General features: G+C 42.1%; 8 protein-coding genes across 10 annotated transcripts in view; 5 read left to right on the forward strand and 3 right to left on the reverse strand.

Annotated features, from left to right (window-relative positions):
* Nucleotides 1–327: 327 nt before the first annotated feature.
* Nucleotides 328–23,496, forward strand: usp45 (ubiquitin specific peptidase 45). The gene is made up of 12 exons (XM_071521885.1): nt 328–419; nt 1,421–1,551; nt 10,967–11,054; nt 14,455–14,536; nt 15,064–15,155; nt 16,159–16,215; nt 16,402–16,533; nt 17,326–17,998; nt 18,886–18,983; nt 19,224–19,310; nt 19,645–19,789; nt 21,337–23,496. The coding sequence occupies exons 1-12, from the start codon at nt 342–344 to the stop codon at nt 21,465–21,467; spliced, it is 1,794 nt and encodes a 597-aa protein (XP_071377986.1). The 5' UTR covers nt 328–341; the 3' UTR covers nt 21,468–23,496.
* Nucleotides 23,497–31,542: 8,046 nt separating this feature from the next.
* On the forward strand, nt 31,543–40,758 carry pnisr (PNN-interacting serine/arginine-rich protein). 2 transcript variants are annotated; one of them, XM_071521887.1, is made up of 12 exons: nt 31,543–31,609; nt 32,161–32,283; nt 32,475–32,651; nt 32,827–33,062; nt 33,438–33,600; nt 34,214–34,404; nt 35,906–36,043; nt 36,168–36,267; nt 36,891–36,944; nt 37,349–37,543; nt 38,638–39,754; nt 40,394–40,758. In XM_071521887.1, the coding sequence occupies exons 2-12, from the start codon at nt 32,196–32,198 to the stop codon at nt 40,425–40,427; spliced, it is 2,493 nt and encodes an 830-aa protein (XP_071377988.1). In that variant the 5' UTR covers nt 31,543–31,609; nt 32,161–32,195; the 3' UTR covers nt 40,428–40,758. The 2 variants fall into 2 exon arrangements, with proteins under 2 accessions (XP_071377988.1, XP_071377989.1); XM_071521888.1 differs by lacking the exons at nt 35,906–36,043; nt 36,168–36,267; nt 36,891–36,944; ... (1 more) ...; nt 38,638–39,754; nt 40,394–40,758 and having other exon boundaries at nt 32,827–32,998; nt 34,214–34,351.
* Nucleotides 40,759–41,466: 708 nt separating this feature from the next.
* On the forward strand, nt 41,467–48,123 carry coq3 (coenzyme Q3 methyltransferase). 2 transcript variants are annotated; one of them, XM_071521903.1, is made up of 6 exons: nt 41,467–41,704; nt 42,390–42,530; nt 44,562–44,661; nt 45,606–45,866; nt 46,672–46,831; nt 47,469–48,123. In XM_071521903.1, exons 1-6 carry the CDS (start codon nt 41,520–41,522, stop codon nt 47,666–47,668), a joined length of 1,047 nt encoding a protein of 348 aa, XP_071378004.1. In that variant the 5' UTR covers nt 41,467–41,519; the 3' UTR covers nt 47,669–48,123. The 2 variants fall into 2 exon arrangements, with proteins under 2 accessions (XP_071378004.1, XP_071378005.1); XM_071521904.1 differs by having other exon boundaries at nt 42,393–42,530.
* Nucleotides 48,124–50,713: 2,590 nt separating this feature from the next.
* On the forward strand, nt 50,714–64,215 carry faxcb (failed axon connections homolog, metaxin like GST domain containing b). The gene is made up of 6 exons (XM_071521905.1): nt 50,714–50,973; nt 54,533–54,668; nt 54,882–55,078; nt 60,810–61,027; nt 63,088–63,204; nt 63,902–64,215. Exons 1-6 carry the CDS (start codon nt 50,714–50,716, stop codon nt 64,213–64,215), a joined length of 1,242 nt encoding a protein of 413 aa, XP_071378006.1.
* A 24,204-nt stretch (nt 64,216–88,419) lies between these two features.
* On the reverse strand, nt 88,420–93,543 carry LOC139646007 (BEN domain-containing protein 6-like). Its single transcript, XM_071521902.1, has 6 exons — nt 93,515–93,543; nt 92,026–92,149; nt 90,713–90,769; nt 89,999–90,093; nt 89,664–89,871; nt 88,420–88,549 (listed from the first exon to the last, which is right to left on the reverse strand). The coding sequence occupies exons 2-6, from the start codon at nt 92,138–92,140 to the stop codon at nt 88,455–88,457; spliced, it is 570 nt and encodes a 189-aa protein (XP_071378003.1). The 5' UTR covers nt 92,141–92,149; nt 93,515–93,543; the 3' UTR covers nt 88,420–88,454.
* A 7,325-nt stretch (nt 93,544–100,868) lies between these two features.
* fbxl4 (F-box and leucine-rich repeat protein 4) lies at nt 100,869–118,760 on the forward strand. The gene is made up of 9 exons (XM_071521884.1): nt 100,869–100,965; nt 103,303–103,942; nt 105,524–105,860; nt 107,982–108,226; nt 109,180–109,393; nt 111,741–111,812; nt 112,955–113,079; nt 114,100–114,287; nt 114,946–118,760. Exons 2-9 carry the CDS (start codon nt 103,446–103,448, stop codon nt 115,107–115,109), a joined length of 1,842 nt encoding a protein of 613 aa, XP_071377985.1. The 5' UTR covers nt 100,869–100,965; nt 103,303–103,445; the 3' UTR covers nt 115,110–118,760.
* A 9,629-nt stretch (nt 118,761–128,389) lies between these two features.
* pou3f2b (POU class 3 homeobox 2b) lies at nt 128,390–129,670 on the reverse strand. The gene has a single exon (XM_071521895.1). It carries the CDS (start codon nt 129,668–129,670, stop codon nt 128,390–128,392), a length of 1,281 nt encoding a protein of 426 aa, XP_071377996.1.
* Nucleotides 129,671–137,516: 7,846 nt separating this feature from the next.
* LOC139645994 (endoprotease bli-like) overlaps nt 137,517–143,474 on the reverse strand; it is a 160,580-nt gene continuing 154,622 nt past the window's right edge. The window contains exons 17-19 of the mRNA XM_071521882.1: nt 141,091–141,260; nt 137,963–138,133; nt 137,517–137,777 (exon numbers count right to left, since the gene is read on the reverse strand). Coding sequence (XP_071377983.1) covers nt 137,517–137,777; nt 137,963–138,133; nt 141,091–141,260 — 602 coding nt within the window. The remainder of the gene's footprint in view (nt 137,778–137,962; nt 138,134–141,090; nt 141,261–143,474) is intronic.

Genomic DNA, 143,474 nt, shown 5'->3' on the forward strand with positions numbered 1-143,474 from the left:
TGTGAATGCAATTTAATTTGTTCGAAGGATTATCGCTTTTTTGTTGTTACTGTTTTTTCTTCTTCTCCTGTTTTTTTTTTTGTCTAGGAGATGTTTTTTTTTTCGGTCTTTTATTTGTTACATGTAAAATCAGCACAAGACTGGTTTGATGCTCCTGTGTTTTTATGAAGAGTAATCCACTTTTAAATTATTTCCTGATCTGTTAACAACATACCTGATTGATGCATTGATCTACTGCTACGTAGTACAACTGTGAAATAATTTGATATGGCCTATGAAATGTTATTAAAACAGAGTTAAAATAATTCTATTCTGTCCCATAGAACCTGTCCCAGACACACATGCTTATCGACCTCATCCAGGAAGTAAAGGAGAAAGGGTACAAGCTGAGGATCTGCCTCCCTGCCGAGGCCAACCTGGTACAGATGCTGTCCATCACCATTTCCATTTTGCCAACTTCCAGTCTAACTATAAAACTGTGCTGTGTAGTGCAAGGAAGTGCCATCTTCTACTACATGCAGACTACATCAACTTTGACTACACAATGTGTACTTTAACAACTTTAACAGACAATGCTGTGTAGAGTTAGTTTGGTCTCAGAATTATTTTTCAAACAGCTAAGGTGCATTTGGTATAATACCTTACTTGAGAGAAAAGAATACAAGTGAAAAAATGTAAAGTAATCGGAGGTCATTATCAATGAACAAAAACAAAATTACCTGAAAATAACCTGCTGCAACAATAGAATGAAGAGAATAATCAGTTTTATAATTAATATTTCAATAAGTTTATTGGCGAAAAGTTGTATATGCGTAACACCTAAAAGTTAAACAAAGAGTGAGTCGCATCTAGGCAACTTGGGTGTCATGTAAAATTTGACTTTCGCAGTTGTGTTTACCACTTTAATGGGTGGCCCTAGTTAGAAGTGGATCCTGTTGTATTGTGGTGATCCTTCCCTCCTATCGTGCTTGATCTGTGGAATTCTTGCTGTTGAGGAAAAAGTTCTGGAGTCAGAGGATCGTCTTACTTGAGTATATATTTATTAAAAGGAGTCTCATGAGAGGAAGAGATGCACACAGCACAGAGGCTACATACACATCTTCGAAGAGGAATAGAAAGATCAGTCCTTTATGTCTCTTCCAAGGACGTACAGGATGTGCTGACATTAGAATAGATAAGTTAGCGCTTCCACAGACATCTCAGAGACATCCAGGAGCTACTCTGATAACAAGACCTCTGGCACAGTAAGTTATGGCACAAGGGTTACAGTGAGGTGACCATTCATCATGAAACCTTACATTCCCTGAGGGCCCCCCAATTCAGCTGTTAGTACCTATGTTAAATTTTCTTCCACACTTGCCATAACATCAAATCTGGAAATAATTGTGGGTTACTTTCCGTTTGTCTCTATGTATTCTAGAGTCCACTGACAGTGACGCTGCCCAGCCCAGAGCCCCTGACCTCGGCCATGTTCCTCTTCCTCCACAGCATGAAGGAACCAGGGAAAGGCCCGGTTAATCCCAAGATCCTCTTCAACCAGCTCTGCCAGAAGTAAGACACAGCACTCTCTTTTCATAACAGTCTTAGTTCCCAAACTAGAGGTACTAGTACTACTAGGTACTAGGCACGACAAAGAAATCGCTTAGATACCTAGAGTTTAATTCTGAGCCACTAGGTATAGCCAGCATCTCTCTCTCATATGGCATAAATGATGATCAATGATCAAAATTACAGAGACACCAAACATTGCTAGTTGTACTTCTGCTTGAGCATTGTTCATAAGCCCTATCATCATGTGAAGGCAAGCTGCCCTGCCTCCCAGGGTCAGCAGTCATCAAGCTGCACCACAACTGTTGGCCTGGCAGCGCTCCATCCCTGCAGCAGCAGTTTACAACACAGGGGCCACAGCGCTTTCACCTGCTTTCATCCTCTCACAACGGTGGTGACCACTTCAACCAGCCAGACCCAGCTAGCACCTGGTCCCAGCCAAACCCCTTCACGCACTCCAAGGCCAACACACACACAACCAACCAAATAACCACACTGTACCCTACCAAACGCCATGGAGCAGCTCGCTATTTTTTGCTCTTCTGCCTTTTGCCACACTGCTGTGCCACCTGTGTCATAATTGATCCTGAACGGGGTCTAACTGGCTGTGTGGCAGACTGACGTGCAGCCCTACATTTGTGAACTGAACAGTTGGTTGGCTCTCTTATGAACAAACAGCTTGATTGTTTGGTTGGTTGGGTTCTTGTTTGAACATGGTACACTGCTGGTTGGGTCCACACTCTGTGTGTGTGTATGCGAGTGGGGGTCTTGCACTGTTCAGTAGTGCAGGTGGGTGGCTAGGGCATTTGACTATCGGACGACTGGGTATGTCTCTGGTGCGGCTTTGACGATTATTCTGGTACTAGCTTTCATCAGACAGACCTTTTGTGTGTGTGTGTGTGTGTGTGTGCGCGTTACTGTGTGTCTATGATGCCACCTCACCTGGTACCACCTCAGCCTGCAGCACACATGCAGTCTGTTGTGCATTCAGACAAGCAAGCATTACACACACACACACACACACGCACCTTTATGCACTCACACAGACCTAATTTTATGTTCTTCCATTTCACTGACATTCATTTGAATAGACACATGACTTCATTGAAGCCTAAGCACTCATTACCAATATGCCACATATTTCCCACAATTGAGCTTTTTACTCAATTCAATTCAATTCATATTACTTTATTTTCTGTGTGGAACTACAGTTGTGCAGTGGACAGAAAGGACAAATAGGACAATCTCAAGACAATGGGACGATATATCAAAATTCAATATAACGCAAAACAAAAATGTGAGGAAATAGGCAGGAAAACAAATTGCAATATTAGTTCCATTTTATTCTGTTGTAATAATCACATATCAGATGGCTGATCACAATCACATCAGATCACATTTTCACAAGCTCTCAATTGAAATTATATTATTTGCGCTTTGTCATGACATTTTTAAATTGTTGTTTACATTCTAGCAAGCTAATGCTATCGCTAGAAAGATTTGTGGCTCAGAAATAAACATAATCCTGCTACTAAAAAAAACTAAGAACAAAATACAACTAAAACCTAGGGCCAGCAATAGTGCCACAGTGCAGTAGTGCTGGTGTCTGGGTGGGCATGTGTGGTGGGGAATGTAAGTCAAGGTGTGGTGTGAGATTGTAGTGAGTGTGTGTGTGTGTGTGTGGTGTCCGCTGCTATTTATGAGGCTTCTTTACTGTCCGTCTCCTATGGATGCTGCTGAGTGGCTCTTGTTCCCGCCTGATGATCTGGCTGCTGAACCTTCCCACTGAGCAATTTTACGTTGATTAGACATTTAAAACACGTCTAAATGGCCATAGCCGTCTAGGCTAAATTAAGTTTAAATGGGGTTGAAAAGTGAAAGTTTATTAGATGTCTATACATAGACAATATTATCCTGGACTATATGAGAGCTACGCATAGACGCAATGTTGAAATTACTTCTTGTGCTCAGATAATTATCTTGTAGACTAGTCTACAGGACTTCTCTGGTGCATATTTTTGGTATTTACAGATGTTTATTCATTGTAATAATGTATTTACTGCTTAGTCTAAAATAGGTCTATACATAGCCGTAATGATCCTGGGCTATATGAGAGCTAAAGCATAGACGCAACGTTGAAAGCACGTCTTTTGCTCAGTGGGTTAGGAAGGTCAGTATGGATACCACAACGCATCTGTAGAACGACTGGAGGACTGATGGCTGGACCTGAACCTTCCTTAGAAGAACAGGCGTTGTTGGTACTTGGAGAGTATCAGCTCACCATTGGTCTTGAATGTGATCTTGTGGTCGGTGGTGGTGCCAAGGTATTTATGTTCCTCACCGTGCTCAATTATCTGGCCTCTTACCTCCTGAGTTGGTGCGATGGGCTGGACATGCCTGAAATCCAACAGCATTTCTTTGGTTTTGCTGGGGTTTAGGTCCAGGTAGTTGTTTTCATACCACCCAGCACAGCTGTCGATCTCCTTAGTGATGCGATTATTGTGTGGTGTCAATTATAGCAATACTCAGGCCAGTGTATAATTGTTCTGTACATTCATAGAGTAAATACAAATATAACATCTTAAACAACATTTAACATCCACTCACACACACTTTCTTCAATGCTAGGAAATGAAACTGGAAGATGTATGGGATTTTTAAAATGAAAACAACTCAATCAGTCATGTATTTCTCTGTGACTGTGATCTAATCATGCTCAGCTTGCTCCCTCTCCACCAGCCTCTTAACCAGAGGTAGCAGATATGTTGAAGCACATGGTTTACAATGAAAAGATACCCATCAAAATCTTGCTAGTGGTGTCTTTTCCAAGTAAATTAAAATATTTTTCTATTTTAGTAGCCTCAGTTCTATTTTGTCCTCCTTAAACAGCAAGTGGAGCGTGAAAAATCAGTGATTCTCTCCTCATCTCTGAAATGTTTTATGTAAATAGCCATATGAGACAAGGTTTCCTTGACAAGGATTGGTGCCACCAATTAGGGCTGAACAATTCATCAAAATCTTATCGAAATCGCAATATGGCCTACTGCAATTTTCAAATCGCAGGAGGTGCAATATATGTTAAAGGCGAAATGTGTGTCAAAATACCATTTTAAATTAAATATTGTCCTGCTGCAGAGATGTCCTGGCCTAAACATCATATTCTACAGACTTAAGCAAACATCTTTGTTTGGTACAGATCCCCGCAAAAATCACACCATAATCATTTTAATACGTTTTTCATTGAAAATGAAAATAATGATGTAAAAATTATCATTCCCTCTAATATCGCAAATCATATCGCAATTGCAATATCAGTCAAAATAATCGCAATTAGATATTTTTTCAAAATCGTTCAGCCCTACCACCAATAGCTTATCTTTTTTTAACAATTTGGAAAGGCTTACCAAAATATGAGATTGTGGATAGTTGGTTCAGGAGCTTTATCATGAGAGCAGACATGATCATTTAAGTTTGTGTCTGGGATGGATGGACCGGAAATTAATTGTGCTTTCAAGCTCTTAGTCACTTATAGGCTATTTCTTCTAACATCTACAGTACTGTGCAAAAGTCTTAGGCACCCTAGATCTTTTATATAAATTTCTTATAAGTCTTAGATGTTCATTTGTTTTCTGCATTAGTGTGTGAGTAGACTGCTGTTTATTGTACATTTTTGATATTCAGAAACTTTTCATTTAATTTGTTTTGAAAGCATCTTCGCTTTATGGATATCTTTGACATATGCCTAAGACTTTTGCACAGTACTGTATGTACTGTACATCATTGCTGTTACTTTTTTCTATAGCGCAAGCTCTCACATCCCTCTTAATTAAACTCCTATGTACAGCAGTTCCCCACATTCTGGTCTGTAGCTATGAGTTGAAAGAACAGGGTCAAGAGTTGCTCTCGTTAACTGGGAAATTTTTCTCCATTATAGTGACCTTCACAATGGCTACACTCGGTGTATATACCCTGTTGCGCTCACTTGTCACGGCTGGCCCTTGTCACTCCAAGAGGGTTGGATCTGTCCCTGACCTGTGGGGGGAGAGAGCCACAGCCTCTATCTATCGAGAGCGCTTTTCCTTTTCTCTTTCACTGTCTTTCCCATTATGTTTGTGTTGACAGGCAGGTTAATATGGCTCGCTGGCTCAGACCAGGCTCAGTTTGAGTGTTTATTTGCAACATTGGAGGCCTATTGAACTGTGTGTGAGTGTGTGAGTGTGTGTGTGTGTGTGTGTGTGTGTTTGTGTTTGTGTTTGTGCCCGCTTGCACACGTGTGGAAGATACACATGCATTCAACCTCAACCAGCTGAGTACCCCCAGCCTGCCCCTTCCTCATCCTGCCAGCTGGACGGGTCTGGTCTGGGCTCGGACCAACGCCAGGCCTAGTGGGTTGGATGGTCAGTACCACACTCTATCTGGTGCCAGGGAGGGTCCCAGCTTGTACCCAGACCATGTTTTACTACAAGGCTAGTGAGTGGCAACACAGGGGGAAAATAGCATTAAATAGAAAACCGAAAGAGTTTTCTACTTTTTTATTTTCTACTTTTTTTGGGAGTCTGAGGTCTGTCAGGAACAGTGTTTTTTTATCCATTTACAAATAGCAATTGTTCATAAAGCATTTTTAAATGCTATTTATTACGACTGTTATCCTTATTAATTTATTGGGACACACCCTTGGCATTAAGTATGCATAGGCTGGATAAAGAAGCCACACTGAGGCATTCATGTACACCTGTTTTCTTCTAGGACAGATTCAATTTCCAACATGGCCACTGGACACTTTCTTGTTTTGCAGAAGTTGAAAAGTACACTCACGCTGTTCTTCATTCATTTGCTGTATATAAATGCCCACATACCCACAGCTTTAAAACGTTGTTGATAAGAATTCCATCCCTGATCCCATAAGCCTTCCATCCCTGATGGAAATAGTCGGGGACAACAATGGATCCCATCTACTGCTCTGGCATCTGGGACACACACACCTATGCATGCACACACACACACACACACACACACACACAAAGAGGCATGGACAGTGTACTGCTCTGCACAGGAGGAAGACCTCTCTTTCAAATTGAAGAAAGGAAGCAGGCACATTCACTGAAGGGCGTTTTCAGCTGGTAAAAAAACACATGCACACATCTGTCGAGTGGAGAAGCACAGTCCAGGGCCTTTACAATCCATATTCTCCTCACTTGGGTCTGCCTTGCAGTGTGTGAATGTAAGGATGCCTGAATGAAAGGATGCCAAGAACTCCTCAATGCTCAATATAGGAAAACATGACCTGTGTGTGACAGAGCACAAGTTGATAACAAATAATGTTCAAAGAAACATTTCATTATTCTTTATGCTTTATTACATCCAAACTAGGAGATTTGTATGTATGTCCTGTATGTAACATCTAAGTTTCTAGGCTGTCAGGCATGTTTATTGCGTTTGTTTTGTAAATATTTTTCTGTACACTCTATATTTGTAGGATGTGTATTATAGTGTAAATCAGTGAAACACATTTCTATTTTTTAATGTACATGTGATTGCCAAATTAATTAATTATGTGACCTATGTGCGGGTGCATTGTGTTGCTCATGCTTGTGTATGTGTGTGTGTGCGTGTGTGTGTGAGGGGTTGGGGGGTCGCCTTGTGTCTGGTACTAACTCATCCGGCTATTAATTGTGTTAGCACCGCAGCTGTTTGCATTGGCCAGGGCCAGATTGAGAGCAGTGCTACAGGGCCCTTCTGCCTCTCTCTTCCACTGGGATGAGCTTCCAGACTTCCCCGTTCCCACTGATCCCAGTCAAGCTTTTCCTTTTCTCGCTATCTCCGCTCTACCTCTTTCTGGCTCTTTTCCTTTTCATTTCTCTTTATCTCTCTCTCTCCCTCTGGCTCTCTCTCTCTCTCCCTCTGGCTCTCTCTCTCTCTCTCCTTCTCTGTCGCTCTCTCTTCCCCCTGTCTCCTTGCTCCCAGCATACCAAGACTGTCGCAATTTAAATCCCAATTATCACTGTGTGCTGAATGCATACCAGTCCAGCCCCACTTTGCATTCAAGCTGTTGGATAATTAGTGTTAGAATGTGAATCCATGCAAAGGAAAGCAAAAGCCTCTTTGCCTCTAACAAAAACATATTTTGGTTCTAATCCACATTGAACATTTTTTTTTTTTTTGAGAGCTGGACAAGCATAGTTGACAGAATAAAGAGATGCGTAGTTTGCATAGTTGATATGGTGTGCTAAACCCACTGCAATATACACATATTCAACATACTCAAAGAGACTACGCTCTGCCAAGGAGCGGCGCCTCTATGCATTGCCTCATAGCACTGCCTCGTAGCACCTATGTCCTGTTGGACCAGAACTTAGCTTTATAGCACTTACTCTCGTTGTTCTCTCCTAACTAGAACCTTGCGTGTGTTGTATGAAAAGCTCATGTGTAAGTCGCTTTGGATAAAAGCGTCTGCCAAATGTGAAATTGTAAATTGTAAATTGTTGTAAATTGTAAATTGAGACATTCCTCCACATGCCCTCCATTTCGAGGCTGGCAAATAACTGACATATGTGCTCTCCACACTTACCCCCACCCACCCTGCTCCATGTGTCTACAAGAAAAGGGCATAAGGGCCAGAGATTGTGTGTGTGTGTGTGTGTGTGTGTGTGTGTGTGTGTGTGTGTGTGTGTGTGTGTGTGTGTGTGTGTGTGTGTGTGTGTGTGTGTGTGTGTGTGTGTGTGTGTGTGTGTGTGTGTGTGTGTGTGTGTGTGTGTGTGTGTGTGTGTGTGTGTGTGTGTGTGTGTGTGTGTGTGTGTGTCCTCCAGACCTCCTGTTTATGACCTGTGTTGGGGGCAGGTGGTTGGCCATCTCTCCCCCAGCCATGGACATACATTCTTGGGCCAAACATCAGTGTATCTCTGCACATCACTATGGATCAGTATGATTAGTCTACTTGCATATACTGTATGTTATTCACCAAGCAACGTGTTGCAATGCATCCCAGTGCTTACTTGTAGCAAAAGTGGTATTATACCATCTATCAGTTGTATCTGATCTGGTGATCGGTGTCGCTGTTTAATCCCTACCAATGACTAGGTATTTGAGTCTTCTTGCAGGAGAAGCTATTTTCCAATTTTTTTGGAGGCTGTACCTTAAACGTATAGTCTTCAGTGTAGAGCATAAAATACAGGTAGAGGACTGTCTTCTTTCTTTTTTGAGGACCAGACGTTCCTCACACAGTCCCTCCACCCCACCCCACCCCCATATATCCTCACAACATTTGACCAATGGCTTCTCTAACCAGCGTTGTGTCCTCTCACTGTGTGTCGTGCCTGTCGGACCAACCTGTTCTGCGGCTGTGTGGCTGGCTCGGCCCAACAGGTTGCGGTGGCTCCAGCCACGGCTGCCCATCTGCCCCCAGCATCTGTCCCCACATCTGCTTCACCACGGATGGCCAGGGGACAGACCCAAGGAGAGCCTCCCCTCCAACCGCTCAAGCATTAATGTCCAGGATGGGGGTTCACTCTACTTTGCCAGTAAGATGCTCAGCAAGAAGTCGAGGCGATAGATGACCTGTGAGATGAGCTGTGATTTGGCTGCCAGTCATTCCTGTCAAGTGTCAGGAGAGCTTGGCCTTGCGACAAGCTTCTCTGTTAGCCTAGCATAACACCCAGGAAAATGGATTCTTTAATTCTCTGTGAAGCGTAGGCTATTCATTTTGATAGAACTGACACATGTAAGAGTTCCTGTCTGCATACATTTTGTCACCTTTCTGTTAATTGTTGTATATTTCGATGCTGCAGAAATAGCACAATGGCATGGAAACTTCAAACTTAATTTATTTGCCAGATGGATTTTTTTTTTCATCATGCCTCCATGCGTATTTTTATCAGTATGTGTGTCGTTAAAAGGTAACTATGAATGACTCTCTGGAATGAATAATTATAGGTGTGGTAATTATTTCAGTGGTACAAGCAATGTGCCAGAAGTTTTCTGCTTTCATATAATACTGTTGTCTGGCTTAGTCAGTAAGTGTATAGACAACGTTTTGAAGTGCAAAACTTTTTGAAGTGCAAAGACAACTCGACACTTGAAAGTCTTGTTGTCTCATTGCCTTTACGATCATGGAGGTGATGTAGTACACAATATTGTGTGGCGAGGAAGCCGTTCAGGTTGTTTTTTTCTCTCTGCTCACTCAATAACCATGTTGGCAGAAGACAGACACACAACTGAGTTTGGGAGAGCAAAGAAACAAAAACCTGATCAGAATGTTGAGTGGAGAAAACGAGACGCCGTATTAATACTGGAGAAGCTATTGATTGCTGGAGCAAAGTGGAGTTAGAGGAAAAAGCATATTATAGCAGCGTTCTCCTTACTGGACTGGTAAGTTAGCTTGCTAGCTAGGCTAGCCATTCAGCTAGTGACCTCAATGGCCTTCAATCAAATGAAGAGGCGGAGCTTCCTCTCCAAGCCGTTGCAGTGAGATCCTGCTGTAAACATTGTAGCCTAAAAATTAAGACTTTCCAAACGTCTTTGACGGTAATACATTTATTCAGTGTAGTCATTGAGGTCTAACAACATACTATATATGAATGTACACAAATCCACATTGCTTCCATAGAAAACTCTGTTATTCATCTTTAAGTTTAGGCTATATTTTTGATCAAATAATTTATTTTAACAGTTTACCAGTCTCGCAAACGTTGTTAGGACAAGGCTATAATATGTTTAGGGGCCCTTCAGCTATGATGAGGAAGCTTATATTATTCATTCTCTTATTCTTCATTTTTTGAAGGGAAAATTCTGTTGTGACCAGTAAATGGAAGATCAAAGCCTGCATAGGTGACCCAGCAGTAGCTTAATGAGCTAGTTGGTTTGGTGGCCAAGGGTGGTGCACCAACCATATATTTTCCACTCTCTCACTAAGCCATAGTGTGTGTGTGTGTGTGTGTGTGTGTGTGTGTGTGTGTGTGTGTGTGTGTGTGTGTGCATCTGCATGTGTGTTTGTTTACCTGTGACCCTCACTGGATTAGTGAGAAGCTATAGGAATGTGACAATGTTTGCATACAAGTGCCACAAAGCTGTGAAGACAGGGAGGATATGACAGATGTACCAATGAAAAGTCCTTGAAAAAGGATAATGGTATTTTTTTCCTTTTTGATGTTTCTTTATGCATTTTGATTGCCTTGTGTGTAGTTGTCTGCTTTCTCTTGACTTGTTTTGTATGTGGGTTGGTTTTTATGCGGCAACAAATGAGTCTCGTTACTGATGTCAGATTCACTTCTGTCTCAACATTACTTGCCCATTGCCACTGTTTGTTAAATGAATGGAGGCAATTATTTCTTTGGTGTTTTCTTTTCAACAGTTTTTAACAGTCCTTTCTCCCCCTTTTTCTGCTTTCTTTCTCTCCCTCTCTTCCTCTCTCTGTTTTCCTCAGGGCTCCACGCTTCAAGGGCTACCAGCAGCAGGACAGCCAGGAGCTGCTGCACTACCTACTGGACTCCATACGAGTAGAGGAAACTAAAGTGAGCTTACACACACACACACACACACACACACACACACTTCCTGTAGTGGTTATAAAATGTACTTAACCCCCTTGAAAAAAATAGATTTAGATTCGATATTTAGTGTATCATTTATGTTAAGTACTGTTTTCTGTCAAAGTGGAGTCGAAATTCAAGAAATTAATGTGAAAGTTACATATCTATAGTTTGTAAATATGTATTTTACTTTACTAACTTAAGCTACATTGTAACTGCGCAAAACATTTCATTACACATATTATTCACACTTTTTTGAATAAATGTCCTTCTCAAAATTGCTGCAGTTTTACCTTTCTTGTCAGAAAAGCCCTTAAAATCTATACAATGTACTCCTTGCATAAATGTTAGAACCCTGCATTTTGAATATTGATTGAAAATGAGCAAAAAGTTAAGGGGGTGAATACCTTTTTATAGACACTGTACCTACCTCCTTAGGTTATGACAAAATGTCTGATCAAGTTAGTTTTTTTTTTCTTTTCATTTTGTTAATTTTATTATATTTTTATATTTTTATATTTTCAAATGTTCAGCCACACTTACAAAATATTTTTTTTGCAAAAACAAATGAAAACGCATTTCAGTGGTTCACAATTGTATGCATATTTATAATTTACAGAGATAAGGACCAGAAACTGTGTGATAAAAAGTCTGGTTGGTCTTCTACTTGTGTTTCATGGTCCTAATTGAAAATATGTAAAGAATTCAATCAAATAATGATAATTCAAACTTTTTCTTCATATTTAAAATGCATAGTAGACTGATTAGTCCAACTAGCCAGTTGGTTGATTGTAGCAGCAACAGAACTATCAAGCAGTTGTATCTCCACAGCTACGCCTTAGTAGGACCTCAACCACCTTGATTCAGTGCAAGGCTTTTCTGTTATGACCTGATGACCTGTTATACCCACGCGTTACAAAAAATGTCTTCACAAGTCATTTAGTTTTAAAACGTTATTTTTCCTAAATCCAGTGAAAAATTCTGCCAATGGGGTGAGTTAATTCCATTTGTCTGCAATGCAGTTTCACTTGTTTTCACAATATTCTGCATAAACAAGTGTCTGTATTTTGGAAATACAAAAGTAGAATAAGGCAGATCACTACACAAGTACCAAGAAAATGACATTTAAATCAACAAAATTCTTGAAACAAGTTGATTTGCTTTGGAAACAAGTGAAATGGAGGTGTCCAGTGATAGATACTTGCATACTTCCACACACACACACACACCACAGACCAAATGCCAGCAGGTCAGTGGGATCACAGTGGAGCTGCTCTCTTAAAGGGGTATTAAGTGATCTATGACCTCCATAGGAGGAGTAGGAATTGCAACAGCATTGATAGAACTTACCTCTTCCTACACAAATCTCTGGCGTGGAGAAAGGAATGCGTGGGGAGGAAGTGGAGGGAGGATCTCCAATGGGTGGGGAATTTTTGTATGGGCCATACAGTGAGTTTTGAAAACCAGAAATCGCAGCACCTGGTGAAGTAAGTCAACAACCCTATCAGCCCACAGATACTGTATGTTGTGGTTATTTTGTGGCAGTAAAAATCGGACTTATTTCCCCTTAAAACCCGTTCCAGACCAGTGTAAAAGCCATGATGTGTGACATTCAACTGTTTGTGTCTGTGTGAGTGCGTGCACACACACAGGCCAGTGTCTGCTCTATGCTCAGCTGGCCAGTTTTTGTGTTTCAGCCTTATGGTGCCATGTTTTCTGGCAAGTGCAGAGTACCCTCAGCCCCCCACCCCTTTGCGGGGCAATTAGGGGACCCCGCCGCGGCCCTTTGCAGGGCTAAGCTGGCCCCTGTGGCCCCACCAGTGGCTCTGTGAACCCAGGAGGAGAAGTTAGCGGGTGTGTTTAGTGGTCAGCCCGGGGCCTGGGAGGGGCCGCAGGCTGGGCTCCCCTGCTCCCATTCAAACTTGTGAACGCTGACAGTTGTGCCACTTAAGGGACTTGCAAGTGGCACGACCGGCATCATTGTGTGATCTTGGGAAACCCACAGCTGCTGAATGAGCTCCAGGGCCGTCCCATTGTGCTAGAGGGTCACCCACCGCCCCCTCCTGCACATACACACACACACACACACACACTGTCTCTCTCATCAGTCCCCCTCCCCACCCAAACCAATCAAGGAGGTAAAGAGGGAGGGGGGTAAAGCCTGCCCTATTCATTCACTCAGACACACTCATTTATACAGCCAAGCACATTCACAGATACAGTGGCATTTTAGCCTATATGTGAATTTACTGCTGTATATTTTTAAAATGAACAAACACATACACCATGCCAGTACAAACAATTCAAGGAGGGCTCTCAAGCATATTAGAAGTATTATAGATAAAGTTTACTTTTAAAAAGACACAATTTTTTCTTAAGCCAGCAGTGATTAATCCATGCCTAGTGAACTTGAATAAAGTCGAATTCATCTTGAATAGGAGCATTTGAAATAACACACAAATAGAATACACACAAACAGACACACACACACTGTCTTGAGTGTGTAACTGGTATTTCTCCAGAGGCTATCACCAACCTTAGAGGCCCTAAGTGTTTGTGTTGATTGGCCATTAGTATCAGAGGTCTAAATATGCTAATTTGGCCCCAGTCAATTATCACCAATTAGCTGAGACGGTAGGTATTACTCTCTCAGGGCATGGCCTGTCTTCTTCGCCCCGTCTTCTTTTTAGTTTCCACCCCTGCACCCTTCTACCACCAACCCTCTCCACCCCCTAGCCCCCTCCCCTGGCCCATCCTGCGTGGGACAGTGCACGCTGTTACTTTGGGTAGGGAGGGAGGGAGGGGAGTGTGTATTTGGGAGGCAGGGTGGGGGTTGCTGGTAATTAATTAGTAGGAGAGGCTCTGCATGGTCTGACTGTGCTGGCTGAGCGGGGCACAGGCTGACCGGGCTGGGATTAACAAGGCTTTTTGACCTAAATAGCCAGTCCACTGCGTGGGTCCCGGGACAATGGGTGCCGACTGGTCAGGACTACAGACAGACCATGGCCAATTATCTATTGATTGGTCCTTTACTCTGGCTGTGCCTCTTCACAGCTCTCTCACCAACACAGTCACTGATCATGTCACCTTCAATAAGAGGGCCCATGAAGATCACATACACACACACACACACAAACAAGCTGCACATTCAAATAAGAGATCTACATGTTAATGTTTCTAGACAAGCACAATGATTATTTTACTCTAATGATGCTTCTAATAGGTGTACTTGTCAAACTGAGCCTTATCCGAGATTGTGATATTTCACTAATGGGTGTAATAGAGAGAATTCAGCAAAAATACAAAAAAGGCCATTGTGTGATTTTTTTTTTATTTTTTTTTTTTTATTCCTCAATTAAATGTTTGTGTTTGTCATTTCCAGAGGGTCAAAGCCAGCATTCTGAAGGCTTTCAACAACCCCACGGAGAAGACAGCAGATGAGGAGACCAAACGCCAAGTCAAAGGTTCACATGGCCTAGATCAATATCCCCATCTTGTGGCAGTTTATGGACATACAGCTCAGATTATAATCAGGCAGGAGGCAATTTGATGGGGGACGAAGGAGAATGGTATCCCCCTTTGTTTGATGAATCTCCCCTGTTATGTTTAGATTTTAAGGGAAAATGCAAGGGAAACAGTAATATACTTGCCCATCGTCCCAGTGGTTAAATTTGAAGACTCTGCCACTGATTTATTGTTTTGGTTCTGATATTAGAAGACTTGACCTCTTGCAGTCATCATAATCTGAAAGGCACAAGAAATCCCACATCCGCACTCTTTAGTCCGAGAGGCTTGATTAATGCCATTCATTCACAGATTATTTTGCAGAGCTACTGGTGACTAGTTTGACCAAAATCAGTAATAGGAGTACATTGTCAGATGAACTATGGTGTTTATGGCTCATAGTACCATAGCACCTAATTATTAATTAAACATTACTCATTTCTGTACTTATACTTACACTTAATTATATGTCTCCTTTTTCCAACAGCATATGGGAAGGAAGGTGTGAAGATGAACTTTGTCGACCGCATCTTTGTGGGGGAGCTGACCAACACAATTATGTGCGAAGAGTGTGAGCATGTAAGTGTGTGTGTGGACTATAAATAGTCTATATACCTGGATCTGAATGGTCAGATGCAGACAACTACATGGATGTGTTTTACTGGAACACAGACTGTGGACAAGTGTGTTTCTTTATGTAATCTTACAGATTTTAATATTACCAGCGAACAGCCAAAATCCGTATGTAGCACACTTTACCAGATATCCCGCCTTCACTTAGTTGTTGAATGGATTGGAACACACACCTGGGTACCACATTTTCAATACATTTTTTCTTGCAATTCCAAATAGCTTTTTGCTAGCTACTGGAAGCACCATAGGTTATTAGAGCATTTCCAGCACCACTGTCTTTCTCCATCACGGGCATCTGCTGGCAGGTCCTTGTCACTAACCTAGAGTGAGCTGAGAGCATTAAGTTGACGTTCCTCTTTGGCCAGCTGCTCTGCACAGGCCATGTTTCTTGCTCGGATAAACAGAGCCAAAGGATGTCCTTTGCTATGAACTGAGTCAGGTGAAGTGGAACAGAAGTGGACAAAAAAAACATATGAACACTTCAAGGACCAGCTCAAACACCAACTGTCCTCAGCAGGCATCGACAACAAAACTTGGGCGCTCAAGGTTGTTAACTGGTTGTTTGGAGCAAAAGAGTAGCCTTGAAGGTAATAACCAAAAGGTTTAGAGCCGGAGAGAAAAAGCAGCCGCGAAAATAAAGAAACAGTCTGTTCCCAGATTTCCACTCAGACCTACAAGACAGAAGTTTCTGTTCAGACGTTGCAGCAGAACCTGGTTGTTAAGGACTGGCCTGTTGGCTACTGTTAGTCTCACTGCCAATCAAGTACAGCCTAAGCAATACAGAAGTTATGAATGACATAATGTTGACTATTTAGAGAGATAACCAATTTATTTGCTGATACTGACTTACCTGCTGAATTCTCTCTCTCTATCTCTCTCTCTCTCTCTCTCTCTCTCTCTCTCTCTCTCTCTCTCTCTCTCTCTGTGTGTTTCTCTCTCTCTCTCTCAGATCTCCACAGTGAAGGAGGCTTTCATAGACATCTCTCTACCCATCATAGAGGAGAGGGTAAGCCGCTAAAATTGATCATAAGAAAATCTATGGAAATACAGATTAGAATATGACGATAACCACTCTGATACAGATGCAGTATGCTAAGCACAATTAGTGCCACAGTTATTTGAGAGACAGCAAGATTGTTTCTTAATGTGTTTTGGTTCCATCATTGAACTGGTGATGTTTTTGTTTGCTCAGATATCGAAACCATCAAACCCTGGAAGGCTGGGTAAGAGCAGCCGGGAGCAGGACGTCTATGTGACGCACAGTGACCAGGTTCTGGCTGCAGCACACTCTCTCAATAAGAACACCAGGAAACTGAGTGGACAGGTGGGGTGTGTATGTGTGTGTATGTATGTGGTGGCTGAGCATCTGTTTCTTTTTATTCCCCAGTGATCATTCACAGTGGCTAAATCGGGACATTGTTCTACTGTAATAACACCAAAAATTCACAATCAATTTTCAGTATAATTCATCCTGTACTGTTTTCATTGTAGTTTTTCACTGTCTTTTTTTTAAGTTGAATATTGTTTTTTTACGTAACATGGAAGTTCGTTTTTTCTCCATTGTCCGCAAATGGCTGATGGTGTACATATTGTTGCAATGTGAAAGGCTCGGCCAGATCCAGACACTTCATTCATTCAGTTTCAATTTCAGCTTTTCCTGTGCCATTGTAGGCTGTCTTTTCTTAAATAGACAGCCTATTAGAAGCATGGCCCCTTAGATTGCATTGGGTGACACTGTCTTCCTATAGCCTGCCTCTCTAGTACCCCAGGTTTACATGGCTTTAACTATCCAGTGGAAATACAAAGGCAATCGGTGATGTCACAAAGAATCTCAACATGAAGACACTGTTGCCCGAAATGCAATCTTAAGTGTCACTCTTCTTGTTTGTGTGTAAGTTCAGTTGTCTTGAGAATATATATATTGATGAATTGCTTCTTACCTTCTAAAATATTTATTATTATTTCACGTCAATTGCCTTTCAGTAAAGAACTCTTGGAAAAATGTGTTCTAACTCCTGCATCAAGAGCAAAGGGTGTCCGCATTTTGGCCACAGTTCCACTGGTGATGGACATGCGTTGCCTACACTGTATAATGTGTTCATTCTTTTCCCCCCAGAAGCAGCAGGGGAGGAGGTCTTCAGGCTCTGTGGAGGAGAAGGGAGCAGAGGAGGAGGCGGTGGCCGGCGGAGCCACCCGTGGCCTCGCAGCCTGCAAGATGTCCGCCGCCGGCAGCCTATCGGACGGCAGCGAGAAAGACTCGGGCCCTCAGGACAGCAGCAACGATGCCGACAGTGAGGCCTCAGAGAGCGAGTGGGTCCCACGCCCCTCCTCTTCCGGGCAGAGCCACGGTCGAGTGTCCACCCCGACGTCCACCTCAACCTCAACCCTCACCCCCTCCCCTACGCCCGCGTCCGCACCCTCCTCCTCGCCATCCTCCTCCGCCAGGCAAGGCGGCGCTGTAGAGCAGCTAGTTAGTGCGGTCTCTAAGGTGAACCTGGGATTCGCTTCTGGAGACGGCCCCCCCTCCATGCACTGCTCTCCAGAGGAGCAGGGAGAGCCGCAGCCTCAGCAGTCCCGAGACAATCTCCAGCACCAACACCACCACCCGCACCACCAAGGGGCGTTCCAGGCCCTGTCCCACAGTTACACGCCCTGCTCTAAGGAGTGCTCCGTCCAGTCCTGCCTCCACCAGTTCACCTCGGTGGAGCTGCTGATGGGCAACAACAAGCTGCTGTGCGAGAGCTGCACCGAACGCCGACAGAAGCAGCTGCGCAAGAGCAGCTCAGCCGGTAAGATTGGCAGGTTTGGATTCACTGGTCAAAAATATTCACAAAACATCTGGATCCGTGTGCATAGAGCTTCTGGGAATAGCAGCACTGATCTTGTATTGGGGTTTGACTGAGATATCGGACTGATATTAGTCAGTGTCGTCCACCTCCAATATGATGGATATGATGCAGTTTGAATGATTCAATAATTATTGTATAATTGATCAATAGTTGTTTATAGGAAGCCCTTAACTTGAATTTACTCCAATATGACATTTTAATCGGATACCACAAAGGTAATGTGGTAAAGGTGAATGTTTTATCATTATTACTAGTAGTAGTAGTAGTAGTAGTAGCAGTATTATCTTCTTCTTGCCCGGCTTTTCCACCCGGGCAAGAATAAAATTGTAAAATTGTGATTTTTTAAAATTTTTTGGCATGAAAATGGTCAAATTCAAAGATATTGAATACGGCTATCAAAAAATATTGAAAGCCCCATATTGAAAACCCCATAATGGTTGAAGCCTATCTGGGATTACTGGTTGGGTTAATGATGATGCATGAAAACTTCAGAAGCAAACAGGTCTTAGATAAAGCACTCCGAAAAGTCTGGAATCATAGGGAAAGTAACACCATATATTTTGTCTTGTTACACCTGTTTTCCTGCACACACTAGTTGTCAGGATGGTAGTGGTCCGAGGTATTTCTAGTCTCCCAATGGAGGCATGGATTCAAATCTCAATTCTGACAAGCACTTTTGATACTTTTGCTATTTTTCATGATTGTCTTTTTCACTTAAAGCCTCACTGTTTTTTCCCAAGAGACACACTGACTGGTTGGTTTGAATAAAGTGAATGTTTTAACTGTTGAACCAGACAAAGTGTTGTGTTTCTGTGTTGTTGGCACAGATAAGAAGGCGGAGAAGGTTTACACCAGCGCTAGGAAGCAGATGCTGATATCCTCGCTCCCTCCTGTCATCACACTGCATCTTAAACGATTCCACCAGGTTAGCAGCAACTTCACTTTGCACTTCCCAAATTCTGTTGATGTACATTAATCCTCTATTGAAGAATTTGGCCACACAGATATTTAAATCCTTCTACATTTGACATATGTGTATATATTTTTAATTTAAGCGGTAGTGTGTGTTTTGTAAGTATCCCAAACGGCGACAGTGTGAGGCTTGTGTTTCTATAAACCTTACCCTGCGTGCTGATGTGTTGCGGTTCTGTTTTTGTATTTTAAGGCAGGGATGAACCTACGAAAGGTGAACCGCCATGTTGACTTCCCTCTGGTCTTGGATCTGGCTCCGTTCTGCTCTGCAACCTGCAAGGTATCCCACTACCACTGGTGCCACTCAGATTTTACTACAAAATAAACCAAGGACACTATGGATACCAACGTTCAAAAACATTGTGTGCTTGAAATTGTGTTGATGTAGTTCAAGTCAAATTTCTGTTTTTAAATGAAAATCGCATTATTTTACTGTAACCAATATTTTTCTCTTGTTTCTTGCCTTGGCAGCTCAGGTTGTAAAGAATGACCTTGGTTTGTAGCATGTCTTGCTGGGGCTTCTGTCTGTACCTGCGCTGTTCTTGGAGACTCCTACCTTTTCTTTTCTGGCCCTGTTTCCCTTTTTGCTAATCTTTTTTTCTCATTTTGGGTAGAACTTGGCAGCCGGGGAGCGTGTCCTCTACAGCCTGTATGGGATTGTTGAGCACAGCGGCTCGATGCGGGGGGGCCACTACACCGCATACGTTAAAGTCCGCTCTCCTCAGAGGAAAACAGAGCAGCATCGCAGGAACCTGTCAGGTAAGGGCCACGCAAACCACTTTTGTGAGATCTTGCCAAGACCTTTATGCTTTTTTGTATGTCTTTATACATGTGTGCAGTTCATGAAGATGCTCAGTATCTGGTGCAGCGAAGGCCTCACTCCTTGTAACCTTGAGGACCATATTTATAACAAAGGTCTTTGTTTGCTATATAGATATATGTTTTTTTCTCTTTTTCTCTGCTTCTCAAGGAGAGTGCCTGCTTTTCAAACTAGTGGTGAAATGTAATTGAAAGACTCTGTGGCCAAGCACAAGGAAGCAGTTGTCCTTGCTGGTAACTAGCTAACAGGACTTGATCTGACATTATTTTTGTACCATTGATTTCTGATGTCAGACAGTTTAAAGATGCCACCATAACCACTGCTGACAGACTGTGGTTCTGTCATATGATGTTTTTATTTTTGTTTGTTTTTTCTGTTTAGAAAATTATTCTCTCTCTTCCCCACTGTTTTTAATCATGTCCAGATCATAAGGTGTTTACGACAGTAATTTGTCTTTATTTATTAAGCTTCTTTGTGTTTGAGTGCCAAGTCTGGTGCAGGATTGCTGACCAAGGCCCTGTCACCATCTCAACCATCTCCTCCGCTTCTGTAATCAAAAGACTAGGGATGTGCACAAGTCCATTTTCTCGTGATCAATGATGAAGTTCATGCTCTAAACAAATATTCTATTTGGTGCGTGCTGAATTTTACAAAGGCTAAAACTTATTATGGACAAGAAAAATCACATCACTTTTTGCTCTGTACGGTGCAAATCGGTTGAATATCTTTAGAAACATGTTGGCAGTGAGGGCAGAGAGTCTCTCAATTTGGCTTCTGACATATTTCTGAGGAGATTAGGCAAATGTTGTCATGCTAGTTTGGCAAGGTCCATCTTCTTTGCTGGATGCTTCTTTTTATTGTTTCATTTATTTTTTTTTAAGATTTTGTTTTTAGGCATTTCTGCAATATTTGGATATATTCACAGTGGAGAGAGACAGGAAAGACAGGGCAGAGAGGGGATTTGCACACGCTTTGTGCTGTAACATAACAAAACAAAAGTAGCCACCAGAGGATTAGTGCAAAACAAAGCGAGGTAGAGGTTTGTTTGTTTTTTTGTGTGTTTTTTTAAATGACACCAAAAGCACTCTAGTAGCTGGTCTGTAGCCATAACTCTCACTCAGATCCATATGAACACTACATAGTTAATTCATGCAGTTTAAATTATTGTTGTGACATACAGTATATCAATATTTTAAAGTTAACATCCAAATTATAAAAGTCGACGCTGATTCCTGCAAACAAATATTATTCTTTTTTTATTTTTTTTTACATCCCTACAAAAGTCCCAAATAACCCTGGATACTGGTACTCTTTACTCTAAAGACCCTCTTTGCCCTATTGTATCTATATATAGTGTGTGTGTGTGTGTGTGTGTGTGTGTGTGTGTGTGTGTGTGTGTGTGTGTGTGTGTGTGTGTGTGTGTGTGTGTGTGTGTGTGTGTGTGTGTGTGTGTGTGTGTGTGTGTGTGTGTGTGTGTGTGTTTCAGGTGCGAGGGAAGCCAGCAGCAGCTCCCAGGGCCAGTGGGTCTACATCAGTGACACCACTGTTCAGACGGTACCAGAGTCCAGGGTCCTCAACTCTCAGGCATACCTGCTCTTCTACGAAGAAATGCTGTAATACAACCGGCAAACTGAAAGCCTGATTTTTTCCCTCAGATATATTTTTTTTCTTACTTGTTCTGGGTAGAGGCTGTGCTACCCTTCATACTGTATCTATGAATAGGCGGTGTGAAGAGGAGGGAAAGACTTTTCACACTCCATCACTTTTCATGCAGCTGTTCTCACATGGGAGGGAGGAGACGGATGAATGCCCCCATGCCATTTTCTTACTGTTCCCCCATCTAAAATTGGCACTTCTCCATCTAAATATCGTAGTAATATGAAAAGATTAACATTTGACTGTAAAGTTATTGTGTTCTGCTTCAATACTGTTTAGAGTCCCAATTTTCAGTTAAGTTTCACATTTTAAAAATCCTTTCATTTGCCCTTGAAGAGATGAGCAAGAAGCTGAATACACAGATACCACACTAACAGACGGAGAGAGAGAGAGAGAGAGAGAGGAGCTGTTGTAGGTTTATCTCCTATCTCTGTCACTCTCCTGTGCTTGAGATACAAACTGCATGGAGTTTGCTAACCAACAGGAAATAATTCAGAATTAATGCATGTTGGACTGTGCTCAGCACTGATTGGTTGAAGTCGAGTGTGTGTGCGTGTGTGTGTGTGTGTGTGTGTGTGTGTGTGTGTGGGTAAGTGAGAGACACAAAGAGAATTTTGCTTTAAGGTGTTATCTGTAGTATTTTAACATGAATAAATCACTAGCACATTAATTTTGAGACATTAGTATAATTACGGTAAATCCATGGGTTCGGATTTGGCACAAAACAGAAAGGTCGCTGTCCTTCCAATGCAAACAGAGCTAAGGCTTTCAGAGTTTCTGGCAATGGCAGATCATGGAGATCAAGGAGTGAAAAGCCCATGTAAACAATATGTTTGTTGTTGGAAATGTCTTAATTTTGAGAAACACTAGGACTAACAATACTACTGGTGTGAGATGGAGGCTACCAATCATCTCATCCATGGTCTCATTTATTTACGGTAATTATACCACTCTATCACAATTAATTTGACAATGATATGTTGATTGAAAATGCTACGCGCAGCACCTTTAAGGAATAACACAACATAGTTATTTACAGCTTGCTGTGGTGGAATGGATTGTTCTTTTTATACATCAGAATGTAGAAATATAAGACTATCACTGAATTACGTTTGCCAAAGAAGTTTCGCAACTGCAAGTCACAACTGAAAATCTAACCTGAACACACAAGCGGTTTACTTCGTATAGAATTTCTTAAACATTTGCTCCGTCAAGGTCATCATTATGGCTCTTGAGCGTTATATTCATCAGACCAACAAAGCACTTTTTGTGTCTGCGTTGCAGTTCAGCTCTGTTGTGCTGCATAGGTGCACACATAAACACATTAGGATGTTCAACAAGGAGTCAATGCTGCATAGGACTCACTTTGTTGAATCCAGACAGTAAAAGCAAAGTTTATTCCCTAATACCATCACTGGGGTTGGTCAGGACAAAAAAACAAAACTCAAAAAGGCTCCAAGCCTTACCAGGAAATATCTTCCCTGTAATTTGCATGGACTAATGTAATAACGAATGTAATGCCTACTCTTGAACTGTCTGTGTCATAATGAGTTGTTCATCTTTTTATATGAAAATATTTTAGATGAAAACAGTTTCGTTTATGTTGCCAAAATACTTGGTTGAGGTGAAAGGTTTACTGTATGTTAGGATATAGAGGTTTCTTAATTTCTTTTGAAACAAGCAAAAAATCAGTGCCTATGCTTCAGGTTGATGAAATCTGTGCATGGTGAGAGGAAAACCATATGCAGGTTCAAATGCAAAGGGGGAATGTGTGTTACATATTTATGTACAATATAGCTACTGTATGCAAAAACAGGCAAGAGAATTTCATGTATATACTGGAAACACAATACAAAATCATATGTATGTATGGTGCTTCAGGCGTGCAGGGTTTTTCCTCAAGGCCGATATATTTGTTTTCTGGAAATTACACTTAATTTCAGTTATGAAATGTTAAACAGTTGGGATGTGTATACCACATATATCAAAAACAGAATAAATCTAATTTATGAACTGAATTTTCGACTTTCTTTTTATGTTTTAGCCCTTCTTGTGCAACAATAGACGGCACTGTTAGAAGAGAGAGGGAGATGGGGTTTTTTTTGTTTTGTTTTGGCATTGAAATTGATGTCATCCTGCTTTTACTCTGCGTGAGACGTCGTCGACCATCGGTCCCGGCTGTCACTGTGGATCCCATGGTGCCACATTCAGCCCCTTGTTGCTGGCGATGCACTCCGACGGGTGCAAAGCAGCGCTGCTTCAGAACATGTCGCGAGCTGGTGAAGAGGAGGTGGGTGTGGAATTCAGGAAAAGGGCAACGTCCAAAAGCATTGCGTTACGCGTCCTCCTGTTCCCACACACTGTGACATCCAAGTCATGCTGTTGGGACATTAAAACAGGTTGTCAAGCCGCCACCAACAAAAGAGCAAATCTTTCTGAAATGTATTTGTCTATTTTTAAAAACAAGGGAGGGGGAGGGCTTTGCGTTTTGCTTGGGGACATGAAGCTGAAGGATTGGATGTGATTTAATCTCAGTTAATGAAAGGCGTCCTCTTCCATGTTCAGACAGATGTAGAAAACTAACAAGGTGGTGCTGCGCTGCGCACTGCTAATGTCTTCCTATCTACCAGTAGTTGAGGTTAAATTTCATTGCACTCCGCTATGCTTACTGTAATCACCGTCCTGTCCAAGAAAACCTTATCTGCTAGGTACAACTTCACACGGTATCTTGACGCCACACAACATCCATACACCACACTATACACAATGCAGTAAACACACAGCTATGAGAACCACACCTGCCTCAGGCCATACTTACACTTTGCTGACCTTCACAGCACATACACATCACCACTGCATACTAACACCAACATAATACTTGACAGGGCACCGAATAACACCTGCACACAACCCCATCCCAGAGGGAAATACTGTATGTGTTAAATGTATTTAAGACATATTTTAGGAAAATGGTGACACGTTGAATAGGGCTGCAGAAAAACTGCACAAAAAGCCCTACATGTAACACCCAACACTAGACTTGCACCCTAATGAGAATATCGATTACATTGTCATAACCTGTTTACTGAAGTAACACCCTTCCATTTGTAATAATTGGGAAATTAAGTATCATTGACTGCATGGCTTTAAGGTTGTTTTTTTCCCCCAGTTTTTGACTGCACACTCATGTAGCTTAGAATGCTAAATTAGCCCATTAGAGTTTATCTTAGACACTCACACACACACACACACACACACGCACACACACAGAGCCTCCTACAGATGGATCTGAGAGGTAAGATAGCAGGTTCAGGATAACTGTCTTGCTTAAAGGCACTTTGACAGTTTGCTCATGACCTCAGACAGAAGACCAGCATCCGCCCAGTTGGCAGCTCAAACTCGGATACACCCGTGCCAGTGCTTGATAACAAACCAGTGACTCTGCTTCTTTTATACCATGAAGAGCCATTTCAAATAAACAGAACCTGATGTAAAATCCTCTGTAGAGTTTGAGTAGAGTTCTCATACACTGGATTTAGCATTTGTATCAGCAGCTGCTTCCTGGTCAATCCTGCTTCCCTGTCTTTTTGTGTGTGTGTGTGTGTGTGTGTGTGTGTGTGTGTGTGTGTGTGTGTGTGTGTGTGTGTGTGTGTGTGTGTGTGTGTGTGTGTGTGTGTGTGTGTGTGTGTGTGTGTGTGTGTGTGTGTGTGTGTGTGTGTGTGTGTGTGTGTGTGTGTGTGTGTGTGTTGGAATGGTCTGCTAATTTCTGAGACAGACCATCCATTTGATGTTTGTGAGACCCAAGCCTTCTTAGATAAAATAACCTTGATCTAGGTTATGTTGGTAAGATGATGCTCCTGATATTTCACAGCTTTGGACACATTCATAAACTGGCTGTTAGGACCTTACTGACTGCAAGTCTATCTAACAACAGCCAAGCAACTATTGGGTTAAGCAAAGTTAGAGTTACACTGTTTTCACATGATAACAACATGCAATTCCTGTATGATAATTTCTTCATTTTACATTGCATCAACTCACAATAAATGAAAGAAATTGACTAACATGGATGATTGCAATGCAACAATAAATTTATTTTTGCAGAGGGAATTTCAGTCCCTGTGTGTTTCCTCGGCTGAACAGCAGCAGCAGCCGGCGGAAGAACTGACTCTCTTATCTTCTACATGTAGGCTATTTATGCAAAATGTGGCCGTCACTTTCTCACCATACATCTACATCAGTGCATGTTTGTATTCACACATTTGGGAACCCTTACCTTTTTACACACACTGTAAGTTAGGCTTTCCCTGCCACAGTAATGATCTGTGGGTCTGTAGATGACGCTGATTGGGAACACAGTGGGAAATACACTTTACTGCTTCACTGATGTCAAAACTGTGTTGTTCTCTTCACTTTGGTTTAAGAGCCAAAAGTGTGAATGCTCAATCTCAATCAATCTCAATCAAAATGGATATGGAAGTGATATTCAAGTGAGAAACGTCAGTCATAAGTACATTTTTGAATTTTTCTCTTTGAAACATTAGATGGGGCTTCCAATCTGAGCAACTACGTCTTTTTCCATGGATTCACCAACAATTCCTACATCAGCAGGCATATGAGTAGCTGTTCCTTTTTTCTACTCGTTTTGATAATAGTTGTTCCAAAAATCCCATATAATTTGCCTCCTATTCTTTATTTCCACCATAATCCTAAAGAAATGAACGGGTTCTTTTATAAATTAAATTTCACATTATGTGAAAATGTGATGGAAATGGAAATTGTAATTTACTGCAGAAAGAAAGAATACATGCTAAGATGCTGCTCCTCTATGCTGCAGTGTCTGTCTAGACTGAGTGTACGGTCAGCAGAAACAATATTGAAGCAGGCATGTTAAATAGGCTGTTTTTGCTGCTACCTCAGGAAAATAGAATATCTGATCAACAGAAAAAGGAGGCAGACTCAAAGTAGGCTATATAACGACTATCAGCTATTGACTCTGGCCATTTATGTACTTACATGTTGAAAAATGTTCGAGAAAGGACAATTGCAATCAGACTCAACACCACCAGTTCACCTTAAGTAAACATATTTAAGCCCAATATGTGGCTTTGCACACAGACCTCTTAAGTGCATAAATCAATGGTATTTCATTTGTAGGATGGATTCTGCCCCATACTCACTTTGTTTCATTGAGGAATAGATGACTATATCACTGACTGTGTTAAATTGTAAATTAGTGAGTTTATTGCTGGAAAATTATGTTCATAAGTCAATGTTGGTGGGATGCTTGTCATGATGGACTGTATCAGGCACTGGGGAAATTGTCACTTAATGCATCAGGCAACTTTTATTTAGTACAAATTACAACGTTAAAATGCGTTCAATTACTTGATCTCATCATTGTCATCATCATCATCATCATCATCACCATCAGTTTCCAGAGGGACCTGCAAGAATCAAAAGGCTTATCGCGCAAGTCATCTCAAATGCTGCCTTCAAGGTCTCCTCTTAAGCTCCTACTTCTAATGTCAGAAGTCGTGTGACTCCGTCCAAATGCTAGTTAGAAATTATGAGCAGTTTTTTGGTGGCTGGAGAAAATGGTCATCAGGCATAAAAACTTTTAGTTTTAACTGATTAATTAGCCCAAAGTTGTATATTTGTATATCTAAGAGGACAACATGCTATGGACACTCAAAGACACTTAATATCAAAGGCAAGTAAAACATAAAACCACAGTATATATAATAATAATAATAACTTTATTTATATAGCACCTTTCAAAAACAAAGTTGCAAAGTGCTTTAGAATAAAAACAGATAATAAAAGTAGATAAGATCCAAAAATTAAGATATAAACAAGATAAAATTATTTAAAAAGTTACAACAAATACCATCAGTTAAGAAAAAGCCATAAGATAAAAGTGAGTCTTAAGAAGAAAGAGGATACTGAGTTTGCCTGCCTGAGATCCCCAGGCAGGGAGTTCCACAGCTGAGGGGCCCGAACAGCAAAGGCCCGGTCACCTTTAGTGACAAAGTAGTAGTAGGGCCCTGCTGGAGGATCTCAAGCAGCGATCAGGCTCATAGGGAGTTAGCAGATCACAGATATAGGCAGGGGCCTGACCATTCAAGGCTTTAAAAACAAGCAGTAAAATCTTAAAATCAATTCTAAAACTCACAGGTAACTAGTGAAGGGCAGCAAGGATTGGTGTAATGTGGTCGCTTCTCTTAGTACATGTTAAAAGCCAGGCAGCAGCGTTTTGTATCAACTGCAGTCTTAGGCCTGCTGATACCAGAATAAAGTGCATTGCAATAGTCAATTCTGGAGGAGATAAAAGCATGGATGACCTTTTCTAAGTCTGCAGAGGAAAGGAAAGACCTGATCTTGGTTAGCTGTCTCAGTTGGGCAAAGCAGGACTGCACCACTTTGGTCACCTGAGCATCAAAAGACAACTCTGAGTCAAAAATAACACCTAGGTTGCGGGCTTTTCGACCATTATTAGATAAGGCACCCAGACTAGAGGAGAGATTGTTAATGCTGTTAGTGCTGGGGCCAGAGGGGGTAATTATAATCAATTCTGATTTGGAGTCATTCAACTGCAGGACATTTTTGGACATCCAATTTTTAATTTCAGCAAGGCAGGACATAATACAAGATACATCGGTGGTACCAAGCTTTAACGGGACATACAATTGGGTGTCATCCGCGTAGCAATGGAAATCGATGTCATGTCTACGCATGATTTGCCCAAGGGGTAGCATGTATATAGTGAATAAGAGGGGACCCAAAATAGAACCCTGGGGGACTCCACAAAAAAGAGGAGCACAAGAGGAGGAGGCATCTCCAAGCATTACAGAGAAGGACCTGTTCGACAGATAGGAGATGAACCAATCCAGAGCCACATCACTGATGCCAACATAGTTCTTCAGACGGCTGATTAAGACATTATGGTCCACTGTGTCAAAGGCTGAGCTGAGGTCAAGGAGAATTAAAATGGAGTACAGGCCTGTGTTGGCTGCAAGCAGTAAGTCATTAGTGACCTTGACCAGAGCAGTCTCAGTGCTGTGTAGGGAGCGGAAACCAGATTTAAACTTTTTTTTAAATTTGATTGTTGTTCATAAAAGAAATCAGTTGAGTGGAGACAATTTTTTTCTAAAATCGTCGATAAAAATGGCAGCTTGGAGATGGGTCTAAAATTACTTAAAACAGAGGGATCTAGAGAGGGCTTCTTTAAAAGGGGGTAAACAGTGGCATGTTTAAAATAGGAGGAGAAAATACCAGTAGACAGAGAGCAGTTAATAATGGCTAAAATATCTGGACCAACCGTCTGAAATACAGCTTTTAAAAACCAAGTGGGAACGCAGTCTGAAGGGCAGGTGGATGATTTTGAAAGTGCAACAGTGCGTTCCAGGGTAGACAGAGAGATTACACTGAAGTGGGTTAATGTTGAAGGTGGGCAGGAGTCAACATCAAGCTCTCTGAATTCAGTGTTAAAGTGCTGCTGAATCTCCACTATTTTGTTACAAAAGTAATTAAGAAATTCTTCACATCTCTCTGGGGAAGATTTTAAAACAGTTTTAAAAAGGATTCTGGGATTATGACCCTGTTTAGCGATCAGTTCAGAAAAATAAGTGTTCCTTGCTTCTTTGATTGTACATTCATAAGTGAACATTAGATCTTTTAGAGAAGCAAGGGAGACACTGTTTTTATCCTTTTTCCATTTCCGCTCTGCCTTCCTGCATTGTCTGTTTAAAATCCTTAATTCTCATTCAACCATGGCAGAGAAGAAGGTTTCAGCTTTTTATATCTGACTGGAGCTACAGAATCTAAAATATTTGTGCAAGAGCTGGTAAAAACACTGACAAGCTCCTCTACGGTGAGGCCACAATGTTCACTGGTATTAAAAAATGTGTTTGAGGCAGTAAAAGCTTCACAGCGAGGAACAGAGAGTGAATTTAGGGGGCAGGAGTGAATCAGTGTGTTGGGTTTGGGGTCAGGAGAGAGGAGTGGAACCTGGAAGAGCACTGCGTTGTGATCAGAGACGGCAAAATCAACCAAGTTCACATCATCCACATAGAAACCATGGGAGAGCACAAGGTCAAGTGTGTGCCCTTTGTCATGGCTGGGCTGCTTCACATATTTGGTCAAATTAAAAGAATCTAAAAGTTTGATAAAATCAGAAGCAAACGAAGAGGAAGAAGGGCAACAAACATGGATATTAAAATCACTAAGAATAAGAATTCTGTCATATTGTAACATAATGACTGATAACATGTGATAGTAACATGTGGTGGTAACATATGATAGATAAATTCCTCATACTCTATTCTATATGGATTGCAAACTATTGGTTTATGAACTGGATCAAATATACAATGTTTGGCACTAATGGATGCAGATGCAGATTTTGTCCTGTTTGGATTTGTGTCTTGTGCTTAGGGGGCTGTGTTTGTATGTTTGTATATTTGCTGTTTTTCCATTGTGGGATATCTCCTGGAGCGTTATTTGTGGGAGGTTTATGTTTATGTTTGGATGATGTTTATGTTTTTGTTTATGTTTATATGTATGTTTGGATGATAGCTATGTATTTTGCTGTTAGATGATGGTGGGTTAACATGCTGGAATGTTTGGTTTGTTGTTAATTAATGTGTCTGAATAATTCCATGAGGGATGGGTCATGTAAATGACCAGACATGAAAATAAAATATTAATTCATTCATTCATTCATTCGATAAAAGGTCTGAAAATTCCTGAATAAAACCAGAAGTAAGTTTAGGGGGTCTGTAGAAAACACACAAAATGGGCAATTTATTCTTTAAAATAAAATTAAGACTCTCAAAGGTAGAGAAACAGCCAAGCGAGACTGGAGAACAGCTAAAATAATTACTGCAAGGCCACCCCCTCGGCCTGTCATTCTTGGCTGGTGAAAAAATAAATATTCTGGGGGGGACGACTCAGTGAGAGGGGCACATTCATCAGGACTAATCCAAGGACTCTGTGATGATAAAAAAGTCAATATTGTTGGTCATGATAAAATCCTGGCAGATAAAAGACTTATTGGCGAGGGATCTTACATTGAGTAAACAGAAATGAGCTGATTCAACAGCAGGGATTGAAGAAGTGGTTTTAACAGTGATAAGATTGTTTCTGTGTGGATTGTGAGTATATTTTGGTCTTGCACACTGCCTTTCAGTGATCCTAACAGGAATGAATTAGTGAGAGAAACAAAACCAGCACCAGCAGGACCCGCACTGTCTGGGACAGGGCTATGAAAAACAGAGCCAGGATGCTGGGCAGGGTCTAGCTGGGGAAACCAATCAATTAAGGCTAAAAGCAATAAAGTTAATACAATTAGAAATCAATTTTCCTGTTCCTTTCCTGTTAGGATGTAGCCCATCATATTTAAACAGGTCCCACTTGGTCTAGAAGGAATCAAAATGACTGATAAAACCAAATCCAGCGGCAGTAGTAAAATTTTGCATCCACAGGTGCAGACTAAAAAGACGGCTAAAACGTTCAAAGCTCTCATTGTCATTGTGGGAGTGGGACCAGACAGGACACACCTCCTCCCCAGGCTTTCGACTGTAGAGGCTAGAGACTCAAATTCATAATGCAGTTTAATGGATTGCCTGGATATATATACGTTTGGAATTACACAGTAATCCCACAGATTACTAGATTACTAGAAAACTACAAAAAGTCAAAAATAGCAACATAGCGCTTTACTAAGTATTTACATAGACTGCTAAACAACAGCATAGTCTATAATTATAAAATCCAGCACTTTTACCATCCCTTGCTGACATAGCTCCCATGCTTTCCACCATGGACGTATTATATTGATTATAATTACATTATTATATTACTTTCCACCCCTTATACGTTAACTTTTGGCAAATTGGCTATCATAGAAAATCCCCCCTTTGCTATATCTCTTTGTTAGGTTGTTGATGTGAGTTCAATTGCAATATTTCCGACAGCTCGTGAAGGCAGCAGTAGATTCTGCGCTCAGAGAGCACACTTCCTCCCAGACCCTCAAACCAGCTCCATGGAGCAGCCATTTTGATTTCTAACCTCAACCGTGCAGAGAAGATTGCCTGGAGAAGGTGGGAATACATGAAGGCGTTGAACTAAATGTCCTTCACTTTCTTGTGTTAATTTGTAACTGAATGGGAGTGTTAATGTGCATTTATTCACATCCCAAGTTAACTGGTGACGCTAGCTTGCGAGCTAACCGCTAGTTATCTTATTCTTAGCATAGCTAGCTAGGAGAGCTTCCTTCGCAGGCAAACGCATTTTCAGCAGCAGGTTTGGAATTTCAGAGGCCGGGGTTCTACTTTCCAGAGAAGCCGGTTGTGTACAAATTGTTACCAGTAACACTACACCACCCACTAAAATAGCTTTAACTGCTATCAACGATAAAGGAAATGGTCAAACCGGACGCGCTACACATCTAGCAAATGTTAGCCGTTTAGCTAGCTAGCATTGGCAGATTATTCACTTAATTATTGTCGAAGCTAACGCTGGCTATCCTCTATTTCGCCATTACGAGACTCATATATATGTAACATAAATTGCATTATCTTGCTGCATGTCAGTAAGTAAGATGCAGAGGGTGCAAACCAAATCCTAAATTCCCCTGTCGTCAACACTGCAGGTGTGAATACTGTGCAGAGCCAGTGGTGCAGACTGATGTGGGACCAGGGAGGACAGCCCTGGCCGCAGTGGCCTCTGAGCCAGCAGCAATGGATGCAGTCTTTTCAGCACCAGCAAGATCCAGGTCAGTGAATACCAGATCTTAAAACTTTTTTTCCTTAGAAAAGATCTGCATTCACAGATCTGCTTTGACAATGCAAACACGGCTCTACCAGCAGTGATACTGACAATGTGACTTGATACCTGATCCATTATATTAACACCATACTCTTTCTGGGACTTCATCTTCAAATCCTTATTTCTGGCTTTGTGCAGGTCAAGTGGACTGGGCTGCCCTGGCACAGGCATGGATAGCCCAGAAAGAGTCGACAGGAACAGAGCAGCAGACCCTTCAGCCCAACGGGCAGGAGATCCCAGGCCTGGAACCTGTCGGACAGAGCAACCATGGAGCCTTCCAGGGTGACCCATCCTTTGGCAGAATGTGGCAACCGGGTACATAATTAAATTGAGATCAAAAACCCAAGTCCCTCTTGTATAAATGTTAAAATGAGTAATCAACATGATTAATTCAGCAGCAATTCCCTTTAAGGTTATACAAAGATGTTCACATTGCACTCTCACAGACAGTGTCAATGAAACATAGCGTTTTTTTGTTCATCATTACCAGAATGGGGAATGCACGGCCAGCCCCCTCCTCCCCCTCCCCCTGATCAGCCCTGGATCCCTCCGGGGTCAGGACCGATGGACGTAGTGAACCCCAGTGAGGACAGCAACAGCCAGGACAGCCTGGAGTTCAACTCTGAAGCCCACCACGGGGGTTACCCCCAGAACAGCCATGGGTATGGGGCACAGCCCGACAGCTACGCCATGGCCCCCATGGCCATGAACCAGTTTGATTATCAGGTATGCAGATGCCGCAGTAGAAATTGTTGAAGCGTTTGGGTTTTAGTGTGCCAACCAAGTAACACAAGAAGGAGCAATCCATAAAAACTGTGCCGGGTGCCAGCATCTAGGTGTATTCTAGATCAGTCATTGCTTTCTTGATGCGGTGCAGAGGAAACTGTTCAATTGTTGAGGATCCAGCATGGTTTGGTATCATATTTATCAGTAGATTTTTGCCATATAACTGATTTTCTAGCGCAATGAGGAGCAGTGGAAAAATGCTGGGACAAGGCACCAACAACGCCAAGATCTGTGAATGCCGTTTGGTGGCAGTAGCAGAGTCCATTCTGTGCTTTGACTTATCATTAATTTTCACTGTGTGCTGTCCCTCTACAGCATGGAGCTGCTCCCTCCTACGGCCCCACAGCCACAGGCTTCCACCCCCCATACTGGCAGGGCCCCCCTCAGAACAGACGAGACAGCAGACCCCCCGGATTCAGAGACCGGCCCAGGTCCCCCATCCAGCTCCCTGTCAAACAGGAGGCCCCAGCACCACTAGGTGAGTGTGTCCTCACTCAACACTTAGTGATCATATGAGGGTAATGAGCTGACACTGCTTCACTTGCATGACTCTACTGTTTACCATGTGTGCACCCTCATTATGCGCTACACATTTCAATAAGGGTCACAACTTTATTTTTGTGCAAACAAAAATTACTTCCCTTTTTTATTGTCCAAGTAGGAAAATTCATTTGCATCAAGTTAAAGATTTACTGACAGTAAAAATGGAAAATTGGGTGTACTATGAAAAGACCCGGTATATCTATAAGACCTCAAATCACAATTTTGCTCCATCATGACAGTCATCAACATTTATACTATTACACTGGATAAATTAATGATTGGATTTTTGTATTAATGTATTAATGAAGTTGCCCTAATTGTCTCACTGTTCCTTTTTAAAAACAAACAAACAAACAATTGGAATAAAAACACACATGCAACTTCAACGTTAGGGTAACACAGTATGACAAAACACAGTACAGCTCAGTTGTCAAAATGGTAAAAAATCAAGACAGTCTGAGGCAAATCATCATTATACAACCTATTGTAAACAAGAATCTAAAAGCCGTATGTGGATAACTCTTTCTTACCTTGGATTTCACCGTCAGATGCTGTGAAAAGGCGGACACTGCCTGCGTGGATTCGAGAGGGCCTTGAAAAAATGGACAGAGAGAAGCAGAAGAAGCTGGAACGAGAACGAATGGAGAAGGAGCGTGCCGAAATGGCAAAAGACGAAGGCAAAGAGGATGAGGCAGATGAGGGAGGCGATGGGCCTCGTATACCACGCAAGAGTAAATTTGTAAGCAACTCATTTGTGGCCTTGACAACATATTGCTTTCCTTTTGAAAAGGGGTTTACATCATGTCTGTTGTGTTGAAGGTGAAAGGACATCTGGGATTCTGAACTTTTTCATTGCACATGTTCAGTACCAGGGGTCTCATTTATAACCGTTGCATACGCACAAAACGGGGCCTGAAAGAGGTGTATGCCACTTCCCACACAAAAGTTGTGATCTATAAAAACAAACTTGACGGGAGAATGTGCGCACCTGTACGTAAACTCTGACCCATGCATATGAACATTTTGGAGACAGGAGAAATTGGTGACGCAGATGGTGAGATGGTGAATAGCCAGATTGTATAATGATGCCTCTCACACATTTAATTTCATTTAATATCAAACGTTAATTATAGATTCACGTTATCATAAACATTCAAACCAGCAGTGTTATTTGTACGTGCGCTTGTAGTGAGCCACAACTATTCCATAAGCACCTTTCAATTTGAAAAGATACAAGCCAACTTAAACTTAAATCAAAGTCCGCTCAATATTTCATCATTCCCCACCCTCGGAGCTCAGAGGAGAGGTCTGGACTGTATGGTAACTAACTGATGAAAGATGTTGTAGAAATCCAAGATTACATCAAATAGCATTAAAGAATTGCAGAACAGAGTCAATAGTTATTGATAATATCTTCTAATACTGTGCATATCACCAAGTACGATTTTAGTTGTTATATAGTTTTTGTGTGTAAAATCGCTGCAGTGAACACGACTGTGCTGTCAGGCGCACAGAGCGCACTGGAAACACCACGGTGGCTGCCACACACACTCTACCTTCTCCAGCCACCTCACCCGGCACATCTTCACCACCTGCACATGGACTGTGTAAATTAGCAAATTCTGGAAATAAAGCCAGTTACACCCCATATCCTCATTATCAATCCTAATCATAACGCAGGCCAAGTTCACCATAACAAAACTGCATAAATAGAAAACATGTGTTCACCTATCAAACTTCCATCTTCAAATGATATCCCAGGGTGGGGGATACCACTGATTGACGCGATCATTTTGGCAAGTTGTGAAGCAATCAGTCAGATTGCTGTAAACATATAAATACTGCGGTGACACTTGTGCGTAATGCTGCATGATGGATGCACTGGCACTGCATCCATGATTCACCGTAACGTACCATTGATCAGCAGGCTCATTTATATGCATCAACATTCATGTGGTGCTTTGCATTGACCATTTATGGTTGAATTTGGGCGTGTAGAGGTTGGGATATGAGGCTGATCCACGTGCGCACATTTCCAGGTGGACTGTGATTTATAAAGGGAAAATTGACTGCAGGTGTGCGTACGCACGGTTTTGTAAGTCGGCTTTTGTGCGCACGTACACTTTTAGTATGGAGCTTACGCACTGTTTTATAAATGAGACCCCAGGACTAGTTTACAGATGATGTGTGCCTGGCTGTTTTGTTGACTGAAACTCAATCTCTGACTTAATCTCCATCAGGACAGTGACGATGAGGGGAATGAAGACGAGGACGATGAAAAGGCCTCAGTGAAGAAGGAATTTGCCGGCAGGAGCCCATCACCTCCCGCGGAGGATAGTGAACCTGAGATGACTGAGGAGGAAAGGGAGTTCCAGCTGGTCAGTTTGACTTGTCAGAAGATCCTAGCGCCATAGATTTTCATAGTTAAATTGGCTATTTTTGGGTCTGAATTTAGTGAGAGTAAAAGGATCTTTGTGCATGTTTCTCTTTTTCCTCCCATAGATGGTCATTACAAAAACACTACTGACAGAAATCCTTCTTGAGGTCACTAACGAAGAGATCCAGCACGTGGCCAAAGAGACTCACCGTAAAGCCACCAAAGGTCTGCTCTTGTCTTCTCCAGCTCATGCATCATCTGTGCCTGTCACCAAGACATTGTGTTTAAGTCTGAAGAGAATCCATTCTCTGTTTCATAATCTCTCTAAATTAGACTCAATTATGCCCTGTAAACTAGGGTGATTGAGCGGCACACTTGGGAATATGTCTAATATGGTATGCATTTTCAACCATTCTCTGCTAATGCAACAGAAGGAGAGGGCAGAGCAAGTGTTTTTTAAAAACACAATTCTTTGAAAACTTGGTACCTGGCATTGAAGTGCCTGGCGAATGACTGTATGTTGGAATAAAGTCTCACCATTGACTCACTGTGACCAGCTCCCACCTATAGCAAGTGACTTCCTCCATTGAAGTGACAGTGCATTAGTACAGAGTGGTTCTTTTCCTCTTGTCGGACTGTTTGACTTGGATTGTGTGACAGACGTTTGTTTGTTAACCCTCTCTCTTTTCTCCATTTTTTTTGTTTCTTTTTTTCTCTTGTCACCAACGACAGCTCTTGTGAATAGTGCTTTATCTGTGACCCCCTTCTCTAGCGACACTCTTGCCTTTGAGAAAATGGTGGCTGTATGTGTTTTAACATGTTGTTCCTGTTGTTGATGTGAATCAAAGCTCCTGCAAAACAGCTGGCACAGTCAAGTGCACTGGCTTCTCTGACTGGTCTCAGTGAGTATCCCTTTTTCTGTCACCGGGGGGAGGTAATGGGAAGGGAAGGAAAACGGGGATGAACAGTGGAAGGGTGGGAAAAGGCTGGTGGGGCAAAAAATAACATCCATGTCCTCTTACTACCTAAGTATTTAGACGAAGAACTGGCAACCTGGGTGATTGTTTTGGGTTTAGTTGTGCACTTTGCCGATTAAAAGCATGCTCTTGAATAGTAAGTTTGAGTATCGGTTTGTCTTTTTAAGGGGTTCATCAGCTTGAAATATAAAGTTATATCGGTGTAAGTGCCTTTCATTGGGAACTTGGGTTGGGATGGAGGGGTGGTAAAGTGGAAGCTGATTGTGAGAATGGATCTTGGTCCTCTTCACTGCTCTATGCTCAACAATCTGGGGGCTCTGTTGTGGCAGGCGGGATTGGTGACTATGGTTCAGACGAGAGCGAGGACGAGGATGACCGCAGCGTCCGAGGGTCTGAATCCTCCGACACAGATGAGGAGGAGTTGCGCCACCGCATCCGGGAGAAGCAGGATGCCTTCCGCCGCAAAGAACGGGAGATGCAGCAGCTACAAGAGAGACAAGCCCAGGAGGCCTTGCTTGCACGTGGTAAGGCTCAAAGTTGGCCTCTCTGCTTGGTTAAAGGATAAGGCTGGTGTTTTTTAATGCGTTGCTTACCGTCAACAAATCCTATGAAAATGACAAAATCAGCAATGATTTTGTTTTGCCAGCAAATCTTGTCCATGTAGCCGGTGCCCAATGAAGCCATGTCCTAGCAGCCATAGATCTCCATTGTATTAAAAAAACGATTAGAAACACGTCATGCCATTGCTCTGGGCAGCATATTTCATCATCACGATGCACCGGGCAGCCGAATTTTTCCTCAAACAATTTAATAAGCCAGCTGTAAACACTTTGCGATCTCAGGAAAGTAGTTCCGTAGCACCGAAAATAGTCCCCGGCGTAATGAAGAATTTGTTCCCATTTGATTTGGTAATAACTACAACAACCTGACTTTTCGAGGTAACAGTTAGCGATTTTTAAAATTGAAACTATGTCTTTGTGAGCTGTATTTAAAGGTTTTTAGCTTACACTTGGAGCCAATTACCTCCGGTTTGATGGCTAAAAACGGTACATGGGAAGTCAGAAAGTAACGGCAGTAGAGCAAACGCATTGTTGATTTTGTTATTTTCATAGGATTTGTTGACGGTAAGCAATGCATTAAAAAACACCAGCCTTATCCTTTAAGCTGGGAACACGCTACATGGCTGAACAGCCTGTGAAATAATTCCGCATTGCATGGTTAATGACTGGCATTTGCAGATTTCTTTCTAGTCTTGTGTCACAGAGACACACAAACTTGACCGAATCAATGTGGGGATCACCAGAGGTCTAAAACATGGAGATGGAGCATTTTTTTCCACACTACCTGTAGATTCTTCTTTCTCTCATGCTCAAATCTCATTGGCTATTAATGGTGATAGTCCTAGCTGGTTCAGGAGTTGAGAGATTAAAAATCCTTAACTCTTGGCAACAACACCAAACTTGTGCTGACCTGATCAGATCTTGAACATCAGTCAAGATGGCCGAATCACAGCTATAATCAGCCTGGAAGTCGTGTAGTGTGTCCCCAGCCTTAGCAGCACCTGATGTTACCCTCTTTGGTTTTAACCTGAGTCTTGTTTGTTTGTTTGTGTTCACAGAAGAGATGGCGAAGGAGAGATTGAGCAGAGAGAGGGTGGATTATGACGAGGGACAGTCAGAGAATTTACACAAACAAGAAGTAAGAGAAAGGGAGGCGGAGCCCCCGGTAGAGAGGCGTAGGTCACGCAGCGAGAAAGAGGGCAGTGAGGGCAGGCACTCGGGCCGAGGGAAGGAGCGATCAGGGCGCGGTGGCAGCGATTCCCCGGCCAATGGTCACAGCAGCAGCTCCCGCTCCACTTCCAGCCACAGCAGCAGTCGTTCCTCCTCCTCCTCCTCTTCATCCACAGCCTCCTCCCGCAGTTCCTCGCGGTCCTCCTCCCCACGAAGGAAGAGGAGGCGCAGCCGCTCTTCCTCCCACAAGGCTCGCCGGCGCAGCCGCAGCCACAGCTCCCACAGGCGTCACAGTGACCGTAGTGAGAAAGGCAGGGACAGGAGGAGGGGCAGCACAGAGCGATCCGGCCGCCACAAGAACGACCGCAGCAACTCCAGAGATCGCAGGAGCCGCAGGAGTAGATCCAGATCCAGAGAGAGAGACAGGGACAGAGGCAGGGCCAGAGACAGCCGTAGTCGCAGCAGAGACAGAGACAGAGAGAAAGACAAGGATAAAGAGAGGAAGAGGAGCAGGGAGCGCAGGGACAGCAGCCATAGCAGCAAACACAAGCAGAAGGCCTCCAGCAAGGACAGAGAGAGGAGGCGAGAAAGGAGCCGCAGTCATGACAAAGACAAGAAAAAGAAGGATAAGGATAGGGAGAAAGAGTCTGATAAAAAGAAAGAGAAGCCAAAGGCTAAAGAGAAAGAACGGGAGAAGGAGAAAGAGAAAGGCAGTTCTGTAGTTGCAGAGGAGAATGGCAAATCGAAGAAAAGGAAAGAGAGCGACTCTTGCACGGACTCTCAGAGTGACAAGCACTCCCGGCAGGATAGCAAAGCCAGCAAAAAGGGCTCCGCCAAAGGCAGCAAGAGGCGCTCAGACTCTGACTCCAGTAGGTCCCCCACTCCCGAAGTTAGCAAGGAAAAGAAATCAAAAAAATCCAAACGTAGTCGTTCAAGGTCGGCGGAAAAATCTCACAAGTCTGGTAAGAAGGCAAGCCGCAAACACAAGTCTAAGTCACGATCAAGGTAGTATTCGTTTTTTTCTCTTTTTCCTATTGTATGTTTTCATTGTATGTCTCACTGTGATTTCTCTGGAGCCCTTTTAACCAATCATATTTTGAGTAACTCAAGGTTGACTATGAAAATGGTTGACTTAATTTACTTTGTCCATGTTTTGAGACATTGTTATTGTCAAATGCAATCACAGCTGCTTACATGTGTGAGCTTAAGGTTGATGCCAGAATAGTTTTCACATGCTTTATGAGATGCAAACATGGCATTTTTGATTCTCTAAGAAGAATCACAAGTAGTCTCCATATTGCCCCCTGCTGCCTTAGTGGAGCCTAGCCCTCGGTTTTATTTAGCACTTTGTGTAGTCTGTCCTGCCCAGAGGAGGGGAAAAAAAAAACTTAAATGAGCTCTTCGTAATCCTAAATAGGACCTGCCAAAGAAAACTTATTTCTGGCTTTTGCTAACTCAGATTTTCCTCTCTAGAGTCTGTTGAGAATTGGTGTTTTTGTGGAAGAGTATATTTATTTATTTATTTATTTTGGACTGTGTGTTTGGAGGGCAGGTGGGGGTTTTGTGTGCATGTGTGTGTTTTGTGTCTGTGTGGGCAAGTGTGATTAGTGCAGTATTAATGTTGTGTCCACGCCTCTCTTTCAGGTCAGCATCGCCGTCCCGCCGTAGCAGGCGCTGAGGAGCACAGTTGACCTCATGACCTGTGCACTTTTTAAATTCCATGAGTTGAACAGGCTTGTCTCATTATAGAGGCAATTGTGTAGGTGAACTCCCCCCTCCCCCCCATACATTTCTTTCATCTTTGTAAATATGTGTTATTTTTAAAGTTCGACCGTGAAGAACAGGACATTTTGAATGCTAGGAATTTTTGCTTGTATCATTATGCAAAGCTAAAGACTTTGTGGACACTAAAAACTCTGAAGTTGTATCATTTTAAAACCATAACAGGATTAACTTTTTTTTTTTTTTTTTTTTTCAAAATATTACTGTAAATTGTCCAATAAAACTGTTTGTCCCTTGTCCTGCCTCACTGTTTTTTGTGTCTTTCTGGTTTACGTCATACATAACTGAGTAGTACAATTATCATGGATTTAACAACAATGATATCGCCTATCAAACTACAAAAAAGATAAACTGCTCTCAAGAGGTGTATAATGAATTTGATGGCAATAGATAAATGGTTTTATGATTAAATTAAAGACTCAAAGGCCATAATCAAACTAAGCTGAAATGGATGTAAAGTGGTTCAAAATGATCAACACTTCAAGGATACTGTATTTCCAGGGACCAGGACTAAACCTGGTGTTTTAGGCAGTGTTTATGTTTTATCAAAGGATGAAGAACATATATTCATTTAAGTATTAAGTATAAGGAGAACTGCAAATATTCTGTTTAAGTGGAAGTAGCAAGACTGACCATTTTATAGAGATCCAAAAATATAATCTGTGCCGGGTCCCCTAAAATTAAACAAACACCACACCTTTTCCTACTTATTCTTATTCTTATACAAATTACATTTTTGGTGGCAGGGGATCCACCGTCTGGCCACAATTCATCAAACATGACTGTCAAATGTTATATTAATATACATGTAACTTGAGTTTGAAGTTATTTCCCACCAATGATGTAAAGTGTCCGACCGGTAGGAACTATTTTAAGCGCGAACCTTGTTTCTGCCCGACCAGAAGACGGTTGTACAATCTCGGTCACATTGACCGACGTCGTACGCAAATGTAAATATAGCAAAGAAACTGTGTTATGCGTCATTAGCATGTACTCGGATAAGTTTGGGCGTCTTATGCTAGGCCTTTGCAGCCGTAAACCGACCAGTGTGGTCCGGAGTCCTGCCGGCCGGAGCGCGTTCAGCTGGACTTCAGTGTGTAAACAGCGGACACTGTGGCTGCAGAGGAGCGCCTGTCTGGAGGTCCGGCAACATGTCCTTCCCTGTCAAATCAGGTACATGATGGAGGGGTCAGGGTTGTAGACATCTAGTGCCAGGCAGTATCACTTGTTTTGCTGCGTCTGCTCTTGTCACAGGTTGCACACCAGCTGCCATAGGTCTAGTTTAGTAGGTGTGCTTGTACTAGCTTCAGATGTGTTGCTGTCGTGAGTGTCATTTTGGTATGGAAAGGTATCGCCCTTACCGTACCTAAATGACTCCATATTTAATGCTTGTGGTTTTTAGCATTATGATAGCAAAAAGGGTCAGAAATCTATTACCAAGTCTGCTAAAAAATTCACATCAGTTGAGCACTCAGGACCAATGTTCCTCGAAGCTCATAGTTTATTTACCTATGTCTAATAACTTATCACATTATGCAAATATCATGTCAGTCATCAGTCATTGCTCCCAGATAATTAGTGAATATAAGCAGGACTGGAAGATTTTGTGGCAAATTATATTAGATGCAGGGACTTTGCCATAAAGTTGTGTGTTTGACTTGACACCCTTGATTGTAATGCTTTCATATTCGTCCAAATCCTTCAATGCATGTGCATTTGGGCCAGGTTCAAAATTGCAAAACCTGGAGAATGAGTGGGTGAAGACAAAGCTTACAAAACTGTAGGCCCTGTAGGCTCTAGTTTGTTCCCTATGTTTAAATGCCATGTTTAGGCCAACATAGTGTCTGTTTGTCATCAGCAGTGCTCGCTCAGCCTCCCAAACCACAGTGGACCCCGATGAGGTGAAGAGGTTCCAGTCACTGGCCAGCAAGTGGTGGGATGAACGGGGAGAATTTGCTGCTCTCCACTCCATGAATGACCTAAGGGTGCCTTTCATACGGTGTGTGTATGTGTGTTTGTAGGGAATACACATTACCATATTCATCATATCTTTTGTATTAGATATTAGATTATTATTTATTTGTATAAAATTGCCTAAAATGCCCATTTTATTTAAGCCAGTCACTGTCAACATGTGATCGACTGGCTGTGGCCTCGACTGATGGAGTCAAGACACGCCTAGAAGGAGATCAAACCTCGTAGTATTTGAGGGCAAGAACACGCAGAGGAACTGGCGAAGGAGTAGAAATTGAAAGTGACAGTATTGCTCTACACATCAGCCAATTTCCAGCCAATAGCGTTTCTACCGTCCAGCTCTACATATATACAATGTTTTGGGGGCTGGCTGGGGCTATTTTGATTGATAAGATCTGCTGTTGGGCCCTGCATGTTAATCATTACATTATCCATCCATCCAGAGAAGCCATCGCTGCTCTCCCCCTCCCCCTCTGTTGTCCTGGAGATGATGATGATGATGAGTCTGTATGGTGACAGTGTGACAGATCTGCTTTCAGTGTTTGAGTCCGGCTGATTTCCCTGATATGGCTTTGCCCTCAGGCTGTGTTTAAATGAGACACAGCAGCAGCGCTGTGGCTGTTGCTGCTTTATCATATTTTGTTAGAAGTACTATTTCTTTACCATCTAAAGCCTCATTTTAAAGGATAATACTGGCCATGAGGAATGTTCAGCACATTTTCTAGAGTGTCCTCTCTCTCTTACGCAATTAGTTGAGGGAGTTAGTAGATGTCCTTTTATTTTATTAGTTTTTTAGTGTCCTTTTACCTGTATTTTCTAGATTTTGACAGATCTCGTAACAGGCAATAAACAAGCCTTTTGTTATCATAACTGACTGATTTGTGCATGTTGAAGAATTAAACTTCAACAAGTACAAGCGCAATTAAATTTTGACATGCTTACTTAGCACCTTATTCTAATCCATGTCATAGGAACTACTTTCAGGTGGAAAAAAAATAAAAAATTAGTGATTGGTGAGAATTTCTGCTCTCTGAGGCGCGATCGATGTAAACAAAACAGTATAAGCAAAAATTGTGTTGACAGTTTTTGATGAAACTAGCTTTTTAATTTTTGGCAGAAGCTGATATGGTTCTGATGATACAGCTATGCTGCTACAGTGTTTTGCCCAATCTGATACACACCTACCCGTTCATCCAATGAAGGCTTTCTGAATGTGCACAATAATTCAAAAATGTTCCAAAAAAGAAAGGTTCAGGAATGTACTTAGGTGGTAACTAGTTTTCATTCACACAATAATTTTTTGTTTTGTTTTTTGAAGCTTTATTAGGCGAAGCCTAGCAAACCTCTTGTAGACGCACACATCTCCTCCATGAATTATTTTAATACGCTTAGTTTGCCATCTCAGAAATTTTGGTTCGGAGCTTAGTGAAAGCAAATGGTGTCTATTAAAACTACTATAAAAAACAACTATGGAGAACTATATGAGAACAAGCAAAAGCAAGGGATAGGCCAATAAAGGTGCATGTCAACACCTATGCTCCCCTCCCTCACTCCTAGCACCAATGTTGTGGCATCCCAACTGGGCTTTAATGAGGGCGATGCATACACAGATCTTGGCCTGTTCTTGCTTCATGCCTGAGGCGGACAGCCGTCAGACAGCATGGGAGAGAGGGAAGGAAGGAAGGCAGGAGGTAGGGGTGGAGGTGGGGAGATGAGCAAAAGGAGTAAGAGAGAATTTGCAGCTGTAATTTAGCCAGAGGATAATTTGTGGTTTGTTGGCTGGCTGACAGTATAGCTCAGGGCGATACGGGCGTGGTTGTGACAGCGAAAGGTCAGGGGAGACATGGAGATTCTCTGGGGCACTGACATCCCCGAACCTCCTTATCTTAAGGAGCATTACAGCCTGTGGAGGCTTAATTATACACACACCTCTGCATCTGTCTCAAGACTGTGTCCATAATGCGACGGGACTATGTGGAAGTGTGTGTGTGTGTGTGGTAGTAGTGGTGGGGTCTTTTAATTTGAAATTTGACCTATTACTCATCCACCTGTTCAGGGATAATCTGTTGAACATGCACAGACGGCGTCAGCCGGGGAAACCACTTGCAGGACTCAAGATACTGGACGTCGGCTGTGGAGGTGGCCTGCTCACAGAGGTAATACTGTGTGTGTGTGTAGGCTGTAGTGAGTAGGTTACAGACCTAGTGTGAATTAGAAGGACGTGCAGACAGATGATGCACACCAAAATACACAGCCTCCCCCTTTTCCCACACACTGTCCACCAAGACCCAATTGTTTGAATTGCCACCTTTCAAATCAGATTGAGCCTTTCCTTCCCAGATAGCAGTCTGGTAGAATAAGATTCTGCTTGCAGTGCGCTGTTACGCTAGTCCTTTCACATGCGTACCAGTGGCTAAGAATATACAAAAATGTCACCCCAATTCTCGTTCTCTCTTGATTTGACTGGTCGCGGTTTGGTGGAGGGGACAGTCGGTCGTTTACAGTTGTTTATCTGTTTGTTAGTTTTGATAGCTGGCCAACGAGGACAGAGCTCTTGTCTTGGCCTTCATTTGAACTGAAGACATACCAGCAGCGTTGTGTGATCCGGGCAGACAAAATCAGGTCCTATATTTATATGGCTCTGTCACACAGGCTGTCATATGCAGACATAGACACACACACACAAACGCACACAGTGTCTGTTGAGATTTCAGCTGTGTGAGTGTGTCTCGGAGCGTCCCGTCGTTCCATCCCATCCCATCAAAAGGGATCAGCTGTGGGAGGATGGAGATAGGCTCCTGGGCGAGCAAGCACAGCACAGCACAGCTCTCCACACACACACACACACACACACACGTGCGCCTGTGTGTTCACCTGTTTGTCCAGCAGGGGACACTGAATTTCACAAACCAACCACTTCAATGATTGTTTCCAGGTTACCAGGTTATTCTCTCAACCATAGTCTCATTTGTTTATGGTAATTAAACCAAGGTATCATAATTAATTTGACAGTGATATATTGATATTTAAAAATGCTACACGGAACACCTTTATGGTACAAAAAATTTCTCCATCACCACCTCTCTCCCTCCTTCGCCAGCCTCTGGGCCGCCTGGGAGCTGATGTGTTGGGTATTGATCCCGTGGCCGACAGCATTGGCACGGCACGGCTGCATTCATCCTGCGACCCGGACCTTTGTGAGCGGGTCCGCTACCGGGCCTGCACCCTGGAGGAGCTCTCAGCAGAAGGGGAGGGAGGCGAGGAGGGGGCGGGCCGGTTCGATGCCATCGTGGCGTCCGAGGTGGTGGAACATCTGGCCGACCTGGAAACCTTCGCCTTCTGCTGCAACCATGTGCTCAAGGTGCGTCCTGTGATAGTGTTATATACAGTATGTGTGTGTGTATCTGAGCGTATGCTAATGTGCATATGGCCATTTGCTTGTGTTTTTGATGTTTGCGTCTGTACTGCTAAATGGGAACGGGTTAGCATGTGTCTTTATGTGAGTAATGTGTATATATGGCTTGTGTTGAAGCTTTGCGTGCTTTAGTGAAAGCTGTACATCTAAACTGTAGCCAGATGACCATAATCTCCTGGGTCAGTGGGCTGAAGCACAAATGAGTTGAGAGGAAAAATAAAACAAAGCCTCCTAATCTCCACTTAATACCATTTGGTTAAGGCAAGACCAGACTTTCTCTCTCTCTATCTCTCTTTCTGGCCCAAATCTCTTAACCACTTATGCTCTTATGCCAGACAACCTTCAAAAAATGTAGCTAACTTCAGGGCATCTTTGCAGGGATGCTTTTATATGAAATCTTGTATTGTTGTTCAGTGTGTGGCAGATGAACTGCATAAAAGCCTCTCTCTCACTCTCCTATTTCTCTTCTCTCTTTCTTTTCCTTTCTGTTTTGCCTCCTGTTGAAATTGTTAATCTTGACCGAGGTTGAACCCTGCTGTTTGGCAGTAGTCAGACTTCCGGTCTTGTGTGCTGGACTCTGTCCACTGAAGGCACTAAATCCACTCTATAAATACCTCTGTGACTCAGAATGCACCTTGCAGCAGTGTATTGTCAATAAAATACACTTTCTGAAACAATATTATCAAGGAAATAAACACTGTGCACTTTTCAAACTTTCCAAGCTAAAACTGTCCTTGTTGTCTGTGTGCAGCCAGACGGCTCGCTCTTCATCACCACCATTAATAAAACCAACCTGTCGTACGCGCTGGGCATCGTTGCAGCCGAGCAGCTGCTGCGTATCGTTCCCAGCGGGACTCACGACTGGGAAAAGTTCATCAGTCCTGTGGATCTGGAGCGCCTCCTAGAGTCCAGTAAGTCCTCCTTCACCCTGCGTACACTTCCCCTTCACTCACTCATAGACCTCTCCAAGCTGTTTTTACCCTACTCAATTAAAGAAAACATATACCATCATACTACTGTTGCTGTTTTTATTGTTTTAGTCTAATATGCCTCCATGGTGACATCTGAGGAGACTATAGATCAGTTTTTGTATAGATCAGTTTTTGTATAGATCAGTTTTTTTGTTGGTCCATGTGTCACGCTTGATACCTCAGGCACCACTGAACAGATTTTGACAGAACTTGGGGGAATGAGGCATCTTACCACCACATTCTGCCATTTTCAGAATTACACTGATTGGCCCAAGGGGGGCGCCACACTTAAAGCTCAAAACAAGGGGCATATTTGTTGCATATTGTCCCAGAGAGGGACAGCATCATTTGTGGGGGGACTGTTGCCCTCTTTAAAATTGTCTTTGTTCCCCTAAATTTGAAGTATTACTGTTAAAGGAGAGTCTCCACTTGGAGAGGATAAAGTTGAATTGAAGTGATATTTCATTTCAAATTAACTGCACATACCTCTAGCTTGTGACTGATCAGCCACTAAAATTAACTCTGTCTCATGTTACACTCATGCCTTCTCCTCTCTCTCTAACCCCCCTCCTCCCAGATGGTTTCTCGGTGCAGTCTGTCCGGGGAATGATGTACAACCCGGTGTCGGGAAGCTGGAGCTGGACCGACAGCACCGCCATCAACTACGCCCTCCACGCTGTCAAACTGAGAGAGGAACCCCAGCCGGACCGGGCCGAGGCCGAGGCCGACAGCCCAGACCCGGAGTACCAAGCCCACGCTGCAGCCGCACACAACTGACCCAGACCGCTGGGGAATCAGTAGGAAAATAAATTTAAAAAAAAAGATCGGATGTGTAGTGTCCCAGCTTCCCAGAGGCCCGCTGTGATGCAGCAGAGACTGGTGTTACAGGAGGAAAGGGAAGGGACTCAACAGCCTCACCAAAGAGTCAGAGGTGGAGAGGAAGGGAAGATGTAGCATAGTTGCCAAGTTAATCTGAGTATGATGAGATTTCATGAAGTTGGTTTTCAGTCAGGTTGGGATGATGCTTTACTATGGAGATGGCAGATTGTTGCAAGCTGTTTCATAAGCTGTGCAAGGTTGAGGGTGGGCACCCATACATCCTCTAAATACAGTATGTAATTCAGTGCTGTTGTGGTGCAGCTGTATTATCCCACAGTTTCAGAGTTTTTAATGCTCACTGTTCTGAGCAAGGGAGTATCTCTAAAAAGATATTAAAAATACATGTATTTTCTGTGGCATCAAATGTGAAATTGTTCTTCTGTCGTTTTTTAATCTGTTGTACTGAATCAGCATGCCATTTTTAGGCTGTATCTTGCCATAAGTCATATCTTCTATTGAATTATCCTCTCAGGGGTAAGATTTCCTAAGATTGGCTAGTATCAATGTAAAAAATCCGTTTTCATTAGGACATGGCAGCTTACACCGAATTTGATTTCAGTGTGGTTTTGGCTGCACACTGGAGAGCATTTTTGATGCTAAAGCCTTTAGAAGTTGTGGCCGCACACTAGAGGGGGAACATCCTCTGACACTGGGATTATAATTGGTCTCACGTGGAACTATTACATAATCCAAATCAAGCCCATGGCAGAGAATAAGTCATGCTTGAGCAATGTTCTTAAAAAGACCAATAGCCAGATTTTGAGAGCTGTGCAAAGCCTTGCTTTAGTGTTTGATTAGAATTGTTGTATATATATTAAATCAACATACATGTGATATTTAGCCAAGTAAAAATAGTGCATGCTTATTACACCAACGCCATCGCTGTTCAGTTCATATAAATAGTCAATAACAACAAACATCTCAGGCTCGGATGCGCGCTCACTAAGTCGCAGGAGCGCGCACGTAACTTGCAATATCCATGGCTGCCGCGAAGACTTTGATGCACAATTGTAAACCCGTTGCAAACAGCAGTACCACTGAAACTGGTGCGTGGATTGTACGATAATTGGAATACAATGCAATGTTTAGCTCGTGCTGTCCTGCTTCTAGACGACTGATCCGGACGGATTGAGCGCGTCTGCTTTTTATTAAAGGGAGCCGAGGGTTATTTGGCATCTGAGGGGGACCGACGGTGATGTATCCGACCTCATAGGATCTTTCTTCTTTTCTCAATCAAAGTTGACTATATCCATCTTTAGGCATGCTCGAAGAAACCGAGAACGAAAGAGGATCCGGTGGATTTCATCGTCAAGATGAATGTCTTCTTACACTTCCGAAGTTGTTCCAGAGTGAGTATAGGCTTACAGCCCGTGGTTGTGCCTACCTGTAGGCCTATTGATTTACCGTGCCTATATTAAGTTGCTGGTCCATTCAGTGATGAATTATTTATGTAGGCTACTGCCTGTGGTCAATGAACTGCCTTGAACGAATCAAGCTCAGCCGACAAATGGACAGATTTAACGGATGATTAGGCTACTTTTTAGGTTTTCTCTTCTAGCCTCCATAGCTAAACTATCATCGCACCCCTTACAAAGAACTAGAGTAATACCATAGCATAATACATTTTAGAAGGATACTATAAAATATCACAGCAAAACCTTACAACCTGCAACTACTATACATCAAAGGATTATGAAAAATCCTATAGTGATATACCATAGGAAATAAAGTATAATAAAGTCACTATAAACTCATTACGGAGTACCACAGACACACTATAAGTCCCTAGGAATATTATAGGAATATTAGGCTATAGTGATTTTTCTTCAGATTATTGAAGCCTATAGCCTCCGTTGGTATGATAAAGACTGTAATCACAATTCAGCACATTTCTTGCAGGCCCATATAGGCAATTTGTTTATCAGCTCTGTTGTTAGAGTTACTGGTTTCACTGGGATGCATGGACTCATCAGGGCGGGGTAACATCACTCTTCCCCATTGGAACGGACAAAAGGCCAGCTGCGTCAAGCTGCCAGAGTTGGCGAGAACAAGACCGGATATGTGGCGATACTGCCTTCAAAATAAAGTCTACAATTTGTCACTTTAGGGAAAACATAGGCTAAGCGGGCATGTATACACTATTCTGCTTTTTCCCTCACTACATTTTCTACATTAAAGGCAATACGGCCTAATAATAATAAATAGGAAGAAGAAACGTAAACTTATAGAGCACCGAGTAGTGCAGAATTAGCCTGGTGCCAAAAAATGCTGCACAAGATAAATAAAAATTAAGCAATAAATATAAATGTAAAACATTAACACAGGCTACATGACCAAACAATTCACTACTACAACAGCCAGAATGAAACAGAATAAAGTAGTGGTAGAGAAGTTAAAAGCAGTTGATATCAGTTGATGCGCTGTGTTCAAAATGGAAGTATTGTAAGAAATGGCTGTAGTTGTTACTGATTTGTGCTACTTTCCGTGTGACAGGTGGACAGTAGTAGCTAGTCACTATCGAAACAAACCCACTTTCCTTAACACAGGACAAAGCAGCTGAAGCTGAAGCAGTATGAATACAGCAAACACGCCCTAAGTATTGGGATGTACAGAACAACGAAAACTAAAGTTATCAGATTAAGAACTTAACATAAAATAGTATGTTCCTCATTAAGGGCTTTATTGTGAAAATCTGGACCGGAAGTCTTCTTGTACGCTGACTCGCTTGACACTGATCTCCAAAACCTGCGGAGGAAAGATAGCTGGGTGCGGGGCATCATCCTGGAGTTGGGGAGACGAGGATGTGTAGCCTCCTCCTTACGTCTGTCTGGAAAATAAACACAACGTCGCCATGCCGTAGAACCACCGCCGGGGCATTTTGATGAAGCCGAAAGGGGGCTGCAGGAGGGAGGAAGCGGGGGGGCTCTAACGGAGGGAGGGAGGATGTACTGGGGTGCTGGCTTCGCCTCTTCCCGGCCGTGTGTGGTTGAGCTCGGGCGGAATCACAGCCTGCCCCTCGGGCTGTGCGGCGCCGACCAGCACCAGTCTTTGTATGGCTATATCATCGCCTTCCCTTTGCAGGACTACGGCGGGATCATGTCGGCTCTGGGCTCGGACTCCTGGTGGAAGAAGACCCTCTACATCACCGGGGGGGCCCTGCTGGCCGCTGCAGCCTACCTACTGCATGAGCTGCTCGCTATCAGGTAGGTAATGTAGACTCGAGCCTGTGTGGTTCTGTGGGTCTGCTTCATCACCAGCATTATCATCTGTTGGGTTTTGTATTCACACAGCTGCGGGTTGGATGGCAAATCAAACCCACGCCGACAGTCAGTGATTGATTCGTGTCATTGGGATGGGCTGTCATAAAACTATTTACTAATCCATAGGCCTGTAGGGTTTAATTTCTATGTAGATCTCGCGATTGTTGATGAGGTTTCGGCCCAATATTTTCATCTTTCCAAGGACACGAGACTAGGTGGAAAAAAAAAACACTGAATCACGCGTCTGCCCGCGTGTGCCAGGTCCCGTGGTGCCTCCGCCGGCACCTGAGTGGAAATAAATGAAGCGCTACTGTGGCGCTGCGGCTTCAGAGCGACCTTTACTGAACCGCCGTGAGACAGACAGCTGCTGCCTGTGTTTGCATTAAAAAAAAAAAAAACAAACGCCTACATTTCCAGCTATACCTTCTAATGCAAGCGGATGAATCGGGATGAGATTTGATTAATCTTTGATGCAAAAATGATTAGATCGGGGCTATTAGTGCGGTGAATGCGTGCTCATCAGTTGAGGGTTATTTTGGGTTAGGCCAGTACCAGAGTAAGTACATCCTGTAACAGTGGCCTGCTAGTTTCTGCTTTCACTCCCCCTTCCCCCTCCCTCTCTCCCCCCTCCCTCTCTATGATAATCTGTGTAACCTTGCATTTCGTGCGGAAACATTGCTGAATCACGTGTAGGCTACTGAGGCTGGACCTGCAGCCCGCCAGCATCATCTGTTAGCGCCATGTGATGTGTTGGCAGCAGTCATGCCACAGTAGGCAGTCTTTAGGCTCTGTGTCCTTCCATGACAGATAATTCACGTTTCATAGAGCTCTTTGTACCTTAGGCACACCTACAGGGGGATTTCAGAAGGCTTTTGCAAGAACATTATATATTATAGGACAGTTTCAGCACCATAATGCAGTGAACAGCAACATACAGAGACATTTCCTAACAGTTTCAGCCAAGACAGTGGATAGAGACATTATAGGATGGTTTTAGCACCATGTTATAGTGAACAGCTGCATACAGAGACATTGCGGGACATTTCAGCACCATAGTACAGTGGACAGCGACACTAGGAGGAGCGTGATACATTACAGTTGTAGTTGTTGTTCTTGAGGCACTTCCTTAAAAAACTCAGCACCAAAATGTAAGATCTGAATAAGCTCAGTGATATGTAGTGGTACATAAAAAGATTTTAGTGATCATCATAAGGCAAACAACCACCACTATATATACGAATCAATAACACTTCCAGAAAAGCATGCTTTTTTTACTGTAAAAGACCCACTTTTCATATAATTTACATCATACTACTTACAGTGTATACTACTATGCATTTAGGCCATAAAGGTTTCTGTCAGCCTAAAAAAAAGATGGGTAAACTGAGTTTAGGTGGGTTTATCCTCCACTGCATCCCTGTCCAAAAGCCTCTGCAAAGTCCAGCATAGAGGATACATTTCATCAATTCATTCAATATGATGTCAACCTAAACATGCTATAGCTTTACGATGAGGGCTACCCACTTGGCCATTTTGTCTTTCATGGGATATATTATTCATAAAATGATCTTAGATAAGGCGTAGGGTAAGTATGGGTTTGCCATCCCCCTGTACAGTTATGTTAAATTATTCAAACTTAAAGATATGTGTCAGTTTTGGTCACCGCCGGAGAGATGCTCAAAGATTGCAAACCAGCCACAAAACCTGACCTTTCTTCCTGCCTGCAAAAAAGGAAGCTGGGGCGAGTCAATAAAACTCTTTTCACCACTTCCTATGTGCTGCACGAATACCAGCTTATGCCCTCATACATTAGGATCAGGGTCCCACAGGTTTGACATGACATGAAATCCTATTCTATTAAGCTGACATACAAGTTCTAGTTAGGCCATGGTTAAGTGTTATGGAAATGAAAATAAACCTGGGCATAAGTGAAGTTTCCACAATTTTATTGTGGCCACTAGATCGGATTGACAATGTAAATCAAATTTAGATTTTTAAAAACTGTCGTCTCTTTTGTATATGCCTCTTCTGATATCTTTTTAAAGTACCATCTTATCTCATCTCATCCTGTAGTGTGTTCGCTTAAAGCTGGAGCAGTGTGACTACGTGTTTTGTCAGTTTTTCTGATTTAAACAGAGGCACTTAATGCCCACTCAGCTCAGTGGGCATCATGAGACAGAGGAGCAGTATCAACAAAATCCTCCGCAAATGCTCAATTCAAATAGTTAGATAGCGCCAATCAAGAAAAAACCAACCTCATCGTGATTGTTGGTTCTAAAAGGTTTCTCCCCAATTGTTTTACTTCAAAACACAAATTCACACTAAAAACGGTTAAACATTGTTAAAAAAACAGCTATTGGCAATGTACTTAACATAATGTATTTTTCTTATTTCCATGGGTAACGGCACAGGACTAAGTGTCCTAGGATTAGGTACACATGTAGGTCTCTGTGCAAAATGATTGTTTGAGAGTTAATGAAGTGAAGCCCGCTGAGGCGCTGAGAATATGTAGGTGTGTATGAGTGTAGGGAGCGTTTGAAAAACAGAGCTCAGGGAGGCAGAGACCGTCCTTGCTGTGTCATCATGCTATAATAAGCCACAGGTGAGAGCCTCTCCTCCCAGGAAGGTTTCTAAGAGCCTCAAACTGAAACAGAGGACAGAGTTAGAGTTAGGCAGCTGGGTTGGAGGACAGCAGCAGACTCTATGTGGAAGCAGAGTAGTGTTTGGTATTTATCTCACTACACCGGCTGACCTAGAAAACAGGTAATAGTGCTGGTCCGTCCAAGGTAGACTTCTGGCAATTTTACCTGTTTATTGAAGGATGATACTGGTGTTTTTTTTTAGGTTTGTGCCAGTTGTCTTGGTTGCCCCACTCCTTTCCATTATTCCTGGTGTCTGCACACAGTCAGCGTAGTCGGGATATCAGGGTTTGTTTTCCTTACAAGAAGCCATTTGCTGCCATTAATTCCTCATACAGTTAAAAAACAACATCCACAGACTTGATAATTGCCTGAAGTAGATAATCCATCACAGTAAACACAAAGCCTTAATTTGGTTTTGTCAAAGTTTTCTGTTTTATTGTTATTTAATTGTTATTTGTTGTTATTTAATTAGTTGGGTGTTTTCATATCAACGCTGTCGTTCCGCTCTGCTTACTGTCAATCACCTGACACCCACAGGAAGAAATGGAAGTCTCCGCCAGAAAATAATCCTTCACAAACACGTCACCTTACAAACTTTGTTGTCACATGCATGTCTTTTTATTTAGGGAGCTGTTGTTAGCCAGGACAGCAGTTAATTTTAAGATAGGTTTGACACTGGAAATTTTGTATATTCAAAACAACAAAAAATGAGTAAATGTTGAAAAACCTAATCACATACAGTATTTGCAAAATGATCGAGGAAAACTAGACAGAAGTAAATGAGGTAAAGCTCTAAATGACACTGGTGTTCTCCTTTAAGGATTTTGTTGTCTGTGTGTGTGTGTGTGTGTGTGTTTTAGGAAAGAGCAGGAGTTGGACTCTAAAGATGCCATCATCCTCCACCAGTTCTCCAGGCCAAAGAATGGCGTACCCAGCCTCTCACCCTTCTGCCTCAAAATAGAGACTTACCTGCGCATGGTGGACCTGCCCTACCAGGTGAAACTCAATGGACTCTGCTTCAGTGTTTGTCATAGAGCTACAGGAGATCACTCTTAACAAGCTGTTCATTTATTTCATTTTATGTTTTTTTATTTTTATAAGAGAAAGCCATTGGCATGTTTACCTGCAGCAACAAACGCTCTTTTTGTCCTGAAAACATACCTAGAAGCCTACACCTTCTCCCATTGATCCGTCTCCCTCCCTCTGCAGAACTACTTTGATGGGAAGCTGTCGCCACAGGGCAAGATGCCCTGGATCGAGTACAACCACCAGCAGGTTTCAGGGTCGGAGTTCATCGTGGACTTCCTGGAGGAGAAGCTGGGCGTCAACCTCAACAAGAACCTCACCCCCGAGGAGAGAGCCGTGTCCCGCGCCGTCACCAAGATGGTGGAGGAACACCTCTACTGGTGAGTCTCTCATCTCACTGTCTTACTGTGCTTACAGTAACACCACACCTCTCATTTAGTCACTTAGAATACACAGTCTTGAAAGCATTGCATTAGTTTCTCTGGCAACCTATTAGGAACTCGGAGTATTCAGAGATTTCAGTGGGTTAAGACATTTCCTCTGTGATTTCATGGGAAGACGCATATCATGAACCCTTTGTGATTTTAGTGGCAAAATAGCATTTAGACATCCAGTGATCTCTAATGATTTAAACATCATTCATCATCATCATCATCAACATCTAATAATCTCAATGGCAAACCATATCATGAGCCTGCATTGCTTTTATTAAAAGAACAATGTATTATCTTAAAATGATTTTAACAGCTAAAAGAATTATGCTTCTAGTGATTTTGATTCTTAGATTTCTATTTTATATTAGTGTTACAAATCCTAGCACACCCTGCCTGTATGGGATTACAGGATTAATGATGCCAGTTCAAAACAAATTCACTTTGGGGTGACTTGGATTCTATTCTGTTCTATTCTATTCTATTCTATTCTATTCTATTCTATTCTATTCTATTCAGTACACGATTTTGACCAACTGTATTCTGAGCATCAGTATTCTGTCATCAGCCTTCCTCTGCTCTGGTGAGTCACTGCAGAAAGACACTGCTGCTAGGAAATCATTCAGCCTCCTGCTCCCAGAGCGACACAGGGTGTTTTCCATTACCTAAAAGCTCTATCCATCATCACCCCCCCCTCCACACACACACACACACACACACACACACACACACACACACACACACACACACACACCCTGATCTAACGCCGTTCAATCCAGCTGTATCAACATGATGTCGCCTATTCCCCTCTGTTGATTGATCTCTGGATAGCTTCAAGAGGCATTTTGAGTTAAACCATTGGATCTTCACATGTAAGGCTTTTAGGTTTTTTGATGTGAAAGAAAATGAAGGAGCAGCTGATGATGTGATATGTGTAACCTCTCTCTCTTCCTGGAGTGGTGGGAAATTGCGTAACTGGGAGACAGGCAGGTTTGTTTTCCGTGTGTGTAGTGAGCAGTGAATTTCATAACAATTCTGAAGTCATTCATGAAACCTGCCTCTCCCCTCCCTCTCTTTCCTTGGCCCACCTCCTTTCTCTGCCCCCCTTCACATCCTGCGCTATGTTTAGACCCTCATACAGGCCTATTGATTGAATAATTTATGTCAGGAAAGGGCAGTGTGGCGGCTTGTTGCTCTTTGTGTGGCCAGTTGCAGGCTCGCAGCAGCACTAAGGCAGGGTGAGATCATACACACAGCGTTTCAGACCCATCAATTTGCTTGATTGATATTGCCATAACAACGGTCGCAGGAAATTGCGGAGGTGGCAACCATGGCAACTGTGCCTTATGCCCATGTTCTACCATGTCTCTCTGCACTGAAATGATTAGTTTGCTAGAGATTATGGTCAACAGAGGAGAAATAGCCTTGCAAAGACCCTGAATAGGAATAAGTGGGTAAAGACAATGAATGAATGAATCAATCAATTAATGAATCAATCATTGAATTATACATGATGATAAAATCATGCTTACAGCACTTACATCCACTCAACATCTATCAAAAGCAGGACCGGGCTTGTCTAGTGGTGTGTTTACTTTACAAAGCACTTTACAAAGGATAAAAAAGTCATCAACAGCAAAAGTAATAGTCAGAAATATAAAAGCAAGGCAAGAGTCATAAAAGGGAGGTCAAAAAACAATAAAATGTCATTTGCATAAAAGCAAGTCTATGAGAGAAAAATGAAAATTAGTTTTAAGAAGTGATTTAAAAGATGATACTGATTTAAATTGTATTTACCCTCTCAAATGATATTTGCTTGTTGGCCTTTTTCTTAGACCTCAAAATCCCTTGACCTTTCTAGTGTTCACAAGATATTTTTTGACTGTATGAGATCCACTATTATTAGGCTAAGGTCTTTTAGTATTTGAGCTTTTTGTATATGAACAACTCTTTGCTAAACCTGTAAAGGACAGCAGATCCTCTGAGGACAGCAGATCATGTAACAGGACAGAAAGGAGTGTGTGGCCGCTGGACAGTCACCAGAGATGTAGGCCAGATGCTTTTATTCAATTTCCCTGCAGCGACCAGTCACACACAGTCACACAGCCGACTGTAGACTGGAGACAGAGGGTCTGGGCTCAGACAAGAGGTCCCACTCTCTCACAGTCATACAACACCCTGGGTTAGTTTGTACCGGCACAACTATCGCTTGGGGCTCCCGGGCTTTCAGCATGTTAAAGGGGAAGGCTAATAGGTTTTTCCGCTAATGAGGGTAATAATGTGGTGTGGAAAAATGCAACTGTACAGGAATATAACAGCATAATCTTGTTAGTGTCTGCACTCACCAGGAGCTGTATGACACAGGCTGGCTGCACAGAGACTACACACCGAATAGGGACACTTCCTCTTTTCATGAAGTCCACTGATGAGGTGAATCCAGGAAAAAGCCATTATCCCTTATTGAATCTATACCAATCACAGAGGAGGAGATAAACAGAAGCAGACAAGTTAAAGTATTATTAAGCTTTGAGACAATTGAGATGTGATTGGTGGAAAAGGGGCTGCAACTCCCTAATGTTACATAAACATCGAACAAAAAGTTCGGAAATTTGTGTTTGGTAGATTATTTCTCTGTTGTAACAATGCTTCTTGGCAATACATTTTATACCGTTGGAAAGCCTGTTTATCTCCCTTTTAAATGGTGCCCCATTTGTAAGGAACATGCATTTGCGGGATGAGCAGCACAGCTGAGTATGTGGGTTGCGCTCATGTAAAATTTGCCAAATCTTCTCTGCCAATGCCAAACAGCTTATTCTGCTGTTGCTATTGACTCTTGTTTTGAGCTTCCGGTACCCCCAGGTGCTGACAATCAGGTACCTGATTGGCACCTGATTGGCAGCACCTGTGAGCATGGGCCCTGCTACAGTGGTCAATTGGTGTCTGCTCCAAGAATCGGCATGCCACGTTTGTCTGATCTCGATAAGGCCTGTGCGATAGGGCAACTTCAAGCTGGTGTTCCACAAAAGCAAGTTGCGGCATTATTTGGAGTGAGCCATAGTACCATCTCCAAACTGAAGGCCAAGTTCCATGAAACGGGGGATGTCAGAGACAGACCGCGAAGTGGGCGTCCCAAGAAGACGACACCCCAAGAAGACCGGTTCCTCACCCTTTCAACACTTAGGAACCGTAGGCTGTCTTCTACAGATTTGCAGTCAAGGTTTGCAGGACGATATGGCACACGGCTCTCGGCCCAGACAATCCGGAACAGACCGCACGCAGCCGATCTCCGGGCTCATGGGGCTGCCAGGAGGCCTGCCATGACTGCCCTTCACCGTCAGGCCCGTTTGCGCTGGTGTCGGCAACACCTGCACTGGAACCTGAACATGTGGAGGAACGTTATGTTCAGCGATGAGTCCAAATTCTGCCTACGGAAGTTGGATCGTAGGACTGTGACTGTCTACTGCTATGAAACAGCTCTCTGATTGGCTCATTTGCCTTCTGAGCTCACTTTTTTCTAACCCAAGCAAGAGGGAATCTGCATTCTGCTATTTTCTCCCAAACCCTGAATTTGTCAATAAATGAACGGTTCAACAAAGGAAGCATGCAATGTAACAATGAGTGGAATTATTTTATTCATCCGGTTTTTAACCCAGCACCTTAATTGAATGTCTCGGATGGGCGCACAGTCACCTTGCCTCCTCTAACCTGTTCCTGCATGAGCAGCCGGCTCTCAGACCCTGAGCGTTTCCTCATGTATAACAACAACCTGACAGCTTGAAGGGTAAATATACGATGCTGGCTCCTGGCAGTGAGCTGAGAGCCGTATAGCTGATGAATGGTCAAGGAGACGCAGGAAGGAGGAAGCGGTGCTGTACTGTTATCGATCAGGCGCAGGCTAGCTGCCAATAGACATAAAGCTTGGTTGGTAATAGGGCAGTGGGGCTGTCTGTTATTTTTCTCACCACATCACTACACCATGGATCTGTTCAGAAGGCCTCATTCTTTTTTTCAGAATTGGAATTAGGTTCAATTCAGTATCCTTGAACTTTCTACTGTAGGTTTTACAGAGAAGCGCAGTTAAAATATCAAATGCAAACGCTTTACACGATTTACATTACAGGACAGAACATCACTAGCATTTTTATGTTTCTCCAACTTGATAGCATCTGGGTAGATGCTATAACGTCATGTGAACTTGGTCCCACTAGCCTGCTGCCTGTTGGCAGATGGTGAACGACCTCACTACCAGGACCATGGCTTAATGAAAGTGATAAACATATGTTTCATGTTTTCTCAAGAACAAGAGCCTACTGCCAGTTGGCAATGCTGTAACATACAGGAGATTTGTAGATTTTAGACAGCATGTGTGCAGAAACAATCCTCGCTGGTAACATCTGTGTATGTTTCAACATATAAATGTAAACATAATGTGGGTAGATGTACTATAATGTGTATGTATTGCATATGTTTGCAGGAAGACAGCATGATACCAGTAACTTAGTGAATATTCTGTGTGATAGACTACTGCCAATTAAATAAGGGATGGAACTTGTATTAGCCTGTTGGTGTGTAAATAGTATTTTTTGCCCTCATTAATATAAAATTGTTGGCAGCCAAATAGATCTGCTGAGCGAGGGATGTAAATCTTATGTTACATTTCTGGAGATGTGTGTGCAGAGCAACAACCTACTGCTGATGGATACCAGAACTTTAATGTTTTTCACAACAATAGCCTTCTGCAGCGTCTGTGGATGCATCCTGAATTGAGTGTGTGTAGTGTATATATCTTTATGAAAATGCAGTATATATTTAGAATAATAACCTTTATTCACATAACACTTTTCAGAACAAAGTCTTTACAAAGGAGTATCAATGCATACAAGCCAATCTGTAAAATTGAGTTTTAACAAGTAATTTAAGAGAAGATACAGATTTAGCAGCCTAAGCTGTTTTGGCAGGTTGATCCAGAGTGTAGCAGCCTTGATGGCAAAGAACTGATCACAGCTAGTTTTTAATCTAGACTTTGGAGCAGCCAATAGGAACCTCTTGTTCCACCACCATGGCAGATGGTATGCGGGGCATTGCAGTATGTTGTCATGGTGGCATCTGTCTATCTGTGTGTCTGTGTGTCTGTCTGTGTGTAGATGCATCCTTAACAGTAACAATAGATGATAGAAACTTCATACTTACACCACAGGATACCCCTATAGAGTAGATGATCTGGTTAAATTTAGTAGCACCTTGCTGCATAAATTTGCATATTAATAAGGAAAAACTGATTTCTTGAAGCTACTATAAATCCTTAATGCTTTTAGATACGGTGTTCATCTTAATCCTGTCCATGTGTTTTGTAAAGACAAGTATGTTGACATAGAAATATTTGGTAATGAATGCATTACTTAGCTTAATTGATGACATCATTAGCATAGCTGGTTATGTTCAATATGTCATGGTGATTATGGCGGGACATTAGGCAGCTCAAGTGCGTCTTGTTAAGCTAGACTCCTCGAGGACCTCAGGCTGTGATCCGGCTAATATGGCTAATAATTAAAAGCTCTGTAATATAGATTGATGCCAGCTGCATCCATGCCTTAAAAGTGACAATTCTGAAGCTAACAGGTAACCAGTGTAAAGATGCTGAATTGGTAGTGATGTGATGTCTGTTTGGTGTGTTCTCCAGGACGATAGCCTACTGCCAGTGGGTGGACAACCTGGAGGAAACCCAGAAGCTGCTGGCGATGAGCGGCCCGCTGAGCGACACGCTCAAGTGGCTGCTGAGCCACCTGAACGGCAGCATGGTGCGCAGGGAGATGTACGGCCACGGCATCGGACGCTTCTCCAAGGAGGAGGTGTACGCCCTGATGGAAAAGGACATGAGGACGCTGGCCACCCTGCTGGGTATGGAGGGGAGAGGGAGTGTGTGTGTGTGTGTGTGTGTGTGTGTGTGTGTGTGTGTGTGTGTGTGTGTGTGTGTGTGTGTGTGTGTGTGTGTGTGTGTGTGTGTGTGTGTGTGTGTGTGTGTGTGTGTGTGTGTGTGTGTGTGTGTGTGTGTGTGTGTGTGTGCAGATCTGAAGTGAAATTGCACAAGTGCTAGATGAGCTTTCTTGCCTTCTTTTCCAAACCTTTACCATTGCCAGAATTGGGTAGGCTACTGTTAAAAATGTATTCCATTACAGTTACTAGTTACCTCATCATAGTTCTGGATTGCTTTGCCACATTTGAGGTATAAAGTTACAGATCAGAAAAAGTGAAAAATTACAGGACAAAAGTTCAGAAAAATACAGACACAAATTTTTGTTGGTGCCACATTTTCTGAAGATGTAGATTTCTGCCTGCCACTATTTAAATGGCCTTGTGAGTTTCTGGCTTTCACTTTAAAGGTATTCTCAGAAGTAATCCTCTAATGTTTCACATCTGAAATCAGACTAGAATACATAAGAATACACATTTCTCCCTCCTCATACGCAAACAAAATATGTGGCCTTTCAGAATATGAGTAAATATATATAGCTAATTAAAAATGTGATATATTTATGTACTGTATACTGTATCATACTGTATACTGTATACTGGGAGGAGTATATGTTTTAAAATATCACTAAGTATATTCATGAGTAATGTGTCCTGGGATAAGTATCATGTGATTTCATGTCAAATGTATTTCTGTACCATGTAATACATGTAAAAGCATTTAGAATATATATGAAAGTATAAAATATTGACATACATTTCCTCCTATGGTGCAAATATTTATAATACACACACCAAAGATTTGTTTTTATATATGTCAGTACAAAACATGTGTGTGCGTGAATGAAAAGAGGGAAAGGTTTGGAAGTAAGGCACAGGGATAAAATATCTGAGTGAGACGTCAACAAGCAGTCAGATGCTGCAGAGAGAAATAATTTGCATCAATCTGTTTGTATCATTGTAATGGATGGCCGGTAGTTGTAAAATGGAAAGCTTCTCCCTGACAGAATGCATCAGTACTTTCTGTACCAACATCATCATTTCAGCAGATGGTTGCACCGTGTGCTGTTCCAGACCTAAGTGCCAAAAGAGTGAATGTAAAAAGTTTTAGTGCTGCCGAAAGTGCAGCTGTTCCAGCGCAAGAAGAAATTAGTTTGTGATGTATTATAATCTCTAAAGGGGCAAAGAAAGATTATTGATTTTAGTGTAAGTCATCTTTAAAGTCAGAAAAGAGTTTCATACCAATGATTTGTACTTGGCCTTACTTCAAAATTCTGTATCACCTATATCTGTATTACCTAGTAACCGCTGTTGTTCTCAGTTGTTTTGCTTGCCCACTGGATGGTTAAGTGTTTATAGCCGATACCATGATAGAATTGTTGGGGTTAACGTGTGACTTTGTATTGTGTTAAAAGTACTCATATTACTTGTTTGTGGTAACTAGTTTCAAGTTCGTTTTTTAATTCTTGTAATCTATTATTAGTTTTTGAAATTAGAATGTTGTTGCTTTTATTTTTCTTTCATATTGTTTCATTTTTGTTCAAGCAAATTAGTCCCAATAGTATTTAATGTGCAAGTGTAGACTGTGCAGGTGTTTTTTCTGATTTGAGAAAAAAAAGTGAAAATCCCATGGCATCTCATGCAGACAGCATGCTGCTAATAGAAAAAACACAATCTATGTAAATGAGATTGGTTTACTGTTTTAAAAGCAGAACAATAGTCTTGCGTTGCATTTTAAAACAATAATCAAGAACGCAGCAGCATTGTCTAGTTACTTGTCTAGTTACTTTTAAGTTAAGTAACAAAGTAAAGTAGCTCATTCCTTTTAAAAGTAACTCACTTATAGTTTTTTAACTGTCTGCTCTTTCCTATTCAAATAGAGGTCTAATGAGGAGAAAACATTTGGCCGGGTGAAGGAGGATGACGGGGGGTCCACTCTTATAAACACCATAAATGCAGTATTGCTGTTTCTCCTCTGTGTCCTCTAGGAGATAAGAAGTACTTCATGGGTACTAAGATATCAACATTAGATGCCACAGTGTTTGGGCATCTAGCCCAGGCCATGTGGACTCTGCCTGGCACACGACCAGAGCAGCTCATCAAAGGTCAGTGGATGTGTTCGCTATTCCTGCCTACATACACATCAGTTAAGTACAGCTGAATACTCTACTAGTGAACATGTAAACATCGCATATTTATCCTTTTTTGTTTTGTTTTATTTTAAGCTATAATATTCCCACCTACTTATGTAAGTATAATGAGTATTCATGTTTTCCCCAGCTGGCTTGCCATAGAAGTATTTGTCTGTTTCGCCCACTAGATGGCAACAATATACTGCTGCAATGGAGTGTTACTGACACAGGCTTTGATTCTTGGTTTCATCATGTCCTCCCAAGACACTGTTTAGAGCGGGGAACACTGGAGTCTCTTTTGTTCTCAGAAAGTGAGAAAAATGGAAATCAAAGAGTGAACATGAAATCGGAGCTTGTAATGTCAAAAATCAAGTTCATCATGCCCCTTCACTGTCATCAGGTTGATACTTCATTTTTGATGAAAGAACTCTTAGTAAAGGGAAAAGAACACATAAAACGTCTCAGAATGTATCCCCAGTGTGTCTTCTGCCTCCTCCTCAAACTCACAGTGTCAGTAACTAGTTTGAAAAGCCTTTTTTTCCTGTCGCTGTGCTGAATGATCTCATAACAACTGAAGTGCTCACTCATTGTAATGCCTCCAGCTGGTGTTACCTGTGTATAAACGAGCGCACAGTAAGCGTGAACCTGCTGTGTGTGTTGTTGTCGACAGGTGAGCTGATCAACCTGGCCATGTTCTGTGAGCGGATGCGGAGGCGGTTCTGGCCTGAGTGGTTCGTGGAGGTGGAGGATCTTTATTATGATGGAGACAGCGAGAGCAGCGCCGGCGGCTCGCCCACCGGCCTGCTGGACTTCGGCCTGTTCTCCAGGACTGACACTCTGGACGACAGCGACTCCAGCAGCCGCTCGGCCGCGCACACGCACTCCCCCGACTCGGACCACTCGCTCTTCGACTCGGACGTGGGTACGGGCTCCGATAACGACATTCAGCTTAAGGAGGAAACGATTCCGGACCTGGATGTTTGAAGTGAGAATGGCCGGGATCGGCCGACAGAGTCAGACTGACAGAAAGCTGAGCCAGTCAGCGCTTCAGGCTGCTGTTGGTTTTGCTTAACGAATATGGATGGGACACACTGGCTGTCCCACCGGTCAGGACAGCAGCTCTCACAGATGAAGAAACTATTCCAACTTCTCCATCCCATGACAGAATTCAATATCCTAATGATGTAACTGTGCGTAACTGTCTGATGGACAAACTGGGTATTTATATGCAGAGCATATGAACTGAACCTCATAACTCATACTGTACGGTTTGTCCCCTCCCTTACTGTCAGAACTGTCACTGTGGCAGCTTCTCTTTGCCTTATTTGTCTTGTCCTAAGAAACGGAAGCTGGTGTGAAATGTAGAGGGAAAGTAAACATCTTATAAAGGTAAAGGTATGGAGAAGACATCAGACATATTAAAACACTGAGTGTTGTAGATAAGACAGGTGGCGCTTCACTTGCTATGAAATGATGCAACTAATTACCACTCTACCTTGTGTCTTAACGCACAAACCCATTCCAATAGGTGGAAATTAATCATCTGGCTAAAAGGAACAGCCACTAAGTCTCAGCTGTCAATCATCCCTGTGTTAAACAGAAAGCAGAGTTGACATGGAGGGGCAGTCCATGCTCTAAGTTTACCGTTATATAATTTCTATAATGCCATGTAGGGAAGACCTGTAACATTTCCTCCAGTGACATCATCAGTCCATACAATTATCTAAATTCCTCTGAAAGGAATTCATCTCAGAAAGTGATGTATGGGTATGTCCACTATGCCACAACCCCATTAAAAATGAGATTCACCTGTAGGCCTATAGAAACGAAGTGGGAAAGAGAAGCAGACTTGTGCCTGTTTCAATTGCCAGGAATTAGTTATTACTCCTGTTTTACCCTGTTAAGTAATTATATGCTGGCAAAGCATTGTTGGTAAAGTTGCTGGGGCTTTTGGTCGTTAACTTCAACATCTTTTCAGTGGAGGTGAAGAGCTGCAATTATTGTATTTGACCACTAGGGGGTGTTAGCAGTCAGCCTGGTGTCTGCTCCAGTCTGTAGCATCAAGGTCATTCCCCTGTGAGGCCCTCAGCATGGACTGTGTGTGGATAGATTGATGCAGCCAATTATTTCTCCCTCAGTCTTAAACTCCAATGTTATGGCTCCCATTCAATGATTACCTGCTTTGTGCATCATTATGTGCAAAAATGTGTGTTTAGTATGTGCGTGTGTGTGTGTGTGTGTGTGTGTGTGTGTGTGTGTGTGTGTGTGTGTGCACATGCATGCTTGCATATGCAACATGTTTTGTGTTGAGGGTAGAATGAGTCTGAGCCAGTGACTGAGCTACAAACAAGCCTTAGTGCTCAGACTGAAGAAGCGGGTGAATGTGAATGCAGTTTGTTTTTACTCTGTTATAGTGAGTCTTAGTTCTAATATAATTTGATATCAGTGCCACTTTATTTTTCTGTCTAGATAAACTTATGTCAAAGGTATTTTTGTGTTGATCTTTGTTTCCTTATTGCTCTCAAAGAGAGACATTATTTTGCACTAGTGGAATTTTACTTTCACCTTATTTAACGGGATCGATCTACTATGAAGGTACTGAACAGGCCAAATGAATGGAAAATATAAAAATGTAAATCAGTAATGCAGGACGCTTATAATGAAGGTTGTGCTGTGGGGGTACCATACTATTTATTTTGGTTGTGTGTATGTGAATGTTACTGGGTGTGAATGTTTGTCTCCATCTGTCATCAAGAAACCATGTGATGAAGAAGTAAACAAGTCTTTACAGAGACACTTTGACAAAATACCAAACAAAACAGAATCGTCACTGCGGTTGGAATAAAACCCTTTACCTCCATGGAGTTAATCTTGGGGGGAAACAAAATGGACCAAAACATTTCAGCAAGTGTTTGCTTTTGTCTTTCTAGTTGGGTTTGGTGGTAGTGCTTGCAATAGCAATATGATGGTTGTAAAAAGATTGTGGTGCATATATAGAGGAGACGTGACTGGGAGTCACAAAAAGAGGTATGAGGGAGGAGCCTTGGATAGGTAAACCACACTGGTGTCTAGTGATGGCCGGCCAGAATTTGATCCAATCACTGGGAATCAGACACTAGAAACGACTTCTTCCATAACAGCATCCTGTGGTTTGCCTCCCGCCCCTCTGGCCTGGGTGGCGTGCTGTTGAATCCACGCCATCGCCTCATACAGTCTGGTCGTCATATCAAGTTGGACCGCTTTATCAAGCCATATTAAATCTAGATGTCTTGTTATTGGAACCATGTTGTAACATTACAGCTGGGGTAATGTAAATATTGTACGTGTGACAAGCTGTACCATACTGTGTGTAGATCCGGCTGGCTGATCAAACTACCTGTGGATGTGCAGTCGTAACCCGGAGCGACTGGATGACAGCGATTACTCTCGATGATTTCAATAAAGAATAGCTGTGACAATTTTAATCAGTCATTTTATGTTCTTTTATCAGTTCGATTTGCATTCTTATCATGTGTCTCTAGGTTAATAAGAGGGTGTTGATATCATGACGCTGCTTTATTGAGCTGTGTGCTGTATTTTAGTATTCATAATAGCCCGCAAATTTGTGTTATATTGTCATATCTCTGACAGTGTATTTATGTGTGTGGGTGTGTGTGTGTGTCTTTTCAATCAGGCTAACAAGTCACAGTCATTCAGGTGCAGAGGAGGGCTGATTAAGAGTCTGCCAGCCGCTGGAGGCGAGAAAGGAGGAGAAAGGAGAAGGAGGGCTTGGAGAGCGCAGAGCGGAATGGGAGCTGGAAGTGGAAAAGCCGAGGGGGGTGGAGGGAAAACCAGGGGGGAAAGGAGAGAGGAGGAAAAAAAACAAAAGGGCAGGAAGAGAGAGGAAGAGGAGAGAGAGAGAGGGGAGAGATGAAGAGGAGGAGAGGAGCAGGTGCCGGAGAGGAGAGGAAGGGTGAAGAGGCCAGGAGTGAGGAGCGAAGAGGAGGAGGAGGAGGAGGGATGGATAGGATGGAGAGAAGGAAGTCATCGGGGAGGAGAGGAAGGAGGAGTTGGGGAGGAGAAAAGAGGGAGGAGAAGAGAGGAAAGGAAAGGAAGGGTGAAGAGGAGGGAAGGGATGGACCAAATGCAGAGAGGGAAGTCGTTGGGGAGAAGAGAATGGAGGAGAAAAGAACAAGAGGAGAAAAACAGGAGAGGGGATTTGGAGGAGAGGAGCATCAGGACTTTTTGGGGGCGAACTGTGAAGGCGAGAGGAGAGGAAAGGAAAGCAAAGGAAAGGAAAGGAAAGCAGAAAAGGGGAGAGAGAGGGAGAGGAGGGGGGGCTGGGCTGGGGGCCCGGGGAGGAGAGCGAGGGCCACGGATCAGGAATCAGGATCCCGGGGGACGGAGCAGGTGCAGGCTGCTAGCAAGGCCTTTGGGCCTGAAGGGGCTGCCAGAGCTTAAAACAATCTGCACTGCTCCTTTTTTAATTTGGCTCTCTGAACAGCCCACCCTTCACACTGACTCTCTCTCTCTCTCTCTCTCTCTCACCCCCCTCTCTCTCTATGCTTAACAGATCAGCGATCCACAAAGAGGGGTAAACACACAGAGCAAAATTAAAAACGGAACTCCCCTGGCACGGCAAAACAAATTAGAGCAAACAAATTACACAGAGTCAACACACAAACAGTGGAGCATCTGTGGCTCTCTGGACTAGAGGAGCCGGTGGCTACCTCCTACACCACCACCACCACCTACATCTCCACAACAAACACTGTGTCAATCCCACACACACACACACGCACTCTCCAACTCACTGCGATTCTCTCACTCCTCAATGATTTTGTTTTGGGCGTAATTTTGGAGAAACACGTCTCTGCTTTTGCACATTTTGAATTGGCTTTCATCCGATTTTATGGCATTATCAATATGATTATCAGAAATCTAAATACACAATAAGTATTTCTGAAGTCTAGTCAAGATGCCCGTGCACAGCCACTTATAATCAGGTGCTGGTTGGTCGCAGGAATACAAAACAGTCCATATAAAGAAATTAGCCAACCGCACACTGTGAGGCTTTGCTGACAATATAATAACATCTTTATTTTTCTTACAACATTTGCAAATAGGCTTATAAAAGGAGCGAACAACATGTTTTGCTTGTTGCTTCCTCAGGTTCGCTCACTGGCAAAACACGTTAATTGTTTGTCGGTCTAGTCTGTCCATGCTCCACACTAAAACACTTTTATAACACTGTTAAAAAGAGCTATTGGTGATGGTCCTTGCTTTTCTGGGTCTGTTTTGTTGTTGGGTGGTGTGTTTGTCTCATTCCCATGAGTGGCCAAGCAGAGATGACATGATGTCATGTTGAGATATTTCCAGTGCAACTATAGGAATTTAATAGGAGAAACTTTTTCAACTATGTAAAACATCAACAGTAATTGTCAGGTTTTGGTGTCCGTCTCTCAGAGTCAAAGAGCAAGAGCTTCTTTCTAGACTCACCATTTTGCACCAATGCTCAACAATTATAAAGGGAGAAATCCATCTTAGAAGAAAGCCTCAATAGACCAGAATGCAATGCAGCCACAAGACACATTGCGTTTTGAGTAAGGGGCGTGACTCGCTTTTTCTTGATTGGGAAAACTCTCACTCCTCTATCGCTATTACACTCTCCGCCTAAATGCATATCCCACAGCTGAATAAACAAGTTCACAGCCAGTCTTTGGGGGTGGTCGAAAGGCATTGTGGGAAATGTAGGACAAAGCAGGTCGAGGGAAAGTAGATTCACAAAAAAAGTAAATTCCAACACTTCATCACAAAATAACTGCTGGAATGCACTGAACATCGCAGATTAATGATGATATAACTGTGGAAGAGTAGAGGGTGGGTTTCACGACATGACACATTCTGCACTCTGCTGCTGTCATTGCTGGTGAATTACTGTCTTGCTGTCTGTGACAATGTCACTCTGTGTATGTGTCTGTTTTGCAATTTTTTAAAAAAAGGGGAAAAAAATAATATGTTTGGTTTTGGCATATCTGGTTTTGTATTTCACATCTATTTCCGGGCAATGCTGCTCCCGCCTGTCCCCACTGTTCATCTGCGACTGTGTGTGTGTGTGTGTGTGTGTGTGTGTGTGTGTGTGCGAGCTCTGTTGGTTTTGGCTGGCCCTCTCCCTCGGCCCTGTGGCCCCTCTGGCCCTCTGGCAGTGGCTATGGCCTGTCCATCTGCCTCCTACTGTCTGGGTCTGGTGGGACAGGGGCCATGGAAGACCCCCCTCCACCCCCCACCCTACCTCACCCAACCCCCCCACCACCACCCCCCACCCCCACACCACCCCACCCCCCTCCAGGCCAGCTGCTCAGGCCCCAGAACCTGCCCAGTGCTGCCAGGTGGGCCCCAGGACACACAGTTGGACCCCTTCACATACGCACACACGTACATGAAGGAACACACACACACACACACACACACATGCGCACACACATGCACATACACACACATACAATACCAATACATATGCTCAGTAAGCCCCTTTACAAATGGCCTGCAACACACACACATTGTTGAGACAGCTCTTTACACTGGTGGACCATATAAAAAATGTTCTCTCTCATGCACACACACACACACACACACACACACATGCACCACCCCTTAACACACAAGCCTTTGCCGGCTCAGGTGTTTCCCACAGCTCCCCATAATGGTCTGAGTTCAGAGGGGTGGGACACCAACAGGTGGCGCTGTTTTCTTTACTAATTACGGCTTTATTTATTCATTGGCATGAAGAGGCTTCCAGATGACTTTGGCTGCCCTGCTTATTCACAGGATAGGTGCCAGTGAGTGTGTGTGTGTGTGTATGTGTGTGTGTGTGTGTGTGCGAAGAGTGTAAATCTTTCCCCCTTTTTCAGAATGCATTTTATTCCACTGTGGGACTCAAGCCATCACCTGCCTTTCAGTATTCTTATACTTTGGCTTGAACATTTTTCTCTGTAAACATGACATTTTGACATTTTGTTCAGTAAAAGTCACCGAGAGGATTATATTGCGATTATATAGATGAGATCTCCTGTTGCCTACAAATTTGCTGTGTCAGTGATGTGTCAGTGATTACTTTGTCAGTGTCAGTGATGAATTAATACACTCTCTGAAAACAGGTACATTGTTAACATTATTATCAATATTGTACCTTTTCTCTAAAAGTATGACTAGATGGACGTAGGAACTTCTCTTCTCATGACCCTCACATTGCTGATCTCTACTGTATCCAGTGTCACTTTACCATGAGCTGCCTAACATTCAAAAGTTTTCCGTGTCAAGTTTCCTTTGCTTTTTCAGATCCTTGGAGTGAGAGAGAGTGAGGCTCCTGATACTGCGGCGTGTTGTAGCGGAGAGACAGAGACGCCGCCATGGACCAGACCCTATCATGGCTCCCCTTCTGTCGGCCCATTATCTTCCTCCCCATGCTCCCCTTCCCTTTTCTCCCCTTCCCCTCCCCTCTCCTTCCCCTGGATGTTATCTCCAGCCGCTTATGCCCTAATACCCCAATTGTTGTGCTCTAAAAACAATAATTAGCAATCCCAAAACGAGACTGAGGGGCGAATTTAACAGCTTTCTTCTGATGTTTTTTTTTTCTCCCTTTCTCTTTATCTCCCCCTCCTTTTTTCGTAAGAGCAAGGGGAGGGAAGGGAAGGGGGGGGAGTATTGGCAAAGCCTCTTTAAACTCTCTGGTATTATGGAGGATTATTTTGTGCCGAGATCCTGGCTTGTGTGTCTGTTTTTTTTCCCCCTTCTTTCTCTTCCTGGTTTGTGGCAGACACGCTAGGTAAACAGTTTGTGTCACACTTGATTGCGTTTGAGAAATTAAAAAACGGGGATGACAATGGGCCAGGGCTGGGGATGAAGACTGGGGGGACACTGACACCATAAGACCCGGGCTCTTTGGGGACCCCCGGTACGCTGTGTGACAGAGCGGCCCTCGCAGCCACAACAATACAAGGCCTCGTCCTTCAGAGAACGCTCCCAGCTCCCAGTCTCTAAGACTATCTACACTGGGCCATCTGCTCTCTCTCTCTCTCTCTCTCTCTCTCTCTCTCTCTCTCTCTCTTCCTCCTCCTCCACCACGACTCCTTTTGGAAAGACAGTGCATTTGAATCTGGCTCAATTATTCAAGTGTTTACGAACACAAACACCCTGCCAGGTTGGAGGTGTGTGTTTGTGTGTGTGTGTGTTCGTGTGTGTGTGTGTGTTCATGTGTGTGTTTTTCTTAATATATTCCCCTCGTGGTTCACATACCGTCTGTGTATATACACATACAGAGTGCAACATCTGTGTCTTAGGTCTGTGGAAAACTCACAACGTCGCTTTTTACAGTTTACATTGAATAAAACTCCACTTTGGAAAATGTTGCTAAAAAACTTCACAGCATAAATCAATTCTGTTTCTTGTAGTTTAGATCTGTAGCGTGTTGTGAACACAGCTGGGGAGTGTTTTCCACTGGAATGCATGTCTCTGTAGGATGGATCTTGTGCTTGGGATCCAGTCCTATAGAGGGCAGTGTGATACTACAAAAGAAAACACTGTCCCATTATTGCTACTGGATATCCATGTTGATGTTTTAGAAGACAGCGGAGAGCGCTGGACTCACCGGAAGCTGTAATCGTGTTGAATATTGAATATATCTACATAATGTTACAATATTTTTTGTTGCTAATGAACTTTAAAGACGAGCCATCACAAGCAGTGATGTAGTGGTAAATAAAAAGGTGGGGAAACTATGACCTCCAGTCTGTGAAGTTTCATGCAGCGTGCAGATTCTAGTTTCAGGTCTAACAGCATCCTGTACACACCTGAGATCCTCTGTAAAAGTACATTGCATTTTCTTTGGGTTCTTGGGGTTTGTGTGTGTGTGTGTGTGTGTTTTATTTCTCTTGTACCTTTAAATTGTATTCTTTTAAATTGTATTTATCAGATTTATTTGCATGTGTGCAGTTAAACTGAAACCAGAAGATAAAGCTAAATTTGAACTGAAATCTAAACCTAAAATCTACATCTACATCTAAACCTAAATCTAAACCTAAACCTAAACTAAACCTTACTATAACTAAAGCTAAAGCTAAAAGCCAAAGCTTACTGTAAACCTCACCTTAAAACTAAACCCTTAATCTATAAACCTAAAGCTAAACCTGAACTCAGAGCTTAACCTAAAGCTAGGATCTAAACCTAAATCTAAATGTAAACGCTAAACTTAAAGTGAACGCTAAAGCAAAACTAAACTTGATTGCGAAACCTAAATCTAAACATAAAACATAAACTTAAATCCTAGACATAAATTTAAAACCTAAACCTAAAGCTGGGATTTAACCTTATTTGTGAAGAAGGAGGGCACACACCCAATATTTTTGGGAGGTGCTGGCTGATGCTGATCAACTCAGAAAAAGAGCATGGAAAGCTGCACACTCATCTGCTCCAAGGATCCCATTTATTTTAAACCACAGTGGTTTCAACAGGTAAGTAGAGCCTTTGTAAAGCATTGGTGAGAGTGACAGGTCACACCTTTCCATTCTCTTTTTGTGAGGTGCCTAACCTTAAGAAAAGTTTTACTTGCCTAAACCTAACCTTAACCTTAACCCTAACTGTAACCACAGTTACCATTAGCTAACAACAGAAATTCATGCTATTATTGTCACATAATCTGTTTGAGAGTTTGTGCTCATTTCACGAAATTCCATGAGGCTGTGTTGGTTTGACAGTTGTTTGAAGCTGAAACAGTATCCAAAACGATTCAAACTACTGGTGTGTAGAGGACTTCAGAGACCTGTGCCCCATTTCATTTCCTATAGTCTTTATGTTCTGTAGAGCCATTACTCTGGGCCAGCCAGAGCCACGGAGGCTAGCTTCAAGCCAAACACGGCCCTTCCCCATTCATCACTATGGGCTTTCTTCTGCCTCTGCTTGTGCTCTTCCTGTGTCACAATCAATCATGTTTTATTCAGTAAGCCTCACTTTGCAAAATCAAATCTTGAGTTTCGGATAAGAGTTTTTGTTTACTCACGCAACACATTTGCTTATTTGATTATTTGCATTTGACAATTTAGCAGGAGTAAACCTGAGACAGGTTACACCCAAACTGTCACACATCGCGCCTCTGTCGAGGGACCAACCTGTACAGGCCTGCCTGCAGCTCACAGGCCTCCCCTAATATATAATCTGTTGTTATACTGTCACCGCGAGGAGCTCAACCAACCCCGCGGAGACACCGCCGAAATTCATTAATCTAATTAAATATGTCGTATTGCCCAAATGAGACGCTGGTGTGGCTTTGCTGCAGGATAAGTGCAAAGTAAGGCTGGGTCCCACCAGAGTAGCATACAGCCGACGTGCGCGAACGCTACTGCGCTTCATTACACTCTTAATTACCTATTGTTTCTAACTAGTTGGTGGCGTTTTAATGAGAATCTACAGGCAGTTAAATGTAATCTAAATTTTCTAATCTACTGGTCCATTACCAAGGAGTCAAAATGTTATTGGTTTTGTGAGTAATCAGACTTTTAAATGGCGCTGATATCACTCCCGGAGGGCGAGGAGTGGGTTTTGACTGTGTAATTGAATTCTGCTTTTTTTTTTTTCTGCTTTTTTTTTTCTTTTCTTCTTCTTCTTTTCGGGGAGCAGAGAGGAAGATTTTTCTTTCGCGCCTGGTCGCTCGGGTCGAGGAGCGTGTCTTTGGTTCCGGTCGGATCACAAGGTTTCTCCGCTGACGGGTCACCATGGCGACCCCTTCAAGAGAGTGTGTGTTTTGTCTGTATATGTGTGTATGTGTTTATGTGTGCGTGTGTGCCTGCATTTGTGTGTGTTTGTCTGTATGTGTACGTGTTTATGTGTGTGTGAGTGTGTGCGCGTGTGTGTGTGCGCGTGTGTTTGTGCCCCAGTCAGCCTCGGTGCTCTGCTGTGCTGTCACCTGCAGCCAGATAAGCCAAAGGATTTATCACCCAGTGAATTGCCTTTGAGTGGTGGATAAAATGGCTCCAATACATTCTCATATGAAAACGCTGCGAGGTTAATGAGAGCCAAATTCACAGAGGGCTAAATCTATTAGGTTTTCATGGATGGAATCAATCAACATGCACCACACTGGCTGATTTGTCATATTGAAGTATTGCCCGTTTGAATTCCAAAACACAATCCTCCTCACGGAATGATTCACTTTGATTTTGATTGCCTCTTCATCAAGAAGATGACAGCTATGAACTAATTTTCTTTTCTATCATGTTACACACTTATTAGCTCCGGCTGTCCTTGGCAGATGACTGAGTCTCTCTTTTTATAGAGCTACAGTTGGATTTTCCTCAGGTCTGTTCAAAATACCAGAATGCTCCTGTATTGTTTTTGCTTTAAATCAAATTATTTAATTTTCACAATTTTTATTTGCGTAACGGATTATCCCTTTGACTTATTAAATTCTATTACAGATCTGTACATACTCGTTGCAGATGGACTTGCTTGATGCTGAGAGTTGCTGCTTACAGTGTTTATATACTATATTCCCAATGGCTGAATGAGAGACAGATGACTGCTGAGAATGTGATGGAGTCTCCGGCGTCAGGCTGCCACTCACAAGCAGCATCCTGTTTAGATGTCAAAGTAGACTCTCTTAGATGTGTCAGTGCCTCTCTGTATGGCTGAGCTTTGTGTGTGTAGTGCTGCTGTGTCAGGAGGTCCATCACTGTTTGGTGTGTTGATGTTTGAGTTGATATTGTGCTTTCCAGGGAACGGATTCAGCCCAGCAGTGAAATTCTCCGCTGTAGGCTGGCTGCTTTTTCCAGATCTCTCTTTAACAGCCAATGCTTGTTCTTGTCTGACGGAAGCATGTAGAGTCTGAGAGAGCTGCCATCGTTTTATTCTCCATGTGCGGACGCTCCGCCGCTCCACGTGAGAAAACGTCTAATCATTGCAGAGGAAATAAAAAAGAGAAAGAGGCATTTGTCTTCGGCGCCTCATACCTTTCTCCCGCTACGGTGATGGATGACAACCTTGGTGTTGAGTGTGTGTGTTTGTCTATCGCAGCGGTGCAAAGTGACCAGGGACAGGCGCCAACTGAAAAAGGCCCTGTCCCCCAACTAATGAGCAGCATTATTCAAATGGAGTCTTTGTTGTCAGCGCACGGCGCTCCAGTCCACACACCGCTGTCACAAGCAGCTTCGCCCAACGCACCACTTCCTCATTTTGATGCTCTATCAATTCACTTTATCACCTATTTCCCCGTCTCTAGAGTGGAGAAAGTGTGAAAGAGACTGTTGACAAATACAGATTTCGCTTACTGTATGTACACCATTCTGCAGGCCATGCATTATGTAGTATGGTAATCTAATTAATATTCCCATCCTCCGAAAAGGGAATCATTTTGTTGCACTGTTTGCCTCAGAAGAGTCAGATGAAAGCTGTTTCACGGGAGGATTACCCTCTGTGCTGCCAATACATGGTGTCAGGACAGGATCAAACAGTAGGTGGGCACTGAGCAAAAGGCACAGAAAGACAGCAAACAAAATGTCAACAAATAGAGGAATATCACCCAGTTTGTCTATCACACTGTGGAGTCGCGTGGAAAAAGCAGGAGAGGAGCTTTCAAGGCCTGCGCCAGCTGACAGGAGGAGCAGCGGTGAATAAAGGAGGAGAGAAAAAAAGAGGAGAGTCGAAAGAGAAAAATCGGCCTTTGTAAAAAGAAGGATGGAGAGAGAGAGAGAGAAAAAAAAAAGGCAGTGTTGGAGGAAGCTCCTCCGACCGAGCCCATCTCCAGCTGTCACAAATCATTTCTGCTCGGGAAGTGAGGGGAGGCGAAATGTCAAAATATTTGAATAAATTCCACAGAAGCCTGTTGAGAGTGGGCAGGAGCGGTGAGAGGGGTATTGTTGGCGCCAATGGGGTGGAGAGGGGATGAGAGGGTTGGGGAATAAAGGGGGGTGGGGGGCAGTTGTGGAGGGTGGGCAGGAGGGGGTTTGCATGTGAAATAGCCTTCGCAGGCCTCAGGAGAAACACGAGCTAAATGGAAATCAAGGGTTTGGCCACTGCAGTGATATTTTGGCTCATTTTAAACAATTCCCTCTCCAGGCTTAGATTACTGATGATGACACTGAGAAACAGATAGAAACGCACATGCGCTTTGCACTCTCACTTTTTCTGTACATACAGCATGGCACTGACACGTTTTTAATAAGGACAGACAGCAAATCGGCACATTCTGTATATACTATCTAAATTGAATATATTAATAAGGTGAAGAGTCTTTTACAACGCACATTTCTGTATTGGCCTACTTGTTAATGTGAATATTCTTCACATATTTGCTGTATATAGGCATTTCACATATCTGTCTTCTATATCCTTCTCATCTGTTACATATTGCATATATATTGGTTTTTTTTTTACTTATTACAGACTGCATCTCTTCATATCTATTCATATCATATATTTTTGCTACATTTTCATATTGCACATATGCAGCATTCATTTTTTCCACTAGTTCCACTGCTATTATTTTTGCCTAATAATTATATAATAATCCTCTTAATGCAGTAATTCATATTTTTTCTTACACTTTCATTCATGCATTTCAATTATCATCTTCTGATGTTGAAACTGTCAGTTGTGTATGTTTATATAACCCACATTTGCTGTATTCCTATTTATATTCTATTTCTTTGCTGTATCCTATTACTATTTGCTGCTGTGATGACCATATTTCCCTCCCCTTATCTTATCTTGATGTATATTTGACATTACTGTATGGCCTATAAACCACAGCGGCTGTTTATGCTGCTATTTCACAATAGAGGTAATATACTGCTTGGACACCAACCAATCCTGTGTCTGATCATTTAACCAATATTCTTTTCTCCGCTATGCTTCCTAGTGGGGATTCTGTATCACCAGCAGAGAAACGTGTTCACCTCAGCTCCATCCTTGTAGCGGCTGTAGTGTGTTTAGACGAGGGTGAGTGATCGTGTCGGTGGTGTGCTGCTTGCCCTCTGAGACTACGACTGTCATCGTCCTGCACTGCGTCAACTCTGCCAGGGTCACAAACATTACAGAGACCTTGGAAGGTGACAGAGTTCTGCCTCAGATCTGCTGGGTCCCGCTAGACTCTCCAGTGCTGCACCGGAGCGGGTACAAGCGGTGCAAGCAGAGAGGCTGTGAAACACTGAGGAGATCTGTAAGAGATGTGATGTGGTGATAATTATGAGACTGAGGCAGGTTTAGGTCAGGAACTTTCTTCCTCAAGAGCTTCCTTAATTCCATTTACTTGATTTAGACCTAGGCTGTTTGACTGGTGGTTTGATATTATGTTAAGCCTTTCATCGTTGTCGAATTTCATGTTTTGACTTCAATTAAAGGATTGCATGGTTCTCTGTGGGTTGAGAAAATTCTACAGCCCTTGGGTTTATGAAACCTTTTCAAAACCAATTAGATAATCTCAAAAATGCATTGTCACAGAGCTAAAAACAAGCAGCGTTTATTAGTTTCTGAAAAGCTTACATTTTGAAGACAACTGACAACAAGATTGTGCTCCTCTTGCCATGCGTTCACACTGCGAGCAACTTGGTTGCTTGGTTGCTCTGACTGACTGTGGGCGGTGCAAGAGGCTCTTATAGCATCTGCAGCGGTCTGCAGCTATAAAGCACAAAACAGGCAAATCATATATTTTTTGCTGCTTTGCAACTGTTCTCCAAGCATCATTTTTGAGACGTTTATTCCTGTAGACTTTCAAATAAAAGTGGTAGAGAACTAGGAAGCTTTGAATGGCTGGAATCTACTTCTTGTCCATTTTGCACTTGCCAGGTGGAGCTATTGTTTGTGACACTAAATCGCATGGGTAGGGAAACAAAGAAGTGCAGAAATCTGATTGGCTGTTGACGGCTGACGACTGCGAAAAGTTCAGCTGTTGTCAACTTCTCTAAGCCGACAAGCTTGTTGAGCATCCACACATCGGCCGAGTTTCCTGCTCAGCTCTATAGGAAATGAATGGATTTCTGTTGACTTGATGATCATGTTGTGTGAGCGCAGTAAACATCTTGGGTATGTGACAGCCTTTAAACAACCTACATGTCGTGCGTTTGCGCTGCTACGCGTTTTACCCTGCAGGCCTGAACCGAAGCCAACATCACCGTGAGCTAATATTTATTTTTTGCTTAATTTTCCCCCCTACTCTGTTATTAATATTTAGCCGCAAGGTGAAGAGTGAATTAAGGACAGATTCTGGTGATAAAGGTCTGATGATGCTTGTTTGTTCAAAGTCTCAGAGTGCATGTTCTTTATCAGACCGTGTGCATCTCCTCTCTTTGTTTGGATGATCTCTTGGGTGCAGTGGAAGTCGCAGGGTCAGTGTCTCCTCTGTGTGCCTCTGAACTCACTAACACTGTATTTAATTAGGCCTCTAATCAGCCACTAAACACACAATAAAATGAGACAATCTGTATCTGTTTACCCCCCTCCCACACACACACACACCACATATTTGCATGTAGTGGGTAAAAAAAAAAAAATCATTTATCAGGGAGAAAGATCAAGGTCATGACTGCTCATCACCACCGATTCCCTGAAACCAATTAAACTGTCGGTCGGTGAAGTTCAGTTGGAGGACACGGACCGGAAAACAATAGCAGAAGGAGATGACAGCTTCTCCCCGCTATCTCCAGCCGTATTTTCTCGCCGCGGTAATTATATTTGCAGATTCTGTCATTTAGACTAAAAAGCTGGAGAAGTTTTGTAATCAGTCGGAAATATTCGAAACGCTCTTTTAGATAACGTTATCAACCTTTAGAAATAGAAGTCAAATGTTAGATGTGTGAGAAAAATCAAAGATTCTGATTGGAGGTCAGAAGTGTTCCACTTGAATGATGAATAGCTGTGGTCTGCAATATAGGAAGAAGCAATCAACATGTGGACTTTCATGTCCACATGTTGATTGCTGTAAAGGTTAATGTCTACACTGGTATTTGGGAATTTGGTCACAGAATAGTTGAAGAATGTAGGTTTTCCTTGGGATGACTTTTTAACACCCAAATTATAGCTTAATGAAGCAAATAAGCACACTGCTGAAATAAAGTAAGAAGATGAAATTAAGTAAGGTATTCTGATGTGTTGCTGAGCAAGCGCAGAGAGCAGCATTTTCCTCATTGACTTTAATATGATACAACCTGTCCAACAAAACTGCAACAAAGTGCATGTGAATATCTCATTTTAAATGTAATTTGCATTTGCCCTATTGCATATTTACTGTTTTCTCTTTTAAATGTGCATTCAAACCTGTCACCTCTACTGATACAGCAGACAGCACAGTCACAGTACAGCACAGTCATTCTTTAAATGAGAAGAACTGCACTGCACTTACTGCAGCTCCTACAATCCTTCTCACTTCCAGGTATTTTACCCTTCACACTTAAACTGCCGGTACATGTCTTGCCCTGCCGACACGCATACCTAATACGTGTTGGACTGTCAGATATATTTAAATGCATGTGAATAATAACTGTCCCGCCACCTGGAAGTCATGTTTAGAACAGCATGGCTACTTGACCGCGTCATGCTGCCACTTGACCACAGGCTTGTTTGAGGTAAATTATGCTGTACCATAACACACGAGGATCCATTTATACATCGCAAAGCTTCTATGACTTCATGACCTCGGTATAAGCTCAGTCCCACAGAGCATAAGCTAGCATAATACGATATGACGCAGTATACTATATTAGGTGGGTTTTTTCAGGGAAATCCATTGAAACAGGAGGTTAGTGGCAGTGCAAGCCTGCCTATCACTGCTTCAATCTAAATGGAGACGGGCAGGCATGCCTAGATATTTTCAGAGCCCCGTGAGACGTTTCCCACTGTGGGCTGATCGTGCTGCTGCTTGGGGAAAAGAGCGCGGCTCTGGGATTTTTATATACAGTGTTCTATACAGAGAATACGCTCTCTAACTCGCTTTTCAACCTCTATGCAAAGAGCAAGGAGACTGGCAGACTCGTTATTTAAGTGGCTTTTGACAGCTGGGGCATAGCAGAGGGACAGAAAGTGTGTGTGTGTGTGTGTGTGTGAGAGAGAGAGAGAGCGAGAGAGAGAGAGAGAGAGAGAGAGAGAGAGAGAGTGCGTACACATGTATCTGTGCATGCATTTGTGTGTGTCCGTCCACATTTGCATTTGTGTGTGCTCGGCCATGTGCATATGTATGTGTGGCACAGTGGACCAGAACAGAGCGCTGACAGTAGCAGGAGTTGCTGCTCGCTGATGCCTGCCTGGAGGAGCTGACAGCGGCCCGGCCTGTCAATCACAGAGCATGCCCACTAGCCCCCCATTCACATCATCCTATCTCGTTAACTCTGAATCCGGCTGGATACTGTTTATATACTGCGTGTGTGTGTGTGTGTATGTGTGGGGGCGAGTGAAGTGGTGCATCCTCTTCTCTGATGCGCTTCTGTGTTACTGTCGTAGTTGCGTGGGTCCGTTTCAGACAAAGATCAAGCCTGGACAGGGGGGTGATGAAAACCCGGTACAAGGCTTGCTAAGAAACACACCATGTTCTTACATATTCCGGTGTATTGGAGCTAATCCGTTTTTGCGGAAACTTGCCCAATCAGTGGACATAATGCATTCATGTCAAAGTGTAACTCCAGCACATCACTGATTAATCAACACACTCAAGAACCCTTATGTATTATGATCAAAGCACCTTGCAGGGCATAGACATGTCCACAATTTAGTCGTATTGGGTCTATTTTTATCACCAAAGTGGTCCACGCTCTCTAAGACAGGCCATGCATTGTTGCCATTGGGAGACAGAGAGAGCTAGAGCTCTTGTAGTCAAAGGTAATTATCTCCTCTTGTCACCCACAAAGGATGCCTGCTAATGAGAGCTGGACTCGTGATTGGCTGCCCGGGGGTCTGTGGAGACACTCGGCTCTTTTGGTTTTGACAATAGAGCCTCAATGCACTGGAGAGACAGACGGACTGGACAAGTCATTCATCTATGCAAATGCCAGCCAAAATGTGACCGCCACCATACACAAGATCCATTAGGCTCTTCATTATCAGGGGATACAGTGTGTGTGTGTGTTATGTGTGTGTGTGCATGTGTGTGTGTGTGTGAGAGAGAGAGAGAGAGAGAGAGAGAGAGAGAGAGACAAAAAGCCTGTCTGTGTGTATACTGTTTGTGTATAAGTGTGTGTGTGTGTGCGCACACGTGTCTGTTGTCTGTGTTTGTATTTACTGTGGGTCTCATGATCAGTTTATGCTGTAGGCCTACTTTTGTACAAAGAAAGAAAGAAAGAAAGAAAGAAAGAGTTCAATCGTTATGGATACAATGGAGGCACATGAGACCTTAGCAAGTCTAAGTCAAATTATAATTTAATATTCTAAGTATGATTAATATACTTTGTGATATGAAATTGGAACAGATTTTCTAGACATCACACAACAAATCTGTTAGACAAAACTTTATATAGAAAAACCTCATCTGGCAGCTGTACCATGCCAACAATATCTGTGGAAATACCCAACCTTCTTCAATATACAGGTTATCAAAAGTCTACACACTCTTTCAGTTTTTTTTCTTCCTATTTTTTTACTGCCTTGAGGCCTGAAATGAAAACCAATTAAATATTTTTTTTCACTTTCATGTGGATACAGTAATCAGCAAAATCAAGGTAAAAAAGGCTATCATTTCTGACACAATTTATTAAAAATGGAAAACTAAAACACTGAGGTTGTGTAAGTGTGCTCACCATTCAGTTATTAATTATCAGAAGCATCTTCTGCTTTGATAACAGCAGTAAGTCTGTTTGGATAACTCTCCACCAACTTAGAAAATGGCTGGTTAAGATGAAAGGACTTCCAGGTGTGCATTAGTTTAAATGAACTTACTTCTTATTTTCTGGTATCACAGAAACAACAGCACATCAGTCTGCAGCATAGCTGTGCATGATGCTGAACTCCACTGCTCTACTCGATTACATGTGTGCATGTTTACATCCAGGAGACCCGCCCCAATAATCCCAATCTATTAACCTATTTATGCATTACTGACTTGTGTGTAGCTGAGCATATAACAACAGATCATGAATGAGTAAAATAAAAAAAATAAAAATAAGAACTACAAAAAGAAAGCAAAATAATGAAAGAAAATATATGGGTGTGTCTGTTTATAAATAATGTAGAAATGTATGTGGTACACCTTTATTATTATTAAAAGCCATCTTTGACATGAATTCTGGGTGGTATTTGAACATGTTCAGTGTGTTTCAGTATACAGGGTTCCTACTCCTTTTCCAAAGTCAAATTCAAGCACTTTTCAAGCATTTTCAAGGTGCATTTTCAAGCTTTTCCAGCACCTTACAGCTGTGGTAAATTACATATTTATATACATATATATACTCAAAATGATTATTTCACTTCTTCATCACATTAAATCAGATGTTATTGTGCTATAAACAACCAAAATTATGTTTCGTGACAGCAATGCTGTAACGATTATGTAGCGACCATTAATACCAGAGATAGTATTAGTGGAAATAAACGGGATGTTTTTCTTAACAAGTATTGCTACTCCCCTGGCTCTGGCATTAAATTTAGAATGATATATTTGGATTATCCGATTCTTCTTAAGTTTGTAACGCTCTTTTGTGAAGGTGTGTTTCTTATAGGAATATAATATCTGGTTTAAAGGTTTGGAGCTGTAACCAATCAGTTGGTGAAAATACGTCTCATGAAATAAAATAAGTGCTAATATGATGGTGTTTATGATGATTGGGGTGATCTCAGGTTGGGCTGGAGCTGCATTACAAACGAGGGGAGAGGGATTTAAAAAGAAGTGGGCATTTAGGAGGCAGGAGGGTCTACTGAAAGATAATATGGAGCATTATGGAGTACAACACCACCACTAACCATGACCTCAATCAGGAATGCAAACTCATGGAGAGTGAAAAAGGTGACAGATACCAGGGCAGACACAAAACTACTCAGAAATCATTCACCTTACACAAGTGCCCTATTTTGGGATCAAAAAGGCGACTGTCACCTAAAGGTGACTAGTTTGCATCCCTGCTCAATGCTAAACATATAATTGAATTAACACCTCTATGACAGTGTCAAAAAAACTGAACATTATAGGCATCATAAAAGTAAACTTTATGGCAGAACAGTTGTATTGGATTGTAGTAGAGTAGTAAGAGATGATGACAGGACAACAAAGGGGGAAATGAAGCGGAGTCTGTAACTTAGTTTACATTTCCAAACTACGTTACTGTTAACATTATTAGCTATGTCATTTAAAGGTAATGTTAGCTGTTACGTTGCGTATTCCATAAATGAACGTGCAGTAATTGACATGCAATACTAGTACTACCATATTGTATCACCCTCGATCCCTCCAGAAAATGGACTATCATTTGTATTTTTCGCTTTCAAGCCAACGCTCATTGAAACGGCAACCTCCCGGCATGTCGTCTGTTAGCCTCCCACTCACTGTCCCATCAGAGGGCACACATCAAAAAAGACTGACACACATGCGCAGAGTGGCAAGCGAGGCTCGAGCGGAGTCGTCTTCATTTTGTGCGAAAGGCAAAAGCAATTAGGCTCTCTCTCTCCGACTTATTTTATTTCTTTATCTAAAAATCGAACTATTCAGTCAGATAGCGATTTGTTATGAAAGTAATGCAATTAACGTTACAATTTCAAGCAGTTTCAAGCACTTTATTCAAAATCCAAGCACTTTTCAAACCTTGAAAACACCACATTAAAATTCAAGTGTTTTCAAGGATTTCCAGCACCCGTAGCAACCCTGAGTATATTATGCTAGCTAGAACCAACCTAGCTAGTCTGTAGTGGGAACTGGCTAAAGTCTTAGTCAGAAGTTTTAGTGAAAATAAAATATTTGAGGCTTGCACAAAGAAAAAAAGGCAGCATTTGCTTGCCTGAAGCTTAAGTGTTACTTTCTCTTCTGTGGCTGTTTGACTGGTGTCTGTATCTATACATAATAAAGACAAAATCAATATATTATATGATCTCTTTATTTATCGCAGCAAAATTTCAGTTTCCTGATTGAAACCAATGGATGAATGATAAAACTCACTACCATAGACACTATAGTAATACATAGGAATATTATAGTGATTTTTGGCTGTTTTTAGTTGTATTTTAGCTTACCTTTTTTTTCTTTGGGTTTCACTGCTCTGTAGTTTATCTGTCTTGCCAGCTCTGTGCCTATAATTTAATATATATCCCATAAGTAACCTTTTAATTATTATGCCAGTTTCCTGATTGAAGCCACAGACTGAAATGAAAAAATGTGATGTGACCATGTTCACTTCCCATGGAAACAGGGAAGGTAGTTCCTGCTAGTTTAAAACAGTAAATTATTTTGGAATATTTTGTGTAATAAAAAACTACGCAAAACACACATGGATGATTTTGGAGTCCATGTTCTCATCTCTTCCTTTAAGACCTTTAACAAATTGTTAGGTCCCCTGGTAAATTTGGCATACATATAATCCACCAAGCAGCTCTTACTGCAACAAAATCTCACCTTTTAGAATTGGTTCACTTTTTATTCCTACGGTTGCCTTCCACCAGAATACAGCATGGCAGGCTGCATTGAACAGCCTGAACCAACTCAAGTTAGAATTTTATTTAAATAAGTGCTGCTTGGTGGATCAGGTGTACGCCAAATTTACCAGAAGACCCTCAGGATTCGTAAAAGGTCACAAGTCATGCTCTGTGAGGTATGTATGTTTGCCAAGAAGCAAGGACACATTAAATTGCCAGATGTTTGACTGGAGTTTAGTGTGACGTTTTCTCCATATGAGAGAGAACGGCATGTATCACGGCTGTGAAACAGGGCTTTATTTCTGGCTACTGGTGTTTACAGTTTTGCTGAGAAATCCAAGTCAGTTTAGCCAACCAGTATTAGCCTGCTGGTTAATTAGCTTTAGTTTGCTGCTAAGTAGAAGCAGCTGAATCCGATTGTTGCCTTTTAATGCACACAGCCCAGTAATACTGCTGATCCAGGTCCATATGATGCTGATTACTGAGCCACACTTCCCTTCAGCTGTCAGTCATTTCTATGGTAGAAATGCCATGTATGTAAATGTAATCATCAGCTTGCAATTTTAGAGAAAACTATATTGAAAATTACTGTTTATCAATATGTGGGTAGTGCTTCTGACCCATTTCAATAAGAGGTTCCTTACACTGAAGCCTCAGTGTAATGCATTTAAACTCAGTTACCAATTTCAAATTTGGATGTCATAATCTCTTTTCTGTCAAAGAAATTCCTCTTGAATACTGCTTCACCTCGAGGGTAATGGTAATGGTATGGCCTCGGATCTTTTCTGTCCAGTACGAACTGAAATGTTAAGTGGACTCTTCCACAAGAAGTACATGATGAAAATATTATTTGTGCTTCCAGTTGGACTCGTTCCACTAGAGCTGCAACTGCTTTAACCCTAAAGGACTAATGGGTGATTTTTTTATTTTTGCCTATGTACTAGGGGCTGCTGTGGCTCAGGAGGTAGAGCGCGTCATCCACTAATCAGAAGGTCGGTGGTTCGATCCCCGGCTCCTCCAGTCCGCATGTCGAAGTGTCCGTAAGTAAGATACTGAACCCCAAATTGCATCTTCCCCAAACACTTTAACAGCCAATTTGATCCCACAGGTTCCTTGCTCCTCGTGTCATTACAATGAGAAAATCCCTCTCTTTAAACAATGTAAACAAAACCCATTGCAAAAGTATGAAATACTCAGTCAGGACATGTATTAGATTTTTTTCTAATTTGTTTTAATCCCGTATGTGATAGAACAACAGTAATCCAATAAAACATGTATAGATCTTATTGCAAATGTAGAAATTTCTTCCTAAGAGGATAAGATACAAATATTATAGCAAACCTAAAAAAAAGTCTCATAGGAATACTTACAATACGCTAAGATTCATATAAAAAGTGAACTATAAATAGGATTCTCATAATAATAAGGAATGCAGACAGACTATAGCAATGACTATAGTCATTAACTATATCTGAATGACTAGTAACACCATAATCATTTTTTAGTACTATAATTTCTTTATAGTAACATGTCTTCCTCCAGGCCTCCTATATACAGGCGCATCTCAATGAATTAGAATATCATGGAAAAGTTAATTTATTGCAGTAATTCAATTCAAAAAGTGAAACTCATATATTATATAGACGTGGGAACGTTGTGGGACATGGGAACATATTACATAAGACCAATAAAAAAACGGATTTTTAATACAGAAATGTCAGCCTACTTAAATGTATGTTCATGTATATGCACTCAATACTTGGTCAGGGCTCCTTTTGCATGAATTACTGCATCAATGCGGCGTGGCATGGAGGCGATCAGCCTGTGGCACTGCTGAGGTGTTATGGAGGCCCAGGTTGCTTTGATAGCGGCCTTCAGCGCGTCTGCATTGTTGGGTCTGGTGTCTCTCATCTTCTTCTTGTGAATACCCCATAGATTCTCTATGGGGTTCAGGTCAGGCGAGTTTGCTGGCCAATCAAGCACAGTAATACCATGGTCATTAAACCAGGTATTTGTACTTTTGGCAGTGTGGGCAGGTGCCAAGTCCTGCTGGAAAATGAAATCAGCATCTCCATAAAGCTTGTCAACAGAAGGAAGCATGAAGTGCTCTAAAATTTCCTGGTAGATGGCTGCGTTGACTTTGGACTTGATAAAACACAGTGGACCAACACCAGCAGATGACATGGCTCCCCAAATCATCACTGACTGTGGAAACGTCACACTGGACTTCAAGCAACTTGGATTCTGTGCCTCTCCACTCTTCCTCCAGACTCTGGGACCTTGATTTCCAAATGAAATGCAAAATTTACTTTCATCTGGAAAGAGGACTTTGGACCACTGAGCAACAGTCCAGTTCTTTTTCTCCTTAGCCCAGGTAAGACGCTTCTGACGTTGTCTCTGGTTCAGGAGTGGCTTGACACGAGGAATGCGACAGTTGTAGCCCATGTCCTGGATACGTCTGTGCGCGGTGGCTCTTGATGCACTGACTCCAGCCTCAGTCCACTCCTTGTGAATCTCCCCCAAATTCTTGAATGGCCTTTGCTTCACAATCCTCTCAAGGCTGCGGTTATCCCTGTTGCTTGTGCACCTTTTTCTACCACACTTTTTCCTTCCACTCAACTTTCTATGAATATGCTTGGATACAGCACTCTGTGAACTGCCAGCTTCTTTAGCAATGACCTTTTGTGGCTTACCCTCCTTGTGGAGGGTGTCAATGACTGTCTTCTGGACAACTGTCAAGTCAGCAGTCTTCCCCATGATTGTGTAGCCTACTGAACCAGACTGGGAGACCATTTAAAGGCTCAGGAAACCTTTGCAGGTGTTTTGAGTTAATTAGCTGATTAGAGTGTGACACCGTGAGTCTACAATATTGAACTTTTTCACAATATTCTAATTTTCTGAGAGACTGAATTTTGGGTTTTCATTAGCTGTAAGCCATAATCATCAAAATTAAAAGAAATAAAGGCTTGAAATATTTCACTCTGTGTGTAATGAATCTATATAATATATGAGTTTCACTTTTTGAATTGAATTACTGCAATAAATTAACTTTTCCACGATATTCTAATTCATTGAGATGCGCCTGTATACTGACTCCTGCGGTAGATAAGGCAACAAAACAGACATGGGTAAGATTAAAATAAGAATAAATACTACTATTTGGAAACCTCAATTTCAAGTGTATCTGCAACTAGTTTAGCTGGACGGCATTGAAAATGAGAGAATACAAGATATCAGACCGTTACTTTAACATTTTCTTTTTTTTTTTAGAAAAAAACCCCAAAAGAAAACAAAAAAACAGTTACACAAAAGCGGCGTATAGACAAGATTTGTGGAAGGGGAGAGTGCATGGCGTTAGGAGGGTGCATATGTTGGAGAAAAAAAAGAAAAAAGTCCACGAAAAGAAAGTGGTTTCTCTGCTGGTCAATAATGACTTAGAGCAGTGCTACTCAATATTTTAAATGACTGGGACCAGTAAACAATGGTACTACAATCTTCAGTGACAGCTCAAATTATTATTATTATTACAATTATCTGGGTTTAACACTTTAAATAAAGGAAAAAGGCCTATATAGCTGTATCAGCTAACATGGCCAGAAACTGCTCAGCAGCATCTCAGGGTGTGTGTGTGTGTGTATGTGTGTGTGTGTGTGTACGTGCTACTTTCTGAATAACTTTGCTTCATTGTTGAGCTTGGTTCGGATGATGCGCTTGGTCTCCCTCTCGTCCATTCCGTGCGTCCGCCGCATGTATTCTGTGGGGATAAGCAAAGACGCATTTTAAAGCTGAAATATGCAACTTTTTTTGGTTCCATCAAAACAAAAAAAAACAAAAAAAAACAAGTGAAACTAGCAGCCACAGTGCAGGGAAGTCATAGCAACAACAGAAAGCAGCAAGAAAAGAAAGTACAGAGAACATGTGGCAGACAAGACCCGTTCAAAAGAGAGTACATCAACGTTGCTTTTTTAGCCCCGCAACAGCAAAGGCTCTATGGATCACACTGTCGGTCAGTCAGTCGCTCACTCTGTTCACCACTTTTGGTCACGTAGGTGAAAGTGTGCCGCAGGGAGTTAGATTGCAGACTCTCAATCGAGAGACCCGTGTTTGATTCCTGGCAGGGACGCTTCCACAAAATTCAATGCTTTTAGACTCTTAGTCTTGTTTTTACTGTAGATTGGCTGTGTTTGTTGTATACTTCAACACCTGTGGTGACTTTATGGATGCCTCGGGCTACATGCCATTTCAAGGTAAGCTCATCAAGATGAGTGACAAGTGTTTGGGTGGGAACTTGACCAACTAAGGGGGCGGAGGGCGGAGGGTGGAGGGTGGAGTTAACAATACACTGTCTGCCTCAAGGTGAAAAGTTGTAAATTGTAGCATCAAATTTTCAAAAATGGTGATCTGTAAGAAGTGAACAACTGGTTTAGCCCAATAGTCCTCAAAGGTGCAGGGGGCCCCAGCAAAATGAGTTAAATGTATCTATAATAATCATAGGTTTCACTGTCACCACTATTATCACCCCATGCACAGTGTGAACTGCACAATACTAAATCAAAAACAACAAAAATCTTCCCATACAGTGGTCTAAAGTGTGAGTATTTAGGGGTCCATGACATGAAAATGTCTGAGAACCCCTGGTTTAGCTAACCAATGCTGGACAAAATCTAGCCTGCTAACATGGTGCCACTTCCTCTCAGTTTTGTTTTGCTTTACTCAGAACAAAGTAAACAAGCTGGCTTCGCTTAAGATTTTTGAAAGTCAAGATGTCTGTACTTCGTTAAAAATACATTTGACAAAGGTATGTTGAGGTAATATTGTGATATGAGGCTGTAGAAAAAAATATACCGCTGAAACCTTCAATAACTTACCACAAATTGCTTTAACCTTTGTAGGGCACAGCTGGGACTTGGCCTCCTTGTCTTTATGGGCATTGGTTTGTTTCCCAGACAGTGAAGATGATGCCATCTCTTCTCTAGAGAATAGGTCTGCCATCATCTCAAGCACAATCTTCTTTGGACTTTTGCTGAGACGTGAAAGTATTTTTTCCTTTATGGCTATTCCCTTGGCCAGTTCGACCTAAAACATGGAGACACACAACAGTTACTACCGGCAACAACTGCCAAGATCTGTACTGAGGGAGAAAGTCTGGGAGAAAAAGGCACTGGGAGCTTGTCTTCATGGAGTTTTTGTATGAAAACACTACCATGTCATCTTTGTTTGCTGTGGTTGCAGGGTTTGGTTGGGTTGGGGTCACAGTAGCGGGTAGAGGCTTCTCTGTCGCAGAGAACTGGCTTTTCTCTGGGAACAAAACACATGGAAAACTTTCAGAGAGTCATTACAGTGTTTTACTATTTAGGTCCAAAAGAATCAAACATACTCTTCTTGATATCTGTGAAATCTGGTAAATATGAATGTTTAAGTCCATTAAAGTACATACATCTGGATTACATTAGCATTATTTATTTATATAACTGTGCATTTTTATTAAGCCATTTGTTTGAATAAAGTGGCATCACTAATGCAGAACACTGAGAATTCTGGTAAACAGAGATGTTTCATGGCTTATTTGGCATGTAAGAAATGCTTTTGTAATTAATTGTATTATTGTAGATGAAGTTAATGATGCTCAATTCCTCCACAGCACTTTACGATGGCAGCAAATGGAAGTGAATGCTAATTCCCAAATACAAGAAATTAAATTTTAATAAACAGCTGCAAATCTCCAGTGCAACAACACATATGCTTTTGGACGTTTTATGCATGTCTGACCATGTAATTATTTGAGCAAAAATTCTTTAATTATTTTTGTCATTATTTTTCAACACGCTGCTGACAACATCAGTTTAACTATATAAATATAATCTTACAGTGTTAATTACCAAAATCTCCACACTCTCATGCTAAAATGCATATATACCCTTTGGAAGTCTCGCTTTCCTCAAGTCCTTTACCTCTTGGAGCAAGACAGGTAACTCTGAAAACACACACATTAAGAATTAGCCAGTATTTCCAAACTTTTGCTAACTGCATAAGTTTCAGCAAAAATACCACGGCCTTAAAAAAACAAATAGACTCAACACAGGCAAGATTGAGTATGACAGCTTCAAAGTTACTTTGTTGGGTTTGTCAACACAATACTTTTGCCATGATAACAGTCCGAATAACTATTCATGATTGTTTTTATAGAGCAATGATTGCCACACTGTATTTAAAGTCGAGATGAAATGAAAAATGCATTTTTAACCCTTTTAGATCACATCCCCGGTCATATTGTGCATCTATTTAACAATATATGCCAAAAAAAAAAAAAAAAATCAATTTCTTTGTATTCTTATATCAAAATCCAATCATGTTTTCTTCCTGTAAAACAAAATATGCCGTGTGCTTACGTAAGCATGTATCAACCAATTTCAACCAATAATATCATGACATCCACCCATCAATCATTCTTCAACCTCTAGCTAGCCACACTGGTCATATAAAACCGCACTTCACCGTTTCTGGGTCGTAGTAGCTGACAGAGCAATATGGAGAGAGCTAGGAAGAGATGTGTGTTTGGATATCAGTGGGCAAAAACTTTGTTTTCATTTCCAAAACAATGTCGCTGAGGTCTAATTCATTCATCTCTCCCTTGTCCTCCTCTGGATCCAACAACAGGTGAGGGAGGTGTGTGTGGAGCCAACTGTCCTCTGTAGCTCCGTTTCTCTCTGTAGCTCCATATCGTGCTAAACTCTAAGCCCCGCCCACTGTTTAGCGGTCCAATCAAATGCAAAGGATTTGATTTAAATCCCTCTTGTAACTGTACACCGCTCAAATATTCCGTTTCACTGGGAAATACGTCACAGTACAGAATCTAAAGATGCTCTAACTTCCGTTTCAGTGGGACTTTAAGCCATGGCACCTGTCCTTTCCTCAAATAAACCAAACCAGGGCAGACCAACCACTCCAAGAAAAAGCTGCTTAACTGCTGGCTGCATGTGTGTGTTGCCTGTAGTAATAGGGGGCTTTTATTTTGGAGACCAGACTGTCAGTGTGGCAAAGGTATCTATGATGACAAATCTTGCAAAATAAAATAATTTTGAAGTTATACTAAGTCATGCTCATGGGTAATTTAGGCCTAGTTGTTTTCTAAGTAATGGTATTTTTGCCATTTACCAGCTAACAAAGAATATGTAAACAAAGAGTGGTATTTACATGCCTATTAAATATGAATACCTAAGGAAAGTCTACCTTCAATAACAGATAGGCACTGCCTCAGCCTGGCGTTTTCACGCTTCAGCTCTTTCAGCCTGTGGTTTGCTCTACGCAGCTTAATCAGGAGCTCTGATTTGGGCTTGTCCTCCATGTCGGTGGCCTGGGAACAAACAAACAAAGACTATTAAAAAGAAAGTGCCACTTGTCATATCAGAGCTTTGGATGAAAGACTGAAAACACATCACTTCTGTCCATAACTAAAGTAAGTTTACCCCTACATGAAAACTAAGTGTATTATGTATTTAATAATCACTACTGTGTGGATGAGTAAAAAGCATTTTCACACTCTGATATCAATGTAGTTCTCTTTTAAATGCTGAGCTTTTGGTCACCTGGACTTTATCAGAGGATACAATACAGAAAAGGAGTGGGAATATAAGTAACACAGAGAGGTCAGAGAGGTGCACTCCTGTGTGTATCTGGACCTGAATATAGACCAAATCACAATGTTTATTTACAAAAACCTTTGGGTAGAAAACCTGCATCATCCCTACATGGAATTTGTACAAAGTAGCAGGTGTAGCACACAAATACAGGACAGAAAGACAAGAAAATGCTGGTGTTTGAGGATGTAGCTTGACTGTAGAGTGAGAAAGGAGTGGGATTTTTCTGATTTCCCATCCAAGAAGTGTAAAAGTGCACATATCCACACTTGCCGTCTAAACATGACCACTGGCTGTTAGATAGATCAATCACTCACTGTCCAGGTACCACAGTTGCACTGATGAAAGTAACTTCCCTTTCTGTAGACATTATGTTATTTTATATTGTTTCCATGCCCAGACATGTAATAATAAAGCTTCCAATATGTTGCGTGATGTGTGCGAACCATCACCAACGAACAGACCCAGGGTTTTTATTTAGATAGGTAGAGACGGTTGGTGTGTCACCCATCCCTGAGGTTTCAGGGTTCAGGCAGTGACACAACAGGATCACCAATGGGTGTCATTCTGTATGTAGCAGTCCCAGTCAGCTGTGTCTAGGCTAAGAGTATAATTGGACAGTTGGCTTGGCTGGTAGCTCACAGCTCCTACCTGAACTCTTATTTCTCTTCTCCTTCCTCCTCTTATCTGTTTCTCCTCTCTGGTCTAGACTCTCCATCTCACCCTGACTTCTCTAAACTTCTCTTGATATGCAGAACAATAGAGTAACATAGTAGATGGGAGTTAACGCAGAAGCTAGCTGCAACATGTATATTTTCATAACAAGTCTAAGTGGCAGCTTGTTGGGATTTGGTTAGCTAACTAGCTAACGTTACACTCGGTAAAAGTTCAAGTTAATGAAGCTGACAGCTAGTTCTAACAGTTCTAACAACACGTACACAGGTGGAAAAAAACGCATGGAAAATGACAATAGATACGTCCGATTAATTTTGTTTTTACTTTTATTATCCCTATACATCGTTGAACACGGTAATAACTGGATAGCTGACCCATAAACGCTCAATATAGCCCCGTTTCCTTACCTTGTTCGAATAGACCGCGCTACTGTCGCTTTAGCTACCCGGAAGTCATTTTTCCTGTCGTCATGACGTCACGTCGATAACGTCTGTGGAGTCACCATTAGGGAAATGTAGTTTTTAGTTCTAGTTTCAATACAGGGACATTCCAGCTGGTTTCCATGTATCATTCCCCTGTATGTCTAAATGTCCATGCAATTAGATAGCGTTTTCCCTCCTGTATGAAGGCTGGGCGACCGCCGAAAGCTCAGGAATTAGATGGAAACTGTATCGATAGTGGTAGTCCGCGGAAGACTTGTCTTTACTTTTCACGAGAGAGAGAGAGAGAGAGAGAGAGAGAGAGAGAGAGAAAGAGAGAGAGAGAGAGAGAGAGAGAGAGCGAGCAATGCAGCACTAAATTAAACTTACCAGACTTGTAACATGAATCAGTAACTCATGCACGCTGCTGCTTCTCTGGCGACAGCTTCCTTTTCTTACTAACACACACAGAGAGAGAGAGAGAGAGAAAGAGAGAAGGAACATAGCAATAAAGAATAGTTGGCTCTACTTGACAGAGTGCAAACCTTAAAGGCACAATCTGTTTGTTTTTTTTATTATTTATTTTATTTTATTACTCTAATAAAGCATATATCAACAAATGAAAAGTAGTTTAGTGCTAGTTAGGCTACATGCTTGCCAGCTGTGAGAGTCTTGGCAAGTAATGTCGCAAGTCGTCATAGATACAGAAAACACCTATATTAAATTCTATGCCGTCTGTCTATTCCTCCCCAGCAAACATTTCGACGTAGATCAGACGTCTAATCAACGTTGGTCCTGGAGGTCGACTCGACGTCTAGTGGAGGGGCTGATATTAAAGTTTTTCTGACATTGGACTTTCGACCCACGTCGTTTCAACGGCTCATAGACGACATCAATCCACGTCGTTTCAACGTTTTATAGACAACATTATTTCAACCTATATAAAATGTACGTTTAAGCCACTAAATACCCGCATACAAATAAAATAGAATTAAGCTAAATTTCACATCTTTCTATGATACCTTACAGTTTTTTAAAATCTTTAACCTATTTAGGGCATAGAGAAAGCTTCATCAAAAGACAGCATTCAGGATATAAAGAAAACACAAAAACATTTTGAAAATAATGTTGCATTTGCTTGTTTATTGAGATTCAAACCCCGTCCCCCCCAGTCCTTGCTGGTGCATGTTTCAGGTGAAGTCCTATGGCTGCTTTTTCCTTTTCTGTGGCCTTCACCTTCCATCTTTCACAGCAGCTGAAAAAGGCACAACAAAAAATAGTATTCATCTTTCCAGAGCCTCTTCTGATGTTGGAGCATTTTTTGACTGTCAACTGCGGAGGCGCCTGTCTGCGGCCGGGTCGTGTTGGAAATGAACACCATCTAGCGCCCCAGCCTGGCTAAAGCGCTTTCTGTCGGCTACACCAACTCTATTTAGCTAGCAACATCAGAAGCTACCACCCCCTCGCTATGAATAAAGACTGGAAAAATAGAGAAGAATGGGTCCTAAAAATAACCAAAAGTTCACAGGACAGCACGGGAAAACTGCTTTGCCACCCGACATGCACGTGTTTCATTTTCAAGAACACACAGCTAGTGTGCTATAGCTTCCCCACCCCCAGTTTGTATGTACAAATACGAAAACCACCTGAATCCTGTTACTTTGGCTGCTGCGACAACCTAATTTCTTGCCTGGTGTTCAGAATTGCAGTCTTTAGTATTTTTTAGCAAATTGTGTGTTGTGGTCAGATGAGACCAAAATCTTACTTTTTGGCCATGCACACCATCAGCAAAGTTTTCTCCAACCTTGTCAGACATTACAGGAAGAGGCTCAGTGCCGCTCTCAGGGAGGCTTCACCAAATATTAATTGTAGGGGTGCCAATCACTTTGAAACATATATTTGCAGAAAAAATATTGTACTACTCAAAATGATTGTGTTAAAATAAAAGTATACGGCTCCCCAATATGTTTGAGTCCAAAATATGACTCATTGCATGTGTTGTTAAGGGTGCCAATAATTCTGGAGTTGACTGTATATATATAGTCTCACTCCTCCTCTTGTGGATATGAGTTTATGTATGTGCATTAAAAGCGATGGCAGAGAGGATAAAATAGTCCTGGAGATGGTCCTGAAGGGAGGAAAGTCAGATCGTTGTGCAGGGGGTCAAAGAGGATCTTGTTGGCTTTAGAGAGGGCCCTTCTCTCATAAATGTCACCCAGGCTGTCCTGTTGAACACCCAGGATCTTGCTGACAATGTTTATTGTCTTCCTGATCATGTTTTTTTTTGGGCACCGTTTGTGTTCCCAAACCAGCAAAAATGACGTGCTGAACACCAAAGAGGTAAGAAGACCTACTGCGCACATGTATGATAGAGTAGCAGCATAAGATACTGTGGTACAGCCAGCTGTAGTGAACTCAGTCCCCCTTGATGGAGGTTTGAGTGAGACACAACACCAAGCCCAGAAATGGAATCTGTTGTTGCTTCAGCTCCTCTTGTTCCTTTGACCCTCACTACTGAAGCTCCTGCCATTACTTCAGACCAGGAAGGCTTGAGCAGCAGCCTGGTTGGCACTGAGGAGAAGGAGGAGGTGGAACAATCCTCTGACACCACATCAGGTAGGAGTTCTTCATCAGCTCCGTTCACACTGTAGCTAATGGCTGCTTCCATCAAGATGATCTGAGACACTGACTGTCCTCTTTTACTTTTCAAAGGTCAAAAAGACCAAGAAGAAGAGAGTCTGACGCTTCTTCCGCCGGCTGCTGCTGCTGTTCAGCCGAGGAAACAGAGAGGGACTGAAATCCTACTGCAAAAAATAAATTTAGTGTTGCATTACAATCAGTCCATGTCAGCCAATTTCTTTCATTTATTGTGAATTGATGCAATGTAAAATGAAAAAAAATATCATACAGGAATTGCATGTTGTTATTATGTGAAGACCTTGTAACTCCAACTTGATTTGACAACTGATTTTCATGTTGTAACTTCAGCTGAAGGCGTACATGCTGCTCTATGGGTTGAATCAATTCTATGACTCTTGGTGCTTATGAAACCCTTTCAAAACCCATTGGAAATCTGAAAAATCCATGATGGTAAAACTACAAACAAGGCTGTTTTTCTTAGTTCCTGAAAAGTTGATATTTTGGAGATACAAGGTTTTCACCTAACAGACAATATTTTAAATGCATTTGAAATCAATACATTAAATTATTATTCACATGAGAGGTTTGCAGAGGTTTAACAAGACATAAGAACAATAAGGATACAGAATGAATCGCCATCGACTCCGCCACAAAATCCAGGCAACTGTTACTGCAAAGACTGAAACATCACACACACACACACACACACACACACACACAGGAACATACAGAGAAACAAACATATGGATGACAAGGCATCAGCAGTTGGGGCAATCAAAATGCAAACAAAACAAATCTCCAAAACTAATTTGGTAAAATCCTATTGTGCCATAAGTAATGACAAATTATGAAGTTTTGACGCCACACTCCACATGGCCACAGATCTTCTGGAAAATTACAAAGGAAAGACAAAATGAAGAAGTGAGACTTTTGTTTTCAGGAACACTATTTTATATTAAAATAGCTAGAGTGTAACTTCTATGTAGGGGTTTGTGTGTGTGTGTGTGTGTGTGTGTGTGTGCGTGTGTGTGTGTGTGTGTGTGTGTGTGTGTGTGTGTGAGTGTGTGTGTGTATGTAGCTGATCAGTTTGGCTGCAGGGACTGGACGTCGCTGAAGGTTTTCAATGTCAGGAGACTCTGCAGGTTGGAGTTCAGGGAACATTAGAAACACAACAGAGAAGAGAGAGTACAAAACATTATTATCTTTTCAGAGAGAAATCAGGGACTGTGTCAAGGTGTTGACACCGGTGGTCAAGAGAAACACAGTTGGTTATTCTATTCTCTGTTTACAGATAATGTAGTGAAACTAATAGAAAGAAGAAATACATTGGCCCTCATTAAACTAAATACTTAGGGTTTATGTTCAGGGGATATTATAGAAAGAAGTGATGGATATGGTAATTTTTCTATCAAATAATGCAACATTAGGCAAGATGGGGAAGTATTTTACTTTGTGTGTGTGTGTGGGTGTGTGTGTGTGTGGGGGAGGGAGGGATACTAAGTTTATCAGGTGTTATGGGAGGGCAAAGGGACAAAGAATAAATAATCAGCTGCTATCTGCTCCTGTGCAGCTCACTGGGTTGAGCATTGCACTAATACTGCCAGTTTTGATTCCCTGGGTCCATCATACATGGTACCTGCAGCCACCAAATGGCATGTAGGCTACAAGTAAATGAAAGAACATTAATGAAAATCATTTCACTTTATTTTTTATTTTATCATAATTGTTATTTCTTATTCTTCCTTGTGGTCCTCACATATCTAACAAGAAGGCTAAAGGTGTTTTCACTTTCAAATTCATTAATGTATTGGATATACTTACTCTAAATCTAGGACTTTTATTTCTTCCATTTGCCCCAAATTCTCTCTATGAACCATAATTTTCCACAAATAATTACATTCATTTAATTTAAGTTTCCTAATTTCTGATTTTCATACCAGAAATGTACCAGATTCCATGGCTCATTTGTTACCTGCTTATGCGGAGCACACCTGCAGCCTAGTCTTATTGGTTTTGAATAATCACTATGAGGGGTCAAGTGCAGACTGACAGGTTTTTATGAGGGCGTTTTCAGCATTATCAAACAAGAGATATACTAGACCTGTGTAGAATAGAGCCATACTATTCAGCAACCCTCCACCTACTGCCATGGCGTGGATCCGCCCATTCTCACCTGACCTCACTCACTCCTAATCAATGGCCTACTCTATATATCCTGCCCATTTCCTTTGTTCTGGCTGGCAGCAACACGAACCACATGTGAGGGCCCTCTGTCCCTGTGATTCAGATACACGCCTATGGTTGTGCGTGATAAAGTGAGTTTACTACTTTCTTATGTTGTTGTGGTTATTTGTAGATTGGATGTGATTGACCAGTATATATTGGTAAATTGTCACCTTGCCTGTTTGCCTTGAGACTACAGATATAATATTGTGTGTAAGTGCGCAGTGCACATGATTTATTAATTGTAGCTCTTAAGGAAATGCAAGAATCCTTATAACCTAATTTAGAATGTTGAATTTCTTATGTTATGTAATTGTTACCTCTGCCAAGGAGATTATGTTTTTGGTGCCATTTGTTTGTTTGACTGTTAGCAGAATTACGGAAAAACTACTAAAACTATTGGCCCCGTTTTCATGAAACTTGGTGGAAGGGTGTAGCATGGGCCAAGGAAGAAGCCATTACATTTTGGAGCGGATCCGGATCCGACTCACAAACAAGCATTAATAGCACGAACCTTGGCGGAGGCCTGCGCTCTCCGAGTGCCCTTCTAGTTAAATGAATGTTTCTCTGTTATGTAGTACTCTATAATTTCAGCAGTGGTAGGCCTACCCCTCACCCCCTTGGTTAAAGTACTAATCATTGTTTGTTAGGAACCTAATTGTTAAGTGTGATGTTGGTTAACTGTATTGTAATTCTTGTGTGTTTTTCTGTTTATCATTTATAGAAAACCATAACCGTCAAGCCTCATCTCCTATTGCTCTACATGTGTGCATGGTGGCAATAAATGGCTTAAACGGAAACATCAGTTGTCCGTCCTACATTCTTGTCGATGTACCATGGTGATGCTCAATCTCCTGTGAACCAGTCCTCGAGATAGATTCTACTGTCCCCCCTTTACAGTGCCAAATGTAAAAATGGTTATCAAAAAAAGTGTAGACACCTTTTCAAATGTTCTTATTTTTATTGCATTGAGGCCTCAAATGAAAACCCATTGAATCACTTTTTTTCTCCACTTGAATTTGGATAGTAGCTACTACTCAGCAAAGCCAAGGTGAAAACTGAACGCAGCTCACTTCTGACAATTAATTAAAAATGGAAAAATACAACTGTTTGCATAAATATTCTCACCCCTTTATAATTGGGGGTTGTAACTGTTAAGACTTAATTAATCACAATCCAAAACATGCACAAAGCTAATTTGCATTAATATACTGTACATCGATACATTTCTATATATTCTGCACAGATTGTCACTTCTGTTCATGTTACCCCCCTCTGTGAGTCTGAATGCAGATGGATAATGACACATCCTGCATATACACCCTTGAAATGGACTGTATGCTTGTGTGAATTGAATGACTGCAAATACATTTGCATCTGCAGAATTAAAAAGCCAAAGATGCTCCTTCTCTTTACCTTAATTTCTTCTATTACCATTCTTTGCTGTTTCTATCTGTATCCTAGTCTTAATTTATTAATTTTTGACCTAGATTCTGCTGCTTCAGTGCAATTTCCTATGACAATATAGTTGAAGTTTCATCTTATTTCATTCCATCTCAAAAACAAAACTGAACTGGGTGAAAGAAAATGGTATAGGCTATTAAAAACAAAATGCATGAATGAGAAGTTAGGAAAATAAAGTGAAAATAGACCTGATTCAGAAAATGAAATCAGATGGAAACTGTGTGTGGTTGTGAGTGGGAGTGTGTTTGTTTCTATTCCTGGGGTAGTAGGAGTTTAAGGTCACGCAGAGGGAAAGAATGGCCACAAGCACCAATTCCAGGGATAGGGATGTTTGAGACCGAAGGTTATCTAGCATGTAGCGACTCACAGACTAGTCCGGATTATCCAAGTTTACCCCAAGGGCAATTCTGTTCGACCTTGTACACTGTCGAGTAGTAGTTTAAGTCCACACTCCATCAGATAGGTTGTGGGAACCATATTAAAATATCTATCTATCTATCCATCCAGAAAAAAACGATAGCAGCAATAAAAACTACCATTCCCATAATTCTAAGGTTTAAAAAGAATGCGTCTGACCGGATGTTGATAGTTCGATGTACGGAACTGATGCTGCCTTTTAATGTCTCCTCGTAACTCCTAGCCCCGAGATCAGCAGTCGTAAAAACGCTCTTGTTCGCGCATTCAAGTGCTTTTTGGACGAAAATAACAGCAAATCTGACAAGTAACAAAAGTATTTTTTGGCTGCTGTTGTTTTACTTGCGAAATGAAGGGGTACAGGCTTGTTTTGTGCTGCGGCAGTACAATGAAGAGGGGAAAGTCCGCATCAGGCATGTGCTTGATGTTTTGATTAATTTATTAGCCAGAATTTATTAACCTGATCGCATTACTTTTACCATCAATTGTGGACACGGCACTTCTATTTTCCTGGTCGTATTTACCAGTTTGTTGACTTGTTCATGTGTGCTGAAGTTGTAATTGCCATTTTTCCGACAGTTCAGTAATGCACCATGAGCTAAACATCCTGAATGTGGTTTCGTGGTTGAAATATCCTACAAATGGGAAGAAGAGGGTTGCGGAATATAAATGAATGGATATATCGACCTACGTTTACCGTAAATTTAACTGATGTTTTATCTTTCTGGATTGTATAGTCCTGCAAAGCTAGTTCAGCTAAGCTATACTAAACTAGTCAGATCACAATTCGATGTTTTGACAGCTCAGCTGCTCTGTAGGCTAGCTAGCTAACATTGCTAGCTAACTAACAACAGCTAACCCAACGACAACAGCAGTGGGTTCAGATGCCAAGCTGGAGGAGGCAGCTTACCTTTGTGCCTACTGCAGAAAGCAACCATTTTCCATGCATGTCAGCTAGCTTACATTCGTGTTTATGTAATACAAATGCCTTTGATCCTTTTTGGATAATGTTACTTTATAGGGTAGTTTGCTAGAGAGCGTCCTCGGCCCACGGAGAAAGACAGAGGGGAGATGGGATTTGACAATATAAGACTTGTATTACCGGCATGATTGATTAGCTATACTAGTCTTGAACGCTTTAACGTCAATCTTAATGTGTTTTCTCTCTGGTACGAAGATAATTCAAGCCAAAACTCCATTCAAAATGTGTCACTTTAATGACGCCATGTTTAACGTTACTGGCAGATGTTACATGTTGGAGCATGATTTAAGGCCTTTTCTGATCGCATATAACGAAATTATTCACCAATCTGCACTTATTTAAATAAAATGTCCACTTTTAGAATTGGTTTACACTGGTTGAAACCGCCCACCACAGTGTATTTTGATGGAAGAACATTATGGGAATAACGGGTGAAGACATTCTTGAAGTTGAAGTTTTTTTGAGATAAGATACTGTTTGTTGTGTTGGATGTATGCCGAAGCGAAGAATGCATCCTAACGAATCGTAAAATGTGTTAAGTCGTGTTCTACCAGTTATGTACCTACGCCGATAAGCAAGGCAAAATGAAACTGACAGTTGTTTCAGTCGGGTTTGGTGTGTTTTTTTTCTTCATACAGGAGAGAGTCTAGGTGCAAATTCTCACACAGCTGCCGTCAATCTTTGTGATTTGGAGACAGCACAGTAGTTGGATTTTCTCTGAACAAGGAAGCTATCCTTTATGATTCCCAATGCAAATTCAATGAAAGGGATGTATGGTGTCTGTATGAGGCCTAGCTATTTTGCATGTGTATTCTTATCTACATTATAGGTAATCATTGAATCTGATGTAACATCAGTTAAATCCAGGAGGTTTTACAAACTCTGTGAAATGAATTGGAAAAGTGTTACGTCCTTCAAATTGTCCCAAGACCCTGCATAGCTTTCACAAGTCCTGGAGCACTAGACATGCAAGATCATGCTGCATTGTCACTAAAAACCTCAAGAGTATTTAATGATATTGGGTGTTGACGTCGAGTTTGACTTTAACGGTTTGGATCTGACATGCTAACGATGTCTCCATGTTTTGCCATGCATGACTCACCTCCAGTGTGTTATCATCAGGACTGGTCCTTAATAGGAATATGTCTGTTGCCATCATGGGCAAGCAGCACTGTAGGCTAGGTAATGGTGATAGAGTAGCTGTAGATAGGCTGTATTAGCTTGATTTTCATTAATGCTACTTTTGTTTCCTAAGTTGTATTTTTACCTATGGCAGGCAGGCCCCTCAATAAGCTTGACCAACCACTCTCCCACCTTCATCACAGTTGTTTCACGTTCCATTTAAAATATTAACAGATTTATCTTTAGATTCCCTAAGTTTTTGTCCTCGCAAATTAAGGCACAAATTAATGTCTCCTCATTTGGAAGTCCCTGTTGAAACCCTTTCAGAGAACAATAGCTTGCAAATTTAAGATAAATAAGTACATTAAAGTCTGTCAGCATTTCCAATCAACTGAGAAACAACTGTTGTGAAATTGCAGTAAGAATATCATTGCAGGGATTGAGGGGAAAGTAGTTTTCCTTCACAACACTAGATGTAGCATTGGTTATGATATGCAAGCTATATCTACAGTCACCATGGCTAGAGATAGGGCTACCAAGCAGCCGCTTGGCCCAGTTGATACAGATAAGATGAGGAGTTGGTGATGTACATTCACTTCACACGTATTAGATTAGTCCTTTATAAAATTCTGGTGAACCCCCTCACAAAAATAGTGTTGCTTTTGTTTTTTATGAAAACTTGTTGGCATAATTTGGCTAGGTTCTCCATCCAAAGAGTCTTCCATGATGTTCTCTTAAAATGAAGCACTGTCCTTCATATTATATTGTTCCCTTTTAATCTGTTTTTATGAAATAGCAAAGACAGGTAAAAGGATACAGAATTTTCTAGCTTTTATGAGGACCCAGCAGGAGTCTGACTCTGAAGCATCTCAGATCTTGCCGTCTTGCTGTTCTCACTCTTGTATGTGTTTGTCTCTTGTCTAACCTACAGGTCATGCATGCAGCTGGGCCTCTAGCCTGCGCTTTGTAGCCTCCGACCCTTGAGCCAGCGTGCTTCCAGTAGGTGGGGGCTGCTCTCTTCCTCCTTCTAGCCCCCCTTTCCCCCCTCTGCCCCCCTCAGCCCCAGAGTTCCCTATGCTAACCCTGCTGAGCATGTTTTACTATATCTGTCTGCGGCGACGCTCCAGGAGCGGGACTCGCGGCGAGGCGCTGACCAGTCGGCGGGCCGTGGAGTCCGGCCAGCGGGCGGTTCTGCCGGTCAGCGTGGAGGTGAAGCAGTATGCCAAGGAGGTTCTGGACTTCAGCTCCCACTACGGCAGCGAGAACAGCATGTCCTACACCATGTGGAACCTGGCCGGGGTGCCCAATGTCTACCCCAGCTCCGGGGACTTCACCCAGACTGCTGTGTTCAGAGCTTACGGGACCTGGTGGGAACAGTGTGCCAGCGCCCCGCCGCCTTTCCGCCGCACACCTAAAGGCTTCCACAGCCAGGATTATATTGAGCTGGCCTTCGAGGAGCCCGTCTACCCCACGGCGGTGGAGGTGCTGGAGACCTACTACCCCGGGGCCATCGTCCAGATCCTGGCCTGCTCCCTCAACCCCTTCTCCCAGAACCCACCTACTGATGTCAGGTAAAGACAAAGGCATCTGTCTAGTCTAAGGGAACCACGCAGTTCCAGCCAGTAAGCACAGTATTCGCTTTAACAAGGCCTTAGCTGGCCTCGAGGCTGTGGAATACCCTGAGGAACCCAGGATGGCAGTTTTAGAGCCATCCTTTAAATCACTTGTTGCATTTGTTTATTTCTTATAACCCTCTTTCCAAGTCATGCCAGGTATTTGTATTGTTTATCATTTTGGCTTCCATTTAGAATTGTTTCATTGTTTGTAAAGCACTTTGTCACACTGTGTTGAAAAGTGCTCTATAAATAACATTAATGATTACATTAGGAAATGACTTCAAGCCCCACAATGTCTTAGCAGTGTAGCACTCTGTGGTAAGGAGGCACTCAAGTTTCCTCTAGCGTAACAGAGAAATTCAAAGGCTGAAATGTAAGGCTGAAGTTGATGTGACAAGAGTCTAAAGAGGGAACAGAAAGAAGTGTAGCCCCTGCTCTTGCAAATGTAAGAAAAAAACAAGGTCAGTTGTCATTTTGAGGATTTTGTAGTGAAACGGGGTTTTGGAGACCTTTTGTTTTGGCACAAGCAAACCTCTATAGAACAAAACATCACTCCTAGCAAGGAGGAAATGAGTAGTAGAGCAAATACATCAGGAGGAAGCAGTGTACCAAAGCAGTTTCTCAAGCTAAGCAGGACCGATGGATGCACTAGGAAAGTGTAGAGAGGAACTAGCTCAATTGGAAAGAGCCATGAAATATGGAGACATCTAGAGATTCATATTGGAGCAACCTATGATGTGCTGCCAACACCTCAAAACCTCAGTGAAAACCCCACATGTCCTCTATGTTCAGACACAACAATGCTTAGACACATTCTGTCAGGATGCAAAATTTGTTCTTCCAAGGCCATGTGTTTAAGTACCTGGCAGTGCCTGATAAAGGCCAGTAACTTAGCACCAGCCTAAGACCTGGCCTAGTATTGTTGTCCGACACTAAGCTGTTTTTCTTTATATAGCTCACTGTGCCGTGGGATGTTGCCGCACATGAGGCATATTGAAGAAGTCTAGATGCACTGAGGCAGCAGCCGAGGCTGAACAGTGAGGGTGAAAACTCAGGGTTTGCTGTCCAGATTGATTGTGAGTGTGGTGAGATGTTGTGAGCTGTATATAACCTTGTAGGTGCAGTGCCAGTGTAGAGTAATATAGATGAAGTCTGATGGATGCTGAGTGCGGGCCTGGTGGGAGGTGGTTCTGGGATGCCAGAATTTACTGTTGGTCCTTCTGGAGGTGTTCTGGGCCTATTTTAAAAAAAAACATCTGTGATGGAAGGTTCCCACTTGATAACCCCTTGACATACCTGTTCTCTCTCACCCTTCACTCCTTCTAACATTTTAGCTAGGTTTCTACATAGGCACTTACCCTAGCTGACCAGCATAAGGGATGGTTATATCAGATCTACTACCTCAATCAAATTTAATATGTCAAATGCTGTTCAGTGGAACTACATTCCTTTCAAATGAAAGGATCATTTACCTTTGCAGATGCATTGCTTTGCGATGCACGTGTTACATGCACTCTCTCCTCCCCTTTTGTCCAGGTGGGAGGTGCTGTGGTCAGGGGAACCCACCAAGGTCCTGACCCCCCAGGCACGCCAGTTCTCCCCCAGCATCAAGCAGCTGAGCTTCCCCACCAACCTGCTGCGTCTGGAGGTCAACAGCTCTTTGCTGCAGTACTACACTGAGCTGGACGCCGTCATCCTGCGCGGGGTGAGAGAGAGGCCCATCCTGGCCCTCTACAAGATGCCCATCATCGACATCAGTGACCTGAGTGACAGCGAGGAGGAGCTGTCGGATGTGGGAGGTCCATTCAGACAAGGAGGGGACGGCAAGCACCAGAACACAGGAAACGGCTATTTTGACAAACTGCCCTACGAGGTAATAATAAAACTTACATACATGTACACTGAATCAGTTAGGGCTGGGTGGAAACAAATCAATATATTAATACAGTGCAATCTGTTATGTTTTCATGATATTGATACTTTTAACCACCACTAAATCTCTGAAGAGCAGGTTTAGTTTATTTATGTTTATAAAGATTTCCATTGACCAAACTACTTGTCAATAATAATGATAGGTGCCATTAAGACAGCGCCAGTAAATCTCAAGTCAGATGTTTAGGCACATTTTGGGTTTGAAAACAAAAAGAAGCAACATGAACTCAACAAAAGGAACGTTATCTGTAAGCTTTGGCATTTGGTATTAAAATAGCATGAGAAAACAACAAATTTATGGAAATTTAAATTTATGGATGTAGTTGTCTAGACACCACTCGATTGTTTTCAGACAGCCTGTTGCTAAATCTAAATACTGGTGTGAATACTTAAGTTCAACTCACAAAGAGTTGTGCATTTTCACTGTGTATGTGAACATGTTATTACAAGTTATTTCAGTGCACTGCAGCAAGTAGAATTCTGCATTGTTTACATTGAATTTGCCTAACAAAGCTGACTGGAAATAATAAAATAAGTTTTGCCTCAATTTGTCCCCTAATCCATAAAAATAATGTTAATGATAATCATGTATCACAAAAAGATTCTCTGAATAGTTTGTATAAATTCACTGCAAATTTCATTCATATATCCTGTATTGATAATATCGATACAGTGCAAAGTATCGAATCATATCATGATCCATAGTCTCACTCTCAATATGGATTCGTACTATGAGGTCCTTGACAATACCCAGCCCTAAAATCATATGTGCACTGTATGAGTGTATACTGTCTTTAAATGTATATGTACACTGTGTCTAAATAACTGTATATGTTCACTGTGTTTAACGGTATTGCACACATACACAGACACATGAACTTTCTGGCTCGGGCCCATTCTGACATTTGAACTTGTACGTACTCACCAACAGAGTAATTTTCATGCCACGAAGACGTATCATGTTGTCTGAGCCGAACTTAAAAACACCAACAGTTCTCTTGATATTCGTTCTCTTATCTCCTCTCCAAACCGCTGCCATTAACGGCAGTCTTCACAACCGCCGTGTGTTTTTGTTTCAGAAACACAATATAGCTATTATCTGTCAGCTGATACCCGCTTCAACATTGTGTATTGTTAATTCACCGCAGCACACACACACACACACACGCATGTATACACACACACACACGTACACACACACACACACTTTCTGAGGCACACAAACAGTGAAAAAACAAGCCAACTCACCTCCACACTGATTTGTTCTCTACTCTGCTCTACTGTTCATTACTGTTCTCTACTGTTCTCTACTCTCCTCTACTGTTCTCTGCTCTACTGTTCATTACTGTTCTCTACTCTGCTCTACTGTTCTCTGCTGTTCTCTACTCTCCTCTACTGTTCTCTACCCTGCTCTACTGTTCATTACTGTTCTCTACTGTGCTCTACTGTTCTGTACTCTGCTCTACTGTTCTCTACCCTGCTCTACTGTTCATTACTGTTCTCTACTCTGCTCTACTGTTCTCTCCTCTACTGTTCTCTAGACTGCTCTACTGTTCTCTACTCTACTGTTCTCTACTGTGCTCTGCTGTTCTGTACTCTGCTCTACTGTTCTCTACCCTGCTCTACTGTTCATTACTGTTCTCTACACTGCTCTACTGTTCTCTCCTCTACTGTTCTCTACACTGCTCTACTGTTCTCTACTCTACTGTTCTCTACTCTACTGTTCTCTAATCTGCTCTACTGTTCTCTACTCTGCTCTACTGTTCTCTACTCTGCTCTACTGTTCTCTACTCTCCTCTACTGGTCTCTACTATCCTCTACTGTTCTCTACTGGTCTCTACTCTGGTCTACTGTTTTCTACTATTCTCTGCTCTCCTGTGCTCTACTCTACTATGCTCTCCTCTACTCATCAAATCTACCCTATGTATGTGTTGTCCTCTCTTGTCTCATCTGTTGTTTCCTCTTTTCTCCCTTCTTACCTTTTCCTCTCCTCCCATGTCTCATCCTTTCCTGTCTCCTCTCCTGCCCCCTGCCCCACCATCACCCCGTCTTCCTTCCACAGCTGATCCAGCTGATCCTGAGCCACCTGACCCTGCCAGACCTCTGCCGTCTGGCCCAGAGCTGTAAGCTGTTGCACCAGCACTGCTGCGACCCGCTGCAGTACACCCAGCTGAGTCTGCAGCCCTACTGGGCCCGGCTGAGTGACGCCTCCCTGGGGCACCTGCAGAGCCGCTGCACCCTCCTCCAGAGGCTCAACCTGTCCTGGACCGGCAACCGCGGGGCTCTCACCCTGACCGGCTTCAGCAGGTCAGACTGACAGCACACCACAAGCACTAGAAACAGGGAAATGACCTTGTAAAACTGGTAGATAGCACAACCATTCATGGTGTTTTTGTTGTCCCCCTGCGGTGAAATAGGGGGAGGGAGGGACTATGAATTGGTGTCTGTTTGTTTTGTTTGTTTGTCCATCCATTTTAAGCATGATATCTCAGACACTGCGGATCAGATTTTAACCAAACTTCAAGGTGATATATTTGTTGCTGATTGGCCCAGAGGAGGACTGCATTATTTGTTGGGGCGACATGTTTTGTGTTGCCTTGTTTTACTTTTGAACCAATCAATTTCACAGCGCTATCATATCAATATCACTGTTTGGGGAATAGATTAGATGGTTAGATGAAACTGTAGGAAGAAAATAGAGGAAATTGGGTTGTTGCAGGAGCAGATAACAGGTTACAGTAAAGATAAATAAGATACAAATAAGAATAAAGGAATTTGAGGTCAACAATTTCAACAAGAAAAAATATTAAGTAAAGTTATATGAAAACATTTTTTTAAATTAAATTTACAGCATATATACAAGGCCAGGGTGACAGTAGTAGAGCATGAATGGAAATTAGGAAAACTATGTTTCATATGAAAAATCTTAGAATGTATGCAGTAACAAAATAAATGACAATAGAAATATATGCAATATATAACAAATTATAAAGTATGAGAGCATGAAAAAATGCGTGAACATCAGTCAAGTATTTATAAGGGCCGGCGCATTTTGATATCTGTTACTTTTCATAGAAGTACATAAGAAAGACACAGAGGCAGATGGAGTAGGAGGTTGCTGATGGTGAGATGTATTTATTCTTGCGTTTTCTCTCTCTCTCTCTGTCTCTCTCTCTCTCTGTCTCTCTCTCTCTCTCTCTCTCTCTCTCTCTCTCTCTCTCTCTCTCTCTCTCTTCATCTCCTGTCATTCGCCTCTTCAGCTTCATGAAAGCCTGTGGCCTCAGCCTGGTTTGTCTGGAGCTGTCGTGCTGCCACTTCCTGTCCGAGGCCTGTCTGGAGGTCGTCTCCCAGACTTGTCCGGGGCTTCAGGAGCTCAACCTGTCCTCCTGCGACCGGCTCCACCCGCAGGCCTTCACACACATCTCAAAACTAACACGCCTCCGCAGGCTGGTGCTCTACCGTACCAAGATAGAGGTAGGCATGGTCAACAGCGTATCTAGGAAACCCAGATCGGAATGACATTTTTGCCTGTGGACTTTGGATGGATTGATTGAGAGAGCAGAGCAGTTGCTCAGCTGATGATATCCTTGTTTGTGTCTCAAATGCTTGTCCTGGCTGTTTGTAATATAGGGGCTGCATAGTTACCTTTAGAAATACAAGGCTAGTGCTGTAACGATTAGTTGATTCGTCCATTGACCAAAGAAAATTAATCGATTAATCGTTTTAGTAATTTATTAAGTAATACCATACATTTGCTGGTTACAGCTTCACAAATGCTAAGATTTGCTTGCCTTTCTCTGTTTCATGTCATTATAAAATGAATACTTTGGTGGCTGGTCAGACTAAGTTAACAATTTTAAGACATGGGCATTTGCCATTAGTTTTTGTCATTTTAGGCTACATGATTAATCGAAAAAAAAAAATAAAATAGATTAATCGATAATGAAAATAAGTCTTAGTTTCAGGCCTACACAAGGCTACATTTCCTTATTTTTCCACCCATTTTGCCAGTATTAGCTAGTATAGAGGAGATGTCACACTTGGCAGTTATAGTAGGGGGTCTGCCGGTTCTGGAAAAGTCTTAAAATATTTTGCAGGGTTTCCACTGGTCATTGAATTTCTGGAATATCGTGGAATATTGAGAGTGTTTTCCAGACAGGGAAAAAGTCAGGGAATTTAATAAATTCTCTGGGGAAGTCAGGGAATATCCGGGAATTTTACACATGGGTCACTGTACAGGAATATAGGAGAATGTATTTTACAACAGTGGTGGTTTTTAGTCCAACTGCAATGGAAACCAGACTGTTCACGACTTTACAAAAACCGCATTAACAACTCAGGAAGGGAATAAGGGAATAGCTCTTGGATATGCTGCAACTTAGTTATGGAAAGTCATGGAATTTACATCAAGGCCACGCTGTGAAGCCTGGTCTTAAATTACACTCTCTCAACTCAGGGCCTTACAAGGTCTTGAGTACAGTTAAATATAGCAAGCAAGTCTTATATGTAACAAAATCAAATTTAAAGGTCTTAAAAAATGTTGTCTTGGTGTGCTGATTTTCTAGTCATAACTCAGCCCAGTCACACACAACTTAACAATATTCTGATAGTTTGTACAGTTGTTTTCATTTTCACATTTATTTCAGTGGGTGTTTATATTTATATTTCATTCCAACTACCATTAAATTGGTCTTAAGTCTTAAATTTAGCTTAATGCAAGTGGCAGAAACCCTGTTACATGTGAATGCTCATGGATTTGTGTTAACGCAGGGCTCAGGAGCTCCACAAGCTGCTTATTTGACCCCTGGATGCTGCATGTTGTGGGCTGGCTGAGGCTAATTCTCTGTTGTCATCATTTGTAATGAACCGAGTCAACTCCGAACCCAGGGGTCCCAGAGACGCGTATTGTAGCTGATCAGGTTCAGGCCTGCCTGACGTGAAAAACCACTGTCTTGTGTATTTTTTTATTTTTTTTATTGCACCTCAGCGTTTCTCCAGTGTTTGTCATGTCTCAGGCTAGCGGTGTAGGGAGAGGGGAGAGTGTAGTGTTTCTGCGGTGGAGCCAGGCAGCGTGCTGCAGGTTGTTTATACCGAGGCAGACAGAGCGAGCTGTGTGTCTGTTTGAGGCCCTGACATCTCAGCTGTCATTACCCTGTCACTGCTCTAATTAAATAGCTAGCTCGCCGGAGAAAGGCTTTTATAAAGATGCCAGCGACAGACCTCAAGCGCACGCACCATACACACACACAAACACACACACACACACACACATAACACAACACAAGAGGCTTTCACTGTCATATCTGACACTTTCTCCTGCCACTGAGGTACATGTGTCGGCAGCTGCAGTGTTGAATTCCCATATCTCTATCCTAGCTGCAGTGCCACTGAAGAGGTCCCTGTCCTCGCCGTGCTTGACTCTTGTGAGGAGAAGTAAAAATAATCTGTTGTGCAATATTAAATTTCCTTAAGTACAATGAAAGGTAAATCACTTAGGAGGTATATTGAATGTCATGACTAGACTTGTTTATGTATACCTTTAGATTTACATTCAGAGATAAGATTTTCAGGGGTTTATTTCAGGATTTTGTTCTTTGGGCACACAGCTCCAACACAGTAGTTATTTTAGTGAAGATTCCTGTTTTCCTGCTGTTTTTCCATGTTTCCTGCTTTTTGTGATGTCCTGACCACAAAGTTGTAAATTCATATACATCACCCTATTGTAAAAATTGTGTGAACAAAATTGAATTTTTCAAAAGTTTGATTTGGTTAATGAAATTCCAACTCTGTGTCTTTCTTGTCTTTCTCCTTGTTGCTGCAGCAAACAGCTATTCTGAGCATCCTGACCTTCTGCATAGAACTGAGACACCTCAACCTAGGGAGCTGTGTGAGGGTGAGATTGCACACACACAAAAAAACACTAGGGTTAGAAGAAAGATGTGTGCAGCCTGTCAGCTACACAACTTTCCATGTGGCCTTGCTCATTGTTGCAGAAAAGGTTGTCCAAAAGATGGCAAAGACAAGAGTTGTATGGCAATATTTGCACTGCTAACAGTAAAAAGAACACAACAAAAACAGGTTGGGTGTAAATAGACTAGGCCCAACAAAATTGGCATACCATTGGATGTCTCACTTGACAGAAATAATGAAGTTGGGCTATTTAACTTCTTACTAGGCATGTATACTACTATGATTTGATACATGCTTATTAACATAATGTTGTCATGGTGATGTCTGTCTGTCTGTGTGTAGATACATTCTTAATTCAATAACAATAGATCATAGAAACTTCATACTTACACCACAGGTTCCCCCTATAGAGTAGATGATCTGACTAGATTTTGGAGCACCTTGCATCATACATTTGCATATTAATGAAGTAAAACTGATTTTCATGAAACTACTATAATTTCTTAATGCTTTAACACACAGAGCTCGTTTTAATACTGTACATTTGTTATGTGAAGACAAGTATGTCAACATTATAAATATCTGCTAATTAATGCATTAATTAGCTTAATTAATGACCTAATTAATATAACTGGTTATATTTAATGTATCATGGTGATTATGGCAGGATATTAGACAGCGTCTTGTCTTTTTTGTACATTTTGAAAACGAATGTTTAAAGATTCAACACATACAGTGTTTCCTCACTCACTGACTCACTTAATCACTGATTTGCTTGCTCATCCAATCCTTGACTAACCACCACCTACTAGTCACTAGCTCACTAGTTCAATCACTTCCATCCAAGTGATGGAATCTTGATGCAATCTAGAAAGGATGAATGGAAATGGGAAATTTCTGTAAAATTTTCTGTCAAAAAAATATTTTCAGTCATAGCTTCGTTCTCCGTTCAGGAAGGCGGTGTATTTGCCTCAAACCAGCTGATGGAAATGCAACTAATTTTATTTTTGTCACTCACTCACTCACTCACTCACTCACTCACTCACTCACTCACTCATTCCTTCTCAGCATAATTTTCTCAGTCCTGTGTGACATCCTGACTGCAGCCTCCCTCTCCCCCTGCAGATTGAGGACTATGACGTTGTGGCCAGTATGCTGAGCGCCCGCTGCCGCTCTCTCTGCTCTGTGGATCTGTGGCGCTGCAGGAACCTGACAGAACGAGGCCTAGCCGAACTGGCCTCCGGCTGCAGGTCGGCTACACCAACTGGTTAAACTCGCTACGAGAACACTTACCCAAAAAAGGTGCAAATTTTCCAATGATGAGACTATAGAAAGATTATGAAAAACGCACTGTTATTCTCAGTAGTTCACCAACATGTTTTGGCTGCATGCCTTTATGAGGGTGTCATGGTAGGTAGATCAACAAGACCTTAGAACACATCTGGTATCACACAAGGCTACACAAGTGCCAGCAAGGGACCAATTCTGACCAATTCTTTGACTAAGGAAGGAGATATTTTAAGTTGCCATGTGTAGCATTTTTAAACATCTATATATCATTGTCAAACTAAGTGTGATATCTTGGTAAAATTACCATAATCAAATAATACCATGGTTGCAACGATTGGTAGCCTCTATCTCATGCCATTGGTATTGTTTGTGCTAGTGTTTCTCAAACGGAAGACCACATTTCCCATAAACCCCTTTGTTTCCTTTCTCAAGAGGATGTTGCTACTTGTTCCCCCTCCCCCTCCATGGTATGTTTGGTTTTACTGAAGAGGATAAACATGTTGGAAGTGATTTTTCCATCAGCCTTTCACCCCTTCCATCGTCTGCCATTGCCAGAAATGCTGAAAACTTTAGCTTAGCAGCAATTTCCCTCACATGTAAACAGCATTGTAGAGGCTGCCAATCTTATTTGCTATGGTCTCCCTTGTCTTTGATAATTATACCAATGTGTCAAAATTAATGTGGTTATGATCTTTCAATGTTAAAATGCTATACATAGCACCTTTAAAGCTAAAGTCCACCCTAAAACGTACCTCCCGTATCTTTTGAAGTTAAATCAATATCTGTAAGCATAAACAATTCTGTCGCAGAGTTACAGACCACAGAGCCAAAGCTCTAGTCTGTGACAGCAAGTGAGAGACAAAATGTAGCTCATCTATTGTCCATGATTGGGTGACTGAGTTCGTCAACAAGTGCTTCTTTGTGGAAAGAAGTGTGAACCAGATCACCCCGATTTTCCCAATCTCTGTGTGGTTGTTCAGGATGCTGGAGGAGCTGGACCTGGGCTGGTGTCCCACACTGCAGAGCAGCTCCGGATGTTTCCAGCACCTCGCCCGCAACCTGCCGCGCCTCCGCAAGCTCTTCCTCACCGCCAACCGCACCGTCTGCGACTCGGACGTGGAGGAGCTGGCAGCCAACTGCCCCTCACTGCAGCACCTCGACATACTGGGTACATAAATTTGGCATATTCATAATTGATGCCTTGTTTTATTGGCCATGACTGCGGTTAGCCCAATCTCAAACATAGATTTGAACTGTCTAAATGTAATAAGACAGGACAATTTTAACTCGCATTGTAGCTTATTCCATGTATATGGAGCATAAAAACTAAAAGCTGATTTTCCTAATTCAGTGGAGACACAAGGAAATTGAGATGTGATTGAGCTGATGATAACCATAAAGCAGTGCGTTATTTGGGTTTGGACTCAGTCTGTTCATAATATGCCTTAGTTGTAAATGTTTGGTTGTAATGACATACTCCACAGGAAATTTCATATTTAATTTATTTAGAAATTTTCAGTTGCAAAAGACTTTTATTTGAAATTAATCAATTACTCAATAAAATAATTGACAGATTATTCTCTTTAATTGATAACAAAATAATCATTGACCCAGAGTCTCCATTGTCTATGTTGGTCTTGAGACATCCATCGAAATGTTGAGTTATTCTGATTCTGCAGTCACATCATTTTCTTCTTCTTGCTCACATTTTGTTTGTGTGACTTAGGGTTTTTTAAAAGTTTTATAGGACAAAGCTGTCCATTGTTATCACATCAGTAAAATCACATTATCTGTTTTCTTCCACTTGTGACTGAACTGATGGACAGGAACGCGGATGGTGAGCGCCGCCTCCCTGAAGAAACTCCTCCAGTCGTGTCCAAAGCTTCTCCTCCTGGACGTCTCCTTCTGCTCCCAGATAGACACCCGGGTCGTCCAGGAGCTCTCCGCCCTCTTCCCCAACGTGGCCATCAAGAAGAGCTTCACCCAGTGACACCCCCACCCACCCACCGCCACCCCATTTCCCACTGCCCAAAGGAACTCACACAGGGGAGCTGGGTGCTCGCCAGCAGCAGACACTGCCCGAAAGGGAATGAGAGATGGATCCGATGCTGGAGGAGATTGCAGACCTGCTTATGTCAGTATCAGAGACAAGATCTTTTTTGAGCGATAGTTGGACTGGGTGAGGTGGAAATCAGTGGAACACAAACAACTAGAAACTCCCAGTCACAGGACTGCTGAATGTGACAGAATTTTCTTGTTTTTTTGACACTTGTTGAAATCAGGGTCATGGCTGTAAAGCTGCTAGATTCCCCCAGAATCTGAATCGCCACCTATTTATTGCCAAGCAACACAAATCTAAGAAACATGCCTTGGTATTGAACACAAGGCAAAGTGTCATGAGAAAATGTTTGTGGGCAGTCCTCCCTTCTTGAGCATCTTGTTAGTACAGTGAAAAGAGACAGGAAAGTGTGAAAGCATACCCTTGTCGTAAACTCTGCTAGAAAACCTGTAATTTGGCAGTTGCAGACTAATGTTGGTGGCTGGTAACATAATTACAGGTCAGAGCCTTGGTCAGTGCCTTCTCAGATTACAACGGTAACAGGTTGTTGTTTTAATGCGAGAGGGTCAGTGATGCAATCAGGGCTCTGAGTTGTTGAGCCATCCTTAAGACATCCAGTAAGATCAAACCAGTTTGATTTCATCACAAGAAAATCTACATCTTCCTGTAGTGTGGGAGGGTGTCGGGAACTTTTGAGAATGGAAACAAAATTAAGAAAACAAGGAAGGGGAGCCTTGTTTCTCATGAAGTGCTGTAGACAATGGTAGGAGCTGCAATTTGAACCTTTACACCAAGATCATGCTTAACCTGAAATTAATTTGTGTTGGTGCAAATTGAGTACAGAATTCTCCACAAGGATCACATGTTGAGATGAAACACAACATAAGCTTTCCTTGCATTGAAACAACATTCATTTTAGTTTACACAGTTATCATCAATGCATAAGTAGAAAAAAAAATCAGCACATTCAATCTGCAACAGATTGATTCTCTCATTTGAAATGAAAGAACTTCCTTTGGGGAGTAACACATTCAATGCATTATTTGTGTTCCTGGCCTTACAGTCCGTTGTGCATGGGTGCCTTCAAGGCAAGCATACAAGACCTAAATTAAACTTGAGGCTTTTCTTTTGGTGGACTGGGTTAGGGTTTGGAGAAAGTGGCCAGAACCGACTTGTCTATTCACATTCAATTTATCTGTTTTAATCTGTACTATTGAGAAATCAGAAAAAAGACTAATTTTTGCCATCACTGGTTATCCCAAGCAAATTTGATGGTCCCCTAATATTGCCTGTTAACCATCTCCACCCCCACAAACACAGAAGCCTAAAAAAAAAATGTTTTCAAGTGCGTTACTTGAAATTAAACGACTGTTTCATAGATAGTTTTTTTTTGGTTATGTGAGCAATTATTTCAAACATCTTATCCTACATTTATATAGCTAAAATTCAGGTCAGGTTTCTAGGTTAGCCTTTAATATTTGAATCTTCACAGGCCAACGTTAAACTAGAAGGGCACTCGGAGAGCGCAGACCTCCGCCGAGGTTTGTGCTATTATTGCTTGTTTGTGAGTCGGATCCGGATCCACTCCAAAATTTAATTGGTTCTTCCTTGGCCCATGCTACACCCTTCCACGAAGTTTCATGAAAATCGGGCCAGTGGTTTTTCCGTAATCCTGCTAACAGACAAACAGACAAACAAACAAACGGCACCGAAAACATAAACTCCTTGGTGGAGGTAATGAATGGTAATTAGATCAGTTGGTGGTAGTTGTGAGTGCTTAGGTTATGCAGGTCATACATTTCCCCAGTAATTCTTTGGGTTCTTTGGTTTTAAGGAAAATAAGGGATGCTGTTCTTTTAGGATATGGATGTAACACTCTTGTGTCTGAAGCACAATGTAGAAGGTTGAAAGTCAACCACCAATTCCACAATATTGTCAAGACGTCGCATGCCTTTCCTGTGTCATAAACACTGATCGTGAGCTGTTGGCTACTATAACCTGTTGTTGTATGACTACAGCCACCTATTGCTTGCCTACCAAAATGACTGAGTGGAGATGGCGCGGTGTACTGTGAATTAAGCTGAGATCAGGATGTTAACTTGACACACTATGTAAATGTCTGACCTCAGTATTTGTCCTGAAACTCAGGGGTTATTTAGTTCATCTGGTTTTAAGTTTTATACATATATTTTTCTCCAGAAACCAGCAGAACAGAAGTCTTTACGAAGAGCAGCGTTAGACTGAGTCAGGTTTGAGTTTCACTGCCGTCAGTACAAAATCCATCACAGATGACACAAATGATCACTTAGCACTGATGTGACAGAAAGAAAAAAAATAATTTTGCTTATTTGGTGTTGAATATTACAGTAATTGTATGATTGTGGAAATATGTATTGCTGTTATTAATTATTATTTATTGATTTTGTAATATATTAAGCCACATTTGCAGTGTGGCGGAAGTGCTTGAAAAGCATTTCCTTTTCGCAAAAACTTGAATTTTCCTTTTGAGCACATGCTAGTTAGTATGTGAAGTATATTTGTGCCTTATACCCATGACTGAATGTGGTGTGTTGTCCCTGTGTTATTGATTGTAGTGAGGTGCTTTGCTTTCATGCCCTTCAACCAAAGTAATAAGCAGAAACTTGGTCTTCAGTACCACGACTATATTTGACCAGTTTATATGCCATATGTATCAGCCATGTTAATTAATATGCAAAATAATATTTATTTATATTACCCTCTCTGACAGAAATGTCCCTCCAATACATTATCCTTAAAGTTGCATTTATGTTGAAGTCTGCCTTTAGTATTTTTAAAGCCATTTGTTTTCAGTCTCATCTCTATTTAATTTTAATTTTATGGTGATGGGGTGTGGTAACAGTATGACACTGATGTGTGGATACACCAGCCCTCCCTTTCAAATGATGTAAACATTAGGTCAGTGAGTGGAATTTAAGTAGTTGAAGCTGAAAGAAATCACATTCATCTGATATAACTGGTTGAGTGGAAGCCAGGATGTGCTTACATCACATCTCAGTTAGCATGGTTCATTCAAATCCAGGGATTGATTTCAAGGATATTTTGAGATTATTATTTATCAAATGACTATTGCAACAAAATTAAAATACTTGTTGACAATGTATAATGTGTACAGCATCTTACAGGAAGCGTACATTTATTTGGTAAGGCAAACTAATTAAAGTTTCCCATCAACATTCTCTAGTGGTTATAGAAATCTACTTGGTCACTATTTGACCAACGGAGCAATTTGATTTAATACTTTCCAATATTTTTCTTTCTATTGATTCCCTACTTTAAGTCAGTGGGGTGATTCATTTTTGCCTGCTATTCTGTAGTGAATGTGCTTTCTTTCTTATCCTGCTCTGGATGTGTGATCAACCTTTGTGCCATTTGTAGGATATCCAGTGATGCTCCCTGTGCTGCAGTGCGAAACCTCTGAAGTGAGATAGCTCCCATTGCTCTGTGAGAAGATAGCCACTGTTGCGTCAAAAGGTTGTGCCTCTGATATGACGAAACTGGGTGCTTTAATTTCACCAGATTTTAAATAAACTGAAGGCTGATGACTGATACAGTAGGCTTTGTGTCTGTGTGGCTCCTTTAATCCTTATACTCTTCATCCCATCCTGCTAGAATTGCTTTATATGCTGATATTCCATCTCCCTTGATTCTTCAGTGAACAGTATGCCACTACTGACAGAATAAATGTAAATTGTGTTACTGTATCATGCTGAAGCTCCATAAGTACAGAGTCATGTCAGTGTGATTGGGAGAAGGGAAAGGCCGTCTCATGATTCTACAACAACTAGCAAACCCATTAGTCAGGATGACTGACTGGGTAGTAGTGGTGGAATTATCCCTTTTGCCTTAACCCTCTGCCATTTTACAGTCTATTAATACCACAGGGAGAAGTGACATTAGCTTGTCTTCTTAACGGCCTTTTAATGAATTGTTTATGCCTGGTTTAATGATGTATATTGTGGCCCTGTAATGTGCCCTAATGACGGAGAACGAGGCGGCCTCGGCTGAAGTATTAATTTGGACTGCCTCCCCAATGATTACTCCTCAGCCACCAACACAACCGCCGCTGCTGTGCGTACGAGCACCGCCGCAAACGTGATTCATGGAGGCTTTCCGCTCTATGCTACGGCTTGATTTCTTGCTGTCATGCTCCTCTATGAGGCTGATATATCCAGGGGGGATCCACAGCAATTAGTTCAGCTTTTTATTTGTCTTTCAAGAGCTTACAGACAAAGCTTGATGAATCTGCAGGGGAAATATATTGATGGAAATATTGTCCCTGAATAATAAATCCAACATTAAAATGTAAACAAGGGAAGGGTTAGAGGGATGGCACAAGGTTGCCCCCTGCCCCCTTCTTTCTTTCTTTTTCTTTCTTTCTTTCTTTCCTGATTCAATCCTGCTCTATCTGAAAACCACATGAGTGACACTAGAACATACCTCGACAAATATCCCAGCACCCTGGTGGTGCGGTAATAGTCTCCTCTTCATTGAGACACATGTCTGCAGAGCGCTGTGGTCTGCCTCCACTGAGTTTTCCTCAGACGGGGACTAGACAGGCCTCAGACCTGCCTGAGGGAGGCCTCACCGTGATACCCATCATTATGTGGCTTGGTGTTCCTTCTCTAGTTTCTCGGCTTAGACTCTAATAATGTAGACATCCCTGTCACTCCTCTCACTGCTTCGTGTAAAGCTTATTATTTTTGTTTTGTTTTTAAGGATATAAGAGTGTCAGTGCTACTGAGTTTCCCAAATCCATGTTAGTACTATGGTCCATAGGCAGCTTTTTGAGGCAACAGAGACAGGCAATATTTTCTTTAGCTTTGATGAGAATCAGCAAACAGGTTCAAATCAATGTGGATAACACAGTTTTCTTTAAAGGTACTATGGAACTAAAGGTGGCATTTTTAACATGATATCACTGTCAAATTAATTGTGATACCTTGGTATACAGTAAACAAATGAGACTATGGTCGATATGATTGGTAGCCTTTATCTCACACTAGTGGAATTGGTGGTGCAAGTGTTTCACAAAACCACATTTCCCATAAACCCCATTGCTTTCTGACACAAAGAGGATCTTTGCTTCTTCAGTTTAAGGTTTTCTCTTTGGCTTTACTGAAGAGGATAAACATGTTGGAAGTGATTTTTCCATCTGCCTTTCACTCCTATCATTGTCTGCCATTGCCATTTCTGAAAGATTTAGCTCTGTTTGTTCTGAATGAACAGCACTGTCTTGGTCCTGTCTTGTCCTGTTTGGTGCCATAAGCAATCCAGACCAGATTTCCCGCCAAATCTGACCTGATGGCACACAATGTAAAGTGTTAAGGTCGGCAGAGGCTGCGAATCTTCTCAGTGATGGTCTCATTTGCTTACTATAATTATACTGTCTCAAAATGAATGTGGTAATGATTTATTGATGTTAAAATGCTACATGTAGCACCTTTATGGAACAAATCTATAATGAATAAATACTGTTTATCAAAACTGCCTATCTGCGTTACCGAGAAATGTTGCCTGCATATAATGACCTTGAGGGCATCTTTGTTCCATTCAATGAAACAAAGATGGAGCGAAAATGCGCTTAGGAAAACCAGCATTGGATGGGAGATTAATGTTGCTTTGGGAAACCCATAACATTAGATTTACTATTCTGGTGCATTTTTCATTTTGCCAGTGTGAAAATGAGTCCCTTTCCTCAGAACATGCTTTTCTCTTGGCAAAAGGTCATACAGGATATTAAGGTAGTGATACAAAGAGCAACTTTTGGACAACTCTGATGAGCAACAGCGCCTAAGGAGTTAACTTAGAGCTTTGTTAACTTAGTCACATAGGAACATCTTCTCACCAGGAAGCCTTTGAGTGAATGTTTTTACCTTGTGTTCCTCTTTGTTGCCTGTTGTTGTTGTTCATAAGTGATGTCCATCTAAAATTGCCCAATCTCTCACCAGCCTTACAGCGAGCCATTTAGAGGCTGATGGGCTTCCTAGAACAGGATGTGGCAGAGAAACTGCATGAGATGGCCTTGCTGAGGGATGAGCATGTTTCACAAACAGGCCGAGCAATTAGCCTGAATAATTATGCGCTGAAGGGGAGACACGATTCGCCCCACTGATCAGCAAAGTTCACGCGAAGTTATAATTAAACAATAACTCGTTTACAAATGAACGCACACAAGCATTTGTGTACTTAAGTGCGCAAAGTGTAATTAGCTGTGATGCGTCTGAGTGAGATTGAAGAACAACAATGTCAAATGGTGGAATTATGTTCAGCTTGTGAGCCTGTATCAATGTTATCTGTCTGCAAGAGAGGGGGAGGAAGTGTGTTTGTGCATATGAGGTGGGGTGGGGTGGGTTGGCACCAGGGTGGCACAGAGAGGAACACAAATTGAATGAGTGATTGATAAAAGGCCGACTCATCTACACACAATCCAGAGGTGGACATGAGGTACCATAGAGAAACTTTTTTACAAAGAAATGTAGATTAAGGTTTCTAGGGGATGAATAAAGTTAGTCATAAAAACATTAATTTTCAGACTTAACGGGGTCCTATGGAATCATGTTAAAACATTGTTATTATTACAAAATGTTATATCAAGTTCTTATGTTGAGGTAATGTATTATTGGCGTTGCTTACAGAGAGGGAGATATGTTAGCCTATCTTTCAGTAATATTTTAATCTGTACTTTGTTTTCCAACAAGAAAGTGAATTTGCCAATTACAAATAAAATGCTTTCATTTAGTGGAACAGGACTGAAGGAGCTGACTCAGCATTGCTCATTTAACCTCATGTTGATGCCAGGAACAGATTTTTGACCCTGTGTCTCACCTGATTGCCTAAAAACACTGGCCATCTATATTGTAGAAAAGGTCACTAGGCTCTAGTCTATCACTACTTACAATGAAACAGGATTGTAGCCTCTGCATATATGCCTGTATATTGACTCTCAAAGTCTGATTCACAGAATCACCTGTAGACAAGGTCTTTTTTTGAATGTAGGCTGGATAGGGAACTAGAGGGAAGGAGAGGGAAAGAGGATCAAGTAATCCTCCATAATCTGATTCTGAGCTCACCTGATAGAATCAGTGTGTAAAAGACACTTCAAACAGTTTGAACTGACACTGTGATGCAGCCAGCCTGTCTGGGCAGGGTTTCCCCACTGAGACGTCCCTTCACACTCAACAGCTGACTTTCAGGGGCACCTTGCAACAACAAAGAGAAATCTTCAAGACTGAGACGTGGAGTTGGGTACAAAGTCTGTAAAAACCAGCCTAAATAGGTTAGTGTGATTATCTAGCTGCAGTTGCATTTCTTTTTGTGAGTGAAAAAGAAAAAAAATCACAGATATTTATTTAATGATCCAAAAATTTGAAATATTCTTTCACTTTTGAAAAATCCATATAATATTCCCATAGGGACTTATAAAGTGTCTCTGGTGCTCATAGTGAATTTATAGTGACCTATATGGGATTTTTATCTCCTAATGTGTCAATTTAATATTCCTATACTGACTTATGCTGTGATTGATTATAAGATTACAATAGTTCTTTGGTTATTATTAAATCAATATGCCTAATGATCATGCAGTAGGCCTAGTCTTGGCTGCCCATCTTTTATGACCATTACAATTTAGCAATAATATTAACAAACCATTAGAGAAGATATTTTGTTCAGATCGCTCAAGCAAACCCAGGCCTTATAGACCAGAGCTTCCCAAACTTTTTCATGTCAAGGACCCTTAAATAGATCCACATCACACCACAGACCCTCATTTGATAAGATTGTCTCCGAAGAAGGTCTTTTTTTGTTAGATATGATTTGGTGTAGAATTGAATAAATGTCTGTACTGTAGGAGGGGAGATAACAGTGTGAGAGTGAAACCTCTGATCAGAATAGTCTTTCATACACTTTCTCATTGCAGTAACTTACAGGGAGGGAAATAATAGTGAAACTGAATTATTCTGCATTTTGGACTCCACTTTGGAGCCTTCTGCCATAGACTACATACACTAAAAACAGACTAGGCATCCCAACAAGACAGCCAGGACGCACCCTTGGGTCATTATGCTGTCGCTAGATGGCGCTAGAGCACCGACTATCCCCTGCACAGCTCAGCACCACAACAGTGTTTTTTTCTTCTCTGGGAGCCTAATGGGAAATTTCAAGTCACCTAAATAAAAAGGAAGGTGTAATTAACGCGACGCGCTATTAATTGCATCTGCTAGAGAGCGGATGAAGGGCATAAGGGCGTACTTTTTGATTATTGGGTTCCACAAAGTCTTCTTCAAAGATCAGAGAGGGGTTTATTTCAGGGTGTTATTTCATGCCAGGCATCCAAATGGCAGGTCAAACGGCCGTGATGATGCAGAGAAGGCCATTTTTTTCCTCTGCATCAACCCCAATACAGCATGTGAAATTGATGTTACTACCTCCCTAACGAAGAGCAACTAGAAATCCTATAATACATTTCAGAAGGATGTTGTGAACTGTGTGTAGCCTAATATGCTGCAGCAATAAATTAAGAATATTGCCGTAGGAGCTAAAAAACAAAACAAAAACATAAAGTAGGCTACTAAATGTTACTATAACTACTATAGAGTACCGCAGCCCCTAGGAATATTATAGTGATTTTTCATGAGGGAAAGATGATTTAACATTTTAAGATCATCAAACATTTTGATATATGATATATTTTTTTGTTTTTTTTTGCTCACAAAAACAAATGCAACTGTAACTAGAGGTCTGGCCAGACAATCACACTGTAAGTCCCTGAAGCAACATTACAGTGATTTATTAATCGCCTATAGTAACCAGCCTGGAGTCTTATATTAAGACTGCTGATGTGTTTCTGTTTATTCTCTCAACCCTGTGGAAAAATAAGAAATAAAGGAGCTCACTGCTTTGAGCGTGTGTTTGATCAGGTGGATCGGTCAACACGCCATCAATAGGCGATCAGCTATTGATCCCCTATTGATCCCTCTGTGCCTATTGCTGAGGCGGTGGCATAATCTCACTTCAGCTCATCCGTATCCTTTCACACCCAGCACTGTTATCAACCTTATCAAATTGAGAATGGCAAGGATGTCGACTGAAATGGAGATAAGATGAGTCCGATTAAAATTAATATTATGAGAACCACTGAGGGCAACACATTTTTTGCAAACATGAAGTGGCAGGAAAATACCAACAAACTACATTTTGGCTGAGAGCTTTAAATGGCAAACCCTTGCGAAAAATAACTATAGTAATCCTATAATACATTTTAGAAGGATGCTAATAAAAATATCACAGAAAAACTGTAGTTCCTGTAGGAATAGCCTATTATAGGAATATTACAGTGATACCACAGGGAATAAAAAAAAAATACCATAAAGCACGACAGGATCACTGTAAACTCACTATTGAATACCACAAGCACACTATGACTCCCTATAGGAATATTATAGGGAATCGTCATCAGGGGCATCAGGGCGTCTTTTACCCATTGATCCGGGACTGTCTTTGAAGGGGGGTGGGGAGGGGTGTGTGTGAAAACAGCAGTATGGTGATGAATGCTATGAATATCCTCTGGATAGGTTATGTTGAAAAGGCAACACTAATTTGACTCCCACGACCTGTGCCATGATGTGTTCAATGTCCGGATGGATTTATTGACCTTCAGTTTAAAGGGGTCCATCTCTTTAGTCCGAGTGACCCGGGACATATAGCCGAGAAGGGACAAAACAGTGCAAGCTGTTGTCTTTTGACCTCGTGGGGCCATAAAATATAAAACTGCGTGTTCTTGCCTTGGACAACACTAAAGGCTTCTTAGTGAAAGAACAGATAAAAGAGTGGCCTATGTAAAACTGTTGTTTTACCCGTCAGGGCTTCCCAAACATCTCCATATCAATGTCCCCTAAATAGATACACAGTAGACCTCAGAGCCCATAGCCTACTTGATACGATTTTGTCCCGAGGAAACCCATCTGAGAGGATTTTTGTAGGCTAGTTGGTTATTATTTAGTATAGAATAACATAACTGTTTATACTGTAGGTGTGGAGGTAATATAGGGAAAGTGAAACCTCTGATCAGAATAGACATATAGAACAAATTCTCACTGTCCTAACTTCAAATAAAATAACACTGAAATCAAACTGTTTCTCATTTGGCATGTTCGACCCCCTGCAACCCTCCTTAGGACCTCTGGTGGCCCCCGGACCCCACTTTGGGAACCCCTAGTTTAACCTATGGATGGAGGCTGTAGTTTCCCAGCCAATCCCAATCCTCTAAAAGCAGCCTGAGGCTGAACAACACATCATCTGCCCACAATCTCCCCTTCATCAACCATGATTTTCCTTCAACCATTCATTTCCCCAAAACAAATGGGCTAAAACCAAGAAGCAGATTTTTAAACAATATGACTGTCAAAGAGATAACATGAGCTCGGTTACACTATAACAGCGGTTTAGCTTGCTTAATAAAAAATACATTTAGCCTCGACGTTGGAAAAAAGCTTTTTAATATCAACCTCATTATTTAAAAATGTGCAAGTCCTTTGTTCATGTGTCAAGTGATGAAATACCTAAACATATTTCTATCACCTCTGCTTTATCTACCCCAAGTTCATCCAGTGAATATAACCAAAAAAACAAACAAACAAACAAAGAAAACAAAATAAAAAAAAAACAATAAAATAAAAAGAACTGGTTTAACAACCAAACAAAACAAAACAAAACAAACAAACAAAAACAAACAAACAAACAAAACAAGAAAACAGCGTCGGATTGCTACAGGTCTACATCCCACAACTTGAATTCCAGTGAATTATGAGTCTGATCGATTAATTAAAGCTACTGACAAAATGTTTCAATGTCATGATCGCGTCTGCTTGTTGTTTTCTACAGGAGAAAAGAAAAGATTTTTTTTTTTCAGGAAAAGCTTCTTCCAAAATGAGAGGAAAGATCAAGTCCCTGGATATCTGTGTTTGCATAAAACAAAACAAAGCTACGGAGAAAAGATGTATATACATTTAGCTGTGACGGTCCAGGCTATGGCAATCCCGCTGAAAGAAAAAAATAAAAATATGTCTCTCCACCCTAATACCCCAAAAGCCTTCTCGATGCCATTTTATATATATCGTACTTTGTGTCATCTATAAAAGTCATCATAGAATAAATTACAATCTCAATAACAAAACTAAAAAATAAAATAAAAAAAAAAGTCTACGAGCAATTTCCCCAGTAATAATAAAGCAATATAGACCAAGATGAACAAAATGGCTGAAATGAAATGCTTGGCAAAGATCACAAACAAATAATAAAAAAAATAACAGCTTGGGAATAATAATAATGATAATAATAATAATAATAATAATAATAATAATAATAATAATAGCCTAATAATAATAATAATTTTGATCATATGCTGTAGTGTTTGGAATGTTGAGAAAAATGTGTTTTGGAAATAAATTGTATGGCCTTGATATTTGTTATCAAATTGATCATGTTTATACTAGGCTATAGGTTATCACCTTTTTTAGCCTTTCTGGGCCTGATTCATTTGTGGACAATCCTCTAAAACAGTATTATCGATTAATTTGAATTCAGTCCTTAAAGCACAGGCTATATTTTGATTGGACACAACAAAATAATGTAATGTCAGAGAGGACATCACTGAGCCAAATGACAATACAGTAGTCTATAGGCAATGTAAAACAAAATCAGTTGAATTCACATTAATGAAAAAATCCTTGGAATCGAAATGAAACGCGCCACAAAAACTATTACACCGCAAACGACCATATTTTCGGCGACAAATAAACGTTAAATATTATAGAAATACAAGGCAGTAGGCTGTTGAATAAATTGGGTTCAAAATAAAATAAACATAAAACAAAATAATAAAAAAAAAAACTAAACCAATACCTGTTTTGTTTTGAAAACATCAATCCAAAAAGTGCCCCAGTGAAGAAAAAAGGGATGAAGCCATGACTGTTAAAGTTATACAATATTTACAAAAGTGGATCCAAACGTTCAGTGAGAGTTGGTGACATATATATATATATATAGATATCTATATATATATATCTATAGCCCATCGTGTAGGGAAAAAGTGCCAGATAATCCAATCCATCGCCACGGAGCCCTTCTTGGACCTGGAAAGGCTTTTTTGAGGGGGAAAAACCCATAAATTAACGCTTTTTCTGAAAATATAATTGACTTTTTGTTTATATTGATGGTTGTTTGCCGTATGATGATTACCAACTGGAGGTCATAGTTTACCCACATTTTATTTACCACTACATCACTGCCCACCAGGCCAATCTAATGCCATTATTTTAACCACTGAGCTGCACTGAAATGTCATAATAATAATTATAATAATAATCTGTGTTTGTTTTCATAACTAAATCCTGACCTTAATCATCAAAGAATAAATAACAATTGAATGGCCTGCAGTATCCTACCAGTGCAACACTGAATTTCAATGCAAACCGGGCTTTCTCTCTCGCCTGACTGACAGATGGGACTCAAACCCCCCTCAAATGGCTCAGGCGATGCTCACCCTCAGCTGGACTCCACTGGACTGGGATGCAGCCTTATTACTGGTGTCCAGTTTAGTCCATTAATGCAGCTCCTTTGACACCCCCCACCACCACCACCTCCATCCCCTCTCCGCCCCCCCTCCCCACCGTTGGACGCACACTTTATAGCTACAAAACCAAACGCCGTGGGTATTTTTTACGCATGGGGGAAAATGTGTTGGATTTGATATAAAAAGTGGCGAATGTAAACCATTCAGCTAAGAACCTCGAAGCTTTTAGTTTTAAACCAGGATCCCCCCCTCCTCTTTTTTTTTCGTCAAGTATAATTTCAATACACAATAGGGGCTACACCTTGAAACTGCGTCGACTGGAGTCACAGTGCTGGGCATGTATCCTCGGAGAACATAACACAGGCTTACTGTATGTTTCCTTTTGCTCTTGGAGAGGAAAGAAATGTCCTTTTCTCTCCTCTCACTCATTCGGTTTTTCAAAGATATTCACTGCAGATATTGTGTAAGTACTCACTGCCATCTATTATACATAAAACACCCACTATATCGTTTCATAGTCCAGTGATTTATATATAACCTTGGGGATAAATAAAAATGGAAAAACAAGTCCCGGAACGGAGGAGCGGTCCGGCAGAGTTCATTGGACCGGGGTCTGGACCCCGTGGTGCGGCGGCGTGTCCCCGTACACATCCTCGGTCCCCGGCACCGCTCCTCCGGGAGGGGTCATGCGTTTCTCCTTCTGTCTCCTGTTACAAAACCAAACCCTCACCACTTCTTTCTCCAGCTGCAGACTGTCCGCCAGGCTGGTAATTTCCGACGCTGCCGGTTTAGGGCACTTCAAAAAATGGCTCTCCAAAGCACCTTTTACGCTTACCTCGATGGAGGTCCGTTTTTTCCTTTTCCTCCCCTGCGCCGCGATTTTGTCCAGGCTGGTCGGGCTGCCCGAGGTGGAGTCCGCCTCCTCCAGCCACTTGTTCAACAGAGGCTTCAGCTTGCACATGTTTTTGAAGCTGAGCTGCAGGGCCTCGAACCTGCAAATGGTGGTTTGGGAAAACACATTTCCGTACAGGGTCCCCAGGGCGAGTCCCACGTCCGCCTGCGTGAAGCCCAGCTTGATCCTCCGCTGCTTGAACTGCTTGGCGAACTGCTCCAGGTCGTCCGAGGTCGGCGTGTCCTCGTCCGAGTGGTCGTGGTGGCTCTGCGGCTGGTGCTGGTGCTGGGACGGGTTGTGGCCGTGGTCGCTGAGGTGCGGGCTGTGGTGGTCGTCGTGACTGTCTCTTAGGTTGTGGTGGTGCATCCCCTGCCCGCTGCCCGGGATCAGCCCGTTCACGCTGAAGCCCGGCTGGGAGTAAATAAGGCTTTGGCCGTTCGTCGTCGCCATGCTCGGTATATGCGCCGCGGTGGTGGTCCTCCACGCCCGGCCGTCGTGGTGGTTCCCGTGCGACTGGTGCACCAGGTGGGGCGGCCGCGACTGGTGCTGCAGGTTGCTGCTGGAGTTGTGCATCTCGTCCCGGGCGCTCTGCACCGCGGGTTTGATGTCCTGCTCCGCGCCGAGCGGGCTGGAGGACCACGGGGCTGCCTCTCCGTGGGACAGCGCCGTGATCCACTGGTGCGCGTGGCTGAGCGGGTGGCTGTTGCTCTGCAGCGGGTAGTCGCTCTGCAACAGGCTCTGCGCGTCCCGGTACGCCGTGGCTTGCTGCATGCTGCCGGGCTCCGAGTGCACGATGGATGCGCTGGAGGTGAGGATGTTGTAGTGGTTAGACGCTGCGGTCGCCATGACTCTCGGAGCCGGACTGGTCGCTCTTATTAAAGGAACCTCGCATTTGACAGATCCTCTCCTGCCCACAGGCGGCTCCCAGGCGCTCTGCCAAGTGGACGCCGAGGCGCACCTGGACTTCGCCCCGCCCCCGCCGCTCATTGGGCACGAACGGATGATGGACATGGTTGCTAAGGGCAACGGCCCGCCGATTGGCTGCGGGAAAGTCTCAACAAACACTACCCTCTTTGTTGGAGAAGTGCGAGTTGAGGCTCCCGTGGAAGCGGAGAGCCGGAGTGCAGCATGGAGAGACGGAGCACCGGGATCAGCAGTGCAACTGTAAGATGGAGTTGATTTACTTTGATAATATGCTACCAAGGTTTAGGCTACATGGATTGTTCCACCATGAGACCAGGATTGCCTGTATTGCAAAAAATAGCTCTGATATTGTGATGTTTAATATGTTTATTGAGGTATGAAATTTGAGAAGGAATTGTTACAGATTGATTGTATTTCTACAGACTTATGTGATATTAAATGTTGCTGTTACGGACAAGTGTGTGCAACATCATATTTTGACCTCGAACTTGTAGCCTAGGTAATGCAAACTTTTTTCTTACATCAAATATGGAGTTTGATGCCATTTCAGATAGACACATATTGTATTGATTAATAGAAAACTTTAAATAGATTATATTAGAAAGAAAAAGGCGTTTGGTGTGGATTTGTGGCAGTGTTGCAATATTGCAATATTGTTGAAGCTTTGTGTTGGTGTATGCATGGAAATACGTTTGTGTCATTTGTGCCCTGATAAGTGTGTGTGTGTATAAATGAAATATATCGATATGGTATACTTTATCAAAGTCATGACAGGCTGTATTTCTGAGTATTAGTCAAACATTCGTTAAAAGTTTGCATAATGTACAGCTGAGCCTTGACATTCAACAGCGATAAAATGTGAAAATAATTCTCTTCAGTGTCAGAGATTGTTAAAATTAGGATTAAATATCAAACTTGTAAGATAATGAAGATATATATATAGATTTGTTATAAAATCAACAAAGGCTAAAATAAATACAGATAAAACGCCTACCGTCCCACAAAGTTCACTGATAAATGTGTCAGTGTTTTTACCTGTAAAGCATGGTGTATTGTAGGTGAAATTCACTATCAATATCTATTTATCTCTATCTATCTATCTATCTATCTATCTATCTATCTATCTATCTATCTATCTATCTATCTATCTATCTATCTATCTACTTTTGAAATTGTGTGGACAATGCAAAGAAAATCACAGGCAAAACTGTAATAGAAATTAGATTTTACTAAGCTGAAGTAGTTTTCAGCCTTCTAGTTTCTGAGGCAGTCCCACAGTACTGAATATTGAAAGACATGAATAATTCTTAATGCCTATATGCTATTAGGGAGCTCTTTGGTCAAGAAATATCTCTGTATGTTTCTTCTCTAAATGTTGAACATTTCTTAGAACCCTCGAATGCAAGATGAAATGAAGAGTCTGTTTCCAAATTGAGATATCCACCAATTGAACGGCCTCCTTTTCTGTCCATATGACTGCTGGCATCAAAGTAAAGCCCATTGTGAGTTATTGTTAAAGATATGAGTCATCTTAAGACCATCGCTTACAAAAGCTGTGCTATTAACAACAGAGTCATCTGCAATTTTAGAAATATTGACTTGAATTTCAGGTAGTAAATTTTTTGTTCAATGAAGCCCTTCAAATGTAGACAGATGCAAAGTTATATCTTGGCTTGAAAACTGTGCTGCTTATAAAGTAACAAAATCCATATTAGCGTCCAACTAGGCTATAAAGTGAATTAACAAGGCCCACCTTGGTGGAACTGACTACACGCTGAAAAAGGAAAGTTTTTGGGTTAAGGTTGTGGTTCTATATAGAGCTGCAATGACTTAAGGACTGTTTGATTTGTTCAAATAAAAATAACCCAATCTGGTTGCTAAAAAGTTCCTTTAATACTTCTGGTTTGGAGCATTTCATACATTCATAAATGGTTCTTTACAGCACCATAAAGGTTCTATATGGAACCATTTGAGCACGCTGCTATAATGAACCTTTCTAGGGTTCTTTAACCAAAAGGGGTTCTGCTAAGGTACAAGCCTAAAGAACCATTTACAGAACCATTTTTGTGAAGAGTGTATAAACTCTTCTCTGGCTGCTCATCATCCAGTAAAGTGAGGACAGGCAGAAGTGAAGAGGCAGATTAAGGCCAGACTCGGGCCTCCAGTCCGGGGCAGGGAGGGCAGGCTTCCAACCCGTCCCAGCTGCTGTCCCCTCGGTGTCGGCTTCGGGGACCAGGACTTTGTCCAGAGAGGGGACATTCCTGGCCGACCGCTGCTGGTTGCCATAGGGAGAGGTAAATGAAACAACAGCAGTCGCGTCACAGCTCCTCTGCACCCCCCCTGTTCCTGGAGTATCTAAAGGCCTCTATTTAGAGAGGCCCTCTGCTGGGACAAAGCCTGCGCAGGGATAAAGGGAGGGAGGAGTAAAAGGAGCACAGGGCCCTGGGAGAGAGGGGTAGAAAAACAGTAGAAGATGACTGAGAGAGAGAGAGAGAGAGAGAGAGAGCCTATGCCTGTCCTTAAAGCCCCTTCTTCACTCTCCAGTAAGCTATAGCAGACTGTGTGAAGAAAATTACAAACAAAACTGTAAAAAATCCTTACTTAGCTGAAGTAGGTTTCATACTTCTAACTTCAGATTCAATCCCTCAATATTGAATATTGGAAGACATGAATAATTCCTATTGTATATAGGCTATGCTATCAGGCAGCACTTTTGTTCCTCTATGGCCTATAACATTGCAATCCAATCCAGCTTATAAATACATCCTGGCCACAAATTAAACTCATCAATCAATGAAGACAGTTTCAATAACTTTTAAATTCTAAACTACTCAAATTACTGAAACTAATATTAAATACTTTATTAAATCAGTTGGACCCAGCAAGGTAATAACTACAAGGTAATAAAAAAAGCAATTTCAAACAAACATTTTTAGACCAAAACCATCTATCCCATATAGTTCTTGTACAGTGAACACAGAAAAATAGCCTCGATATTGAATATGCACACTCACAAATCATTCTTAGCGAGCTTAATTTATTCAAAAGGTTCACAGAAGGACAAATGTCACGTGCATAGATTGAGGCCATGAGCGACATATATGGTTATAACCAGGGGCCAGTGCTTATTACAAGGAGAACATTAGAAAAATGTACTCAGTTGTTATGTGACTTTGACAGGATTTTGTCTGTACACACTGTTGCATGTTGCTGTTCTCTAACTTCTCTGGTTGTACTGATGCTGCTTTCTTGGCCAGGTCTGCCTTAATAGCTGCTTCACCTCTAATGGGACTAACCTGGTTAAATAAAATAAAAATAAAATAACGAGTACTTATCTTTAAATAAATTGAAGACTTTCAACTTTAATATTGCATCAATAAATTTTCTTAACCTTAATCCTCTAATATAACTCATTTAATAGGCTAATAATCTTTTATAGATGTGAATACAACTAGACCTTCAGTGCACAAGGCCGTCAGGATTTCAGACATATGAGGAAAAGTTTCCAGGCACGGCTCAGTAATTCATTCTGGTAATATTGAACATTATTGTGGCGTAACGTTGAAATCGGCCAAATCAAAAGAACATTGTGGTAATTAGGCTGTAATTCAAGGAATTACCACATCGCCACACAGGCTTAAATAGTCGTGTTGGGAGAAACGCAAAGCACATTATTTTAATGGTGTAATATGCAAACTATGGCTCGTTTCAATTACATGGCTTAACAATGCATAAATGATGCGAGCCTTGTTATTTGGACTGCAGGGCCCTCAGTCATTCATTCACTCACAGGGGCCAATGTTAGGGGCCACGGCGCCTCGTCTTATACAGTAAAACCCATTGCGGAGCTCCAAGGGCCGCTGCCAAACTGCATTTAAGGGAATAAAAATGAACGGCAGAGAATGTGAGCGTTAAATTAACAGTAGGATAATTATATGACCCGCATGCTGTAAAGATTCAATTTCTAACGCTCTAATTAGGCGACTGTCTCCCCATACATCAGCTCATATCCCTCTGCCAATTTCTCACCAGAAACCGTCCTGTGAGCGGAAATAATTACATTTTATTAAGACACGGCTCGTGTAATGAAAAATCAAACGACGGGCTGGTTAAAGATGCGATGTTTTTAAATCTCCGATTGTTCCCCACACAGTCCATTTACTCCCATTTAAAGGCTAGGGCAGTTAGGCCCAAACTGAAGGGAAGAAGCTTTCTGTATCATTACCAGTGGCTATACTATTGTCTCTGACTAATGTATTACTCCAAATGTGTTATTCCATATAATTCACTGTCCACTGTCTACTGAAGGAATAAGCTGCAGTAGGGCAATGCAGGCTTATAGCCTCCACCCTTATGAAAACGAACTATAGTAAACTTATAATAGGCTATACATTTTAGAAGGATACTATACAAATAGGCTTAATAGCGAAACTGTAAGTCCCTTTTGGAATAATATCGGGATATTATAGAAATGGGCTATTACAGTGATACCATAGGACATAAAAATACCATATACAGTACCATAATATAGCACTATAAGAATACTATAGGAATATTATAGTGATACCATATGAGATAAAAATACCAGAAAGCATGATACAGTCACCTTTAACTCAGTACTGAGTACCATAAGAATATTATAGGAATATTATAGTGATACTATAGGGGATAAAAATACAATAAAGTACAAAAAGATTATTATAAACTCACTATTTAGTACCACAGACACTGTATGTCCTTATAGAAATATTAGTGATACCATAGAAGATAAAAAAATAGCCTACCATAAAGTATGATAACATCACTATAAACTGACTATTACACACTGTAAGTCTCTGTAGGAATATTATAGGGATATTATAGTGATTATTTGTTAGGGAATTATTTCTATGCTTGGCATCTACCACCTACATTTGACTGGTGTGACTTGCTGATGCAGATACAAAATAAAAACAACCAAATTGATGCCCTTTAATGTGTCAGGATGAAGCTTTGAAACAGAAACACTTTTAATACAGAAGTAGTAATAAGTAATATCCTGGGTTATAACATGACAACTTACATTGTTACACTGTGAACTCACATTATGAACTGTAGAGGGAAAAACAAGTAAGATTTTCCAATCAAATACAGAGGCAGTGCATCATTTCATTATTTGCCTTTGCACTTGGCTGGTTTGTTGCAAAGTAATAACAGAGATGTCATGTTTTCAAGGTTTTTATTTCAGATTCAGTTATCCATTAGTTCTTGCTAAGGCCTGCTGCAAGTCTTACATAACGCCAAGCATGGCCTACCCACGCCTTTCATCCCTACTGTAATTGTTGTGCGCATCAAAAAGAGGGAGACTGACAGGCTGTATGGCAGGATTAATACAGTGGGAGAGTGACGACATACTGAGTAGGGAGGGAGGAACGAGAGAGAGAGAGAGAGAGAGCCAGAGAGAGACTGAGATATGGGGTGAGAATGAGAAGAATGAGAGCAAAGTAGAAGGGGACAAAAAGTGGGGAGAGAGTTAACGAGAGAGAGAGCATTAATTGTATGCATTGTGCCGGGGCTCTTTTACCGAGTGTGGCTGTCGAGGTGCGGGCAGTAACCCCTCCAACAGCCCGGCGTGATCTGAGCCAGCTCTCAGACTGCAGTATTCCAATGCAATTAGGCCACTCAAAGGCCTGCTTAAAGCTGCACCCTCCCCACACCCCCGCCCCCCATCCCCTTCAGAAAGCAACAGCCCCGGTGGGTCCCCTCCATTGTAGCAGGGAGGTGTATTCTGTCCCTCTTTGAGGCTCTGGATGAAGAGACCACCCCAGTGAGCAGAAAAAAGGGAGGATTACCTCTCTTTCTCTGTCTCTTTCCCCTCTGTCTTTCTCTTTCTCTCTCTTTCTCTCTCTCTCTCTCTGTCTCTGTAGTGTGTACTGGTTTGGGAGTTCACCTATAAAGGCTGCGGTCTCCTCTATCAACACAGGCAGGCATGGGAGCCGGGCTTTGGTCAGATCCTCTGGAGAGGCTGAACTTGGGATTTTTTTGCAGGGGGAAATAGAAGAAGAGCAATGAGCCATTCCTGTGATGGATGTCGTCACAGGACTGGTTTAGCCATATCACTTTCCTTTTCCTCTTTCATTATTCATGCAGTCATATATCTCAACAAGTGGCGTGGGGCGTGTAGCTCACTAGCTCATCCCCATTGGCACCAGTGCCGCAGCCCCAGTCCCCACCGTATGCTGTATTAAAAGAAAGCTCTTCACGATAGCGGAGTTCTCTTGGCTGGGTTTCAACGTGTCTCATTCCCCAGAAAGCATTTAAAGCAGATTACCAACCTAACGCTACACCTCCCCAATAAGAGAAGAGAAGGGGGAAAAAAAAGCTGGCACATTAACACCTGCAATACTACTCAATGGCATCAACAGATTAACGAGGTAATCCACACAATGAGGTCTTTGATTCGTGTGGTTTGGCAGGCAATAATGCCAGGCATAATGCACGCTGTTATTTCATACCGTCCCAGCACGCGAAAACCTGGCAGAAGCCATTCCCTTTTGAATTTTTTTTTTTTTTTTTTTTGTGCCAGATGAGCTTTTGAAGAATTTGATATCTGGTATATTTTCCTGTTCCTTGCATCTGGTATGTTTTCCTGTTCCTTGTCAGAGAAATAACCTGTTGGCTGCTCCTATAGTGCATGTGAAGGGAGAGGGGAAGGAATCACAGGTTTTCCCTGGTTTCTGAAGGCTGACTAAACAGCAGGGCTGAGGAGTTTTCCCTCGTCCTTCCCCCTTCTTTCTGCATAAGGACGTGCGTATAGGATAAGTGTGTGTATGTGTGTGTGTGTGTGTGTGAGATAGATCTCGCAGTCCCATCGCTCATGTGCGGCTCGATTAGCCCCACGTGCCTCGTTCGTCAGACGTGGAGGCAGAGCAGATGGCAGGAGACGCACCGTGTTACCATGCTGCGGCACTATGTAACGCTGTTCTAATTGAAACATCAATACTGCCCTGTCAATACACTACCGCTACTTTACAAAACACCACTACCTACATACCTGCACTTGACTGTGGAACAGCTAAGTTCCACAGCTTATATCTTTTGTTCCATATCGAAGAGAGAGGCTTTTGATGTGCGACATCTGGGGTGTTTGGAGTCGCCCGGGCCTCTCCTCCATGCTCAGAGGAATCAAACTTGTTGGTGAAAAGCTTTAGGTTGAACCTGTAATGCCAACAAAATATCCAACATTTTATGTGACAGCATGGTGTTTTCATACCCCAATTTGAATGAAACAGACCAGTTGGTTTCCATTTGTATACAGTGTTGCGGCGGCCCAGGGAGCATGCAGAAAAAAAGGAGAGAATTTCCTCTTTCGCGTCTCCGCTGTGGCACATTTTTAATGAATTGATAAAAAGTTGAGGGAGTTCACATGGCTGTGATCAGTAATTTGACGTTATCTGAAATTCATTGGAGAACAGAGAGAAATTAGGCGGCTAGAAATTAATTTGTTGTTTGTCCAACTCAATGAGGAGTGACACAGCCCTTTAATGAATGGGTAATCCATTTCTTATTGCACTGAGCTGAATTCACCCTTCAATGAAGTGGAAAAAGACAAACATATCTTTCACTAACCTTTGCAACTTCCGAAGGCAAACAGAGAAGGGAACTGGGTGCTGAGAGCAGCTCCTGAAACAATTTGTTTTGAAGAATGATTCATGTGTGTTTGTATGTGTTTCCGTGTGTGTGAGAAAGATTGCGTTTTAAAGCCCGGTTTAAAATCCACAATAAATAACCTCTGCCAACATTGAGGCCACACAGTCAAAATAGTGTACATGCAATTGATTCATGATCAATTGGCTTGCTGCTCTGAGGTAAACAACAGAGCGCACAGCCTCTTTATTTGACCATGGTTCTTATTTGTTACTTCAACTCCCTACCTGCTGCCTGTCCTGCGGCCTTCCCTGTACCTTTCCCTGCCTGTCTGCCTTGTTTGCCTTTTTTTCTTGCTGGATCTGAGGAGTCTCTTTAAGTGTGTCTCTTTTATATCCCTGGCAATATCTTGGAGGATCTGTGATGGCGAGGGCCCGCTAGCTCTGTCCCCATCGTCCCGGACGGTCCTCGTCTCGCGAGCCTCCATCCCAGCGGCGGGTCCCGATCCCAAGAAGGACCTCGGTACAATATCTGCCCGATGAAACTGTTGGACATAGCATTAATGCGGGATATGAGTGTACGATATGATGGAAAACCTGTTACTGTACATAGACATCGACAGGAATTTTCAATGCAGAAACACATGCTAAAAACAGCCACATGTCCAGTTAGAAAAAGAGGGGTAACAGGCGTTTTGGTGGCCAAACGGGCTGAAGTGCTGCAGCTTACCTGGAAAGCTGTACTGGGCATCATGCCCTTGTTGAGAGTCCAGCTTTTCCCCGCTCTGTCCCGCAGAGTCCTCCACATCTCCTGCAGCTGGGAACGAATCTCTGCCCCGTTGGTGTCGTCCAGCTCCAAATTGGACAAATCCAGCAAATGATGCAACTGCTGTTTCGTGTTCTAAAAGGAAGGAAATGTACACATACAAAAGAGACAATAGGGGAAATAGTCTAACAGATGATGGAACAGATGTTTGGTGTAAAAGACAAATATCCCAAAGGTAAAAAAAAATAACAGGAGAAGTGGGATAGTATAGAAAAGTGGTTCCTGTCCTGCATCCCACAGGAAGATGAAAGATAGCTTCAGAAGCTTGTGAGTGATTTAATGATTACAATACGATACGATACAATACAGTACAATATGATACGATACAATACATGGTACGATAGAATACGCTACGCTATGATACAATAGAATATGATACAATACAATACGATACGATGCGATACGATGCGATACGATACGATGCGATACGATACGATACGATACGATACGATACGATACGATACGATACGATACGATACGATACGATGCGATGCGATGCGACACGATACGATACGACACGATACGATATGATACGTTTCGATACACTATTAAAAAATGAATTTGAAACCTCAGATTTGAATGTACCCTTACAGTAACTCTTATTTATACCTGCTGGATTATGCTTTGCTCTGGCAAGACTTCTCGACTTCGTCCTTCTGTTGCACTTCACCCCAGTGCAAGAGTGGCGACTGCATCCTTTTGTCTCTCCCTACGGGTGTCATGTGGCAAAACCGTTTGAGATACACTCACACAGAAGAGACAGGCCATGAACTGTCCAGAGAAACCCGATTCAGTTTTGCTTTCTCAAGGAAAAAGACAAGGACAAATAGCTGAAATATAAATCAATCAAAAGTGGCTCGGTCCAAGTGAGTGACATTCAGAGTCTAGTCGAGATTTGATCTTGGCTGAAGTTTGCAGCGAGTGTTGACATCTCGGAGTTGTGAGGAATCCTGAGCCGGCAGCGTACAGCGGGGTTTCAGTAATACAGTATTTACAAGGCATGAGGAAGTGGGAGCACTGCAACAGACGGCACCGTACGCAGCACTTTCAATTATTTCTCACAGCATTCATGAAAATAGAAGCACAGCAGGGAGTACAGTATGAACGACAAAACTATAAAAAGACATGGAGCGAGAAGAGAACTCCCAAGCTAAAATAAATGGTATCGTATAGTGTTGTTGGTGCAGAGCTGAAAATAGTGTGTGTCTCCAAAATAGTGGAAGTAGAAATAGCATCGCGCGCCGTAGTTGGGGTGAGCAGAGAGGGAGTCGAACCTGAGCATAGATAATTGGAGAGAGGTTGAAGTTTAGATTATACAGCATCATAAACATCAGCTTCTAGATTGAAGTTGGTCCGGTAAACTTGACAATGAGTTTTAAAGTCGACTTCATGTAAATTGGCTGAAAAAGCTTCACATAGGCACATTTACCATTTACACCCAGGCAGTCAAATGCACACACACACACACACACACACACGCAGACGCACACGCACACACACAGTTATATCCTTTTGTGCCCTCTAACTCATCACAACAGACACAGATGACAACCAGCTTTTCTTGGAGCTGATCTCTCTCTCCTCCTATAGATGAGAAGCTGTTAGAGAGAGAGAGAGGGAGAGAGAGAGAGAGAGAGAGAGAGAGAGAGAGAGAGAGAGAGAGAAAGAGAGAGAGAGAGAGAGAGGGGCTCACAGACAGAGATGTTTGTTTCCCAGCCCTTCCACCGTCTCCCTGGGACGACCAAGACCCTCCCCATCCACCCACCAAACCCCCCCCTAATGGATCAAACAAAGGACATCATTTGTAGGCCAAGTCTTTTTCTGAGCGTCTCTCTCCTCAGCTCCGCATACCAATCCAATACAGCCCAAGGAAAAAAAGCCGAGCTGTGGTACGTGTGTGTGTGTTTGTGTGTGTGTGTGTGTGTGTGTGTGTGTGTGTGTGTGTGTCTGGGCCGGGGGTTGGAAGGTCTGTTTGCCTCTCCGCCAAGCATCGATTTATCCTTTTCTCCAATTTATTTCTCCTCCTCGCCTCTACGATCCATTCAGATGTGCCTCTAGGGGAGGAACCCAGGGAAAGACATTGTCACTCCTCGGCGTTGCCTCCTAACACCGGCAAAACTCATCTACAGGCCTGAGGACCGTGTACCCCTGCAAGGACATGTCAACCGGCAACACACACACACACACACACACAAACAGAGATACCTGTCGTCCAACAACACACTTTTGTCAAAGCAGTAAATGGGCCAAATAATGCAGATACCCAAAGAACGGCGTAAAGGACAAAGGACAGAGAGTCTTTTATGCATATAAGAGGGATTAAATACAGTATTATTTTCTTTTTCCCTACCACTAGAAGAGAATTATATTTGTTTCAGTTCAAAACAGTAAGGCGTTTCTGCACATGACATACATTGTTGGTGACAGAAGTACCTACAAAGTAGCCTACAAAATGTCCTTCCGTTTCAAAGGAGAGTTTTAATCCGGCCTGTTCAATAGGCCTGTTTAAAATGTGGGAGAAACTAGAGTAATATTTAATTATGACTCGTAATCAGTCGGCCCAGTCTAGAGCCTGGACTCGTGACATGTAAGACGAGATATAACCACGAAAAAATAACAATATCTCAAGTCCTGATTCGTCTGTCTGATCCCTACTGCTGTGAGTATGATTCTGACATTTTCAGATGTTATTACTCAGGATTTGTATCCTAACACCTCGACAGTGACGACATTACTGAGCAGAAAAGCTGCATGTGCACAACCCCCCCCAAACACACACACACACACACACACACACACACGTACAGTTGAGATCTGAGAACACATTCTTCACAGTGTCACAGTGAGCGACGCCTGGCACATCCTTACACCTGAAGTTGATCAATGCAGATTTGTCCAGGGGGAAATTGAAATCCATAGGAAATTAGGCGGCGCCAGTGATTTATTGGAATAGTAAATCACAGTGTGTGATGTGTGAAACGTGTATGTGTGCGTATGTGTGTGTGTGTGTGTTCCCACCCACGGTACAGTACCTTGCGCCTGAGCGGGACGGTGATATCAGCAGCACACACCTTCCTGTCTCTCTCCATTCGGTAGACCCATTGAATCAGGTCCAGAGGGGGGTAGCGGTCCCTGAGGTGCACCCCCCTCTGAGGGACGGGGTGATGCAACCCCATGGACACAATGCTCTGCAGGGGAGCCTCTGGGGGAGAAAAAAACCCATGCAGCCACTGTTAGAGCATTGTATGGCGCTGTCTGCCTCATGAGCGAGGTTTCTATCCAAATGTCAAGCGGATTTTTACGCAAATGTTTGAAATGTCGCCAAAAATAAAATGTAACTCAGGTGCGTTTACATCAGCAGCATTGAAGGCTTCCAAAGAAAAAGAAAAACATATCCACCAGAAAATTGGTAAGAGTATTTCAAGAATTGATTAGTATTGGGCAAGTTGTTAGTGTTCCTAAGTGTCAGCTAATGTTGGCCATATTTAATGCTACCTGAAGAGGAAAACAAAGAGCTGCACTTAGCAATATTCTAATGCATCAACTAATGGTCATACAACCATGCTGGGCCCTTTCTGGGTCATGGTGGACAGATATTTTACACACATTTCAAAAAGTCCAAAGCCACTTTTGATCGGTTGTGCAATGAAATTCAACCATTTGTCATGACGTTCATTCCGTTGCTTTAATTGCTATTTATTTCAGCAACAGATTCCACTTTAAGTGAGTGTAAAAAGGTTTTTGTGGGCATCCTGGTGGCTCAGTGGTCTGTCAAAGTCCTGGGTTGAAATCAGGCCCAGGACCTTTGGCACATGTCATCCACCACTTTTGCGCCCAGCCTTTCCTGTCTCTCTCTACTTTGTGACTACTATTTGACTAAGGCCAAACTGCCACAAAAAACAAAACATGTTAGCGATATTAATTAAATTAAATATTAAATAAATTTGATTGAATTTTGATGTTTACATTCAGCCTTTCTAATTTGATACACCATCATTCAGAAGACAAAAAACATACTTGGTGTCTAACAGAGAGTGGCTACATTATAGTATTATCATATTGGTGGTAGGTAGCTGTAACTTTATTCAAACAAGAAGAAGGAATGGTTTCTGGAGGGTTAATGCAATGCATGCTGGGAAGTATGCATGCTGGGAAGTATGCTAATAAGATACCAATGTTTCTCATTCAAATGTTAAATGATGTTTAGTGAATGCTTGGTAAACATTTTAAATCACAACTCTTCTGGTGATTATAAGTTATGAAACTGATATGATTAAGGAGTTAAGGATTAAAGATGAGTGGTTTCTCTAAATTGCACAAGGTTTTTACAGTGTAACCTTAACCCTTGCCCTAACCTAAACCTAACCCTAATCCTGATCTTAACTCTAAACCCAAATCCTAATCCCAAACTAGCCCCTTCTTAAGAGAGGAGTGTTAAAATGTCCTCACTTACCAGGATTTTCCTCATCTTTCTATCCTTGTGAGGACATTTGATGCTCATAAGGATAGAAATGCAAGAACCCACCCGTATGCACGCACGCACACACACACACACACACACACACACACACACACACACACAAATCAAAACATATATCCGACATCAAGTACTTGTGCAAGTCTCCTGGAGGAGATTGCATTCATGCATGAATGTTCAAATAGATCCAGGAGGCTTTTCCAGAGAATAGCGGAGAGATAGTGTGAACCCTGTTTGAAGAATTACCCCCCCTACCCCTACCCTCGCTGTTTTTTTTTCTTTTTCCAGGTACACCGCTTCTGTTCGGGCTTGTTTTTGTCCGGCTTTAATTGCTTTTTTTTTTTTGCAGGGGAGAGGAGAAGACAACAACAAGGCGGCGGGGGCTGCGGCTAATGGAGAGGCTGTAATTGTGAATGGAGGCATTCATCTGGAGACGTCGTCCGTGAATCGCGCCGCACAATGCCCAGCGCCGGGCTGCTCAGATCACCAACCAGTCACCAAACACACACACACACACACACACACACATACACTCTCAGAGGACACACACACACACAGCCCTCAGATCAGTGATGCTCAGAGGAGGAACGTAATCACACCTCCACAGAGACCAAGGAGAGGAGGAGAGAAGTAGGAGAGGAGGAGAAGAGCTAGAGGGGAGGAAAGCAAGAGGAGAGGAGAAATTATACAAGGAGAGAGGAAGGGGTGGGGGGAGGCGGGGGAGGAAAGAGGAGGAACCAGGGGGAGGAGGAGGAGGAGGAGGAGGAGGAGACAGGATGGTGAAATTGATGTTTCCTACCATTTGATTTGGGCCACAGAGCCCAGGAGGCAGATCGGATACAGAGCCAGTACCTGGCCCTACCGTAGCACACACACATACACACGCACACACACACACACACAAATTCTCTCACATACATGTAAGCAAACACACACACA

This window comes from Centroberyx affinis, unplaced genomic scaffold (assembly GCF_046629955.1).
Source record: "Centroberyx affinis isolate AG114_WGS23_722 - 3 ecotype Tasmania unplaced genomic scaffold, CSIRO-AGI_Caff_v1 ptg000939l_1, whole genome shotgun sequence".
In the NCBI taxonomy this organism is placed as follows: domain Eukaryota; kingdom Metazoa; phylum Chordata; class Actinopteri; order Beryciformes; family Berycidae; genus Centroberyx; species Centroberyx affinis.

What these genes read in the sequence shown, in the direction of transcription:
- LOC139646007 (XM_071521902.1), bottom strand. Translation starts at nt 92,140, where the DNA reads ATGGAGGACAAGCCCAAATCAGAGCTCCTGATTAAGCTGCGTAGAGCA. An exon ending in GAAAGCGAGACTTCCAAAGG is followed by an intron (nt 90,094 to 90,712) that starts GTATATATGCAT and finishes TTTTGTTCCCAG; the next exon opens with AGAAAAGCCAGTTCTCTGCG. An exon ending in AAAGGTTAAAGCAATTTGTG is followed by an intron (nt 88,550 to 89,663) that starts GTAAGTTATTGA and finishes TTATCCCCACAG; the next exon opens with AATACATGCGGCGGACGCAC.
- faxcb (XM_071521905.1), top strand. Translation starts at nt 50,714, where the DNA reads ATGTACTGGGGTGCTGGCTTCGCCTCTTCCCGGCCGTGTGTGGTTGAG. An exon ending in GACGCTGGCCACCCTGCTGG is followed by an intron (nt 61,028 to 63,087) that starts GTATGGAGGGGA and finishes TGTGTCCTCTAG; the next exon opens with GAGATAAGAAGTACTTCATG. An exon ending in ACCAGAGCAGCTCATCAAAG is followed by an intron (nt 63,205 to 63,901) that starts GTCAGTGGATGT and finishes TGTTGTCGACAG; the next exon opens with GTGAGCTGATCAACCTGGCC.
- fbxl4 (XM_071521884.1), top strand. Translation starts at nt 103,446, where the DNA reads ATGCTAACCCTGCTGAGCATGTTTTACTATATCTGTCTGCGGCGACGC. An exon ending in ACCCTGACCGGCTTCAGCAG is followed by an intron (nt 108,227 to 109,179) that starts GTCAGACTGACA and finishes TCGCCTCTTCAG; the next exon opens with CTTCATGAAAGCCTGTGGCC. An exon ending in GCAGCACCTCGACATACTGG is followed by an intron (nt 114,288 to 114,945) that starts GTACATAAATTT and finishes ACTGATGGACAG; the next exon opens with GAACGCGGATGGTGAGCGCC.
- coq3 (XM_071521903.1), top strand. Translation starts at nt 41,520, where the DNA reads ATGTACTCGGATAAGTTTGGGCGTCTTATGCTAGGCCTTTGCAGCCGT. An exon ending in GTCCTTCCCTGTCAAATCAG is followed by an intron (nt 41,705 to 42,389) that starts GTACATGATGGA and finishes GTTTGTCATCAG; the next exon opens with CAGTGCTCGCTCAGCCTCCC. An exon ending in CTAAGGGTGCCTTTCATACG is followed by an intron (nt 42,531 to 44,561) that starts GTGTGTGTATGT and finishes CCACCTGTTCAG; the next exon opens with GGATAATCTGTTGAACATGC.
- pou3f2b (XM_071521895.1), bottom strand. Translation starts at nt 129,670, where the DNA reads ATGAGCGGCGGGGGCGGGGCGAAGTCCAGGTGCGCCTCGGCGTCCACT.
- usp45 (XM_071521885.1), top strand. Translation starts at nt 342, where the DNA reads ATGCTTATCGACCTCATCCAGGAAGTAAAGGAGAAAGGGTACAAGCTG. An exon ending in TCCCTGCCGAGGCCAACCTG is followed by an intron (nt 420 to 1,420) that starts GTACAGATGCTG and finishes TATGTATTCTAG; the next exon opens with AGTCCACTGACAGTGACGCT. An exon ending in TACGAGTAGAGGAAACTAAA is followed by an intron (nt 11,055 to 14,454) that starts GTGAGCTTACAC and finishes TGTCATTTCCAG; the next exon opens with AGGGTCAAAGCCAGCATTCT.
- pnisr (XM_071521887.1), top strand. Translation starts at nt 32,196, where the DNA reads ATGTGGGACCAGGGAGGACAGCCCTGGCCGCAGTGGCCTCTGAGCCAG. An exon ending in TACCACGCAAGAGTAAATTT is followed by an intron (nt 34,405 to 35,905) that starts GTAAGCAACTCA and finishes AATCTCCATCAG; the next exon opens with GACAGTGACGATGAGGGGAA. An exon ending in GGAGGCCTTGCTTGCACGTG is followed by an intron (nt 37,544 to 38,637) that starts GTAAGGCTCAAA and finishes TTGTGTTCACAG; the next exon opens with AAGAGATGGCGAAGGAGAGA.